The 135,911-nt window shown below is 40.9% G+C and overlaps 2 protein-coding genes across 2 annotated transcripts; both read right to left on the bottom strand.

Moving 5' to 3' along the window:
• Positions 1-18,502: 18,502 nt before the first annotated feature.
• MLNR (motilin receptor) lies at positions 18,503-21,550 on the bottom strand. Its single transcript, XM_074152863.1, has 2 exons — positions 20,791-21,550; positions 18,503-18,816 (listed from the first exon to the last, which is right to left on the bottom strand). The coding sequence occupies exons 1-2, from the start codon at positions 21,548-21,550 to the stop codon at positions 18,503-18,505; spliced, it is 1,074 nt and encodes a 357-aa protein (XP_074008964.1).
• Positions 21,551-23,453: 1,903 nt separating this feature from the next.
• FNDC3A (fibronectin type III domain containing 3A) lies at positions 23,454-130,676 on the bottom strand. The gene is made up of 25 exons (XM_074148101.1): positions 130,548-130,676; positions 107,381-107,456; positions 80,618-80,694; positions 75,891-76,128; positions 72,648-72,920; positions 70,551-70,609; positions 61,974-62,131; positions 58,896-58,955; positions 56,374-56,512; positions 55,694-55,747; positions 54,943-55,067; positions 50,578-50,752; positions 49,851-49,937; positions 41,791-41,929; positions 39,948-40,016; positions 38,483-38,601; positions 36,459-36,564; positions 36,193-36,368; positions 35,070-35,183; positions 33,466-33,615; positions 33,098-33,381; positions 30,900-31,109; positions 29,701-29,867; positions 28,991-29,118; positions 23,454-25,219 (listed from the first exon to the last, which is right to left on the bottom strand). The coding sequence occupies exons 1-25, from the start codon at positions 130,647-130,649 to the stop codon at positions 24,905-24,907; spliced, it is 3,600 nt and encodes a 1,199-aa protein (XP_074004202.1). The 5' UTR covers positions 130,650-130,676; the 3' UTR covers positions 23,454-24,904.
• Positions 130,677-135,911: the final 5,235 nt, after the last annotated feature.

The following is a 135,911-nucleotide window of genomic DNA, read 5'->3' as shown; positions in this document are numbered from 1 at the left end:
GTACATTTATAAAGAACAATAAATGGTTTGTGGCAGAAATGTCTTATGTCCCTGAAAGTAGTTGAAGTATCAGTTGAAAGTACATGAAGTCTTATGGTCCCAGAAGGGCTGTGGATGGAGTCTGGAGTGAAGAAAAAGAGTAGGAGAATCAACTGTATGTTGCAGTTATTAAAAATAAATGCCCAAATCCTTTTCCAGGAAATAATTCTCTAAGAGCAGGCTTTCAGAAAGAACCCAGTGCCCACAGAAGGACACTCAGACTTTTTGCTTGGTTTTGTGGGTCAAATCTCTACAAGGCTGTGGAGATATGAAGAACAGACAAGGTACTAGCAGGTGAATCTGCTGCACAGCTGAGGTGATATTAACATCCCCTAATTAGGTTGCTACTTGGGTTCCCTCTTTCTCCAGTGAGAGGGATTCAAGGGCAGAAAGTGTTTTACCTCCCTGGGAACTTTGTTAAAAATAATGATTGTTCAGAGGAAGATCTGAAAATACAGCTGAAGTTACCCTTGTGACATGTCCAGGAACATTAGATCATGATATGTTCAATGGAGCTCCTTAAGTAGCTGGGCCTCAATGGAGAGGCAGTATCACCCTGTCTTGGAATTGCTGGCCCCAATGTTTGGGCTACTTGCCAGAGAAACAGTGCAGCAAAAGTATGCTTGTGAAAGTCATCTCCCCCTGAAAGTTATGGCTGTGGGTGTTTATGCAAGTGCTGCCTTTAATATATTTTAATTTCTTTGTACTTAACTCAGATGTGGTTCAATTGTATGCGGTGTTTTACCCCGTGAAGAGGATTCAGTATTTGCATACCGCTATGGAAGCGTAAGAGAAACAGGAAGAAGCCCAAGACCAAAATACCACTTCATGCCTACGCCAAATTAACGATTTGTCTGCTGCCTCATCTCCCCGCTCCTAGGAACTGCTGTAAAACTGTGATGCTTGGGTCGTGTTGGCGCTCTCAACAACTGTGGTTAACTGGGAAACAATTTTGGCTGTCTCATGTAGTGGCCAAGAGTATAGTTTTAGAGTTCAGTGGTGTTTACTCTTACAGGAGACTGCAGCTATCTTCCCGGACAGGTCAGCTAGGCTGGAAGGGGGTCCCAGAAAGTTCTTTTCCATAACAGGCAGCTCAGCTGCAAACAGTGCAGCTGGAGCAAGAACCAGAACCTCTGCTGCTATGATTTACTTTCTGGTGTTATGAGGGATTTGGGGTTTGTGCTCTGGCAGTTTATTCAGCTTTCACCATAGGCGTCTAGAGGGATCGGCCTTCGTTACTAACCTTGGCTGAACTTCACGGTCTGTATAAACCAAGGCATCTGCCTATGACCTATGTGTGTTTTGACCAGGGTCTTTGTGGTGGAGTGTTTAATGTCTCTGCCACTTTTTCTAAATATCAGGGTGTGTAAAAGCTTCTCTGTGGCTAAATTTTCAGAGATAAATCCATAAAGTGCTGTCAAGTATAAAAAAACCTGAAATAATTATTCGGAGCCAGTGACTATAAAATTCCACCTTGAAGAGTTTCAGAAGCCAGTCCTTGACCATCTAGACTAAAAGGACTACAAACAACATAAAGGATTCCCGAGGACGTACCCTAAAGCAATACAGAATCTTTTGTGAGTCTCGAATAAAGTCAATAGAAGTCTAGAAACTAGAGGAGAGCATGAATTAAGTTATGAATTATTTCTTTTTGAGGATTCTTTTGTTTCCCGTGTGGTCTAAACTGGATTCCTTTGCTGTGCAAGTTACCGCTTACTGGATGACTAAGATGAACTTTTTTCCCATTTGGAAAAATTCCTTTCTAGACCCTGTCTTTATGAAAAACTACAACATGATGTGTGCGTTTTCACTTGTCAGTCTCCCAGATGTGTCTGGACCATTGCTGAAAGCAGAGGAGAAGCATTTTGTATTAAAATAGACACACAGCAAGCTAAATCTGCAAGCCCAAAGTAAGTGTAAATCAAGTTCACAGCAACAGTCACCTGTAAGTTGCAGTGATCTCATCGTGCAGGAGTCTTCCTCATAAGAGGGGAAGCAGCACGATTTATAGATGTGTCCCGTCCTATGCTGGTTTTTCATCTAATTCTGATCTTGAACTTGAAAGCTCGCAGTGGATTGGGACTAAAGGGTTTGCTGCTCCTGTTTGCTTTGCACCGAAAGCTGCAGCTTAAAGCCAGAGGGCAGCTGACGGCAGCATCTCTGTGGAGCGTGAAGAGGACGCTCGCTTACTCCAGGACCAGGGAAAGACCATGTTCTTCCTGAAAATCTGTCAAAAGGATAATGGCACCAGCTCTAATGCAGAAAGCATCCCTGCCCAGGGTCTGGGTGTACTTCTCTTGGCAAGATGTCAGCAGAGAAGAGGATGGTAGAGGAACATAATGAGCAAAAGGGGTTTTTAACCTCACTGTCTCTTTTATATGCAATTCATAGATTGGTCCAGGCCGGAAGGGGCCTCCAAAGGTCATCTAGTCCGACCTCCCCGCGGTCAGCAGGGACACCCCAACTAGACCAGGTTGCCCAGGGCCTCGTCAAGCTTCACCTTGAATATCTCAAGGGAAGGGGCCTCAACCACCTCCCTGGGCAACCTGTTCCAGTGTTCCACCACCCTCATGGTAAAGAATTTTTTCCTAATATCCAATCTAAATCTCCCCTTCTCCAACTTAAAACCATTGCCCCTCGTCCTGTCACTGCAGGCCTTTGTAAACAGACCCTCCCCAGCCTTCCTGTAGGCCCCCCTCAGGTACTGGAAGGCCGCTATGAGGTCTCCCTGGAGCCTCCTTTTCTCCAAGCTAAACAACCCCAGCTCCCTCAGCCTGTCCTCATAGGAGAGGTGCTCCAGCCCCCTGATCATTTTGGTGGCCCTCCTCTGGACCCGCTCCATCAGGTCCATGTCCTTTCTATATTGAGGGCTCCAGACCTGCACACAACACCACACAGCTTGGTGTCATCTGCAAACTTGCTGATGGTGCTCTCAATCCCTCTGTCTATGTCTTTGATAAAAATGTTAAACAGTACTGGTCCCAGGATGGACCCTTGAGGGACACCACTAGTCACTGCTCTCCATCTGGACTTAAAGCCATTGAGTACCACCCTCTGGGTGTGACCATTCAGCCAATTCCTTATCCACCGAACCGTCTGCCCATCAAATCCGTATCCCTCCAATTTGGCAAGTAGGATGTTGTGAGGAACTGTGTCAAAGGCTTTACAGAAGTCCAGATAGATTACATCCGTAGGCTGCCCCTTGTCTACTGACCTAGTCACTTCATCATAGAAGGCCACTAGGTTAGTTAGGCAGGACTTGCCCCTAGTAAAGCCATGTTGGCTGTCCTGAATCATCCCCCTGTCCTCTATGTGCCCAAGCATGGCGTCCAGAAGGATCTGCTCCATGATCTTCCCAGGCACAGAGGTGAGGCTGACGGGTCGGTAGTTCCCAGGGTCCTCCTTTCTACCCTTTTTAAAAATGGGTGTGATGTTTCCTTTCTTCCAGTCTGCAGAGACTTCACCTGACTGCCATGACTTTTCAAATATCATTCAAGGCAAATCTGCATTTCCAGATAACCAGTATGTTAGCCTCTGAGCTGCCATTTTGAGTATGTCACTTTACAGGTCAGCAAGAATTTCTGGACGGGCTTTTTCTGCTTTAATAAGACCTGCTGGAAAAACCTACTGCTTCTTTCAACAGCTGCAGCGTGTTCCTGCATCTGTGTCTTAAAAACCCAATTCATTCAAGTGATTGATTGCTTAACACCCTTCTCCCCCCGCCTTTTTCTTTACTTAGCAGACTCACTCGCTAGGATTTCCCATTTTTCAGTGCCCCAGAAGGCTCTCATCTCTGATATATTATGTTTTGATCTGGTAGATGAGAGAGAGGCCATTCCGAAAGCTCGCTTTGCCAGAATATCCTTTGGAAGTTGTCATGTCAAATTGTGACATTGTTTGTGGTCTCGGACCTCTGACGTGTTTCCGATTGTGAAGGTACCTTGTGATAACTTCAGTGCTACAAAGCTGGTTGATTGTCTTGGCTGACGAGCTTAAGGATTTTGTCCTATTCAATAATTTAATAACCATTTAATACAACAGTGTTTACTCAGAATTTACCGAGCTGTTTGCTGGGCTTTTCTGGTGGCGCTTGTATCACTGTCAGTACATTTTTACACCCGTTTCTTGATGGTATCTGTGGACTAAGAATCTCATTCCTCATCACCGCCTCTTTTTGGAGTTGATTTGCTGAGAAAACTTATTCCTGCATCGTAGTTACCTGCTCTGCAGTGTCTTTCTGCATCTGTGCACTGCAGATTGTAGGTCCTGAAACACTGTTTCCTGCAGTACCATTCACCCTCTTAATGCAGGCCACTTTACACCTACCCCAAAGTCTTAGCTGAAGCATAATGATGTACAGTAAAGCTGATCATCTGTTTCAAAACTAGTAAGAAGAGCTTTCTGTGCTTAATTCCTGGAGTTTTGAATCTTTCTTCATCTCTAGTAGTTTCACTCTGACCCTTGGTTTGCCTTCTGGATTAAAAAAAAAAAACACCCACCCAAAAAACAACAGGACATTCCTCTTAAAAAGTTTTATCAGTGAGCTAATTAACATCATTGTAGCAGCTAGACCCATCAGCTGGTACAGGAGATACCTGCTATTTGTTTGTACCATGCAAATACAACAAGGTTCTCTATCTCTGCAAGCTGTGTTTAAGGAGTTTCTGCTGGTGATATGTTTTTTGACAACTCAGAAGAAAGCTTTTGTGCTGCTGTCAGGTAAAACCAGATACATCCTTCAGCCTCATGAAAAAATATCTGTTAATCTAATAATTGAAATGACATCAAGCAAGAAAACAATCAGGAATTAATTGCATTGATTTATTTTTCCTCTCTTAATTTTTTTTTAATTAATTTATGAGCAAGATGCCAATTTCTTCTTCCAAGCGCATAGCATTAAGAAGGGGTTGCACGTACCTGTAGGAGGATAGACTCTCACCAAGGGGCAGAGGCATCTGCTGCACATCAGCTCAGCCACAGCATGGTCTTCCGATGGGATGTAAACCTGGGTGCTCTGATACTCCAGACAGAGTCGAGTTTGCTGGTGCTCTGTTCTCTGCAGCTTTTATGTTTCACCTCTGTGACAGATGCAATTGACTCTTTGACCACACTAGCAGTAACTTAGTGTCCAAAGGAAGCAAAGGCCTGGGCTATAACTGGGCCCAAAACTTCTCTAGATCCAACTTCTTGTCTCTGAAAACCTGCACAGGAACAGGGTGACGTGGTGAACATCGATGTATATGGGCTTGGAAACTGGAACACCAACCATGTGATTAACACATGAATAGCAGGTGGTTCTTCCAAGACTTATTTATCAAGGAACAAAGAAAGTTGTGGGTATAAGGAATCTTATTACCTTTTCCATTGCAGGTAATTTGACTATGCTCCAACCACTTTAGTCCGTAAATGATAGCCTGAGTGAGCCTTCTTTGATCTCTCCCTGCTAAGCAGATGGCTGCATGGCAAAGGTGTCCCCTTGAGCTGGGACACTTCTCAAGGTTACTCCTTAAGGCTGAGAGGCCCCTTACCAACTGCAGAGCCTTGGTAAGTGACCGATACTGCACATAACCTTCTATTATAGTGCACTAAGATTTTTGTATTGGTAAGTTTGAATCATTATTATATCCTCTGCAGTAAGTAACAGGGTGAATGTTGCCCTCAAACTTTAAATCTCACTTTAACAACACCTTACTTCGATAAAACCACTTTTGCTGATACTTTTGGCACTGGTTCGTTAAGTGGTCTAACTCCCCCCCTGTGACAACCTCGGATGTGTCTGCTGTCCTGTAAAGCTGTCCCTGCGCTTAGTTTGTGTATCTGTTGGGAGCAGTAGAGGGTGGACATTGCTATATGGTGAGGGTGTCTTTATTTAGACACAGTAAAGACACGGTGTTGCTCTGGTATCAGGCAATCAGTTTTGGGTCATGCCAAGGTTATGTTGTATTCAGCAGCTGAGTAATGAACCATTTTTTCACCAAGACGTAATAACTGACTGCATTTTATACCCGTATTATGCATTTAATCTGCAGCGCTATCTAAGGTTCCTTTAGATACTTGCATGTGCATACCCACGTCTTTGCAGATATGACAGGAACACAAGAATTTATTGAGGCATTGCTACTGTGCTTTGAATCTACAATGTCAACACAAATTAACTTTTTAATCACCAACAAACACTCAGTGGTGTCCTAGACATGAAAATGTCAAGACAGGATTTTATGTTACAAAATATGACTCAGGAACAGGTTAAAAATAAACCTTTCAGAAGTGGTTGGGATAAATGGCAAACACTTTCCACGTGTTTAAATTCTTTTAAGAAAGTGTTTGTATAACTCTGATACAGATAACAACCCGGATATTGCACAAACAGAACCTGTATAAAGGAACTTGGAACAGACAGCAGAGTGCTTGCTTTATAAAGCAGTGTACTGAAGTATGCGCAGTGGAAAGAGAAATATTTTGAGTGTGTGGTGGCAGGAGCGTGATTTGTGATGGTGCGATGCTGTGCGGGGAAACCTGCCCTGAACAGGAGCCCCTCTGAGAGCCCAGCCCTGGGGACATTACTGTGGGAAAGTGATGGGTTTTCAGCCGATCTCACAGGGCACATTGGCTGTGCCTAGATTGCAGTGTAAGAGCCATCTTTCAGGTGGCTGCAAGAAGGGTTCTTCACCGTTTTCTCCGTTTCTATCTGTATAGCTGCTGTATGGTCATGGCAGGTAGCTGTGGTGAGGGTACTGGCATAGTGGGTTTTGCTGGACACCTGGGATCCAAGGTGGTGTGCAGGCTGTGCCTGCCACAGGCTTTTAATACAGACTCTGGTGCTGAGCGTGGCTGTCCGTAACATGGCACAGAGCTTGGGCATCATCCTGCCTGCTCTTCCACCACAGGTCACCCAGCCTGGCTTCCATGCTCTCTCACTGATGCAAGTGGAGATTGAGGATGGTAGCACTGAGGTGGGAGATCCAGGCCCAAGGGCTCAGCTCCTGGGACTGCTTTTTGGCCCATGGTGTTTCAGCTTCTGAAATACTTGCTTTGCCAGGAGAATGTGAGGCACTTCTCTTGCAGCTTGTCCTGCTGGGCAGGCTGCAGAGAAGGTAAAAAGGAGAGAGATGACCCAGGGACCTCATCCAAAAGCTTGGGCTTTAAGTCTCTATGTCAGACTGTCTTTTCATGGTTTTGAAAGAGAGCAAGATTAGGCACCATGTAAAAGTCAGTTTGATGGCAATGAAGGCAGTGTCTGTCAACTCCACAAAACGGGGGCAGCAAAAATGCCTGCGCAAACCATCCACCTCTCTCCTACTGTAGAAATTTTAGGTCCTAGTTGGTCCCTTGTGAGGGGAGAGTTCAGCGTCCTGCTGTGCTGGCACCACTGGTAACTGGGTTATGAACAGTTCTTTCCACGCTGGTCACCCGAAGCAGCTAGCGATGTCTCTATCCTCCTCCTAACAGGGTCAGGCTCGTGCTGACAGCCCAGAAGCAATTGTTTTTGCAATTATCCCCAGACACTTGGGAGTCCAGCGCTGGCCTGGTTATACTTTCTAGTAAGCAACAACCACTGAGGCACAGAGGACACGTCCTGCAAGGTGGTGAGCAGCCCTTGGCTGCATTGGGGCTCCTCCAGAATGGCACTGAGCACTGGCAGGGTCCTTTGGATGCTCTGCAACCACTCCAGGTTTGCTCCGCTGGCTTGAACATGAGCGTTAAGGTCTTGGGCACTCCATGCCACCCTGCCCAGTGGGTCTGTGACCCAAATTCATTCACCGTCCAACTCCTCTAAACTTGGACGTGGGATTTTGTTCCCTGTTGTTTGTGTGATAAAGCTCATAATTCCATTGTGCAAGTATCCCAAAGACTGCCCAGCACAAAACCAGCACCCTTTCTGCTTTTCCAGTCTCCAAGCCAACAGAGACAACTTCTTCTAACGTTGTCTTTTTGGACATCAGTTAGAATGCAGTGATGAGTGCTGTCACATGGTCTGATTTGTATTTTTATCCCATTCCATAACAGAGATTACCTGTCAGTTTTTCTTAGTGTTATGTGTTTTCTTTGACAGTTCTGCCTCATGTTTCGGTGGCAAGGAGGCAAGAATTCAATTTTGTTTCCCTATTTAGAAATAAATGCGGTATTCCTAGAGCCCAGACTAAAATAAAATACATTTGACATTTCCACATGGAAAGGTGTCCCGGAGACAGATTGCTCCTTGCACACACACATGCACTTTACAAAGCAAGAAGTGTCTGAAAAGAAGGAAACAAAATGGAAATGAAGACTCTGGCTATTACAAGTGCCTGACGAGCTGTTGTTTCTCACCAACAGCTGCAAAACGGACTCTGGAGATTAAATCAGTCAGTGAAAAGAAAATATGTAAGGAGGGAATAGAGCATATGAGGGAAAAATGAGGCTGGGTGGGTCTCTTCTGTGTGGTGGTGGGGTTCTGTTCCATGGGACCACCTCCTGCTGTTCTTCCTGGGCTTTTCCTAGGCTTGTCTCAGCCAGGACTCTTTTCAGGCAAATCCACCTCCCCTCCTTCCTTCCCATTCCCAGGTTCTGCAGGAGGGATCTCCCTTCGCAACAAGTGGGATGGAAAGCAACAAATGTTACTGTGTTCCAAGTCTGTCCCTTCTCCATCTTTACAGTAACTTCCCAGAGGCAGGAAAAATCTTATCTCAGCTCCCTTGGCCCAGTTTCTCAGTGCAAGGACAAGGTCTGAGGGCACGAATCCTGCTGAACAGGGGTCACTTGTTTCCATCTGGGCGTGCGGAGAACTGGTTTTCATGAAGGTGTCACTGAGAAAGAGCCTGTGTTAAGGCAAGGGATGAAGGCCTCTCCATCCTTCTCGTGGGCTGAACGTGGCAGCCTGCCCTGAGCCAGCAGGGTCACTCCCTCACGCTGTGGCCAGCACACAGGCTTGCTCCGGAGGAGCAGGATGCTGGGGTAAGTGGATGAGACGATTCCCTTGCACAGGTACGGCTTGTCCAGGTCAGTCCAGCAGGCTCTGCTGAAGTCAGTTGAAAAGAAGCACTGTGAAGAGCTAACGCCTTCAAACTCCAAATTCCAGGCCCAGGAATGCTGCCTGACTTGGAGTCAGCAGAATTGAAACCCTGGCTTAAGAAAACGTTCGCTGTGCTGTGCTCAGCTGCTGAGGAGAGGGGGGAACTCAGCCTCTCTCCAGATTCCTCTTCTTTTTCCTCTTCTTTGTGGACAGCCTCTGCTTCCACAGGGTCAAAACACAGCTTGCCTTTGGGGCGTGTGTGCACGGCACAGACAAAGAGCAGACCTGAATTCAAATTAGGGAACTGATTTCCCTGTTATGATGGGCAAAATTTGTTGCACAGGAGCTACGCGTTTGCTGGGTCTTATGCTTCCCTTCGTAATCAGTTTAGCTGCAGGCTGCGCCGTGCCGGTATCCTGGATTTATAGCAGAAGCAGAAGCCAGGGCATTTTTTTGTTGTTGTTGTTCCTTTCAAAGACTTCCTGGAATTGCTTTGCAACCTCTGCAGAGCTTCAGAGTGCGGAAATGTTGCAGAGCCCTGCAGTGCACAGATACCTTCCCCCTCCCCCCCCCCCCCCCCCCCCCCCCCCCCAAATATAACAGCAGGCAGGTACTGAGTCTTGTGGAGCTGTCGTGGGCTTCGTGACACTCAGCAGGACTTGACATTGTCCCCGAGGTCCTGAGAGCACTGACAGAGGTGAGTCGCTTCCGCTGTGGCAACTATAAACCCATTAGTGACTGCTGCCTGGGATCCCATGTTGTCATATGGGATATCTTAGATCTAAGTTTGGAGAGAAGGAGGTGAATGTTACTTTTATCCTTTTGCTGCCTTCCCGCTCCTGCTCTGGCCGCTGTCATGTCTGATACAGCGACTGCAGCACCCTCCAGAGGGATCTCACTGCCTTGTGTGGCATCCGTACGCTGGTGGTGGTCCTCCTGCCATCCCAGGTATATACAGCCTCTCATCTGGCTTGCGTTTCTGCCTCTCCAAACTGGTTTCAGTGATTTCTAGGTGATGTCTCTCAGGCTGGTTCACTGTGCCGGATTTGGGCTCTTTGTCACTAACGACAGTGGTATTTGGTGAAGTCCCAGGTTTAGGACACCATTGTAGTACATTATAACTGACTTGGACCCAGCTCTGGCTTTGGTTTGGAGACTTTTCAATAAGCATCACAAGAGAGGTGAGTCCTTAAGGACAGATTTGAAGGATGATGATGGTCTGTTTCAAGGGCACTTAAGGGGAGACATTTTCCCAGCCATGCAAGTGGGCTGGGGCACCGACACTGTTGTCTGGGAACTCCTTCGACCTACCCACAGCAAATGTGGATATGGAGGTGGGCATCAGGGGATGCTTGGCAGCAGCATCAGCCTCTGGATAGCTGAGAGAGATGACTGCCAAGGAGAGTGCAAAACCATGAAGTGCCCAAAAGGTGAAGAACAACTTGGTTTAAAGCTGGCGTATTTATGTCATGTCTTGTGTTCTTGTTTATTTCTTTATTTTTTGTTTACTTTTATTTAGTGTTTCTATTTGAAGTCCTCATTCCCCACCAACTTTGCTGGGGATTAAGCACGGCTTCCCCCTGACTCCACATCTGCCAGGGTCACCAGATTTCTTGGTTTTAATCTTCTTCACTGCACTGTAGGGAGCTCAGTTGTTGCCCACTTAATTGAGGTGTATCTATTACTTTTTGACTTCCTGACAGTCATAGAAATGACCTATTGCATTTAAACACATCTGAGAAGTTGGCTGAGGACTACTCACATTTTAACTATACTCAGGGGACGTTTCATCGCTCTCACAGGGATCACGGAGTCTCAGAGCATCTTTCCTAAAACTACGTTCTACCCTGTTATTTCTCGATGTATCTCAACAGCTGGCATTGAAGAAGTGGTAACCTGGGGTTACATGGTGTCCTATACTTAGGACAACTTTCTCCATGAGGCTGGACAGCCCTTCTCTGAGGCAGCGAGGGAAGCCATGAGCTTCTCACCTGCCATGGGGGCTGGTGAGCTCAGCTGTGCCAGCCAGGAAGTGGAGTGAAGGGCCTCTGAGTGAGCCTTGGTCACCTCTGGAGGCTCCAGCTGGCCTGTCACAGCAGGAGAGCACGAGGTGAGACCTCCCTGTGAAACAGCCGTCAGCTGGGATGCAAAGATGCAACCTGAGATGAACGTTGACCTTGTGGGTAAATCCCTGGCTGGGGATCAAGGGTGGCCGTGGGGTGGGATGTCCACTGGGGAGCTTCTAGAGTGACACCTGTTTATTTTCCTTCATCTTCTTTTCAGAAAGAAAGATGGGTCCCACGAGTCAAAATGTGTGACGCTGAGAGCTCAACCCAACAGACAAGATTGAGGGAGGCAAATCTCCCACCAAGGGTCCCAAGACTTTCTCTGCTTCTTTAGTGCTCTGCACTGAGACCCTCCGGTGACAGCAAAAGTGGAACCCCCGGCCTGAGACGAACTGAGTTACTCAGAAGGGCTCAGAATTTGCCTTGAAGTGTCATAGGAAAAAGGAAGAGACTTTGGATTTGACTCCAGTACCTGAGGGGGGCCTACAGGAAGGCTGGGGAGGGTCTGTTTACAAAGGCCTGCAGTGACAGGACGAGGGGCAATGGTTTTAAGTTGGAGAAGGGGAGATTTAGATTGGATATTAGGAAAAAGTTCTTTACCATGAGGGTGGTGGAACACTGGAACAGGTTGCCCAGAGAGGTGGTTGAGGCCCCTTCCCTTGAGATATTCAAGGTGAAGCTCGACGAGGCCCTGGGCAACCTCATGTAGGTGGTGGTGTCCCTGCTGACTGCAGGGAGGTCGGACTAGATGACCTTTGGAGGTGCCTTCCAGCCTGGACCAATCTATGAATCTATGAATTTCCTCTCCTGCCCTGCCTTTTTGCCTGAGCTGCGCTCAGTCCTGTGGCCCCCAGGACAACGTCCACAAGAAGCTGTGGGGAGGGATGGGATCTGTGCTAGGACAACGGCTGCTCTTCCAGGGTGAGCTTTCCCACCTTTCTGCTAATCCTGACTGAACTGGGATTTGTTGCGGCTGCTGGGAGTTTGAAGTTGGGTTTAGTGCCCAAGACCTGAAGGCACATAAAGCAAGGGCTTCCTTCCTCCATATCTTGGGGGAAAAAAAAAAATCTACCCAGTCCTTCTTAAAGGTTAATAATTTTTAACACCAACTTACATGGGTTGGTGTTAAAGGCTTTAAACCTCTTTACCATGAGCTCATACAGGCTCATGGTTGATGGGGACAGGCCGTGGTTGAGGTGTCTGGCTCACCACCAGCCCCTGGTAGCCTGGACAAGACGCTTGGCAGAGGTATTTGTCACAGACAACTTCTAAAAGGGAAATAAATGAATCACAGAATCTTCATGGTTGGAAGGGACCCTTGAGATCATTGAGTCCAACCACAAAAAAAACCCCAAAACAAACCCAAAACCAAAAAAACAACCAAACAAAACAAAAAAAAACCCACCACACCCGCAACCACACCCCACACCCACCCACAAACAGACACAAACCAACAATCTCAGGCACTAGAGCATGCCCTAAGTGCCATGTCTACACGCTTCTTAAATACCTCCAGGGATGGTGACTCCACCACCTCCCTGGGCAGGCTGTTCCAGTGCCTGACCACTCTCTCAGTAAAGTAATTCTTCCTAATATCTAATCTAAACCTCCCCTGCCCCAACTTCAGACCATTTCCTCTGGTCCTGTCATTATTCCCTTGGGAGAAGAGGCCAACACCCACCTCTCTACACCCTCCTTTCAGGTAGTTGTAGAGGGCAATGAGGTCCCCCCTCAGCCTCCTCTTCTCCAAACTAAACATGCCCAGTTCCCTCAGCCTCTCCTCATATGACTTGTTCTCTAGACCCCTCACCAGCTTGGTGGCTCTCCTCTGGACACGCTCCAGCACTACAATGTCCTTCTTGTAGTGAGGGGCCCAGAACTGAACACAGTACTTAAGGTGAGGCCTCACCAGTGAATCCTTCCAGTGTGTCCTGACTGGAAGGAAAAAAAGGGAAAAGGAGGGAGAGCAGACAGGGTTATCTGTGCTCTACAGCAAGGGGAGGAAAATGCCAAGCTCAGTTTCCACAGAAACCACTGTGGAAGCACTGGGTGGCGTTAGCTGTGACACTGGGGGTCATCAGAGGGTTCCCACAATAGGGACACTGAGCAGAAGACAGAGATGCTTTCGCTGCCAGTGGTTTGAGGCTCATTGGGGTTCCATCAGTGACATCTGGGCAGGCTCCAGATGTCTTTGGTCACTTGATATTCACCCTGTTACCGCAAACCTGTGCCTGCCTTGTCATCGGAGACACTGAGCCCGTGTCGGCAATAAACAATATGCAACAACTGGACCCGCGCCTGCAGCAGAGTGGAAATGCTGTACTTTGCCCCGTGAGAAAATGTGTTAAGATCTACTGGTACAAAGTGCCCGAGAGGTTTAATTTCCTATCTGCCACCCCCAGCTCCTCAAATGCAAACCTTGCCCTCAGCTGTAGTGTTTTCTCCCGCTTTTCTTCTGAGCTGCAGGAAAGCCCCTCCAAAGCTCGAGGACAGCATCATGGTACCCAGGGGCATAGAGTAACAGTAAACCAGTCTGTAAATAGTTGCCTAATGCAGTGGGAATATGTCTGTGGGTACTAATTTTGATACAAAAATGGCTTCTTTTGGTGAAGTTAAGCATGTTCCTGAATGAAATGGGAGGTGGCACCCCAGGGGCGCTGGGGTTTGTTCCCATCAGGCTCGACTGATCCGAAGCCAGGGCGATGTTCAGTTGGTTTAGCAAATTCAGAGCAGTTTTGGTCACACTTGCATCACTTCATGCCCAGCTCTTTTTCCGTTTTTATATTACTTTGTATAATCTCTTTGCTTGAATTGCAGAGATGGCCTCAGGCTTTGCGTTTCCCGTGGGAGCGATGCAGCGCGGTACCAAGTGGGATTTTAAGGGGAGGAAGAAAACACGTGTCCCCGCACCTCTCCGTTTTGCCAGGCCAGCCGCAAAGGCCCTTTGGAGACAGCATCGTTTTAAGCAAGTAAAAGAGCAGCTTTGAACTTGGAAAGTCTTTGTTCCCCCAAAGGTCGGTTGTCGGTATGTTAAAGAGAACGACATGCCTCTTATTTTCAGAGCCAGGCCAGTGCCAGCCGAGGGGAAAGCTTGACGTAGGAGGGAGCAGGTGACACATGGAGGCTGAGGAAGGAGGTGACAGTCCCCTCACCCTGCCCTGATGCCAAAATCCCACAGGCAGTGGCAAGCGGGGAAGGAGTTGCCCGTGGCATGCCCCAGGGCCACTATGCGCAGCCCCGAGTGGGTCTTTGCTGCTGCCCCGGGGTTTTCCCTGCCGAAGTGCCTTTTCCCTGGAAGGATCCCACAAAACTGGTGCCGCTATCCAGTTTCTGGCAATTACTTTTTGCAATGGCGGCATTTGGAAGCTGGTCTTTAAAGGTTTCAATTCCTTGCAGGATCTGCCCTGGAAGAACGTGCTTTCCTAAGAGACAGGGGAAAGGAAAATAGGATTTGTTTGTCTCTTTGTAATAAAGCTCTGTAAAAGTCTTTGTAAATTGTAAATCAGTTGGTAAAAAAGACAAATGTGGATGCTCCACATGGACAAGAAGAACCATGTGTTTCCAATCCAGAAAAAGTCTTGGTTAAAACTGAGCACATCGTACCTCTGTAAGTGTTTTCCTGAGTGGGAAATAAGCAATAAATCTTGAAGTGTCAACTCACTAGGAGTGAAAGGTGCTTTGATATCCCTTATGAGATCAGGCTATCGGATTAAATTGAGGAGAGAAATATTGGTTCTTGCAATAAGAAACAACTAGTTTTCCATGTGTCTTTTAGAATAGAAATTCCATTTTTAGAACAGATTTCTAATAGCTATTGTCTGATTTAGATAGTCTAACACATGTTTAGTTTAGAGTCACGTTAAGTGAAACGGTGGCGTGGTGTGATGCTGCAAATGCAATTACGTTACAGCCAGGGAATATCGTACCCCAAATTTATTGTGGAGTTATATACACCATGTCCAGCTGTTTAATGAACGTGGAAATTAGAAAATAGGAAGATTGTTGAGGAATGACTTTCTGGCGCTTGCCCTGGCATTGCTGGTTGCCGTGGCCACTGCTTTCCCTGTTTCTGATGCACCGGGATCGTAAATATGAGAAGACTTGTCGCAATGAACCTGGGTCTTACCCGCAGACGTGCCTAAGCTGAAGTTAACGGAACATGCAAACGTCTTTTCCCGATAACTTCAGCAGCTTCGTTTCTGTCTGCTTAATGGGGCAGCCTAAAAGATGTGACAAACTACTGTCTTTAAATAAATTTCTTAATTAAGGAGTCACAGCAGCTTTCAGGGCGGGCTCGCGGGAGGTTGGACGCACAAGCAGCCACGGGTAGATCTGGTACTAATGATCTATTAATCAGGGACCATCGCTCTTCTTCCTCTGTCACAACTGTTTAGACTGTAAAGCTTTCACAAGCTTTATGCGTCTGCATCAAACCCCTAAGATTTTGCAGATGTGGCCTCCCTGCCAGACGAGGGTTTCCATGGATTTTCCGGGTGTCTTTTCTCAACTTGAGCTACCAGCTCCTCCTCTTTTTTTTTTTTTTAATTTATTTTGATGCGTGGCAGTCAGTGGTGGGCGCCCAGCCGCTCTGGAGGTGTGGGGCGGGCGATCAGCAAGCCTTGCCCGAGGTCACAGGTCCCCGAGCGAATGGGAGAGGCCAACCCTGCAGCACCGAAGCCCCCGGGACCTGGTGAGCACCCCCCCAGCTTTAGGGTTACGGTCAGAAAAACCTGTTCACGTGTTTAAGAATGAACAGGTCTAGATCCCTTTCAAACTTCAGGTGGTTCATTTAGGTTTAAGGTCTTCCTCAGTACAATCTAACAGGTCCCCAGGGTCAGTCACGGGCACTGTCAGATCACTGATTTTCCTTCCTCTGCGTTTCAGCGTAATTAAGTGTTCTCTTAAGGCAGAGAATACCTGGACATGCTTTCTTCTTACCATCCGTTCTTTGTGCTTTTCTTCTAAATCCCTCCCTTTTCTCTCTGGTTTAAAAATTATCATCATTATTTTTTTCTCTGTGCCTGGCAAGCTTGCTCTGCACCTCTAGTCCGTTTTTCCTTAGATTTTATAGCCTGTATGGAAACTACTTCTGAAATACTTCTTTTAAAGATAGCTCTTCGGGCTGCACCTGAACCCAGAGTTCCTGGGAATAAGTAACGCTGCGCTGTTTTTTACTTACAACACCCCTCCTTAAACAATCCAGCATGGACCACCAGAGACAGCAGTGCCAGGCCCGCTTAATTCTGAGGAAACTCCCCAAACTCCATCCCTGATGTCCTAAGCGTTTGTTCTGGTGCCAACAGGGCATTAGCAAAAAAGGCACCACGCGCTCACAGAAGCCGTTTGCTGCCTGTGTTACTCTCCTGAGCATGCAAAGGGGATATTGGTAACAGGGATACAAATGACTTTCCCAGAAAACCAGACCGTTTCCACAGAGCCTGCCACTGGGAGCAGAAGCCTTCTGCTGCGGCGTCTGAGGCTGAGCAGGAGCAGCCCAAGCCTCAAGCTCCCCCCAGAAACACGGCGTCCTCCTGGCAAGCTTGCAAGGGGGTGGCTCGACGGGCTCCCAGCCATGAGGGACAGGGAGAGAGGACACAAGGCCCTGACCTGGGCACCCCTGGAAAGGGGGGGGGTGCAGTGCAGCATCCCACTGGGGCATTTCCCTGCCTCCTCATGCTCCTGGTACCTCCACAATTGCTTTTTGTGGACATTTCTGCCGGGGAAGTGTTTATCTCCCAGTGCAATTTAGTAGCCGTCGATAAAGGAAAAGCCTTGCCCAGCGGATCACAGGCACGCAGAAGAGACTGCACGGATGCGTATCAATGTGACAAAGCAAAAAAGCTTTTCCCCTCAGTTTATGTACATTTACAAAGATTACTGTTAAAAATAACTTGTCTAAACAAACACAAACCACCAGCTGTTCTTTTATTATAACAGTTTAATGACACCACCCCCTCCCCCCCCCCCCAAGCAAAAGCAACCCAACCCAAGCCCCGCAGGTGACTGCTCTCCCCCAGTACGAAGCCGACAGAAGAAGAAAGCTTAACGTGTGTGCAGCGAGCTAAGGGTTTTCTTCAGGCTTTAAATATTTTTTTTATTTTTTTTTAATTCAGTGACCCAGAGCTATGGATTGTTAAACGGAGCATTGTTCATATTTTTTAAAACCCGGAGAAGGCTCGGGTTCAACTCTACCGCCTTGAGATCTCCGAGCTGGACGTTGGATTCCGCCTTTGCATGGCAGCAAACACCACAGCAGTGAACTCCAGCATGCACTAAACACCACTTTTCTTTTTTGATCCACAGGCACGTTAATTAACAAAGGTTAACAGACAACCAAGGGCAAGCGCGGACATACCACCAGCGATGCTCCTGTTAAGCACAGTCCCACTTCATCGATGCCAGTCCAGGCCAGGAATGTAGGTAAAAGCCTTCTAGCTCTTCTTCACAACAAGCCTCCTTCCTAAACCGTACAGTTTAAGCCTGTATTTGAAATCTTTGGAGGAAAATCAGTGAGTTGGCTTTTGACTCGCAGTGCAGTGGAAGTCCTGGGTGTGGTCCAGCACGGTGGGTGACGGGTCTCAGTTGTGGCGGGACGGGTTAACTTGGCGTATTATTTGCACGCGCGGTACGGAATGTGACGTAGAGGGGACGTTCCGCTAACATTTCCCCAACACTGCGGGTCTATCACGAGGGAGCCATCAGGAATACCTAAACTCTTACAGATATAGGGGATTGGTGGCTAGTGTATAAATAAGAGACCTTATTTGATCGCATGAGTCAGGCCAAAAGGGTTAAGCCCAGAGGCTGCTGCGCAGAGGAGATGCTTTCCCAAGGGAAGAATCAGTGAAACTGCCCAGAAAACTCCTGCTCATTACAAGGGCAGGTACTAAAAATATATGCCCCCTTCTTCCAAGGATGTTCAGGGTGGTGGGCAATTTCTGTTGCGTCCATCTCCTTGCAGGACCGTCTTTTCAAAAAATCTCATTTATAAGAAAACCATTTTAAAATGGCAAAGGCTGTCTGGGAGTTTTACTCTTTACTGCACCCCCCCAGAGCTGCAGCCTCAAACTCCCTCCTCCTTTGCGGTCCTTGATGTTGGGATTTTCAGCAAACACTAGAAATTGCACAGAACACATGCAATGAACAATATGTAATAAACCGAAACCACAGTTTCACTGGCGATTTACTCCAGCTTTTCCTAATGAGTTCTCTTTCACGGTTGCACATCATTCGCGCTACTTTACGGTCTCTGCTTGCTCCGTTAACAGAAACACAAGCATTTCAAAATGCAAACGGTTGCAAAATAACGCAGCCCCTGCCAAATGTCCATCCTTTTGCGACCCTCCTGTGAAAAGGAACTTCCCTTCCTTGGCAGCGAACGCCTGGAGAAGCGCGGGGCGCAGGCTCAGAAGCTGGTGGCGTACTCGTTTCTCGTGCTCCCGCTGGTCTCCGTGTAGCCACCGGCGTCTTTCGCCACCGGGAAAGCCCTTTCTGCAGCTCGCTGTGGCACCAGCAGCTTGTAGGCTGCTGCCCTGTACTTCTTCGAAATGAGGTTGTAGAGGATGGGGTTGATGGATGCGCTCAGGTAGAAAAGCTGCAGAGCAAATATATTAAAGTACTGGGAGAACAGCATCGTCCTGGTGTCCCGGGTATTTATAAATATGATCCTGCCAATGTGGAAAGGCAACCAGCAAATTACAAAGGCCAGAACCACCACAGCTATAAGACAAAATAACACATGCGATAGTTAAGGAGTGTGTTAACTTTTCAACCATCCAGTAAACTAAATCTTACGTGGCTGATTTTACAGGTTCTTCTAACTGGTACAAACGATATACAGAAATAACAGCATTAAATTGCTGGAAAAGTCCCATGAAAACGGGAATAGCATCAAGTCTGATTGCTAGTCTTTGGATTAAAAGGTGACTGGTAAAATCTTCAGCTAAACCAGGAGATGAGTTTGCTGAGAGGAATGTGAACAACCAACTGTGGTGTGACATACATATAACAACATCAGGCACAACAGAGATTCTCCTCGGTAACGTCTGTAACGCCATGAATGTGATATGAAAACGAAAGTCAGCGTAAGAAGAGGTGCTTTTTTCTTTGTGGAAGCACACGGCAGCTCCAGTCGCTACAGAGCTGTTCTTTAACATGTCCATGTTACTGCAGAAGCCCGTAGCGCACGGGCTGAACCTCAGTCACCCGCTGAATTCGCACTATTGTAACGGGGCGCCTTTGCAAATGTAAAGTCTTACAGTGTAACTGGTCTACTGATTATTTTTTTTTCCACCTGAGCTCCTACACGTATCCCCAGACAATTACTGCTGGAGACAGATACTGGACTAGATGGATCTCTAGCCTGAGTCACTTCAGCTGTTCTCCTGGTCTTGTGTGGCATTTCAGCACAATACAAACAAATACAAACACTCTTGCAATGGCAACATGGCAGAAGCAGATGAGGAACAACTAAATAAGCGTATTACCATATCCATATTTTTAATTATTTTTGTTTATAAATGCACGTAAGTAAAACAAATAATCATTTATGGAGCATTCATGTTTCTCAGAGCTCAAAAAAAAAAGGCATATAGCCAAGCAAGCTTATGCCTGAAACACACCACATGCGTAGCGCTGCTGGCTCTTGGAGATAAGGGGGAATTGGTCTGGCTCAGTGGGTTCCGAGGAGATCGTGAACACTGGTGTTTCTGCTGGAAAACCTTGTGCCCACTCCAAGGTAAATAACTTCCTCAAGTAAGTCTGCAAAATGTACTCTCTCTGACTTACTAGTTTCTTTCCATTGTGCTACGCTATTTCCATCCAGCCGATTACATCCTTGGCAAAAGAATTCTCCCATGTAACGTGTTGAGAGGCTTAGCAAAGAAGTAAAATTACTGAACAGAAAGTTGGTTCTGTTCTACCCCCAAACCAGGGCACACATAAAGCCTTTGCTAAAGGTAGAAAAAAAAAAAAATAACCAGGGCGTTTTGTTTTATGCTCATTAATTGTTGGATTTATTTTTCCTTCAGATCGGTCACTATGTACAAACTTTAAAGCCAAGGGTAGACTGCGATCTCTAACTTAGCAGAGCCTGACGCTAGGTTAATGAACGTAGCTCTAAGAAAATGAATTAAAAATTAACCGCATCCTACATCAGCAGGAAGCGCTTTGCTATTATGGGATTTGTCTGCAAACAGTTTGTAAGGGTTAAGCTGCTGTTTTTCAGCCTGCCTGGGCAACCAAGTGGATTTACTCCTAGCAGTAAGACCGCTAAGAAAATCAAACTTATTTTTCAGAAGCAGAAATTTACTACCCGGAGGTGTCGCTGCCCACTGGAAGAGACTACGGATGTTACCACAGTTTTTCTGAAGTGACAGACTACCTTGTACGCAGTTCTGCCTGCTAAAATTCAGGAAAAGGCTATTTCTACAGCAAGCGGTCATGCTGCTGCATGCGCAGCACTACACCAGGTGAAGCCTCAGCCCTGAGGGAGTGAAATACCTGCCGTGGCGGTCCCTGGGGGCACTGGAGGGCCCAGCAGCCTGGCTGGGATGCTCCCCTGGGCTATCCCTACCCTGTGCGGGAGCTGTGGGTGCATTGTCCCTGGTCCTAGCCCCAGCCATAGCCCCCACACACCAGTCCTAGCCCCAGCCATGGCCCCCCAGCCCGAGGTGGGACAGAGGACAGACTCACCCAAGATCTTGATGGTCTGGCGGTGGCCCTTCTCCCGGAGGACCGTGGTGGGGCCTCGCAGGTGGGCGTTGCTCCGCCACAGCTCCCGGCCGATGAAGCCGTAGAGGATGTTGAGGCAGATGACGGGCAGGACGAAGTAGGAGGTGGTGACCCAGAACATGGTGGCCAGCAGGCCAGACTCCATGGCCTGTGGGGTGGGCTTGCACTCCCGGCTGTCGGTGTGGTTGTCGGGCTGCTCCACGCCGACCAGGAAGAAGAAAGGGCTGGCAGAGAGGAAGGCGAAGGCCCAGAGGACGCCGATGACGGCTTTCACCCGGCGCTTGGTGACGACCACCTTGGCCTTGAGGGGGAAGCAGATGGCGAGGTAGCGCTCCACGGTGAGGGCGGTGATGTGGAGGATGGTGCAGTAGGTGCAGCCCTCACTGAGGTAGTGGGAGAGGCGGCACAGCAGCTGCCCAAAGATCCAGGGCCGGGAGCGCCAGAGGCGGTAGAGATCGAAGGGCAGCCCCAGGAGGATGAGCAGGTCCGAGACGGCCATGCTGCCCAGGTAGAGGTTGGTGGTGGTCTTCATGTCGTGGTAGCCGTGGATGACCAGCACCGTCAGGACGTTGCCCACCACGCCGACCACGAAGAGCCCCAGGCAGACGGCCGTCACGGGGACGAGCGCCCGCACCGGCAGCGCCAGGCACAGCCTCTCGTCGCAGGGCGGCCAGGGCCAGGGCTCGCCCTCGCTGCCGTTCCCCCCGCTGCCGCCCCCCATGCCGACGGGGGACGCGGCCGCCTCAGCCCCCTCCGCCGCCGCTGTCAGGCGCGACGCGCCCTGCCGGGGGCAGCGCCGCTCCTCCGGGCCCTTCCCCGTCCCCGCCCCGCGGCGGGGGGCTCCGGGGGGGCGCCGGCCGCCCAGTAGGTAGCGCTCCGCCCCGCTGCCCTGAGGGGAGCGGGGCACCGCCGCCGCCTCGGTGTCCGGAGGGGAGCTGGGCACCGTCCTGAGGGGAGCGGGTCACCGCCGCCCCTCGCCGCCTGGAGGGAGCCAGGCACTGCCGGGCACCGCTGCCCTGAGGGAATCGGGGCACCGTCCTGAGGAGAACGGGGCACCACCGCCTCCCGCCGCCTGAGGGGAGCGGGGCACCGCCGCTCTCTCGGCGCCTGAGGGGAGCCGGGTGCTCTCCCCGCGGCGCCTGAGGGGGACGGCAACCACCCTCCTGAGGGGAGCGGGGCACCGCCGCCGCCCTGAGGGAAGCCACGCCGCTCTCCCGGCGCCCTGAGGGCAGCCGGGCACCGCCGGCCCCTAACGCCCTGGTGGGAGCGGGGCACCGCTACTCTCCCGCCGCCCCGAGGGGGAGCCGTGTGCTCTCCCCCCAGCGCCGGAGGGAAGCCATGTACTCTTCCCGCGGCGCCTGAGGGGAGCCGGGTACCGCCGCTCCCCGCCGCCTGAAGGGAGCCAGGCACCGCCGGGCACGGCTGCCCTGAGGGAAGCGGGGCACCGTCTTGAGGGGAACGGGGCACCACCGCCCCCCGCCGCCCCGAGGGGAGCCGTGGGCTCTCCCCCCAGCGCCTGAGGGAATCCGGGCCCCCCCGCTCTCCCCCCCGCCCCGGGGCGACCTCGCCGCCGGGGAAGGGAAAAGCGCTTCCAAGCCAGTACGGGACAGGCCAACAGGACGGACCGACAACAGCGAAAAAGAATGATGCTTTTATTTTCCACAGATTTTTTTTTTTTTTTTTAAAGATACTTTGCTACATAGTTTATGTATTTTCTATATCAGACTATACAGGTTCGTCTTCATGGAGTCCGACGTTGTACAATTGTAAAGTGATATGTTTGGTAGTGTATCTATAACGTTTTAAAAAGTTTAGAGGTTTTTTTTTTTTTCCTTTTTTTTTTTCTTTTTAAATTTGTTTTTGGAATGTACAGTATATGAGGTAAAATTAAGATTACATTAAAAACTGTCTTCAATGCAGTAATACGCACTGAGGCTCAAATGGCAAATACACTATTAAATGACTATCAAAAATAGGAGCTCATTTGAATTTTACTATGAAAAACATAAGTCACTGCAGATTTAACTGTAGTAACAAATCTTACCGTTTTAGACATTCAACCGTAAGAAATCTCTGGGCTGTTACACGCAACCTCATTTGCACTGCCAAACATGGCACTTTTAAGAAGGTTCTAGAAAACATCAGTTTATCGCGGTATCCTGCGGGAAGGTATCAGCCTATACGTACAAATGACAGATTCGAAATAAAATGTAAACATACAGTACATTTTAAAGACAGATCGTTCTCGCCACGTGGAGGCCAAGTTCTTTGCCAGTTCTTTTTTTTTTTAAAAAAAAAAAGAAACGAAACTCGGCAACATTATTCTACAGCACAGATCATTGGACGTATAAACAATTACAATACATGCCCGTTCTAATATAAGAGAAATTCTTCAGAGATCTTCAAAGCACAAGACAGAGGTTCCTTTTTTTTTTTATTAAGACCTACAGAAGTGTTTAATACCATTAAAAATGCTAAACTGAACACAACTAGAAGTCATTAATGATCCACTATCTTGTAACTCAAATAAATTAAAAATAGCTAATTACAAAGTGTATAACAAATAACGTTAAGTGTGATGAGACAAGGAGTTTGTGGTTTTGTTTTTTTTTTTTTTTTCTTTTAAAGAGAGTTTCACTACAAGCTGTGTGTCACTGGCGATCATTGACATCTAGCAAGATGTTCAATGGGATACTTGATAAAAACTCAGTCTGGTCATTCAAGAACTCACAAATGCAAGCTCACAAAACGTTGATGAGTTATGCAATTGCAAAGTGCTCTAATGCAACATTAACTACATGCAATCAACAATTTGGTACAGTATCCAAAGAGACATTACATTAAACATCAGGATCTCAAGAAAAAAAGCAGCTTTAAGTTTTCTGGTGCAAATTACTACACTTTGTCTTCGGATTTGGTGCCCCAAAGAAAGAAAAGGGAAGGAAGGAAGGAAGGAAGGAAGGAAGGAAGGAAGGAAGGAAGGAAGGAAGGAAGGAAGGAAGGAAGGAAGGAAGGAAGGAAGGAAGGAAGGAAGGAAGGAAGGAAGGAAGGAAGGAAGGAAGGAAGGAAGGAAGGAAGGAAGGAAGGAAGGAAGGAAGGAAGGAAGGAAGGAAGGAAGGACGGACAAACAAAAAAGAAGGCAGTGCTTGATTCTGGTGGATATGGCAAGTGAATGTTGGGGAAACAGCAAAATTGCAATCATGAATTTGATCTCAAAAAATCTATCAACCAGCCAAAATCAGAGGGCACAGACATCTGTATAAACTGCATCCGATCAAAGGTCAACTTGGGAGATGTGTTTTTTTCGATTTAAATAATAAGTCTAAGAGAGTTCTCTCACACTCTCCCATTCATAAGAAGTAAAAGAGGCATTTTTTTGTAAGTAAACATCAAATCCTGGGGGCAAGATAAACCACTTGTGCCATCCCCTTGTAAGTCTTTCGAAAACATCTACTTGCAGTGAAGAACTCCACATTTATCAGATTAAGAAGCTTCCTTCATGCATACTCTTCCATCCAGTTTATTATTTGCTGCCTGAGAAAAGCCCCTTCCGTTTTTTCAGCATAAATCCTGCTTCCCAAATAATTAAGACAAATGAGGAGGTAGAAATACAGCGCTAAATTGCTTTCACAGCATCGGATTAATATTGTATACAGCACAAGTTTGTTAGTGTATGTTTTAAATGCGATCTACACATTCTTCCCTGTTACGGTAGCAACCCTTAGAAGTGTGGGCCAGGAAACCATTTATTTATTCATTTATTTATTTTTTTATTTTTTTACACTCGTGTTTACTGGTCAAAGCCTTTTCGTTAAACGCTGCTTGCCTGCCCCAGAGAGAGTTTGTACTGCAAGAAGGCATATTAAAGAAAAGGTTGTATTTCTGTGGCTCGCGTTCTAGTAACGTGTGCCAGCCTACACCTACCAGTAAGCATCTTAAAGTGGCTGAAAAGGTTTGCATCAGTCCCAATGCCGGTGCTAAATGCCTGGTTTTGTCAAAAAGCGAGAGAACAGAATTACTTTTTAGGTTATGAGAAAGTAAAATGTAATGGGCAGCGATTCTCAAGTCAACCTCTTCACTTTATTACGAAGTACTGAATGATAACAGCAATCAGGATGGAAAAGATAGCAAAAAGTGCGAGGATGACGGCAGCGCACACCTGGTCGCTCTGTGACCATTGTGTCCTTGTGGTTTGTACAGTGTCCTTGGTGGTGGTGGCCGGCGGCTCAGTCCTCTGAGAGATGAATAGCACGGGTGCGCTGTAGGGGCCCACCAGGTCCTGGTGACCTGCTGTCTCTTGGCACTGTCGAATGGCACAGGCGCGGAAACGGTATTCACAGTTCAGCTGGAGGCCTGTGTATCGGAACGACCAGTCTGGACCCTTGTAAATCTGGAAATAAAGAAAAAAAACCATGATACATCAAGTAAAAATGCCTTACAGACATGCATATATCTCAGTATGGCTTTGTTTATGGTGGTGGTAACTGTAAAAATCATAGAATCACAGAATGGTTAGAGCTGGAAGGGACCTTAAAGATCATCGAGTTCCAACCCCCCCCCCCCACGGGACACCTCCCACTAGACCAGGGAAAAAGGATGACTCCTCACCAGTGTTTTCACCCATGCAAGGAAAAATGGACAGAAAGCTCACAAACACAATTTAAACGCCAGATAAAGCCTCCAGTCCTTTCGGTGAAACAGGCAAAGAACTACACGTGCTTTTACGGCATGATGAGTACACACCAAAGAAATTGTCAGAATCCCCAGTGTTAAGGTGTTTTTAGCGACCACTTACAATGTAAATATTACACCATGGGATGTAATATACAATATCGCATCACAGGAATTTAGGTAATTAACTCTGTATCAAGTTACTCCATTCATCAAGTCTAATCCAATCCAACAGACTTTGTTATAGTTAAGATATCGTGTGTTTAAAATACTACATTTTATCCCAACAGAGCCCTGAGTAATGTGCTCTAGGCAATCCTGCTTCAGCAGGGGAGCTGGACTAGATGATCTCTAGAGGTCCCTTCCAACTCCGACAATTCCGTGATTCCGTGAAAGCTGCAAGGAGTCCTCTCTGTGATTCTTAAAAGTAGCTGTGTCTTGGGATCTGATGAAATCATTGGGGTGTTCTCCGTGGGCCTCTCAGTTGGCTGGTTGACACAAGGAGATTCCCAAGTGCAGTTCACAGCTCTCACAGAATCCCAGAATGATATGGGGTTGGAAGGAACCTCTGGAGATCATCTCGTCCAACCCCCCTGCCAAAGCAGGTCCACCTAGAGCAGGTTGCACAGGAACATGTCCAGGTGGGTTTTGAATGTCTCCAGAGACAGAGACTCCACCACTTCTCTGGGCAGCCTGTTCCAGTGCTCTGCCACCCTCAAAGTAAAGAAGTTCCTCCTCATGTTTGGATGGAACTTCTTATGTTCAAGTTTGTGCCTGTTTCCTCTTGTCCTGTCACTGGGCACCACAGAAAAAAGACTGGCCCCTTCCTCCTCACACCCACCCTTTAAGTATTTATAGGCGTTGATCAGATCCCCCCTCAGCCTTCTCTTCTCCAGACTAAAAAGACCCAAGTCCGTCAGCCTTTCCTCATAAGAGAGATGCTCCAGGCCCCTAATCATCTTTGTAGCACTTTGTAGCCCAGAGAGCCTTTGCAGCTCTCTGGCATGGAGTGCCTAATTCTGTGAAATCTAAATGCTGGTTTCTCTAATGAATTTGCAGCTCGGTAAAGGTCCTGTAAAAGCCAATGAGATCCCATGCAGGCGCAATTTTCTGTTTATAGGTATATCAATAGGTACTGAGCTGTCAGGTGGGCAGCACGGTACAATTTTATTTCTCTCTTTAAACCTCTTCACCCCCTCTGCCCCCAGTACCTGGATTTGCTGTATTTAATTGGTAGCAGGATACAGAAATATCACATCCTGCCGAAGTTTTCCCTACAGTTATCATACTGCTAGACAGTATTTCACAAATGCAAACTACCAGCCATTCAATGAGAGAAGCGCAGGCAATCTCTTCCGATTTTGTTGTCTGAAGAGCTGTTGCTGTGCCTGTGGCTACTTGTAGTCCTGGAAAGTCCTTCGACAGCCAGGCAGCTGAGCTTTACTGGAATCTACAGCCTACAGAATTATCTTTCTCTCGAGAAATGGCTCCCACATGGAGACAGGGCAGGTCACAGGAAGTGCAGCTTCCTCAAAATTCTGCTAATTTGTATCATGCTTTTGGTAGCAAGCGAACAGGCCACAGCCACGCATCCTACTCCAGCTCCAGCTCCGCCAGCTGGCACGGGCTACTGTCCCCAGCTGCTTGACCCTAGCGCCTTGCCAGAAGTTGCCTTCCCCTCACGTGTGTTTGCTGGGGTATTTATATGGTTGCTCCCTAATCCCTTTAAGAGCTGGACTGATGTATATAGCTTGAAGAGCAAATCACTGACTTATTTTGTCTGAAGCACGTAGGGAGCAACGACATGAGCAACTCAGCTGAGGGATCAGGGAGAAGGAGGAGAGGAGAATGAAATTTTGGCAGGGAAATGGTAGTGATCAGCTTGGAGGGAACTTCCAGGGAGTTTATTTTTTGTCCATGTCAAAGAAAATTGTCACCATCACGTCTAAGTATCTTAAAGGTTGTTTCCATGGTTTTTACTTCTTGACTGTTCCAATTTTAATTTTTGCAAACTAGTCTTCTCATTTTGTTTTAATTTACTGTGCTAAACTGTTCTGGAGAAGCAAAAGGAATCATGCACCTCAGTCTACTTTGTTTTTCCAGGCTTAACGTGTAACCTTTATTTTCTTCTCCAGCTCAATGCACATGGCTCATCAAAGCGTGATTTGACTCTGTGTCTAGAAGCAACACTGACAACGCCTTACTTTCATACTTAACGTTACATTCACAATTTTAAAGTTACATTAAAGAATATTCACATGGCAAGGTAACAAACACCTTGGATTATGGTTCATCTTTTACTGAAAAATTTAACAAATGGACATAACAAACATAGCACTACACCAAAGGTTATGAATTATGAAAATATCAAGGCCTGTTATCTACCAAAGCACAGACAAAATTTATTTAATCTTGACCTATAATAAAATTATAATATACCAGAATCAATGGTGTTTCCTTTCTGGAAGGAAACCTGCTTGCTTAATAGTGTGAAACAGAGTTTCCAAGCCTAATTTCATGTCAATTATCAGGCAGGTTGCAAGGAAGCAAAATTAGCACTGCACATCCTCTTTTAAATGCAGACTAATCTGTAGCTTGGCGTTTCAAACTGCATCTTTGGATAATCAAACGTGAAATTAAAACACGCTCTCAACTGCTTGACCCTGCATGCCCTACTACTGAAATGATGCTATGGTAAAAACCTCATCAGTGAATTATATAAAAAAAAAGTTTCCCTACACCTCAATGTCCACATTGCAAAAGTTGGAGGTCTTTCCTATCTGCAGTTCTCTGCACAGAAGTATGCTATTAGGATATTAGGGGAGGGATATTAGGAAAACTTTTTACACTGAAAGGATTATTAAGCATTGGAATGGGCTGCGCAGGGAAGTGGCTGAGGCACCATCCCCGGAGGCATTTAAGAGATAGGTAGACATCGTGCTTAGTGACATGGTTTAGTGATGGTTTTTTTTTCATTAGAGGTAGGTTAATGGTTGGACTAGATGATCTTAAAGGTCCCTTCCAAAATAGACAATTCTATGATTCTATGACTTTGACATCATCAAAGGTTTTATAATATTTACTGCCTTCAAACAGCTCTTAGTTCAAAGAGAACGCTTTGTTCTTTTTCTCACTGAATTTCACTGAATTTTTAGAGTTGGAAGGGACTTACTTCTCGTAAGTCTCAACTCTGTGTCATTGGGTGGATGTTTCCTTTTTGTCAGTTCTTCCCATTAGTGGACCATTTCCCCACCACTTGATGTGTCAAGCTGTATTTAGTGTAACCCAGAGAGGCTGCGACTTACCGCAGTATTTGTATTACTTAAATCTCTTTTCTCTATGACAATGGTTTTAGAAGATACTACCTTTGTATTATTTATTAACAAAAAGTTAGCATGGTGACTGAAATTATACTGGAACATGATAATCGTTAAACTAGTTATCACAAATACTAATTGAAGAAAAATACAGTAACTGAAACACATCATACCTGTTTGAATTCCGAGTCTTTGCCCACCATGACCTGAAGACAGTAGATAACTGGATCGCCCTTCATGGGCTGCAGAACCTCCCAGTTGATTTCACACGTGTGATCGTTTATTCTCTCTATCCTGGGCGCTGCAGGAAGAACACACAAAAGCGACAGCTAGTTCTCCTTTCCCTATCGCTTCACGTTATATTTTGATGCCTTGTAAAATTCTGTATTCTATCTGCTATTTTGTCTCAGAGAAATAAAAGATTCAGATTAAAACGTATTCTTCCTGCAATGTTTTCTGCAACAACTAACAATTCACACAGGTCTATATTGCCAGAGTTTAGGTATTATCCAAGAGAAAGCAAGTAGAATTTGGTGACTGCAAGTGTATATCATATTCAAAAAAAAAAAAAAAGAAAAAAAAGCTGCTATGCTTAAAATTATTCTGAAAATGCTAGGAAGAATTTTCACCCTGGTCACACTCTCCTGGGAAGCAAGAATTCTAAGTGCAACCCTTCTTATGTCAAAGAATGCATAAACCCCAAGTCTCTCATTTTTAGAGCAAATATTTTAGGCTTTAGGTAATTACATGAAAAGAGCATTCCCTTACTATCCCTACCTGCACTTGGAAAAGGGCTCAGCATTCTACACACCCCAAATACATCACAATACCAAACCCAACTTGTCATCCCCCCACCTGCCAATTGAAAAAAAAGCACCTTTACCTTTCAAGGCAGCTGGAACAGATTTGGGAGTAGTGAAAACATACTCTTGAGAAAGGGGACCTTCGCCAGCTTCATTACACGCCTGAATACAAAACTTGTATGACGTTGACTCACTGAGTCTTTGTACTTTATATGTATGACACGGTCCTCTGTATAAGGATACAAACCTGAAAATGGAAAGAGTAGCTTATTTTAAACACAGAAAAGGGCTTCTGAAGTAGCTACAGTATTGTCTTGAAATCTGTTCCCATCATTTCCCAGCATCTAATGAGAAGCCCAGAAATATTTATTTTAGAGTTAAATGGTGTTCTGGCATTACTATAAAACAATAAGCTCGTTTTCCAGGGCCATGTTTTTTTTCCTCATGTCTTTGAAATAAGATCTCTTTTACACAGAGAGTACCACAGACTGTCTTTTGGCAAAAATGATCCTATGCATTTTCAGAAACCCTTCTGCACTTGACACAACAGGAAAGAATAGCAGGTCTCTGTCTCAATGAGCTGCACACACTGCTTTTTTTTTTTTTGTGGCCCCCAACACCGTTAGCTTTTCAAAATTAGGTAACTAGATTTTAGCTCTTTGCTCCTTTGCAACTTTCTACTACACCTAAGAAAGGGTCGTGGATCCAACTGCTCTTGTACGTCACTGTCAGAGATGGGTGAATGAGCTACAGCTCACTCAGATCTTCACAGGAGGCCAGAGTCATGCTTGTAGCGCACACCAAGTCCTGTTCTGAGAACTTTGTAGACTGGTTTGCTCTCCTTCACATTATAATTCTTACATAGACCGATCTTGGCAGCTCTCATTTCATTTTCAATTTTGGTATCCCCAGGACACAGCACAATTTTATCTCTTTCTGTAGGGGTTAATCACCTACTTTGACTTTTCTTTTAAATTTAAAACAGATGGTACCTGCACATGACTTAGTCTTTGATAATGGCATGAATTTCTTTCCAGTTAAGGGTCTAACTTCTTTTCCTCCTTAGAGCAGAACAATTTCACCTGGCAGATCTATTTTGCCTCACTGTCAAGCCAAAGCTACTCAGGGATTTGGACACGGTACGTAGTGTAGCCGTACTGTTCATTTTACTATTTAGGTAAGGGTACTTGCTACACCATCTTAGCTTACATTCCAATTTAACATGAGAGAAGAGATTCCTTAAAACAGTGATTTGTACTATATGAGTACCAAAACCAACCTTCCATTCTTATCCTCCATTTGAAGGTGGTACTGAATGGAGTCGGTCAATGCTTTTGCGGTTCCCTCTCCCCACTTCAGCTTGAGAGTCTGAGAACTGTACGCAGCACATTCCAGGCGAGGTGGATCCGGAGGGAGAGGCTTTGTTTTCAGTTTTATGGTGTGGCTGAAAGGACCCGCTCCCAGACTGTTTAGGGCTTGAATTCGTACTCTAGTATTTGGAAAAATAGAGAGAATAAATTAACTTGAAATTAGAGTCTAAAAAGTAACTAGTGATTTCCACCATTCACATTCAAGAGAGAATAATGGTACCAAATAGACAATACTTTCTACAATGAAGACTTTCATCAATATTATGCTTTGATAGGCTGTCATGAATATGCAGGAGTGTCCCTTTCCTTGCCACATTTTAAGGAACTGGATTGATTCAAAATAAAAACGTGTCAGCATATTTGCGTTGTTCACAGTGGTGAAAAGCTGCAAAAGCTCTACAAGCTACTTCAAGAGTGGTCCATCTTCCTGACCCCGCAGGCCTTGTTCCAAGATTTTTGATAGCCACATTGGAGAAACGAGGGAAGGTAAAAAACCCCCACGCCCAGAAGAGCTGATATCAGTGGGCTATTTTATCAGGTGAGTTCAAGGATGGCTACAGGAAAGTTTTCTGGACTTTTTGGAACAGATCCGATTCATGTGAAAATGAAGTGATGGTTCCCAGCTGTTTTCACTGGTAACACATCTCTGGGTGCCTGCAAACACAAGCCATCTTGGGGCTGCTTGGGAAGGGAGAGGGGAAAACTAGAAGTTGTCAAAAGACAGTGGCTGAGGGATTTGTAGAACTTGATATACAGGAATAGTGGGGTTTTTTTGGGATACTCCATGGAAAAAACCTGCTGGCATTAGGTTTGCAAGTAAGAATTAAAAGAAGTAGCCAGAAACATATTTCTAAAAAGGAAAAAGCAGAAAACAGAGAAATCTGAGGCTCTTTGCATATCTCACAGGTAGCCATAGAGAGCAAAGGGTGTCTAATCTCATTTTGCAGACTAACATTTCCTTGTCTAAAACAGTATCTGGTTAACTGGAAAAAAATAATCACAATAATTAAATTCTGAAACAATCAACCACACAGTTTCAAAATATTGAAAGGCAAATCTGTGTGCAGGCTTATGAATAAATATTTCTCCTTCACTACAGTAATATTTAACATTACGTTACCTTATTATAGCACAGAACTAAGGTTAATATATGCAAATTTTTATTTGTACAGAGTTGACAGTGTATTCTATAAAAGCACTTCTGTGGGTAGAAGTACAGAAATATCTCTGCAATAGAAGCTTCTCGTTTTTCAGTTTGTTGGCACAGAGAGCAATGGCTCTCCAAATTGCCAGTATCAAAAAAAGTTAACCCAAATATTTAACATTAAGGATTTGGAAAACTGCATACCCAGAGGATATCCTAACTGTACTGAAATCAGTGGGCTTAAATTCTGACTTCAGTGGGACTGACATTCTCCTTTAAGTTTTAACACTGAAGACAGTGTTTTACAACAGGACTGTAGAGTGCCTTCAGGCAGAATTTTTTCAGTATTTTTATTTTTCAGTATTTTTCAGTATTTATATTTTTCAGTAACCCTTAGGTCAAATGTAAGGGATGACTTTAGTAGCTTCAAAATTCTTCAAAAGAGATTTGAAATTGATTGTCAGATTTTCAAACTGATATTCTTCATGCCGATTCCCACCCAAATGCTTGCTATTTCTGCAGAAAAGGCATTGCAAGATGTGATGAGCTGCCATGAGATGAGACAATCCAGTCAATAGAGACTGGACATGGTCCTTCCTTGGATAGATGTTATCTCGTCAAACAGATTAGAGGCCATCTATCCGTGAAGCAACCAGTCCAAAAACCAGTTATGAATCTGAATCCGTAATCTGAATTCAGTTAAACAGACAAATTAACCAGACAGATAAAACAGCAACACAATAAACAAACTAACATAAATTGTTCTTGAAAGAAAATAAAAGCAACACAGCTCATTGATTTATGATGATCATCATTAGGAAGCTTCCTTTTGCTCCGCAGCTATGTACTAATGCCTCTTTTAGAGTAATGAAGAGAATAAAAAAACATTAAGGAAACAAACAAATAAAGACTCTGCTCTTGTGGAAGAAACAGTAGGCTGTCAAGCAGCTGTGCAGGGCATACCTGTAGGTAGTATCTGGCTGTAAGCCATCTATAAAATAGGTCTGAACCTTCCCAACAGTTATGGGCTGCTTATCTCCAAAGTCTATGCTGTAGCCAAGGATTTCAGATCCATGGTCACAAGGCTTTTCCCAACTTATAGCAAGGCATGTGGAAGGAGAATAGTGTGGACTTTCAACTTCATCTTCACTTAGTCCCCGAAGAGAAGTCACAACTGCAGGTACAGAGGCTGGAGTCATACATGCCACTACTTCACTGAAAGGGCCTGCACCTGCAACATTCACTGCCTGCAAATGCAAAGTAGACCATGTTTTTATGGCAGGGGCGATTCCTGTTTCCAGATTTCACTAACAATAGTTTTATGTCTTTACCTGAACCCTGCAATAGTATATAGTGGCAGGCAAAAGCCCTTTCATTTCACAGTTGAGCCCAGGCCCGCAATAGGAGATCTGCATGCATCCCTCCACACCGCCCCACTCCAGGCGATACTCTGTGATGTCAGCTCCGTTACTCACTGGAACCTTTAAAATGGATACAAATAGAAGTTAAATTCACTGATTGAAAAAAAATTCAACCAAACTCACTACATCTATATTGTGGGTTTTCTTCACAGGTATGTTACCCTCCCATTTCTTTGCTGATTTTCAACGTAGTACAATACAAATAAATCAGAATGCATTATCACAGAATCATAGAATGGTTTGGGTTGGAAGGGACCTTAAAGATCATCGAGTTCCAGCCCCCTGCCATGGGCAGGGACACCTCCCACTAGAGCAGGTTGCTCAAAGCCCCATCCAGTCTGGTCTTGAACACTTCCAGGGATGGGGCATCCGCAATTTCTCCGGGCAACCTGTTCCAGTGCCTCGCCACCCTCGCAGTAAAGAATTTCTTTCTAATATCTAATCTAAATTTCCCCTCCTTCAGTTTAACACCATTACTCCTCGTTCTCTTGCTACACTCCCTGATAAAGAGTTTAGCTTAGTAGCCTGAATGGTCAATGAGCAAGAGATGGTTGTCTTGAGAGGGTGACTGGGTCTGTAGCACAGGGATGACAACGTGCAAAAGCACACTGGTACTAGTGTCTTCGCATTACAGATGAGAAGATGACTCCTATGGACAAGGCCCTGAGAAACTAGACCTAAATTTGAAGTTAGGTCTGCTTTGAATAGAAGGTTACAGTAAATGACATCTACAGGCCCACTTCTACTTAATTACTCCAAGATTCTATAAAGCAGGGATTGGTCATTATAGACCAATTGGTCATTGGTCTATAAACCAGGGATTGACATTGGTCAAACTAATCCCACCTGAACATTGTTAAGAGATTTCTTCAAAAGGCTTTTCAAGGAGAGCTCCTCTGGCCCAGCTAGTAGGAAGCATGAACTCTAACTTCCAGGTAACATAGTTTCATCTTTTGTTTTTGTACAGTTCTGTGACTCAAGATATTTCACTCCATTTCAAGCCACTGAAAAGCTGTGCTTTTAGCAGTATTCCCAGATAGAACCTTCCTTTTTACAAGCTTAATTTTTATCTATTGCATTTTTTTAATCAGATATCTAAATACTATGGGTTTATAGGAGGTCTGTGAGGCTTTTGCTACATTATTAACTAATATAATTACAAAAATTAAATCAGCTTATAAAAACAGCAAATGTACAATAATCTATTGTATTATGTGGATATATTCGCTCTGAGGAAAGATAACTACATTAAAGGAAATTTTTAAGAAATGCAGTGCAGCAGTTGTGACAAAACTCTTGAACAAAAGAAAGATCTCAAGTACCCGCAGGCTGACAACTTACAGCTGTCATATAATGGTATGATGAATGACTTTTAGATTTTACCTACCAAGTATTGGATAATCAGGTAAGTATGTTTAAAAATATGATTAAAATAAAGTTTTAAGATTTTAAAGTTGAACTTAAAAGATGTAGAAGACAATCATGTTAAGATAGGTGTAAGATGGCATTCTTACCTCCCACGACACCTGAGCACATGAAGCAGATCTACATGCCACTTGAGGGGGCTTGCACTGATCTGGTGGTCCTGGTGCTGTAGTTATTTCACATTTTTCTGAATAAGGCCCAAACTATTAAAAAGGGAGTTGATACAACTAATTTGTAGAAATAAAATTATTACTTTAAAAATAATAGTTTACCATAATAGGAACATATAATAGGAGCCTGAAACTTTGTATTACTTGCTTATAAAATAAATCTTTGTGGACTGTGGATTCAGGATTTATTTCGGTATCTAACTATTTTCCAGAATAGCTGCAAGACTCTTCTCTATAAAAAATTTTCTCTCAGGCAAAACAGGAAAGTGCTATCCAAATCCTCCTTTTGAAGTTACATGATGGCTGCACTGCAACAGAATGCAATTTGTAATTGCCTATTTATATCTATCTAAAAATAAATAAAGGATTCAAAAAATGCTTGAGCTATAAAACGCTCTTCGCAAGAGGGGGATAAAATGTTAGGTCAGTGCTTTAAAGCCTTAAGCTGCAGACCTCTCTGCAAACAGTGTCAACTGGTGACGATAGTTTTTATGAAAATAAAAACTTGGATACGGAATTAAATAAAGCCTGTTTTACAGCAACAATTGATTTAAACATATTTAATATGCCAAACCCAGAAAATATTATTGTATCTGATAATCTGAAGTTAAACTAAATATAAAAAAAAAAGAGAGTCAGGAAATGCTAATTAGTATGTTCTGTAACACCAACAGCTGTAAAAATAAAGGACAATCAATTTACAAAGCTGTATACAGAAAATAATTTACTACCTTAATTCACATGAGATTCAAGTTGCAACAATGCTTTGACAAAGTACTTGGCATCTCCTAACCATTTCCCAACGCTATTATTCAGATATAAGATATAATTAGCTATTTTCTCTTCCCTTCATCTAAAACCCGCTTTGTTATAAAATGATGTTTAACTGTCTGTTCCCACACAGCAATAAGCTATGTGAATCAAATGACTCTATATTACGAAACCCTCATTTTAAAATTACTGTTAAATGCTGCTTTTAAAAGAGAAGTTCCTTAATAGCGATTGCAGTCTTTGCAACTAATTTCATTTCAGACTGCCTTACCCCAGCCTTGTTAGCTGCTCGCAGCCTGAAGTTGTATGTCCTCCCTGGAAGAAGGCTGCCTACTGTGCATTCAACATCAGAGCCTTGGTAAACCTCTCTGTGTTCATCAGTTTCTGCCTGAAACATTTCCAGACCGTAACAGGTAATGGGCGAACCCCCGTCTACCTGAGGTGGTCCTAAAAATAAGAAAGAAAGGCTTATTTAATTTTAATTAAATTAACACATTTGGATCCCTTACACTCACTTAACAGTTGTGGTAGAATTACCCCAGCGCAGCTGAATTTCTCTTGCTCTTGGTCTACCCTGTAGCCTTGGAGGCTGGCATGGACCAGGAACCACCGCTGGTGTCTGCACCAGTAAAGAATCAGATGCCTACAAAGGAAAGAGAGATTAATGAAGTCATCTAGGCCAAAACAAGCACTATCAATTATGTCACAAGTAAAGGCAAATACTAGAGTCAGAATCAGGATCTTCCATTTTTTGAACTACATCCTCAAATACATAAAGATGCTTAAGTGATCTGGTGTGTTTTTCTTATAATACCTATATAAAACATGCTACAGTAATCACAAAATATGCAAAATTAACCTTCATTTTTGTGTTTTGGTACATGTGCAAGGAGTAGAATTAAAAACGGTACTTAAGCATCAGTACAAACCTAGTATAGAAGCTTGAAATAATATGACTTGTTTAATGTAAAATTCTGTTTTCCACCAAACTGCAGTTCAATGATTCTAAAACCATAATCTAAGGGTTGTATACTTGTTTCTGCGCAAAAAAGCGAAGGTGGGCAGAAGTGTCAAGCAGAAGAGATTAAAAAAATTGACATTTCAACTTCTTGATTGCTTAGTAATACTTAATGTGTAACAAACTTCCACCTCTGATATGAAGTGCGTGCAGAAATACATAGCGTAACAACCCGCAGCAGATGGCATTGACTATTCTGGATGCAGACAGGGATGAGTCAGAGAGAGTATGGGGTTATTAGCTTCAGCGCCATACAGAACAAATACAAAGCTGGTAAGCCTTTTAGTTGACAAGAGAGATGCATCCTGGAGTCTCATCTCACAACTGCTTTCCACATATGTTCCAGAATGAGTAGATTGGAAGCTCTGCTGCTTTTCAGTTCCTTTGAAATGTACTGTTGCACTCAACAACACATGCCACTTAAAAAGCAGAATTGTTTCTCAGGAGGTGTATGCCCACAACAAGCTACAGAAAAGTTTCATTACATCTTTCTTCACTAGTCTTTTGTTGATTTCTGACACCTTCAGAAAGTATCAGGACTTTCTGAAAGTTATCTAAAAAGTTATTCTCAAAGTTATCTAAATGGGGTTGCAGCTGTGGTTAGATGACTGGGAAATATACTGCCTTTCCCCTTCCGCTGTACAACAGCAAGTTGAACTATGGTGAGAAGGAAAGCATTGCAGCTGAGCCAGCACTGAAGGTGTAAAGATTTATTCTTAAGATAAGGTGGCTGTGGGCAAGGCTATCTCTGCAGGAGACTTCTATGTGGAGGGAGAACACGAGTTTCATTTAGTAAAGAGGGGCTGGGGAAGAAATGGCAAACACCAAGAATGCAGGGTTTTAAGATTTTCAGGAGATCAGGTTGACAGTGAAGCCCCACTGGAGGTCTGTAGAAAGCCAAGGATGGCTTTGTTACACTTGCTGCTGGGAAGAAGGGAGAAGAACACAGCATGATATTTTGGCACTGGAGGCTGAACTACACCACAGAAGTGACAGTGCAAGTGTGTGTGTATGTAATGTGTATATATGGGGAAGCATAGTAGGGTACACCCAATTGTTTGGGAATACTGAAAAGTAGGGCAATGTAAACATTTTGGTTGTGGCTGAGACAGCACGGGAAGAGACTCTGGAGCACAACCCTGAGGAAATGCTCTGTCCTCCCCTGCCTGCCGGGCTGACTCGGCTGCTCAGACACAGTACTCCACTGACCACAGTACTCCACTGACCACACGGAAAACATTAAATTGACACTGCTGTCTTAGGTTAGGCCTTAAGAAATGACACTCTATCAATGTATCACACAGGAAAAACCCCACAGTTTCTGTTTCTGTAAATAAGAAAAAGCACTTTAAACAAAATATAGTATCAAAAAAGAATATTCACATTTATTTCTTTAAGAAATGGGCAGAAACTTGAAACACTGTGCATCAATACTGGAACCTTTGGCTACTTCGTTAGGCACTTCTGTACAATATTTGCTTATTAAGTACTGGACTAGATTTTCTTAGAGATTTTATTTAATAAAAATATTAGCTCATATTACCGTGCTTTGTCCTCCTTCCCCAATGCAATACACACGTAAGCGATAGGAACAGCCGGGATTTAGTCGGTCACACACATGTTCCCTCGCAGCTCCGCTGTATACTGTGTCCCATTTGTTTCCTGAAAGGTTAAAAATAATTGTGCAATGAACCAAGGTGTAATTTGCCACACTTCAGTACCAGCCACAGCAGGTATCCCAGCTTCCCTAAATAAGCATGTGCCTGATGTTTATAAAAAAAATTTAAAGCTTGTTTTGAGTTTCCCAGAAAAATATTCCATCATTTCATAAAGATAGTTTTCTAGGTAAATTTGTGTAGATCTGCTGAAGTGAAATATCTTGCTTATTTGGTGTTCACATTAACTAGGAGAGAATTTACTTTTAATGAAGTAGTTATTACTGGGCCAGCAAGCACATTCAAACATCATAACCAAATAAATAAGAAAGATACAAAAGCAAAATTTTCCATGGAAAAAAATCTTTAACTACAATTAATTAATTTTGCAGAATGTAACTACAGTTTACAATTGATAAAGCTTGTTCCTGTATTCCTGAATGGCCCAGCACCTTCTGAAATACTGATTTCATTCTTTGCTATTCAGCCAGATTCTTAAATCAGATACTCTTTAGTGTTCTCTCTCTCTTTTTAAGAGATTAAGCAGGGAACCTGGGGACTCTCAATTAAATCTCCAACAACTCAATACATCACAGAATATAGAGGACTGGGAATGAAACGTAATGCACAACTCACTAAATCTGCATAAAAGGCTTGGGTAAGTCATTCCAAAAGTGGCACACAACGGAGTAAGGAAGTAAGGAAAGCGACAGACTTAAGTAGCAAAAGAACCACAGCTGAGACACCTGAAAGGGATGCCCTTATAATTTGGGGTCAGTGCGCTGTCTGAATCTGACACAGCACTAGAGAAGTATTAACTTTCATCCTCAATGTTTCTGAATTTAATAAGGTTACTTAAGAGGTCCAGATATTTAAATAATTTAGCTGGATAGCTTTATGTCCAGTTTAGAAATACTGTTAATTTCCCTTCTGTATGAAAGGACAGAAAAGCAAATAGCAGAAACAGTTTTCCCAACTGCATCACTGTTCTTTAATAGTGGTAAATGGAGCACTAGTTTTCCTTTCATCTGTCACACATCTGACAAAGCTACGCGGCCCTGTCATCTTGCCCTAAAACATCAGAAACGTGATATTTCACTTCCAGAACAGAGTACACCTAATTAATCAGTTAAACACGGAGCATCTCTTTTGACACAGTTTTGTGGCATCTTCTTTCTACGCCAGAGAAAAAGATCCTCTTGTATACAACTATACAAGTATCAGCATCCCTATTTAGCGGCAGTCCCTTGCAATAACTTTTCCTATCATAGTACACATTTTACTCTTCCCACTGGCACACACATGCAGAAAAAAGAACACAGCTGAATGCCAACATATGCTCCTAATACTTACCATTTAAGCCTTCAGACATTTCCACAACATAAGTATTTATTGCTCCTCCTCCATTGTCTTTTGGTGGATCTATAAAAAACAGTAATATTCCAACTAAGTGAGGTAAATTAAATGGTTTCGTAGCTTTTGGGGAGAATTTACAAAAGCCAAAATCAACAGCTCACTGGAGACGAGCGCTTATTTAGACAGATAGCATCCAAGCTAGCCATAGCATCCTAGTTCAGGACAGCCACAAATCACTCAAATTCTCCTCCATGCGAAGCCGCCAGCTCACAACCCTACTTCATACTCTACAGATGAAGAATGACAATTGAATCAGGCACCTAGGAGATGCCACAGCAAGCATTTCAGTTAGTCTGAAGTGCTGTGGAAGGCTGCCTAATTATGGGTTCAGGGACATGGACCCTAACGGTCCTGTAATTTGGACTGCAGACAGGAAAAGATTATCCTACTGATTTGCATATAAGAATATTTCAGAATTATTTAAGGACATGATTTCAAAAAACCTAAATATTTTGAGAGAGAATAGAATCCAGGAGTTCTACACTGAAAACATAATCTCTTAAATTTTCAATGCATCATTAGAAATTAAGTGCACTATTCTCCCTGGTACCATATTCACGTACAAGATACGGACCCACAGACCTATCTTTGACATATAATCCCACTACTCTTTCTCAGAGCTGGCTTAGAGAACAGCAGAATTAAAATAATGTGGAAAACCAACGCTTTGGACAATTATAAAGACAGCTTGATACTTCAACACAGAAGGGTACTGCTGCCACAGCATTACATTATGTATGTGCTGGATGAAACGGTATCGGCTCTTAGGCAAGGGTTACATATGATATCACACCTGCTAAATAAAAGGAGACTTATTATATGGCATATAGCACTTTTTTTGGTTGGAAGGTAACAAATTACTCCAAATGAAAAATAAAATTATCACATTAATTATCACTTACTAAAAAAAAAAGAGAATTACTGTTCAAAATAATGACTATTAAAGATTTTATATATAAATGACTATTAACAGGTTTTATATATGAATAGATATTTTAGATAGTTTTTTATTTACAAATTAGGTATTTCTAACAACTCCATACATTATATATCATCCATAAAAGATCAAGCATCAGGCCGTGATGTAGCAAAGCCCTCTGGAAAGATGCATGACTGGACTTGCTGAGTACTGCTTATACTCTGCAAGTAACTTTCTTATTATTAATGTAAAAGAGTTAAAGACACTATTAAACAGAAATAGGTAAGAAGTTTCATTACCTGTGACAATAAATAAAACCTTTAGCTGTCTGATTTTCTGCTAAAGTACTGCATCACACAGTACTGTGTCACCTTCTATTTCACAGCATAAGGCTAAAAACCTTTGAGCCAAAGGAAAAGTTTCTCAAGATCTTTAGTGAATAAAACATTTATCCATCAAAACCAACACTTTGAAGAGACAGGTTGAACCTGAATCTTCTCTTTTGATAAAAACCCAGAATTTCGTGGCATCTACTTTTTGTGCCAGAGAAACAGAACTCTTAGTACGCAAATTAATAGTACTGTTTTTTTCATTATTGTAGTCCCTTGCAATAACAGTCCCTATTACAATTTGTATATTATTCTTCCCATGCAATGGCACTGTTATTCTGCCACCCTAAGTATTTTGAATAAATATTTTTCTCTTAGTTCCATGAAAATGTATCATAATGACTCAGTTGACTGATGTACTACTGAAGTAAAACCTGGCCTTCTCTATAAATATATATATATATATGAAATATTTTATATATATGTAAAATACAGAGGACATACTCTAAACAGAGCTGGACAACAATCTTACCCCAGATTATTTTAAAACTCTGTGCATGAACTTTTCCTTTCACCGTTGGTTTTGAAGGTACTCCAGGCTTGTCTGGACAAGTAATGTACTCTATTGTCTCACTTGGACTGCTTTTCCCTTCTGAGTTATAGGCAATGACCTGCAAATATATAAAAAATATTATAAGCAGAACAAACACACTAGATAGTGGTACACTATTCACTGTTAATAGGAAGGTCAAATTAATTTATATGTATGCTTTGACAGATAGTTGCATAATAAATTATCACACAAGAACTTTATTTTACATTTTCATTAGTCCCACAGTTAGACAATCACTATAATGAAATTAAAACCTCCTACACATTGCCAGCAAAAAATCCCTAGTAATTGTGAAGGTGAAAAAAATATGAAAAAAATATTTCACAAATCAAATAACCTTCCATATCCCCCAAATTTCAAATGTTGGTGCATAAAGTTAGGCTTCTACTTAGGACACTTAAGAGTTGCCTGACTGTAAAAGGCAGTTGGGATGTATGAATCTCAGTGATATTAATGGAATCTGTGGATGCTCAATATAGCACAAGCCACTTTATTTCAAGTTAAGGATCTGAAAACTTGTTTTTTTAAAGCCATCTAAGATACTCAGGAATTAGGCAGATCTAAGAGCAACTCTTTTTTATCAGACTTGCACAATTTATTGATAACGAAATATACGCATGAGAAAAAAACCTTTATAAAAGCATAGAAACAAAAGATGATGAAAAAGACATACGGCAAAGAGGCCACTTTTAAACTTTCACTGAAGGAACTTGGAAGTATTAAAATTTTAATTGCAATTCCCTTCCCATTGAGGTAAAAATATATTCATGTAATTAAGTAAAGAGCAAAAAGTGATGCTTTACTAGCTGCTAAAGAAACCTGAATAACTGGGATTAATTCAGTAGAGCTCTCGTGCTACTATAGCACCTTCTTTTAAGGAAATACCTTCACAGATAAAAAAGCACTTACATGGGTAAGTTGTATTAACAACAAAGGTGATAGGAACTTTTCAGCCCCAGGGAAAATGATGGGAAAGGTGGTCATGGTGGTAATTTACAGGCAGATGAAGGACGGCAAGGTGATTAGATTTATTAAGAGTAAATAATGTTCGATCAACCTGAGTGCATTCTACAATGAACTAACTTGCTCAATAGATGAAGGGAGAGCTGTGGATACCATCTACCCTGATTTTAGTTTGACATGGGCTCCCACAACATCCGTGTAGACAAGCCGGTAAGATACAGACAGGACAGATGGACCACAAGATGGGTATGGAAAACCTGGTAGAATGCCAGGCTCAAAGGGTGGAGGTTAATGGTTCAAAGTCAAATTGGCAGCTGCTCATGATTCAATTTCCTCAGCCGTCAATACAACATCAGGTACTATTCAATATCTTTAAAAGTGATGTCGATGACACAAGTGAATGCACCCTCCCCAGGTTTGCATATGACGCCAAACTAGGAGCAGAGAGAGATATGCTGGAAGGAAGAGCTGCCATATAGACAGACTTTGACAGGCTGGAAGACTGCATCAGCAAGAACTGTGTGAGTTTTGACAAAGGTGAATGTAAAGTCTTGCACCTGGGATGGAATAATCCCAGCAGCGGTACAGTCTGGGTCTGACTGGCTAGTCAGCTTTTCTTTTTTCAGCTCTGCTGAGAAGGACCTTGGGATCCTAGTGGAGAGCACGCCAGAGGAATCAGCAAAGCAGCCTGGAGTACTAAAGGCAAATTCTTTCACGGACTGCAACAGCAAGAATTTAGTCAGCAGAACAAGGGATATGATTATGCCACTTTACTCAGACATTTTTAGGCTGAAATACTGTGTACAGTTTTGGTCCTCCCAATTCAAGAGAAACACTGAGGAACTGGGCAGCATGATTAGAGGGATCATAGAATCATAGAATGGTTAAGAGTTGGAAGGGCCTCGAAGATCATCTTGTTCCAACCCCCCTGCCATGGGCAGGGACACCTCCCACTAGAGCAGGTTGCTCAAAGCCCCATCCAGCCTGGCCTTAAACACTTCCAGGGATGGGGCATCCACAACTTCCCTGGGCAACCTGTTCCAGTGCTCCACCACCCTCACAGTAAAGAATTTCCTCCTAATATCTAATCTAAATCTCCCTTCTTTCAATTTAAAACCATTACCCCTTGTCCTGTTCACTACATTTCCTGACAAACGAGTCCCTCTCCGGCTCTCCTGTAGGCTCCCTTCAGATATTGGTAGGCTGCTATGAGGTCTCCCCGGAGACTTCTCTTCTCCAGGCTGAACAACCCCAGCTCTCTCAGCCTGTCTTCATAGGGGAGGTGCTCCATCCCTCTGATCATCTTCGTGGCCCTCTGCTGGACCCGTTCCAACAGGTCCATCTCCTTCCTCTGTTGAGGACTCCAAAGCTGGACACACTATTCCAGGTGGGGTCTCACCAGCGCAGAGCAGAGGGGCAGAATCACCTCCCTTGACCTGCTGGCCACACTTCTCTTGATGCAGCCCAGGATGTGGTTGACCTTCTGGGCTGCCAGTGCACACTGTCGGCTCATGTCAAACTTCTCATCCACAAGCACTCCCAATTCCTTCTCCTCAGGGCTGTTCTCCAGCCATTCTCTGCCCAACCTGTATTTGTGCCTGGGATTGCCACGTCCCAGGTGCAGGACCCTGCACTTGGCCTGGTTGAACTTCATGTGGTTTGCATGGGCCCACCTCTCAAGCCTGTCCAGGTCCCTCTGGATGGCATCCCTTCCCTCCAGTGTGTCGACCATGCCACTGAGCTTGGTGTCATCGGCAAACTTGCTGAGGGTGCACTCTATCCCACTGTCCATGTCTCGGACAAAGATGTTGAACAGCACTGGTCCCAGTACTGACCCCTGAGGAACACCACTCATCACTGACCGCCAACTGGACATTGAACCATTGACCACAACCCTTTGAGTGCGGCCAGTCAGCCAGTTCCTTATCCACTGAGGGGTCCATCCATCGAACCCATGACTTTCCAATTTTGAGACCAGGATGTCGTGCGGGACAGTGTCAAACACTTTGCATAAGTCCAGGTAGATGACGTCTGCTGCTCTGCCCTTGTCCACCAAGCCTGTGGCAGTATTGTAAAAGGCCACCAAATTTGTCAGGCACGATTTGCCCTTGGTGAAGCCATGTTGGCTGTCTCCAATCACCTTCTTATTTTCCATGTGCCTTAGCAGAGATTCCAGGAGGATCTGCTCCATGATCTTGCCAGGCACAGAGGTGAGGCTGACTGGCCTATAGTTCCCTGGGTCTTCTTTTTTCTTTTTTTGAATATCGGGGTTATGTTCCCCTTTTTCGAAATCAGGGGGAACTTCGCCAGGTTGCCACGATTTCTCAAATATAATGGAAAGTGGCTTAGCAACTTCATCCGCCAGCTCCCTCAGGACCCGTGGATGGATTTCATCAGGTCCCACTTATGCACCTTCAGGTTCCTTAAGAGGTCTCAAACCTGATCTTCTTCTACTGTGGGCAGTTCTTCATTTGCAGAGCCCGTTTTTGCCTTCCGTGACTTGGGCAGTGTGGTTGGAGCCCTTGCCGGTGAAGACTGAGGCAAAAAAGTCATTCAGTAGCTCAGCCTTATCCATATCCTGGGAGGCCAGGTCTCCCATTTCCTTCCGGAGAGGGCCCACAACTTCCCTAGTCTTGCCTTTATCCCTGACATATCTATAGAAGTTTTTCTTATTGTTTTTGATGTCCCTGGCTAGATTTAGTTCTGCCTAAATTTAAGTTCTGCTTTCGCTTGCCTGATCTGGTTCCTGGCCACTCGGACAGACAGTTTCTTTATATTCTGCCCATTCTACCCGTCCCTGCTTCCACCCTCTACAGGCCTCCTTTTTGGTCCTGAGCGTGTCCAGCAGTTCCTTGTTCATCCACGCAGGCCTGCTGGCTATTTAGCTTGACTTCTTTTTTGGGATGCACCTCTCCTGAGCTTGGAGGAGGCGGTCCTTGAATGCCAACCAGCTTTCTTGGGCCTCTCTCCCCTCCAGTTCTTTCTCCCACGCTACCCTGCCAATCAGATCTCTCAAGATGGAGAACCTGACAAAGAAAGAAAGGCTGAAGAACGTGGGTTTACTCTGCCAAGTAAAAAGAAGTTTCACTGGGGGAGATCTACCCACAGTCTTCCAATACCCAAAAGGTAGTTACAAAAGAGATGAGGATACTCTCCTCACAAGGATCTGTGATGACCGGATAAGAGACACTGGGCAAGTGTGTTAGGGAAAATTCTGGCTGGATGTAAGAAAAGAAATTAATCGCCATGAGAACAGGCTGCCCAGAGAAGTGGTGAAATCGCCCTTGCTGGAAATACTGAAGTCTCAGCTTGACAGGGCTAGGGCAGAGTTGAACTGCCTAACCTAAGGCCCTGCTTTCTACACCAGTTTGACCCAGATGACCGCCCGAAGTCCCTTCCAACCTAGACTCTTCTGTGATTCTAGGAAAACAAACTGTTGCTATTCTTAACTTTCTGGTTGTGTTTGCAGTTAGTTTACTACATACTCCCATTTGTTCCTAGCAAAAACTGAAACAACCTAAAGAAATGAGTTTTGGCTTTTGTATGTTTTAAAAATGAGTAGAATTGAAGAGACAGCAGTAATGTTAGTATGGATTGAGAAAAGGAAATGTGAGCTAACATGCCTCTCAGACATTAGGTCTCCCGATACAGTTTACAAGATTAACAATCATCTGGTTGTCTTTGTGCCCTTCCAAATGAAGTTAAACAGGCACAGTTACGATTTACGTATTATAATAAAGTTTCCAATGGTTATAAAGCTTCTTTCAAAAGCCTTAAGGAATATTACTACTAATTAAGTCTTTTTCCCCTATAATAAAAATTAAAGAGCTGATTAACACAACATTTGTTTCTCCTTTATGCCCTGTGAATGCGTGAACAGAGACTTCTGTTTACTGTTAAGAAAAACAGGGTATAAACATTGATTTTTTTATTTTAATGAGAAACTTAGGATGTTCAAGTTAACTATATATTGACTAGTAATGCATATGATTAACATGTAGGATTACTAGCAAAAGCTAGTTTCAAGATAATTAGCTGTTCCTTAGATTAAGTTCATGTATGGTCCTAACAGTCCTAGCTTGGGAGGTTGGGAGGGAGTCCTAGCCCTGGGGAGGTTGATCATCTTCACTGTGAAAAATTTCTTTCTTATACCAAGATGAAACTTTTCCCAGTGCAACTTGCACCTATTGCCCCTTGTCCTCTCCGTGTGGCTCCTTGTGAAGAGAGAGCCTCCCTCCTCTTTGTAGCCATCCTGTAAGTACTGGAAAACCATGATGAGGTCCCCCTGAGCCTTCTCTTCTCCAGGGAAGATCTAATGCCACTCAGTTTGGTGTCACCAACAAAATTGGTGAGGGTGCTTTCAATCCCGTTGTCTAGATCACTGTGAAGATAGACAGTGTGTGGCCCCCATATTGAACCCTTGGGGATCCTACTTCTGACAGGCTGCCAGCCTGAGTAAAAACCATTGATCACCCTCTGAGTGTGACCTGTTGGCCAGTTTTCTACTCATCTCACAGACCACCCATCCAGTCTGTATCTTGCCAGTTTGCCCAGGAGAAGGCTGTGGGAAACACATGTTGAATGCTTTGCTGAAGTCCAGGTAAACTGGTGGTGAATGGAATGAAGTCCAGTTGGCGACCGGTCACGAGTGGTGTCCCACAGGGCTCGGTACTGGGGCCGGTTCTCTTCAACATCTTTATCAATGATCTGGACGAGGGGATCGAAAGCACCCTCAGCAAATTTGCAGACGACACCAAGCTGGGTGGCAGTGTTGATCTGCTGGAGGGTAGAGAGGCTTTGCAGAGGGATCTAGACAGGCTGGATCGATGGGCTGAGACCAACGGGATGAGGTTCAATAAGGCCAAGTGCCGGGTCCTGCACTTGGGTCACAGCAACCCCAGGCAGCGCTACAGGCTTGGGGAAGAATGGCTGGAGAGCTGCCTGGCAGAAAAGGACCTGGGGGTGTTGGTCGACAGCAGGCTGAACATGAGCCAGCAGTGTGCCCAGGTGGCCAAAAAGGCCAACAGCATCCTGGCCTGTATCAAGAACAGTGTAGTGAGTAGGACCCGAGAGGTGATCGTCCCCCTGTACTCGGCACTGGTGAGACCCCACCTCGAGTACTGCGTCCAGTTTTGGGCCCCCTACCACAGGAAAGACATTGAGGTGCTGGAGCAGGTCCAGAGAAGGGCAACGAAGCTGGTGAGGGGTCTGGAGCACAAGTCTTACGAAGAGAGGCTGAGGGAGCTGGGGTTGTTCAGTCTGGGGAAGAGGAGACTGAGGGGAGACCTTATTGCTCTCTACAAGTACCTGAAAGGAGGCTGTAGAGAGGCGGGGGTCGGTCTCTTCTCCCAAGTTACAGATGATAGGACAAGAGGCAATGGCCTCAAGTTGCGCCAGGGGAAGTTCAGGTTAGATATTAGGAAATATTTCTTTACTGAAAGGGTTGTCAGGCATTGGAATGGGCTGCCCAGGGAGGTGGTTGAGGCACCATCCCTGGAGGTATTCAAGAGAGGAGTTGACATAGTGCTTGGGAATATGGATTAGTGTTGGGTGGTGTGGTGGTGTGTGTGTGGGCTGCGTGTGTGGTGGTTTTGTTTTTGTTTTTTTTTGTGTTGTTTTTTTTTGTTGTTTTTTGTTTTTTGTTTTTTTTTCATTGGTTGGACTAGATGATCTTAAAAGGTCCCTTCCAACCTCTGTGATTCTGTGATTCTGTAAACAACAACCACTGCTCTCCCCAGGCCAACTGGAAGTGTTACTTTGATGTAGAAGGTGATCAGGTTAGTCAGACATGATTTACCTTTGTTAAATCCATGCTGGCTTTTCACCTGCTTCCTTTGGCCTGTAACAGCTTCTGGGAGGACTCGTTCCATTACTTTTCCAGGGACTGAAGTAAGATTAATTAGCCTGTAGTTCCCTGGGTCCTCTTTTGGGACCTTCTTGTAGATAGGCACAACATTTGCCCTTGTCCAAATGTCGGGGATATCCCCCGATCTCCACCTCAAATATTATAGATAGCGGCCTTGCAACAATGTCAGCGACTTCTCTTAACATCCTGGAGTGGATTTTGTCCTGGCCCACAGACTGATGTGGGTTGAGCCCTTGCAAGAAGCCACAGCCCAACCCTTCCTCCACCAGCGGTGAGTCAACACATGCCTTGTCATAGCTACTTGATCCCATGATTTGAGGTCCACCTATGCCAGTAAAGACAGAGGCAAAGAAGTTCTTGAGAACCTCTGCCTTATTGGCACTGTACATAACTTGGTTCCCTCTGCTGTTTAGCAATGGGCCTTTATGTCTTCCCTGTGCTTCTGCTTACTGCTCACGTATCTGAAGAACCCTTTCTTGTTCTTGACATCTTCAGCCAATTTCAGTTCCAACTGATCCTCAGCCTTCCTGACTGCATCTCTGCATGTCCTAGCAAGGTTCTTGAGTCCTTGATGGCAATTTGGCCACCCTTCCATAGCCAGTATGCTTCTTTTTTGCTTTTAACCATATCCAAAAGCTCATTGTTAAGCCAGACTTCATCCTGAGCTAACAAGATCAGCCCTCAAGACTTATTAGAATGAGCTCAGCACCATGGTAATATGAATGATTTACTAACTTGGGCTCAGTGCTAGGCTAGCACTGACAAATGTTTTTTTGATCAAAGTTGCTCCTTACCCCAACACTTTCAGACATGTTTAGAATCTATCAAAGAACCCCACAGCTACAGTATTTAATATTACCCATGTATATGCAAGAAAGAAGACAAATAAAAAAACCCAACTGCTAAGAACATTGACACGTCCTGGAATTTCAAGATACCTGCAACTGTGTTGTGTCCTTACAGAGGTTATTACTCCTTCTTCAGAGACAACTAATGAAGCAAGTGTTCAGCTGATAGTTTTAAGAGACTGATATTCTAAGAAGCTGGCATCAAATTTGGTTTTCCTTAAAATAGGCCCTCCCCACTTCTGAGTCAATCTCAAGGTACTCTGGTGAAAAAAAAAAAACCCAAATGTATGAAAAAATCTTACCCTAAACTTGTATTTTGTACTACGCCTCAAATTCTTCACCGTGTAGGTAAGATCGTCACCATCATATTTTGGCTTGAAACCATATCCCTGCAGAATTAAATAGGATTACTTGAAACATTATATTTGCAGACCAGACCATGTAACATACTTCATACAAATAAATTACTGTTTCAGATCGTAATTGCTATGCTCCTCTGACAAAGTGGTAAGTGCACCTTAATTCCGTAAACACAAGATATTTTTTTGGAGAGGGGGAAATTAATTAACCGTTCTCCAATCACAATAGGAAAAAAGAACAGTAAAGAAAAACATATACAGTGTCAACAGAAACTCTATCTAACACTTTCAAAGGGTAGAACAGGATTCATTTTAAAACAAAGGTGGTTAGTCTGAAAGGACATCTATGGGACCACACTGCAGCATGCAATTACTTTGATCCAGCTGTTACAACATTTAACTTTCACACACAAATTCACAAAGTTAAAAGTAATTAAAAGTCTTTGCAGGACTGGGGCTTAATAACACTAATAATGATTACTATCACAATAAAAAGGAGAAAGCTATGTGGCTTGGTCCCAGCAATGACAAGTCATTAGCTTAAGTTCAGAAAATACAGTTCCTGTAGAATATTCTAGCAAAAGTAATCATTGTTACACTTAATACAATAATGTATCAAACACACACATTACAGTCTCTTGTCTTATGAGAATAAATATTCTAAACTTACTGAGTTCTCATCCTCCATCTCCAATATATACGAGATTCCTTCATCTGATGGTGTTCCTGAGGGTTTTGTCCACTGTAGGGATAACCAAGTAACTCCAGCATTAATCAGCAAAGGACTTGCTGGTGCAGTTGGGGCAGTGCCTGAGGTATGATACAGGACTTCTTCACTAAAACCACTGTTTAAAATAGACAGTATGTAAACTAACTGGACACAATAATTAATATCTAGAAAAACATTATTCTTACTAAACACAACTATGACATTTTCTTGGATATATGCACAACTGGAAATTGCAAGCTGGTACATGCAGACAACTTAACTTGCCCATGAATCTGTCAGTAACAAAACATCTGAACAAGGTTAACATGTTCATAATTGAAAGATTCCTTTGTATGATATAATTACAATGTTTGCTAACCAAAACGTTTTGCTTTTTCATATTAAGTCATTATTTTAAAACATTAGAGCTCTATATGCAATAATGTACTAATACTACAATGTCTTTCCTATTCAAAATGAAATCATGAAGACATAAAAGCATATATGGGAAGCAATTTTGCTTCCCAGGGAGCAATTATGTGCTTCAAGTATACTGTGAAGTACTAATTTCTCTAGTGATTCAGAAAATAATAGAATAATAGCCTCATTCAATGTTCAGTTACTTTAAGAGTTGCCAATATGTAAGTCTTATTGCAGAACAAATGAAGTAGAGTGCACACCAGTGAATCTCCTAACGCAACTGTTAACCTTATCTGATGACACTTAGAAATGCCTTGAAGTGAAAATACAAGTAAGTTACAAAAAAAGACCTACTGTGAAACAGAGGGATGCAAAATCCAGTAAATGGGTACTACGCTTGCACAGATGGTCTGACATGTATCCAGCTAGACTAAGAAAACCCCACCTGTTCTCTGCTGGCATCTGCTGCTTCTACATCAGATCTGAAGGAACATGTACAGGCTCAGAGCTACTCTAATTCTTTCAACCATATGAAACTAGCATCAGAGATGTCATTTTAATCTAAAAGCTAGGCATTAACTAAGTGAGCATCAGGAAGCCCTGAAAATAAAAGTTTCCGTATGGCTTAAACAACTGTACCAGTTAAATATCTTGTGTGTTGGAACCTAACTTTCCCGAAAAATCTCAATATAAAGATACCTCAACTTCACTTCCTCTCTTACTCAACCTACATTATAATAATGGCCAAGTTGTAAATTTTGGTCTGCTCTAAAGTCTTTTTGGCAACAATAATAGTAGTAATAATAATAACAACAATAATAATACCTTACAGACAACACATTATCAAGAGTGTTGATAAGCACCCAAAGCAGACATACAGTTTGTGTGGACATGCAGACTGTGAAACAGATTGTGAAGCAAGAAGAGAAAAAGTGCAAAATGAGAAAACTTCTTAAATCTGGGGGGACTTTTTCTTGCAAAAAGTCACAAGAAAGGAAATCTCTGAAATGAAGATGGTGTGATACATACAATGTTTCTACTAAAAAAATTTCAGTATTGTATAGGCAGGCTACAGAAAGCATTAAGAGAGGCTAGACAAATACTCAAATACTAAGCCTGTCTCTATTCACAACAAACTATTGAAGGATTCACCTTACAAGCAGATATAAGGTAAAGACTCCCACACCTTAAACAGATTTAATCTCTTTACTTGATTGAACTACTCCAAAATACACTGAAACCAACTAAGAGTTCCAGTGACACCCACATCTGAATGACTCTTAACAATTCACTTAGAAGTACAATAATACTATCTTTTAAATAGATTTTAGTTTTCCAGTTTTCTTTAGCCACTTTTTCATGTGTGGTTAGAATTAAATTTAAAAATATGAATAACTCAAAGATAAAATATCTGTTCTTGTTGGTAAAATCATTTAGACAAAATTCTGTCTCCAGATAACCTATGGTTCTCAACATTCTTCATAAAGAATAATCAGGCAGTCTACCCTAATAAATATTATTTCAAGAGACTTCTTAATTAAATAATACCATGAAGACAATAAAGTGCATCTTTACAAGGCTATGAAATATTGATTTAAAAATCTATTTGGCGTGATTAGTTTAAGAAGGGTACTTAACTGATCAGTGCCTTCTACCAGCTTACGCTGCAGCAATCTGTAATATGTGTAGTATTCCTAGAGGGTACATTTACACTCAGACATAAAAGGGGAGCAGGAAGGGAGCCCCGAGCACTGGACCCTGCTTAACTGCCAGCTCACTCCCTGTCTTTATTTTTCTTGAGCAGTTCCAACTAAATCTCATCAAGACAAAGTCCAGGAGCAACTCGGAGAATAATTCATTCCAGAAACATCGTCCAGAAGGCAGTAATATAATAAAGACTGTGTTGGAGCACACCAAAAGTCATTCTAGCCCACTACACTGTCTTCTGACGGTGGCCCAAAGCAGGTGCCTAAGGAGGGACACAGGAAGAGGGACTACATGTAAGGCATTCCCTGAGTACTCTCCAAAGCCTCCCAACACACTTCTCAGATCTTCCGAGCCAGCTGTAGTTTTCACATGTTAACAGTCTGCAGAAGATTTCTTCTGCCCAGCATGAATTACAACCCCAGGTCTGACTCCCTGTTCCTTCCGCTGTCGTTCAACACTGTCCAAGCAGGCATTGTTCCCTCAAGCACCTTCTTGTGCCAGCTGAAGGACACACAACACACACCCTCTATTTCATGCTATAAAAACGCCACTCTGGTGAGCTGCAGCACAATGCTCATAATAATATTTCAATCACTGAATTAAAAAAACAAATACAAAATAGCTACTTTAGGCTGATGGCTAGAGAAGCCCTGTCTTTATGCCACATAGGACCTCAAAGTCCAACTGCTGCTAGGTAGTGTGGACACCAGCAGTTTGCTCTAGAGATAATGAGCCCTGATAGTGTGACTATTAGCCAGGTTTATTTGCTTTGCCTGAAGACCAAGAAGCATTCCCAAGAACTACTGCACCCAGTAGTGCAAGCATAACTTCAGAAAACAGTAATTTTGGTTTGGCTTTTTTTTCCAAGTTCTTACTTATAGTCTCTACTGAAGTCAGATGTCATTCATTCAAAAATTCAAAACAAAGTTTGGTGCTCTATAACTTCTGAAAAGCAGCAACTGAAAGTAAGAACCACTTATCCTAAACATTCATAATAAGCTCTAGAACTTCAAGAGAATTCAGTGATATGGTAATGTCATATTATGTCATTTTGCAGGATAACAAGAGACTAATAGGCACCTTAGATAAAGGGACATATCTGAATAATGGGACATGGCAAAGAGCACAATACAGACACACCTGCAGGTGCCAGTGGGGGTTCTGCCAGACTTCCTGCTCCAGCAGAATTACTGACACCTCTTTATACTGTCATCATTAAAACTCTGAATTTAAGGAGGGTTGATAAGCCCTGGAAAATTGCCACAACAGCTTCAGGAGCTACCTTAGATCTAGCACCACGTCAAACCTCCCTGGAACCAAGAGCAGCGGAGAGCATGGTAAGAGCTACCCTTTGGTCAACACAGCAGCAGCACAAGCACCGCAGCATTTAAACTACTCAATTCTGGCCCTTTGGCTGAGTCGCTTATCTTTTAGCACGATCCCCAGAATTTTAGTGCCAAGTGTTTATTACATCAGGCCCAAAAGTCACAATTGCACTGAATGTGTGAATCTCTACAATAAAGTGCTTAGCCAAAAATTCTATTGCAAGTAAGCGCAGTAGGAAATGTGTCCAAGATAGCAACTTCAGTGGTCAGTGTAGGTCTACAAACTCTGAAGCTAAAAACCAGCACAGCCTGCGCTGATTTCATGTGAGAGCAGCTGGGTTGTCTGTGCCATGCTTGTACTCCCCATCCTAGAAGCATCTTATACAAATGTCTGGGCAGGCTGTTCAGGAAATAAGGCTAAGTCCAGCAGAAGTGGCTGTACTATCTGCTTCTCAGAGGGGCTGGGATTTGTAGCATTTATATTGTAAGTATGGATGTAATGTAGTGGTTGTAGTATGTAACCATACCATGCCTGGACAAAACACATTATGCTGGGAATCACAGAGTAGCTGAGGTTGGAAGGGATCTCTGAAGGTCATCTTGTCCAACCTCCTCTCAAGTGTCAAGTGGTTCATAGTACACAGGTAATCTGCAAACCGAATAATCCAATCACATACCATGAATTAACTATGCAGTTGGACTAGATGATAATTGTAGGTCCCTTCCAACTGAACTACTCTATATTCAGTACTCTATTTCATCCCAGTTGGACAAAAGACTTGTTTCTTTAAATGACATCAAATGTTTTTCCTAAATAAGCACACATATGCATATATATACTTTCCATATTTATGTATATAATAGTAATATTTACCTCATTCCCATGTCATTTTTGGCTGCTAGCCTGAAGGTGTACCCCATTGCTGGTGATAGTTTAGTAATCCTGTACTGCTTCTGTTGACCGTAATAACACTGGCAAAACTCTCCATTTCCTTTTCCCTAAAAAGGAATAAGTTAATCACATTTTTCACCCTGTTATATATGCATCCATCAATTAAAGTAACACACAAATGTGAAGTAAACTCATTGCTTGAAATGAAACATAACTGAAGAGTCTCCCATATAGTGAGGTAGTAGTATATGAAACTTTATATACATATTGAATTAGAGGCTTTTTTCCTTCATTTTCATTTCCCAGCTCCACAGGGTTGGAAGAAAAAAGTCATGAAGCTTCTGCAGCTCTGCCATCTCAGGACAGCTGTCCAGGAAGGGACTGGAAAATGCTTGCTGGTGGATAGTAGATCCACCTACCCCTTTTTACAAAAGAAAGATGATTACAGGAAAATGCTCCTTAAGTGTCAGTTCTTGAAAGAAGTATTGGACTACAAGTGATAAAGCCACTACTAAGAGTGGCAGAATCATGTAATTAAGACCCTATTATTTTATATTCCCCAAGAAAAAATTTGGGTAACAACCGTATTTTCATAATAGCTTCAGGAATTACATATTTGTGACATGCCTCTAGACAGAAGTCTTAATTTTCACACAACTTGATATGCACAGTCACACACAACCACTTTTTAAAAAACTACAAAATTCAAAATAAAATAGAATAACTTGCTTACTTCATCCCATTCTAAAAGGTAACTGTGGATTTTAGAACCATTATCACAAGATGCCTGCAACAGGAAAAGAAGAAAATTAGAGCTCCAACTGGATACAAGACCGCCTAGGGAAAAAATGCTTGTATAGGTTAAATCATGACAAGGCCAGTGGAGAGAGCAAATGATGCTCCCCTTATATGACTGTTTCACTTGCCAGGACAGTCCTAGTTCAGTCTCTGTTCAGTCTCTTGTATCATGTTTATGGTTTTGGTTTTTAATTTAGACCTTGAAAAGTATTCTGGCAGCACTGTAAAATTCTACAGTATTTTTCTGAGCAGACAGACTGCAGCTCTGCTCAAATCTCAGTCTTTCCAGACCACTTCATTTGCTTTGCACTAACAAGCCTGTGTTCAATAACGGAGGTAGGAATCGGTTCCACAGTACAGCGCTCAAGCCACTGTTTCTCACTCAAACTCAGTAACTTCATCTACAAAGGCTCCTTGCTTTTCTGGGAATCATCTTCTTTTTACTGAAGTCCACATTTAACTCAGTACATGTATTTCCAGTTACAGAATGGTGACTGAAATTATTATGTTTGACAAAAATTTTCTATTTCAACGAACTGGCGTTTTATTGAGAAATCCAAAACAATTCTGAAGAGTTTAAAATATTTATTTCAAAGGTTTTAAAACAATTCTTACCTTCCACTGCAGAGTAAGAGAATTTTTGGTCCGATTAGTTATCCTGGGCAGATTTGGAGTATCAGGTTCACAACTCGTTGTGGTAAAACTCTCCGCTTCTGAAGGGCTCCCCTTTATGCAGTTGCATTCTACTTGGACTCTTAAGTGGAAAAAAGCCAGTAATGTTTTACTTCAAAATCTATATATACAGTTTCCAAAGAAAACTGAGTATTCAGACTGAAGTTACTGCCTTGCCACCTCATTATTAAAATAGCACTGTTATAAATAAATAACTGATGGAAGCATCTTGGTCAATAAAGTAATGCAAAAGAAAAGAGTCCTTGACTTTGGATGTATATCATTATCATCAGTCAGCTTTAGTCTCACAACTACATTTGAAATCTGTCTGTTATTTGCTGTACTTTGGTTGGGAAATAATGGTAACATCTTGCAGGCTCATTATCTGTTGTAGACATATTAATTGATATTATGAATAATTCTTCCACAAGTGCTTTCGTCAGATGAGCACAATGAAGCTGTTGATAAATTTTCAGAGTACCTTCTGCACTCCAAGACCTTGCTGAGTCTGTTCACCCTGCCCTTTCCTTTAGGAAGGCTATGAATTAACTCTCCATGTTCTTTGGAAGAGTGAGCTGTTGCTTCTGTCTCAAAGAGATATGGTTTGTTTTTCTAATAGCTTTTCTCCAATATTAAGTACAGGATTATTATCTGGCCTCCCCCTGCACTCTCCCTCCCCCCTGCCTTGGCTGTGTAGCTGTGCCTTGTCTCCTCCTTGGGTGAACGTGCACATTACTTTCTTCTGATTAACCTGTTCCTTAGAAAGGAAAACCAACCCCTCCCTCCCCCAAACATTTCCTCTGACCACTGGTGTAAGACTTGTGTTGCCTGCTTATGAAGATGTAAAAGTCTTTTTATGTTCTTGTTGCGTGAACAGCAAGTCACAGGAAATGCGGCTTCCTCGATTTCATGAACAGGGAGAGACATTTGAACAGTGACTAATGTTGCACACAAAGTTGTTTGTGCTTGCATACAGTTGCAAATATGTAATTTGTCACTTATCTTCATAGTTCAGCCTTTCTGGTCTTCACTGATTTTGGGCAGCGTTCGCACTGGCAGAATTCTGCTTAACTCCTAGTTGAGGAAGGGCTTAGATGGCTAAGTCATATATTTGCATGCATTCTCTAAAATGACCAGAATTAAGCAAGAACGAACCTGAATATAGCTTGATAAAAAAGGACTTACACAGGAAAAAAAATTCCTAGGCTCTGACCCTTACGCTCCATGTGTTTTCAACTTAAACATTGTTGGGTAAAGTGAATAGACACTACTAAAAAATAGGAACAAAATCACAGGGAAACCGCTAGCGTATGAAGAGCTTTGAGTCAATTTATCGTTCATCCTGAACCCATGCTGCAGGCGCCATACAGTGGCCCAAATTAAATGAGGTGTGTGATGAAGAACAGACCAACCCTCTTTTGCTTCCAGTTTTGTAACCAGGACAATACCCTGGAAAACAGCAGTCGGAGATACAGACCCCCTCACGCTGAGGACTAGGAATGTAGTTCTCCCATTTGAGCAAATCCTAACCAGAAGACTTACACAACAGAAATCCTCCTCCTCTTCCTCCCTACTGCTCATGTTCTAAAGCTCATGTGGAAAGAGGCACAATATTTCTGAGTTGGATCCTTACTCTGACACACTTCTGTTCCCTGGGCTTTCTACCAACTGACTCTAAATTGGTTCCCTGGTCAGTATGCAGGAGACCTGGGGTTCTCCACAGTCAAGAGAGGCAAATTGCTCACATGCTGCACATTCAGTCATTTCTGAAGTTGCACTCTCCATTTGGAATTATTTCATGAAAAGGCAGTACTTTTAAGGTGGCCTTCACCATGTTATGTATTTCTAAACTGCTGTATTCATACTGCTGTTTTTTTTAAACCAAAAAATAAGACAACCCTCCAATATGTCAAAAAGAAGGGAAGGAGAACACCTAACAACATCTTTCTGATCCTATGCTACTTCTTCAGTAGGGCACAATGAAGCAGCAATTTCTGCTAGAAGTTAGATTAGTAATTTCTGCTAGAAATTACGTTGAGCTAGGGGCATAATTAGTAATGCACACAGGGTCAGATTCAGTGGTCTGTTGAAGCAAAGTGAAAGCAGCATAACCTGACCTTCAGGTGGCCAGCAGTGAACATGTTCCTCTGCAAGGTACCTCCCTCTGCTGCCTCTGGGAAACAGAGAAAGCAAGCAGCATCTCTGCCTGGCTCAAAGGACAGAAAAATGTCACTGTTCTGGCATGACATAAGAAGTAAAAAGCATGGGTTGTACAAGGGTGCAACAATTTTCTGTTTTCCAAAACAGACTGAGTGATCAGCTAAGCCAAAAACGCTGATCTTCTTTGATTCAAAGGAGGGTCAGATGTGGTAAAGAATCTCTGAAGACTTATATAAATACACAGATCCAATGAAACTTTAAAAACATTTCCATTGAATTTAATGAATAGAGAAGGAGATACTCACTTTGCATGGTAATCAGTTGCTGGTCTGAGATCATTTACAGTAACTTTGTTTTCTTCTCCACTGGAAAGAGATATGATTTGGTTTAAGAGACTGTTTCAGAACCCCATACATTTAAAAAGACACACATCATCTAATTCATCCACCTAACACTCCTTCTAAGAAGTATATCTGCTAACTGTTTCTGCTGCTAAATACAGTAAAATGAAAATGCATTTATCTTTGAATTTTAGGGGCTTCTCACATTCATTTCCTGTTGTTTTGCCCTGCTGGTTTTAAGGGGTTTTTTGTTGTTCTGTTTGTTTGGGGTTTTTTAAGAGTAATTATTTTCCTCTTTACTCAGTATGATCAGCTGCATGTGTACGCTTGTATTTTATTACACAAAAAACATCAAAGTACTGGGGCCTTTCGAAGCTCAGTTCAGCCTTGCAAAAACAATTATCTCAAACTGTAAATGACTGCATATACCTACTTATTAGAGCCCAGTAAACAGTGACATCTATTAGTCTGATATTACTGACATCAGCTTATGTTAGCAAAGTTCATTTATCTTCCTCTAAGCTTCTAGGGATATCCAACTTGTGATTCACATACTGCTTCTTAAAAAATCCATGAAAGGTGTCTAAGATAAACTAGCTAAATACAAAGATTTATAATTATTAGAACTCTACACCCTTAATGGTAAATTTTCTGTTTATTTTTCCAAGCTGCAAAAAACCTATTGAAAACCATTGTATTAGGAATGAAACAAACAAAGAGTTTTATTTGTTTTGCTGTTGCTAGAGTCATATTCTGTGTGAATCTACTTACTTTATTTCATATCTTAAGACTGTCTCTTCACTGAATTTCACTGAATTTTTAGAGTTGGAAGGGACCATAAAGATCATCTAGTCCAACTCCCCTGCTGAAGCAGGATTGCCCAGAGCATGTCAGAGCATGTTACTCAGAACTGCAGCCAGGCAGGTCTTGAAAATCTCCAAAGAAGGGGGACTCCACAACCTCCCTGGGCAGCCTGTTCCAGGGCTCTGTCACCCTCATCATGAAGAAGTTTTTTTCTCATATTTGAGTGGAACCTCCTATGTTCCACCTTGTGCCCATTGCCCCTCGTCCTCTCACTGGCAACCACTGAAAAGAGTCTGGCTCCCTCCTCCTTCAACCCACCCTTCAGATACTTATAAGCATTGATAAGGTCTCCCCTCAGCCTTCTCTTCTCCAGGCTAAAGAGTCCCAGCTCTCTCAGCCTTTCTTCATAAGGGAGATGCTCCAATCCTTGAATCATCCTTGTTGCCCTTCGCTGGACTCTTTCCAGTAGTTCCCTATCCCTCTTGAATTGGGGAGCCCAGAACTGGATGCAGTATTCCAGTTGTGGCCTCACCAGTGCAGAGCAGAGGGGGAGAATGACTTCCCTCGACCTACTAGCCACACTCTTCCCTATGCAGCCCAGGATTCCATTGGCCTTCCTGGCCACATGAGCACACTGCTTGCTCATTGTCATTTTTCTGTCTACCAGGATCCCCAGATCTTTCTCTTCAGAACTTGACTCCAGCAGGTCCACACCTAACCTGTACTAGTGCCTAACATTCTTCTTCCCCAGGTGCAGGACCCTACACTTTTCCCTGTTGAACCTCATGAGGTTCTTCCTTCCCCAGCTCTCCAGCCTGTCCAGGTCTCGCTGGATGGCAGCACGGCCCTCCGGGGTGTCAGCCACCCCTCCCAGTTTGGTATCATCAGCAAACTTGCTGAGGATACACTCGGTCCCCTCGTCCAGATCGCTGATGAATATGTTGAACAGGACTGGACCAAGTACTGACCCCTGGGGGACACCACTGGTTACAGGCCTCCAGCTTGAACCTGCTCCTTCTCCATTAATCATTACCCTTTGGGTCCTGTCACACAGCCAGTTCTCAATCCACCTCACTGTCCCCTCATCCAGCCCACACTTCCTTAGTTTCCCAATGAGGATGCTATGGGAGACTGTGTCAAAAGCCTTGCTGAAGTCAAGGTAGATGACATCTGCTGCCCTCCCCTCATCCAACCAACCAGTTATAGCATCGTAAAAAGCTATCAGATTGGTCAAACATGATTTACCCTTGGTAAACCCATGTTGCCAACTTCCAATAACCCCCCGCTCTTCAACTTGTTTGGAGATGACATCTAGAATGAGTCTCTCCATTACCTTCCCAGGGATGGAGGTGAGACTAACTGGTCTGTAGTTCCCAGGGTCCTCCTTCTTGCCCTTTTTGAAGACTGGAGTGATGTTGGCCTTCCTCCAGTCTTCAGGCACCTCTCCTGTTCTCCATGACCTTTCAAAGATGATAGAGAGCGGCCCAGCGATAACATCTGCCAGCTCCCTCGGCACTCGTGGGTGCATCCCATCAGGGCCCATGGACTTATGAATGTCCAGTTTGGCCAAGTGGTCCCGAACCTGGTCCTCCTCTACTGGAGGAAAAACTTCCTCTCTCCATACCCTCCCCCTTGCCTCCAAGGCCAGAGATTCATGAGGGACAGCCTTAGCAGTGAAGACTGAAGAAAAGAAGGCATTCAGCAACTCTGCTTTCTCCGTGTCTTCCACCACTAGGGTGCCCATCTCATTCATCAGTGGGCCCACATTACCCCTCATCTTCCTTTTACTGTTTACATACCAAAAAAACCCCTTTTTGTTATTCTTAACTGTAGTGGCATTTGGACTCTTACCAAGAGCACTTTCAGAGAAGTGAGGGATAATCTTGCTGGGAGCACAAGCATGTGCTGAAGTAAATATCTACAAATACAATTTGTATTTCTCACTACTTGTATTTCTCACCAATTGAGAACCCATTGTTTCTAGTGCGGCTGGCTGAAATATAGCTAAGTGATATCAAAACATGCTTCCAATATCTAAGTACAAAGTCTTTAATTTCTAATTGAGGGTACAAACTTTAGTAATAAAACAAACCCGATTCTACTGAAAAAAGTAGTTTCTTTCAAAACAGAAGTTGCAGAAAACTGCTAATTACTCTGGACAACAGACAGATTTTTAATGAGGTTCTAAGCCACATAATTCAACGCAACAGCAATTAAATAAAAATAATGAACACCTACATGTATACGGTTTTGTACTTTCCATCTTTTCCAGTATTTGATATCATTACTTCGTAAGTATAAACATCTGGTATGTCATTCTTGTCAGCGTCTTCTCTGGTATCACTGGATGGAGGGGACCACATAAGCAGTGCTGTTCTTGCCTGAATGTCTGATACCTGTAGAAATACAATTTTGAGACCTCTGCCATTTAAATGCTATTGTACATAAATGCTGCTTTGTCACATAGGACCAAATAAAAGAGAAGAAAATCATATAGCACTATCATATCAGAGTATTTATACTGATCTAATAGCTACTAGTTAGTTTTTATAAATGAAATCAAGCTGGAAATCTGAGAAATGTCGTAAGAAAACTGCCATCTGAGGGTGTAGGGCTGAGTGCAAACAAATTTCTAAGTAACAAATGCCACCTAGTGGGCTACATAAAAACGACTGCATCATTTATGAAGCACAAGAGATGGCAAGCATATATTGTGAATCAGTCCTTTTATTAAACGGCAATGTTTCAGACTTTTTTTCATATGATCAGTACTATAATTTTCTTAATACCTTCTTGCTGACTTGTTTTCATATGAAATATATAGAAGCTCAGGAATTTCTCCGAAATGACTGGCATTACCTTAGCAGGTACATAAAGAAACTGCTCTGGGCATCTAATTATGACTGTGACAAGTAGACTCTCCCATTAGATTAGAACCCATGTGGTGAACTACCCCAGCAAATGGGGTTTGATCAGGATATTAATAGGGATACAACTACCTGAGGGTGTAATCTAGTACTCTGTTAGGGAACAGAGTATTACAACACATAACGTACTTTGAGCCCAGGCCCTTGTGATGAAGGCATGCTCACAAGGTCCGTGCACATATACCTATACATACAAACACACACATGTATATATATCTGGGCAACATCCTGAAGAATTCCTGTGGTGGTGCCTGCCTGCACAGCCCACCCTTTGCAGAAAGGCCTGGATAACAACAGCTGCTGTGACAGAAATCTGGGAAACACCTCCAACTGTCTGAGAAGCGGTTGCCTTAACAGACTCATGGTGCTAAAGGTGGTGACCCTCGGGTGGATTATATGGTAACCGGGGAATCACAAAGAGACTTCTGAAACCGAGAAGGGATCAGATTCAAAAGTATAAAAGCAGCATGAAAATTCATACCAGGGATAAAAGATGCTGGAATGGAACACAGCAATGATCAAAATCTGGCCTGAGAGTGTGAGAAATTGCCCTGCCACCATTGCCATCTCCACCCAGGCCTGATGGATGCTGTGAGTAGCTGCACCCCAGCTGGTGTGACAGCAGTTTGGGGTGCACCAGGCAGCGACCCACAGTTCAGGTGGGTGCATGTTACCTGGTGGAGAGCTTTCTCAATGGCCTGTGGAGGAGCAGATTGTAGGAAACAACAGATTTTAGGGAATAATGCAGTTAACAGGCACAGCTGAAGCACCCACGTTTCCCAAAGGAGATGTGGGGTTAGGGGCACCCACACTCCCAGAAGAGTGGTGCTGCTTGAAACCCACACGTGCTGCAAGGGGCTGGGGATGCTCATACTTCTATAGGTGAGTGCACGGGTGTGTGCATGTAATTACAAATTTTTAGGATTCATTACAGAAGGAAGTCTAGAAATCTGTGGGTACTTATTAATACTGCATGTCTGCTACTGTGGCTTAAATGTTCCACTGTCTGCTATTTCCAATTATTTCACAAGAGAATTGAAAACACATTTCATAATATGAAATGACTAGTTTTACAATATGACTTTTATATTACTTTTGGAAATCTATTACCAGAGTATCAGATTCAAAATGCTGTCTTCACAACAGGTGCTCTTACATTGCTATAATATACTGAACTCAGAACCTCTATGGGCCAACTTCAAGAATGAAGCAGAGAGCAGACGAGTTACTGGTAACAGACAAACAGAAAGGAGAAAAAAATCAAACAAGATGAGCTTCAATGTCTTGGAAATAATGTCACTTAGCCCTTATATGCTAACAGGACTATACATCACATTCTGAAAGGGATCAAATGGTAGTAAGATTTCCCACTGAAGTTCTTGGAAACACAGTTCAAGGTTTGGTAGGAGAAATTCCACTATGATCTTGATGCGGTCACAAACTACACTAACTACAACCACCTCAGTATAATTCTAGTATTTCTGAAAGTCTTTGGAGTTGTGGAAAGCATCTGAGGTGGTAAAAGCTCCCTCTCAGACAATCTTAATCCCTCCCTCCTGGGTTGCAGAAAGTGGCAGGGGATACTGAAGGCAAGAAGTGTAGGTTCCTGGAGGACCTGCTACGCTCCTGAACTAGTAGGTCCACTGTGAGATGATCTATTCCTACATTTAGCTACCTTAACAGTTGAAATTTTTTTTCCTAAGGGCCAGGGAGCATCTCTTACTACCAGCTAAGCCTGTTAGTCCTAGTCACCATGGAGTTGAACTTTAGGTCCTCCCTTCTGTTCTCCAGTTGTTTCTTATGTATTTGAAGACTGTTAGCATTTGTGTATCCCCTCACTTACCTAAATCTCTGACCATTCTCACCATTCTACTTATCTTGTGCTGTTTCATTACCTTAGTGCTTTGCCTAGAACTAAACATAATGTCCCATCTAACACGTTACTAATGCCAAACTGGTTTATACACTTGACAGATTACATTTCTCTTCATACATCTTAGTCCGTCTAAGAGTAGCTTAGATGTGGTGTTGGGGGATATGGTGTAGGGAAGAACTTTGTAGAGTAGGGTAGATGGTTGGACTCGATGATCCCAAGGGTCTTTTCCAACCTAGATGATTCTATGATTCTATCTTCTTTTACACCAGAGAAGTAATGTGGTTGGTGTGAGTGAAAGGTGGTGTTACATCTTATGGGAACATTACAAGATGAGAGGTTTCAACTGTTCAGTACAGAGAGAGCGGAAGAGTAGGAGGGAGATCAAAGCCAACGTTACAGACTACAGAGTAACAGACAACTCACAGGACTTTGACTAGTAACATTAAAACCAGAGTATTAGTGGATATCGGTATACACCAACAAGAGTCAACAGAGAACAGGGTGAAATGTTCTTTAAGTCACTGACTGCATGAAAAATTGTTATCCTGAGTTACTCTCCCAAGGGCAATGTTTGTTGGGCAACTCACATAAACCTTCCGTAACACTTCTAAAATAATACATGACAACTGTTAACACAGTAACTGTAATACAATGGAGCAGTATTATGTACCAAACTAAAAACCAGTGACTATGTAGGTTGTTCTGGTTGTTTTACTTTGTGTAAACAGAGTACGTGACTAAAGAATATGATGAAGAGCTAAAGCTTTGCTGTGGCCAATTTGTCAAAGCTTAAAAGCAAGTCCGTGGAATCGAACAAGATGAGAAATGCAAAGTGAAAAGTATACACAGAAGCTGGGAGTTAAGCACATCCTTATGGTGCATAAAAATCTGTAATGTATAAAGACTATACAAATTCTCTATACATACACACGCACGCATATGCGTATGTGGAAAAGGAAGAAATATGCTAGCAAATAAGCTACAATTGACCAGAATTTACAGGAGAAGTTAAAAGTTTCAATGAAATGGGAACAGCTAACAGGATGAAAGACAAAAGATATTAAAAAAAAAATCTATCAGGAAAGTTCCAAGTCAGGCCCTTCTCTGATATTGGTGGATGTAAAAGATGGAGGAAAGAAAGAAGCATTTAACAGTTATTTCCATCCTGCATTTGCAGTGAGGCAGAAATCCGTATCCATCTTACGTAACCTTGCTGTTGGACTAGAAAATTTACAACCGACACCAAAGTTACTGGACCCAGTAGATGCTGCCCAGTGAAAACGAGTGCTCTGCAATAAACCAAGTGGTCAGGTTAAAACACTGGGTTCCCACCAGTGACGTACACTCACATTAAACCAAGAACTTGCAAGAAGCCAAGCCTAAACTAGTAAAGCCCTGCTGAGGAGCACTGGGGAGTGAAATACTTATGGAACAAGCGTTAAGAGGCAGGTACCTGAGGGCCTACAAGAAGGTGCTCATGGGCAGAAAGAACAGAACAAGAGGCAAAACAGTTTTAACTCTCTGGTGGGTAAAAATACTGGAAATAATGCCCAACCCTGTCCCTCATACACCTGAATCCACCTGAAGCTGCTACCTTCTTTGTTTCTGCAACCCCAGAGAATGGGGGTGGGGGACTGTGGGGTCCCCAGAAATACAGCTTGTATGTGAGGAGGGAGTAATCAGACAAAACGAACAGAGGCAAGTAGGGGTGGGACTGAGTAACATCAAGGTTTTTCTTCTGTACCTACACTCTGTATGACGTTACATATTTCATAAGTTCTGGAGCTTTTCAGTAAATTCACATATAGGTATATGGGTATTTTCAACTATTCTCAGTTGCTAAAAAAAATTAAAAAATCACAGCTGCAAGCACTGACTTCAGAGAATGTAATTTAAGTCCTTTTCAATGCATTTATAAAACATTTGGTACTGCTTTTCAGATTCAACTTCCAGCTAAGAGAATCATTCTTAAAGACAAGTCTAGGTCCAGCTATATTCTTCCTCACAATACGATTAATAAGGGACAAAAGTGAAGTATTAAAAGATGAAGAATTGCTAAAATGAAGATTTCCTGTAAAAAACTTGTCTCTACTGTCTATATACATTATGGCAGTCTTAGATTACATCAGCATATAGTATTTTAACACAAAACTCCAGCTTCACGTAATGCAAACACATGACAGTAACTACCAATTGCTAAAAAAGCAATTATTCAATATTGTTCTTTATACTTGATGTTCAGTAATATCCCAATACTTGACTTTTTTAACACTAGCCAAAGCTCTATTATGGAAAAGAATTTACTAAAGTTTCAGAAATTCCTGCCAGTTCTTAAGTACAAAACACTAGCATATATTCAAAAAATCTCTGCAATATAAGGAGGAAAATAGTATTTTTGAAGAAAAAAGATTAAGATAGAAGAATCCACTATTCTTAGGTGCCCTGACACACTCAGAAGTGGCTTTTTCAGAAAACCTGGCATTACTTATTACTTCATATGCTTATTCAAGCAGCTGTATTTGATTTTGGTTGCAGCTATGAGCATTGTGTGCTTCTGCAAAGCAGAGTACAATACTTGAGACTTGAGTCAGGCCCTAGCACTGAGGAAACTAAGAGGTGGGCAAGTCTTCATTAGCACTTCACTTGCAAAAGTGAGTCTCCTCATTAACTATAGTACACATGCCATTGGGGTCAAACAAAAGAGCCGTTTTAGCATGTGCAAACTGGACTGCATTCAGACAGTGACACAAGGTACTTAACTGGTAAGTGAGGTGCATCAAGTTCTAAAAGCCCCACAGAACATGCATGAACCACAAAACGTTATGCCCTAACCAAGGGATTTACATGCTATATAACCAGCCCTCAAATTCTGAGTTCTTACTGCCTCTCCTTATTAAATACTCAGCCTTCTGCTCCATTCTTCATTTTGTTTTTGCCTTTTCAGGTCCCCTTGTCCTCTCTTCTGCTTGCTTTGTTGTTTGGCTAATGGACACGACAACTGGTGGAGACTGCTTAAATGCTGAGGACTCACCACGGTACAATCTGCAGAACCACTCCACCCACATCTGGGTACAGAAAGTTCAAGACCTCCGTAAGTAGAAGGGTCACCTGGTGGCAGCACTGCATTACCAACTTGACTTAACACTGTGATGTATGAAAGGATGGGGGATCCATACAGGCAAAAGTTTAAGAAAATGAGAACATGTTCATAAAAACAACTAACAGGAGTTTAGAGGCACCAAAGCTGATGTGCCCCATACTGCACAGAACTGAAAGAGATATGTGAATGAAAGCACACCATGGAGCCCACCACCTGATTTAGATGTGCATGCCCTGGACCTGAGCATTAAGGCACAGGGCAGCCCAGGACAGGTCACAGCCTTCAGCACTACTCTGGGCTTTCTGGAGCAGGATATGGTGTAATGGACACTCTACTGGACAGCACCTGTATAATCATCTGACCACCACCACAGCCAGTGTCCAGTACTGCCTGTGCCAGCACTGAAGTTCAACCAGGAAACAGGGTGTAGATGATCAATCAAGAGCAGCATCATGGCACAACTCCTACAGTGAGTGCTTCAAGCAAAACATTAATCAAAAACCTGCAGGCATATTTCTGATAAGAACTATAAACAGAGGGTGCAAAAAACCACAATCTCCTGGTTCACTTGTGGGAGGGTGAGGAAATGTTTCCTTGGAGAAACTGTGGGAGGGTTGCTTCTGATGCTGTAAGGCCCAAGTAGGTAACACAGTCTCCCTTTTTCTTATCATGTCACACCTCCCCCAGCTGTAACATCAGCTAGACTTCCACCCACCTACAGCCCTGACAGTCCCTTGCCTTTGCAAAGCATAAGCCTCTCCAAGTGCTGGAAGTTTGGCTTTCTGCCTTGTGTACACTGTCTAGTCTGTAGCAGACTACTACTGTCGAAGCCTGTGATGTCTTCTGAGGTCTGCAAAGAGATCACTTGTGGGCACACAGGACATGGTGGGGAGGGTAAATAGAGTGCCTGCTTAAAGGGTGGAAGGAAGTGAAAGAAAACAAGACAGTACTGGCACTCCATTGCTTTTTCGTATGTCATTAGCAACATAGCAGAAGACACCACCTGTTGATACTTCTTATACTTCTCACAGTCTCACTTTGACCACCCCAGCAAGCTCAGCGTTGTCATTCCCCTTGGCGATGCAGCCACTGACCGGATGCTCCAGACTTGGATGGTATCCCCTATGCCCTGACCACTGGGACTTTGCATACATCTAGAGAATTGATCCCCCTGCTTCTAGTCAGGATAGAAAGGATCATCCACATTCTCACGAAGTTAAGAAGGGCATAGCAGGCACTCATGATTTCAGGGCTGCTGAGAACGCTGTTGTCCAGCGTGCCCCAGTGACAGCACTACCTTGCAGTAAGCTACCTTGCAGCAAAATTCATTTCTGCATCCATTCTGATGCAGTCTGTGGCTAAACTTGGCACGTGCTCCCTTGTTGGGACAGACTCTCATGACTCATTTCGAGTCAAAAGGGGTCAAAGACACCAGTCCCTTTAGCTACACAGCCCTGATCCATTCCCAAAGCAGGTGTGTTTTGTACAGTGAACAGCAGAGACCACACAGAAAGAACAGTATGTTGCTGTGTTACAAGAAAAAAAAAAGGCTATTGTAAACTTAAACACAATGGACCAGCATTAGTACAAAATCTTTCCTGCTTCATTGAGAACAGAATAGAATTCTTGTGACGGTATTTTGACGTGTATTTTCCTAGAATATGTTTGTGTATATATATTATTTATATTTTATATATTTACAGACACATATATTAATTTATATTTTATTAATAGCAAATGACTCCCTGCAATTCTTTCTGGCATCATCCTACAGCAAGCCTGGAGCCTTCAGATCCACTGCACAAATCTCTACTGCTTGATGTAACAGAGTGATAGCAGTAGGTGTTTGCTAACATCTGTGGAAACGAGATGCACAGCTGGGCAGTGAAATAACAGGCAGCAAAACAAAACCTCTGCTGGTAGGACTTTGCAGATACTTGCTGTCAGAAGAAATATGAGATGTGGGAAAGCTGGATAACATTCCAGGTCCTGGATAAAAATCAGTGCTATCAGATGTAGACCTACATTCATTTCTTAGCGCCATAACCCCTTCTGACCCCTCTTCTCCGGCTTCTCAAAGTATGACCCTAATCAACAGTTCTTCATTCCAGTCTGTATTCCTCGTTTACTTCACCCCAGACTTCAGCCCTTTAGTCTCTCAAGAAAGTTCTGGTATCCTTGCCTCACCAACCTTCACCTTTCTCATGTGATTTCAGTCTCTTGCTACTACTGCCCACTATCCCCACCACTCTTGAGTCTTACCAACAAGACATTCAGACTCCCATAATCCTTTCATTATCACTCTGCTTGTAAAAATAACAAACAGCTTGCTTTTCAAGCAGGCACGTCAGAAGCCCACTGCTGACAGCCACCTTCCTTGGAGAATTTTATGTCTCTCTTTCCTGGAGGTGCCAGAGATTCTTAAAGAGAAATCTGTCATAATTCTTGTTTACTTTTCAAATAAGGTTTTCCAAAACCTCACCAGATATCTCTCATGGCTAGAGATATCCGGGGTGTGAAATTGTTGCCTGAACAGTTAAAATTAAACAATGTTACAGGAAATTGAGATAAAATTTTATAGTAAGAGATGATGTTAAGCATCACCACTATGTTACTGGCAACATTACAAGCTCTTTCTATATACATATTTTTATAAATCTGTTAATATTGAGATTTCACAGAGTGGCCCAGAAGAATTCCACATAATAAGGGTCAAGACAATTTTATCTTCATAAATGTTAATATACTAAATATTGCCTTGATCATTTACATTTCAGTGACTATAAGTTAAACGAGTTTTCTTTAGTGAGGGAAGTAAGAGATCCTTTAAACTTGGAGAGAGAAAAGGAGGTGTAACTGTGTAAAATAGGAACAGGTACACTCTGATTCTATGGAAAGCTTTATTTACTTACCACCGGCTTGGCTATATTAGAAAGAAGTGCTTCAAGTGCTTTTGTTTCTTCATCCTTTTCTTGAAAAACAAAATCGAAACAAACAAGAAGTACCCATGAATATTGTTCAGTGACTTTAGAGTGAACTAGCTATTCAAATTCAACAACTGCATGTAGACTAAAGTATTTCTAAAACAGAACACCGTGCCAACTTGCATTCATCTAGGGCAACATAAAACCAAAAAGACTCCCGAAGAAGTTGCTCATATAAAACTATTTCTAAATCTGTTCTATGATTTATGGAACACAGAAAGCCTGATTATATTTTATTAATGTATAACTTTAAATAAACTACTGCTGTAGGGAACTTAAGCTCTTGGCTGAGATGTTTCCTATAGATTTCTCTTTGGATGCAGATGCAGTCAAGTTACAGTAGTTTAAATACGTTATTGCACATCAGCTGGAAGACAACTGGTACCACTGCTGGCCTCCCTCAATTGCAAGGGCAAACCTCAGCTTAGCCTTCAATTACATCTCAGGGAAAGAATCTAAGGTGTTTTGTTTCAGCTGAAGGTACAGCTGAGCTTTATAAAGCACTCAAAGTTTATCAGAAGTGTTCTATGTGCTTTCTCCTCCACAATATTAAAATTTTATTTTCTCAATAGTATAAGTGAATAGGCTACTCTGTGTTTTGGAGGTGTGGCCAAGCATTTTTAATTCACTGCCTTGAACTAAAACATAAAGTAAAAGAAAAACCTAGCCTGACAAAATTCTTTAAAAAAAAATAGGTCAAATGAAACTAATTAAAAGCAATTCTGACTTCTGTTTGTTATTACAAATCTAAGTCACAGTACATATTTTTTCCAAATGTCTCCTGAATTAAATAATTTTGAAAAGTGGACTTTAGCATTTTTCATATAAAATGCTTATAAGGAACCATTAACATAACTTTCGTAACATATGTAAGCAACACTATATTTTATCACCTGTGCCTTGGTAGAGTTAGCTCACAGATAAATACCAACTAACAGAAAGTAAACAGAAGTCAAGACAAATGCCACTCTAGAACTATAGCGACAAGTATTCTAGCTTGGAGGAGTAGTAATTCCCAACTCCTGAATTCAGGTTGTATCTCAAAGGCATCCCTTGGTACTAAACTTTCAGAGGCTACCATCTACACGTTTTTAAACAGCTCTGATAGGTTGAGATTTCCTGGTCTTGGTTAGACATACTTTCTTCATATTCCTTTTGGTTTACAGCAACTGAACATACAGTAGCGCTAAATAATCACCTCAAAGCAAACTTCAGTGAGTTGAGAAAAACATAGTTTATTTCCCTCAGCATCACTAGTTACAGGTCCCTGTTCTGAGAAAATTGTACTTGGCTGATGACAAGTCTTTGACATTATGTTCTGAATCTGAAGTGCAATGTCAGTAACCTGAAAGCTGCATAGCGACATCATCAGATTCAACAACAACTGCATGACCAAGATTGAGTGAATTCAGTCCATTTATGAGATCACAGGTTTTCCAGTGAAATAAAGGTATTAATAACAAACACAGTCCCTATGGTAGCGTCTTAGAAAACACGAACTCACGCAGACTAGTGTGAGCACCAGTCTTTTTCTACAAAGGCCTTTCAAGAATGACTTGATAGGGGCAGGTGTTATGCTAATTTCATGTAACAACAGTTCTCTTTTACAAAATACTCCTCTTTAATGAGTTGAACGTATGTTTCCTGTATCAGACACCTGGTTCTTTCCGTGTTTTCTGCAATATCAAGCAGGCCATCAATATTAAGTGATTCCTTAAAATGTAAGCACCGATAACTTTGGACAAAGCACAGATATTTCTTTAAATAGTGTTATGAAGTATGACTAATAAGATTTGCTCAAATCTACATAGAGACTTGCATGTCAGTAGTTTTGTTCTCTTAGGCTCATCGTTCCAATGTGATGAGTGGGCTGATCCACCTTAACTCCGTTCTATGTAAGTCAGGGCAATTATGGGCTACTACTCAACTCCAAGACTGTCAAAGTGTAGTGTTCTATCTACAAACGCTATGCTCATCCAGACACTGGACCTGCATAATATATATATTATCTTTGTTAACACTTACCTTCTACTTCTGCCTCTGTCTGAGAATTGCTTTTTCCTTTACCCAAAGACTTGCTTTTGGTAGAACCTGTGCTTATACCAGCTGCATCCTGTCCTTTTGTAAGTCCATTATGTTCACTTGTAGGAGATGGACATTTCTGAGGAGACGATGGAGGACTGTTTAACTTATCCTTCTGAGTTCCATGTCGATCTTTTAATTTTTTTTGTAACCTTTCATATGTTTTACTAGACCTTTCGTCTCTAAAGTTGGATCTTCCATGACCAGGCAAAGTATCTAAATGAAAGTAAAGAAGAAAAAATTTTAAAATAATCACTAAGAACAGAATATAATTAAAAATCTATTTAAAAATGCTATGTGCATTAAGTGCGCGCTTGTGTGCTCCTATTGGAAAACTGAAGTGTCCAGCAGGTAAACTGATATAGACTAATTGGACATTAGCAACGTATTAGGGGAGAAAGTGCAATCTTTCCTTGGTGCATCTTTTTTCTACTTAAAAATTATTCTTAAAATGTTTCTATAATCTTCCTTGAGCTGTAAGGTACAGGATAAAGTCAACACAGGCAAAAACTGCTACTTTATTACATGGGAGGAGGTTTGCTCTAATGCTGAATAAAAAATACAGAAGTTTTAAGTTTTGGAATGCAACCAGAGCTCTTACTTTAACGGTGCTTCAGCAGAAATCAACAGGGAAAAGCCCCACAAAAGCATAATCTTTCAGGGCAACTGAAAGACACTAAAAGACTGAAGATAGTATGGCTATGTCTGGTAAGTACATTATACAATAATCTGAGGCATTGCCGCAGTATCACCAAAGTCCCATCTCTAAGTCAAAACATGGCTTTGGAAAAAAGTAATGAAAAATGTAATGAAAAAAACAGTGCTGTGGTTTTGATTTAGTATGAGAATAATGTTGATAACATACTGATGTTTTAGTTGTTGCTAAGTAGTGCTTATACTGAGTCAAGGACTTTTCAGCTTCCCATGCTCTGCCAGCGAGGAGGTGCACAAGAAGCTGTGAGGGAGCATAACCAGGACAGCTGACCCAAACTGGCCAAAGGGATATTCCATACCACACGATGTCATGCTCAGTATACAAACTGGGGGGGAGTTGGCCGAGGGGACGGGTGATCAATGCTTGGGGATGGGATGGGCATCGGTCAGAGGGTAGTGAGCAATTGTACTGTACATCACTTGCTTTGTACATATATATGTATGTATATATTAATTATTATTCTCTCTTCCTTTGCTGTCCTATTAAACTGTCTTTATCTCAACCAATGAGTTTAACTTTTTTTTCCCCACATTCTCCTCCCCACCCCACTGCGGGGCAGCGGGGGCACAGTGAGCGAGTGGCTGTGAGTGGTGTTTAGTTGTCGGCTGGACTTAAACCAGGAGAGCTTAGAAACAGCTTACTGACTCATGACTTTAAAACAGTGCACCACATGGCACCAACTCTTTCCTCAGTGTAACCTGATCTATGATAAATGATGAAAGCGTTGAAAAAAATACATCCTTCAAAACCCGCAGAATTTGTTCATTTTCAGGTAAGTTGGATCACTCAGTCTGAAGAAGGAAGAAAACAAGATCAAATAAAAAATTCCTTGCAAGACGGATGAAATTACAAAATCAGAGAACTTTTCAGTTTCTGTTTTTATAGGTCAGCTTAATTCCCAGAAAATTTGACAGAGGACTACTAGATAAGCTGTGACAATTTAGAAATTTGATTTTCACTACTATTAGAGACTTAAATGCTCTTATTAGAGAACTACCACACTCTAAGTGCTTCTGTTCCCACCCCTCCCCCCTTAAATTCAGATCGCTCATATAGGAGCCTAACTGTGGACTTTGACCTCTGAAAACCATAGCCAAAGTCAGTGGTCCAGAATTAAATACGAAATCTGTTGAAAACACGTAGCAAATCAAAGCATCCCTAGTCTTCTAATTCCCTAAATCCAAGGCCATTTTCCATATATATTTAAAACAAAGCAAAACCAATGAATCCCACTTTATCATTTTTTGTTACATTAGTGGTTTAGCACACTATCACTGAATTCATATTTAAAGGGATATAACCTAGCAGCAGAAAAGTAAAAAATATTATTCCATTCTGAATTATCCTTTATCTTTTATTCATTTAATTATCATACTCCAATCTCTTAATTTAGCAAACTAAAAGAAAACAACTACCATCTACAGGAAACCAAGAAATGAATAAAAATATAAATAAGCACCCAAAGAGCATCTAATAATGTACTGTTATCAAAGTAGTGCAAGAAAGAAATAAAGTACAGCTTAAGAATACACAAACACTAAGAATTTCAGCAAGATCAAGACATCAGTATATTCTTAGCTGATGGCTTTTTAAGCACATTGACTGCATGGAGGACATGTTTAGATGATTTTAGTAATAGCACAGAACACTGAGAATCTACGTATCTACAGCGACATGACAAAGCTGTGTTTAGTTCCCCTCCCCTCACCCCCGTAGCTTCTAGCTTCTTTCTCTAAAAACAGCAACCTGGCACTGCTCTCTGAAAGTCTTTCAAGGTCAGCACCTGCTTTATAACAGAAGTTTATCTAAAGAAAAGCAAGTCTACCAGAAATGTAAATATTAGTCTAAGAACCCAACCCCTGAGTTAGCAGACACATATGCTTTGCCACTAAACAGTATTAAAGGCAGATGTCAATAGCACTGCCAAAGACAACTTCAACTACAGTATTAAGTTTAGGTTGGTTGCACCTGATTACTCAAGTTGGTCCTCAATATGGACATTGGACTAAATGCATACAGTTTTATGAAAAATAGCAATCTTTTTTCATAATCAATACTAAAAACTCCTGTTTCATGCTTCAAACAGGATACCTGCAAGACATGAGATCTCAGAACAGTGCCCAGGTATGGATTTAAACATTTAATCTCAGGGAAAGACAACAACTGAATCACTACAAACACTTCCCGCGTTGCTTTCCTGGGCAAATCTGTAACTGATACACATAAGAAATAACCTGTATTTTTAATGGATCACTTAACAGACAAGTCAAATTAACGAAAAGAACTTCTTCTAGAATAATAAGCTTCAGTAAAAACAAGAATGGTATCCTCATGAAACTTTTGTGTATTGCTTCCATTCAAGCTATAAAGAACTTCCTTGATAAAGCCCATACATCAGCGTAACAGATGCTGGAAATGGGTAGAGCATTATTTCCTTCGATAGAACTTGCAATATTCGCTAAGCTACTTACCCATGTCGCCATATACTTGTGAGGTGTGGTACTGTGGAATGTACTGTGTTGCCATGTCACCAGCTCCGGTCACAGGTGAATACATATGACGTGGTGGAGGGGGTATCATGGCTGGAAGAGGAAGGAAGCCAGGCAGTGGGGGATGCGGAGGCCTGTGTATCACTGCATGACCACCAGGATGAAATTCTGGAGCCTGGGGGACCACCACAACCCTTCGAACACCGTTATCCTCAATAACCTGTACAGAGAGAGACACCACACACCAAAAAAGAGAAGTGCTTAGTAACAAGCAAAAGAATTAATGTGTTTGGAATGACAGTCTGAAAGGTGTGTTTCTATAAATACTTAAACAAAGCTAGTCATGGTAAAACCCTTACATTTGAAGAAAGGAAAACATGAGAGTCTAAGAAAAACCACGACTATTAAAGTGGAATTTCCGCTCTTTTAAAGTGTATTAACTGCAGTAATGCCAATAATTTCTCAATGTGATGCTGAAAAATACTGTTAAAAAAATCTGACTGTAACAACATCTTATAAACAACCGGGTATATTTACAGCATGAGCCTAACTTCGCCTCAGGGTCCTGTTTTCACTACACTGATCCTATGGTTGGTTCTACAGTACAACAACTAGATTATTCCCTAGAAGTGATTTGGTGGGTGTAGGGGTCTGAGGGAGAGCAGGCACAAAGTACCAAAGCAGAAAATACTCTTCACTAAACGAGGGTCAGTCATCAACTGGACCAGAAACAGGGGTCCCTCCCTGAAGCGTATCACAGACAGGGAAGCCTGCCATCATGACCCTCTCTAGATGTTTGTCTGACTAGTGTTACATTCACAAAAATACATGACTGTTGGTAATATCTAGAGATGATCTTGGCACAGTTTGCCTTGTACGTATCATGGTGTCAATAACTTTAGTGTCTGGAATGCCGAAGAATAAATTGTTCTCCACTTCCTAGTAAAATAATGCCACAGCAGGGACTGCAATCTAAGTTCTTGGATGAAACATCCAGAAAAGGGGAAGAAGAACAAAGGAATCTAGAATATTATGACTATATTCAAAAGCAGGGGACAAGGCACCCTGTGACTTAAGTTTTCACTGACCTTTGAAACAAGGTGGGGACATGCACACATACACCAATGAGTAACTCGGTGCAACAGCAGCAGATCAATACATCAAAGCACTTAGTGCTAAGCTGCTTTCAACTCCACTGTTTAAGCTTAAGGGCATTATGCTTGGCTTGATTTAGTCCCATGCCCTGGCGTGAACACTTCCACCAAGTCCGTGACAGAAAGCTGCTTAGAGGATCAATCATTGGTTCTACTGTGTCTCCATTAGGGGTTGGTGTGCACCTGGTACCTCTGGAACACAGCTTCTGCTTTTGTTTTCTCTGACAGACATCTAATTTGTACACCCCAAAATTGTCCTAGCTGGACCAATGCAAGTAAGTGAGGTTAGACTACGAAATTATTTCAAAACTTCACTGTTCTGAGAAAGACAGTTATGTAGACACAGCTGCATGCTTCCAGTGTAATGGTAGAATGAAGATCTCTATGCATATGCATTAACATTCAGAAGACATAAAAGTATGTACACAGCAGAGCTGATTCCACCTTACTTAAATAAATAGAGCTGGAAATTAATATAAATGGCCTAAGTGAACACAACTGTAAAATACGTACATACTGTGTGACTTTAAAAAATGGGCTGACTCTTTTCAGTATACAAAAATCGTGCCTTATTGGGGAAGAGTAATTTCACTAACGACAACACTTCATATCTGTGCAACTACAGCAGTGTGGCATCTAAAGGCAGGATATATTAACAGCAGTAAATATGGCTAGCACTTCTGCTGTCCAATGAAATTCTCTAAACACTGAAACATAGTTTTAATTATTTAAGTCCTTTTTGCTTACACAAAAAAACTTGCAATTTATCATGATTTTATGAGCAGATTCAGATTACAGAGGAGCAGCTTCCATAAAAAACCCAAACCAACAGGCTACTTAGTTTATAATTTATTTGTTTTCTTGCGTCTGCTAATAGCCTAAGTAACTCAGAAATAGGTACCCGATTCATAGCAGTAGGAACCTTAAGTTTAATAGTGTAAAATGAAGAGTTTGACAAGTCCGTAACTGTGTCTCTAAATCAAACATCAACTCAACGGTAAGCCTCTATCAGGCAACAACACAGATAAAAACCCTCCAAGAAGCACTAAGTGCACCATGTCAAGCATATCATCTTAAGTTAAAAAATAAACAAGTCATCTATTATCCTAATTGTGCTAGCAAAACACAGTTCTGGCATAGGCCTGTTTGGTTGAGTGAACCAACCAAACATCACTGGAAAACTCACTACAGACAGCTTGGAGAAGATGAATAAAGATGAGATGGAGAAGAGAAGGCTCCGGGGAGACCTCGTAGCAGCTTTCCAGTACCTAAGCGGGGCCTACAGGAAAGATTGGGAGGACTGTAGAATGGTAATGGTTTGAAACTAGAAGGGGGTAGATTTAGATTAGATATTAGGAAGAAATTCTTTACTGTGAGGGTGGTGAGACACAGGTTGCCCTGAGAAGCTGTGGATGCCCCATCCCTGGAAGTGTTCAAGGCCAGGTTGGATGGAGCTTTAAGCAATCTGCTCCAGTGAAAGGGGGGTTGGAACAAGATGATCTTTAAGGTCCCTTCCAACCCAAACCATTCTACGACATTTGTTTTCTTTCAGAGTTTTAGAACTACAGTCCCAAAAGGAGAGGAAGGGAGAAGTAAATCAACTTACGACTCGCTTCTTATTTATGTGATATGAGAAAAATAAATATGCTTTATTCTATAGTTACCCCCAACTTCAAACAGAGGACAGTATGTTGTATCACTACACAACAGGACTTGAAGCAAGCAGAGGCATAATAAAACTAAATTAAAACGGTTAGACAAAAGATGGTTATGCTGAAGTTGTTCTTCCAGGCTGACAGTTTTAGACATTTAGCTGGTTTCCATTTTCTCAAAATCTGCAGTTCCTAACATTTAAAAATATACTATACCTGAAGAAACCATGTAAGTTACTTTGCTGGGACTGCATTAAATCTGGGATAACTCTTAGCTCAATAGTGTTAGACTTTCCTGTCTGCAAGACCACTATCAAACCTTCCAGCTTGTAACAGGAATTCCATCATAAACCACATGGCTGGTATGTTTTGTCAGCAGTAAATACTTCAGAAGCCTTACAAACTACAGGTTTTCCCAGGCTACGATACTGCTACTCAGATGCAAACAGCAGACATGAGCTCATTCCACCTGTTCTCTAAGCTGGATAGATGTGAGGCACCTTCAGTTCCAAAGTCAGAGAGCTGTGTTAGCACAACACTTCTTGCACTAACAAGCTCCAGTGAAAGGCTAACAAGCGTGCCTCAACAAGGCCCAGTCCTTCAGCCTGTCCGCTGCAAGCTGTCCTCAAAGGATGGATAAGGAATTTCATATAGATCACTCAGACTGTCATAGGTTACGCAACTTCTTAAACATTAAGTACTTCATCAACTGAAATTAAGTATGGTAAAATTTTGCACTCCAGTAATCTCAAAAAATATTTCCAGCTCTTTAAAAATGAATTCTAACAGGAATCAAGACTTTTTACTATGACCTAAAGATACATGGACTTTCCTGATTATTTTTAATTCATGTTTCTTCTGTCTGTTTGGGAACACAACTATGAAGGATACTTCAACCAACTTATCAGCCAACTTTCAACAGATGAAAGGTAAAACCATGGAGATGCCATGTATTAGTCTGCCTAACCTAACTCTCTTTGGCTAGATGACAATTTTTATGCAGTTCAGATAATTAGTCCAGTATCTGCTGGACACTGTAGGTTTTTTGATTGCATTTTACGTGCTGTAGACTCTTCTGAGTGTACACCATGGGGTGCACGGTGACTCAGAGGTAGACTGGTCACAACAACAGAACATCATGAGAAAGACAGACATACGTTATGGAGAGTGGTATTCATCTGCTCTAACTTCCAGGTCTGACCTACTGACCCCTGGGCTCATTCTATAGTTGAGGGAAAGAAAGAGACAGCATCTAAAAAGCCACACATCTCATTATAATACAAGTGTCCAGAATAGCCGAAAGGAATCATCCTTTTAATCTGCTTCAAAGAATGTCCAGGTTATCTAGCTCACATTTAATTTTCAGGCATCTAAATTAGGAATCACACAGCAGTGAGAAAATCAGAGCCCCATTTTAAGATAAGCTGTGGAAACAGGTATTATTTGATAATTTATCCCCAATGGACAGCTGACATTTTTTCCACGTTGTTTGCTACACTTTTTCTAATTGATCTGTTTTACTCCTTACCTGCAGGGAACTTCCCAACATGAACTATGTATATACATAAAATTATATTGGTGCCAAGAGAAAACATTCACTAACCAGAATTCAGGTCCTGCAAAATGAGCTATTTGGGTCATGATTGTATTTTATGTTCAGAAAGCAGTGAGTACATTAGGATCCTGAATTCAACAAGGAACTGGGCTTGTTATTGTCATGTAAGTAGTTAATATATAACTAAACAAGCACATATACATCGTCACAAGTCTCGTATCACCAAGATACTACAGGATATCTCCCCTTATTTACTTGCTTGACTGATTTATTGAATTAGCTATGCAGGTTCTACTCCCGTAACTTGCATGAAAAGAAATAAAGTAAGAATCAAATGAAGAGACATACCTGTGGGGCATATCCAGGAGGCACATAAATAGTAGGCACTGAACCATTTGGGGACATCATTGGAACCTGAGCAGGACCTGAATGGGTTACAGAAATATTCAGTACAGCAGCATTTAAAGTTCAAAGAACATACTGAACTGCAAAGTCTCTGTGGAAAATATACAAGATAACATGGATAAACAAAGGCAATGAACTGTACAGATAAAATTATAGCACAGGGCACTCTTAGAAGCTTAAGAAACAGAAAAAAAAAACCAACCAAACCCAGAAACAAAATTTAAAAAAAATTCAGTGGATATTTCTCCCCTTCTCTGTCAGTAAGCTCACAGAAAAGCTTATGTCAAAACTTCTTGACAGGTGACAAGTCAAAAGAAGGGTCCCAAGATGAAAAGACAACAGACGTGACTTTAAAACAGAAACAAAACCAATATAAAGTATTTGAAACAAACTGCTGAAACCAGATAGCATACAGCATGAAGAGCTGTAAAGAAAATTACTTACAAAATTGCTGCTCTGTTACTATGGTCTTATCACCTAAAGTGGTCTCAGTACCAGAAGAGTGGGAGATGGCAAACAGGACACTAACTTAAGGTCCCAGGGGAAGGCCAATGTATTACAAACCAGTAAGTCTACTCCTAGCAATGGGAAAAGTTGTGATATGGTGATGATCCTTGTACCACACAAACTGGAAACAACAGAGTTCGCAGACACTTAGATTAATATGACACAATGGGGAGGTGTTAAGGTGGCATTTGTAGATAAAGTACTGCCTGGAAAATCTGATACCTTCAAAGAGCACAGGGACACTGTGACACACTTTGATTTTCAAAAAGCTTTTGACAATCTCTCTCAAAGACTCTTAAAGAAGTAATACTGCCTTTGGTTAAACTGGGAAAAGGGCTTCTCATGAATAACTAACTGGCTTAAGAACAGGAAACAAAGAGAAGAAGTAACTGATCAGGTTTCAAAGTGCCTGGAGTGACCAAAGGAATCCCACAGGCACGCAAAGAAGAACCTGTTCCACATATTAACAAACCTTCCGGAAAAGGAAATGAACAGCAAAGTGACAAATCTTCGGTATGCTCTCAGAGAGCTGCAAAGGATCTCACAGTGCTCAATGACCAGATGATAAAAAAGCAGAAGAAAGTGTTGATAAGTGCAAAGCAATACACCTGGATAAAACCAGAAGTATTTATTCACAGCAATAAGCCATAAATCAGCTGTAAATAAACAGACTATGGAGTTGCTACATATATTTCTAAGGAAATACCAGCTGATTGTTGTTCAGTGGCATTCACAGAAAGAACAAGAACATTAAAAATCATTACTAACAGAACAGAGAACAAGCAGAAAACATTATTACACTATGCTATAAATCCACGTGTTACCTCAGTATCTTGAGTGCTATGTGCAAGGTCACACACCTTTCAAAAACAACATACAGAACTAGAAAAGGACAAAAAAAAAGAGACAAAGAGAAGTTTACAGTAGCTTTCTACCTGTTTATCAGGAAAGATTAGAGACTGGAATTCTTCCATCTGAAGATGATTAAAATATAAAAGGACTAGCAGCAGAGGAATAGCAAAAGACCTATTTAAAAAACCCCACAAACTGCCCAAAAATGGGAAGATAGATCATTTACAGTTTCTTATGTGCAAGAACCAGAGATATTAAATTAAATCACCAGGTAAAAGGTTTAAAACAAATAAAGGAATTTCTCATGAAAGGTACAGCTAAATTGTGTAATTCCTTGCTTTAAGACCATTGTGGAAACTAAAGGCTAGGTTCAGAAGAAATTGAACAAATTGAGGGAGGTAATCTGTTAAGAGCTGTAAAAAATACAAGTATTACTTTTGGTTCAGGAAGCTACAAATAAGAAAGTTACATGCTCATCCCTTTAGTATTTGACACTGGCCTCTATCAGAGCAAGCACACTGGCACGGGCTTCAAGAGGGACTGCCTACAGACACCCTTGCATTCTTGCGTTTAGAATACACAAGACAACAATTGCTGAAGTTTCAGTTTTTCTTTAATAATTAAACACAATATAATCTGACCAGGTCCCATGCCAAGTGCATCGGGTTGAGATTCAGACACTCCAAGCCACATTCTCCAAATTTCCAATTCAGTGTAGTGAGGCTACCAAAAGCACTGATCCAACTCTTAGTGAAGTTTCAATAATACTTCTGAAAAGGTGTTCATAGTTCCACATAAATGTTTTATAAACTCAGTTAAGATCTGCAAATGGCAAATACTAAGTAAATGCAAAGTACGGTATATAAGATTAGCATACCTCATTCTGATAAGTATGAACTTGACAGAAAAATAAAGATAACTATGTCCCAATGCCAAGAGCTTGGGGAGCCAAGAGCAGGGAAAAGGAACAAAAAGCAGTCTTTAAAAAAGTAGCATGTAATCCAACTTGATTACACATACTATATGGTCTTCTTCAGAATAAGATACAGAAGTTTTGAAATGTATTACCTAAAAAGAATCACAGCTTTATTATTGATTAAGTGTTAACCTGCAGCTAGGGGAGAAGGGAAAGAGACTTTTAAAGAACAAGGTCTTGAGATTTTAATTGAGAGATTAACTGAACTAAGTAACAGCAAAAATACAAGGACTACAGTAAATTATATCTTTTTACTCAGCTGAAGCTCAAAAATGTTTCAGTGAAAGTTTCATTCAAGAAAATACAGATATATTCAGGAGAATGTAGATATATTTTCTTTCTAAAAACAAATGAAAGTGAAGTGAAAAGCAGCAAAAGAGAAGCTGAAAAAGTGCTTTAAAGTGTTAGCTTACAATAAATTCAAAAAGGTAAACAATAATGGAAGCATATTTATTATAAGTTGCAATTCAACCGAATAATGGTTTCAATTCTTCCAAGAGGGTGGATTTTACACAGCTTGCATCTTGTATTGCTTATAGTTTTTCCATCATGAATACAAAAGACTGACACTTTTATTAAACTCAAAATTTTAAACTATATAATTTTCCAGTAAATTGAGAATTAAGACCACAGTTACTTTAAATTTTTACAGCAAATTCAATGTCTTCAGGGGATGAAGGAACTCTAACATGAACAGCCTGTTTCTTTGTGCACTGGCGGGTATTTCTGTGTTTGGCTTTTCTGTCTTGTTTTGCTTTAAACGCCTAAAGAATATTGTCTAACAATCTTTTGAAAGCTTGCTTATTTAGTGCTTTAATCTCTCTGACAAACAAGCAAAAAAAAGCCGTTATCGCCAGTCAAGTACAAAGGTTGATCCACAAAGCCATTTTCAGTATACCCATATTCTAGCAGACACGAAAATAAAGATATAAAGGCAATGTACGAACCTGAAAAATTATGGCAGTGTTAGAATAGAGTCAAATTAGTAGTTTGAAAATTTGCATCCCATCTTTAGCACTTTACAGTTCCAGAACTAATGAAAATATATTTTTAATATTCAAGACGTAAGGGTGAACTTTAATTTACTTCTGATTAGATTTCCAAGTGGTTGTGGAATCAAGTTAGATTGCAGAGGAACATTCATGAAAAAAAAGTTGGCACCTCTTATAGTTTAACGAACATAGGGTTTTCACAGTGAAATTACTGATTTCTTGTCAGAAAACATATTACTACCTGCAAAAATTAAAAAAGCTTTCTCCTATCTAAAGATAAAATGCTAATATGCTATAAAAACAGATCATTATTTTTTTCCCATTAAAAACAAGTAATGTGAAAATCTTGGCTCTACTTTAGTGAAATACACTGCAAGGGGAATTTTCATGCTTTTAGGTATTGGCTAAGCTGGTGCATGACAAAGCCAATGTGTTTTATCATGAGGTGAGACTGATTATAAAGTACCATCAAACAGCAGCATCAGGAATTCATGTTAAGCAAACATCTAATTTTCTGTATTGCACATAAATGGAATTGGCTTTCTCCAAATCACTACACTATGAATGTTGATGACTTGACTGTTGTAAAAGGAGGTCTCGAATCTTCTATATACTTTCAAGTATACAAGTTCTCTTACATGAGAAGTGGAAAAGTATTGTGGGAGACAAAACAAACACATAGCTGTGTTTCATACTTTATTCTTGAAGAATGACTCAGACACAGTAAAGGTTTATTTAGTTCTCTGCTCCAAGAACCCAAAAAACAGATGTTTCACCACACTCTCAGTTTATTGTTGCCCTGCAATTTGCTATTTCACTACTATAAAAGGGAAAACTGTCTATGGAACAAGGTGTCTATGGAAGCATTTTGTACTAAGTTTAAAAATAAAAAATCAAGGTGCCTACTGAAGATCACACAAAACTTGGAATACGTGTCCTGAAACAGGAAAGACATAAAAGAAATCCCAACAACGGGAGGAATACCTTCCCCCGGGCCCCAGCAGCAGCAGGTGAAGTTCTCCAACGCGCCTATTTGAGCTGACTGTAAAAACCTCACAACGCTCATTACGGCTCCCATAAACATGTCGCACAATTAAGCGCTGTGTAATGGCTAGGACCGCGACTAACCGATATAAACATAGTAACTCCTGACGACATGAGGATACCGCCAACGCCCGCCTAACAGATACATGATTTCTTTTTATTTTAACCATTAAGCATCGCTCCGGTTTAAGCCGGAGAGAGGAGCTCACCGAGCGTTCCCAGCCCTCGCTCCCCGCCCGGGAGCCCATGCTCTTCCGGGGCAGTCACCGCCCATCGCCCCGCTCTTATAAAACCTGGGCTCGCTATGGCCTCCCAGCCCACAGCCCGCCCGCTCCTTTCGCCGTGCCTGGGCCACCGCACCCCATCCCCGGGCCGGCCCACCCTCCTCTCCGGACCCCGCTCATCACCGACAGCGGGGTTTAGCGGCGCTCGGATTCCCCCGCGTTTTATTTTATTTTATTATTTCATTTCCAGCCACCGCAGCTCTCCCCCATCCGCCGCGGTGCCGCGCCCCGCTGTTGTGGGGTTACACCGGGGAGACCTTACCGCTCATTTCGGGCTGGGCAGCGGGCCGGGGCCGGGCGGCTGCTGGGCGACAGGCGGGGCGGAGGCGGCTCCCTCAGGTGCGCGGCTGCCCGCTCCGCGCCGTTCCGTTCCGCTCCGCCCCGCGGCCCGCTCCGCTCCACGCCGCTCCGCTCCGCCCTGCCCGGGCCGGGCCGCGGCGGGGACCCGGACCAGCAGACGCCCTGGGCACAACGCGGCCCCTGGGCTTCAAGGAGCGGGCAAGGAGGGTTTTCGGGGGGCGACATCCCAGGCGAGGGTGGCTTCCTTCGCCATCCCGCAGGAACGCCGCTCTGGCCGTGACTGTAGCCTATCGATCGTCATTGGCTGGTGTGATCCGAGTTCTTTAGCGGAAAGCTTTTACGTTAATTAGCATAATTAAGTTATAAAGGGATTACTCCAGCCCCAGTCCTTCCATAGGATTTACCTTTAGCTGAACTGCTAATCCGTTTACACCTAAGAAAGGAGGCGCGCACACAGCTCTGGTGGCAAACACACACTTTCCGGCATCGGGTTTAGAAAGCTGCAGTGACTTTGATACTAATCTATGTGGATACTGCGGCTCATGAACACGGCTATACTTAGCATTAGTCTAATGTGAACGGCGATGAATCACTGCTATCCCCAGGAGGAAACAGCATTCAGGATTTACTGCAGCACATTAGGTTAACTATGGCTCTATAACCGAACACCCACACTTTGACATCACGCAGGCGATGATATGCATCACTGACGCAAGCGCTGACAGGATCAAACACAAAGGCCACGGCAGTTGAAACAATAGAGCGCGCGGCTGACGTAGCAGCACACCCCTCCAACACTGACGGGCTGCAGTAAATCAATAGTCCCAGATGCCACAAATAGTTGCACCACTCTGTCTTTTACATAATGGCTGAGACTTCAAAAGTTTTATTTTGGGCTCCCAGCAGCTACAATTAATTACAAAAAACCAGTAACAACAACCACTACACCAATTGGGCTGCATTTGTCTTGTAAGCTGTGCCTGGAAAATATTGCCAAATTTGTACTTTAGGTTAACAGGCACTAAAAAAAACCAAAACTACTGTCAAAAAGAATCAGCAGCTTTACATTTATTAGGTGCAACGTAATCAAGGCGAGTAATGAGAAAGAAGAAAAGCAAACACAGAACTTACGGCTAGGCCTGAGCTGGGGAAGGGGCACGAGAAGGAACAGTGAAACACTGCAAGGACACAGGCGATCAGAAGACTTCAGTTTGCAATGCTGTCAATTTAACATATTCCTTATGCTCTAAATTCATCCTGACAAAACAATCCCTTCCCCCATCCATCTGTCTACTTTTTGCCACTAAAGCTGGGGAACAGCAGCTGACAAAGCAGCAACATCAATTTAAATATATTAATTGGCTACAAAAAAAAAAAACCAAACAAAAAAACCCAAACATCTATCAGTAGACTGCAGGCTGGCAAATGGAAGGAAAAACTGAAGGTAAAACGGTCACATAGTTCCTTTCAAAAGGGGAAAAAAAGCATCAGTTTCCTCCACAGAGACTTTGGAATAATGGATAAAAGAGCAGAAAGCTATGAAGCCTAACTACAGTATTTCTAAAGATTACATCCTAATGAGATCCTGATCTTTCCCATGAAACCATACATATGTATTCAGGAAAAAAAAAAAAGAAAGATGTGAAGTCTCTTCTCAGACAAAGTGGAAGGATGACAGGTTCCTATAGCACTTTATCATTACTACAGCTATCAGTTTTCTTTTATAATGGCCTCACCTATGTTCAAAGGAAAAAGGTGACAATGGTTTCTATGTTTAAATGTTAAACGTACTTTCATTTCACTTGTTTCTAAACAACGACCATTGTGCAATTTTGTGATTTAAAAAGACTACAACCCCACATCTTAGAACAGAGCAGCTTCACCAACACGAGAAGTTAAACTTGGGAGCTTGCGCAAGGATGATTTTAGTCTGTTGAGATAGATTAAAACATATATTGTTGAAGTTTCTGAAGAAGTAATTGTGTGACACAGTGATCAACCCTATCCTGCTTTGTTAACAAAAAGTACCAATGAATCAAAGATGTTAATGTGGGAATACAACACAGACTTTGTACTCTGCAACAGAGATTGTTACGTTGCTCCATTTTGTTTGCTGTTTTAAGTTTAGACTTAAGGTAATTATTTAGTTACTGTGGAAGAGTTATGTCAAAAAACTGTTCTCTCTCCATTGAAGTCTTCCAATTTCAGTATCAGGTGAACCATAAATCATTGCATTTCAAAGGGAGACAAATGTGATATACCATTCTTAACACAAGAGAAGCTTTGATGAAAATGTTTTTATTCTTAGCAGGAAAAATTATCTTCACTCCTCATCTAACTGCATTGCGTATTTGCGTATTTTTTTCCTCAAGGAGAGCCTAATTTCCTAGCACTTACGCTAAGCAGTATTGATCCATGACTTTTTCAGACTAATATTTAATATTTGTGCATACTGCTTAATCATGTTCCATTTGATTCACAACACTCAGGATGTACTACAATTTAATCATGTAACAGTTGTTACCACTAGAATTTGTGCTTTTCTAATCAGAATTATTTTTTTGGCCATATAGCACTGCAGACCAGACAGTTTATAAAGTTAAGCATTACTACTGATAGTTGGTTGTGGCTAAGAGATGAAAAATACAAGTGAGTCTCAACAGTTGGCAGTTTTTGATGTGTAGACAGTGGCTTCTACAAAAGAGCATGTTGATTCAGAGAAGAGAGATCTTGAAGGGAACAAGCACTAACTTCAACTTCCACTCCCTACTCCCGCCCGGTTGTGCCAAAAATTAAATTATGTAGTATAATTACTTGTAAAGGCCTTCTCGGCATCATTATATTCAATTTATTACACTAATGAATTATTTTTTCTGCGCATACTTACCTGGCTACATTGATTTGAAACTAGAGTGTAAAATTATCTGGCACGTTCTGCTGTCTCTGAGCTTATGTACAGAGAAGTCCCCCCTCTTTTGTGCAAATTTCTTAATGTTCCTCCCTCAAATTATTATACATATTATACATATGTGTGCACGTATATATATATATATCTACATACAAATTATGGCTTGAATATGACTTACCGAATATTACTTATAGGATACATTAAGAAAATCAACAGCATACATATAAATGCTGAAACAATTTTACCAAATTCTAGGGTAAAGTATTTTGAAACTATGGATAAAAATACACAGAAGGCTCTGTAGATATAATAGAATTCTGTTTGTGCAAACTGTGATTGAGTACTACAACACATATAGTGTCAGAAACTCAAGCAAGAAATTAATACCAGAAAAGGCCGCCAAGAGAAAATCTGGTGCCCAACTCAAATGTTTATTTCTATCCAAGGCAGACACCTCTAAAGATGTCTACTCTGAGTTCCTGGAATCTACTAATAACCTGTACTTTCATTTGAAAACCTCCGAGTTGTTTAGGCTTCAAGCTAATTATATAAACAAATACAGTACAGATTCAGATGGTCCTTTTAAAATAAAATCAAAGAAGAAGAAAAATTATTACTATTATAAGCAGCTGAAGTCCTTCTAATATCTAAAATAAATACCACACACTTCTTTCTTTAAAGGAACCACTTTGGGAGTGGTAATTTCTAACTGCAAGACATAAAACTAAGTTAGCAGGACATGAGATGTCTCAGCTTTCCAGGCATCTCATAATCCAAGATTTTATGTGATTTAGCAGAAAGAGGGGAAACTAGGTAAATATAGAATGACATTGGCTTCACAACTAGAGTTCTAATGTGCAAAACCAGGACTAAATCCCGTTCTTAGAAAAGGTAAAAGGTTAGTCATAACTGTCAATTAAAAAACCAAACCAAAACAAAACAAAAAAATAAACCCCCTCACACTCAACAGCTCTGTCCCACTGAAATTTTACTCTCTTAGATACAATTCTTGCATTAGGTAAGTTTGCTGTTCTGGAGAGATTAAAAGGTCTTCTGTAACAATACAAAGAAATGGAGAGACTTCAGTGCTACAAGACTTCCTCTCTTCACACTCACCACATACAATTATTTTTGTATGTCCACCAGCAAAGATTCTACCAACATTGCAGTTCCACAAACAAATGTTCAGATGTAGGTTTCTAAACTATGAAATAAATTTTGAAGTAACACTTTATTGCACAGTTTTGTTTCACATCATTAGTGAAGAAAACAATTCCTGAAGCTGACAATTCACAAGGTGACATTTGGTAATGTAAAATCCTTCTGTCATGACACAAACTGTAGGGAAGAAGCCCCAAGCAAATTACACAATCTTCGCATGACAAAAATGAGACATAAGACCAAACTGAAAACATCTGATGCTACACACCTTACATTTTACAGCATCTAAAGCAAACATTTGGCTTCAGCAGGGTGATTCACTGGCTGCCTCTGGAGGACAGCTCTGTGCTTCTGCACATTTATCAGAGAGCCATCTCATACCAAATGACACAAATCATTAAGTACAGACAGCGTATCTTCAAGTAGATATCTGGTTCAGGCCTGCTCTAGTCACTCTTCTGTCCAATTTCAGTAGAATACATCAAGTTTTCTGAGAGTAGATTCCCAGTCAGGAAAAGAAGGTTTTCCTATTCAGTTGGTAGGTAGGCTAAATTCTGTGCTATGCTCAGGCAGATTAATCCCACAGTTTGCCCTGATCTAGGAGAACACCAGACTATGGAATAACCTGGGCCAGTGGTGCTGAAGATGGATCACTAGAAACTCAAATGCAACACATAAAGCTCTTGTCCATGCTGGAGATGCTTAACTCCTTTAATCCAAGAACTTCTAAATGGGAAATACAGAGCCAGCCTTTAAAACAGGAACCAGAACACAGGACTTCACCTAAATCATGCAGGAATCCCTATTACATTGACAGAAAAAAGCAGACTGCCTTCTCTTGTAGTTTTCCTCTGGAATCTTACCTTTTTATGAGATGAAAATGCCCATCTCCTAAAGATGACATGAAAAAAAGCCTGAACTCAGAATATCCCAGTGCCTGCTGGCTAGGGGACTCTGCTGGAATTGAGCGCTACAGATTCAGATTCTGTGGTACCTCATAGAGCTAAAAACCTCAGAGCTCAACCCTGGGCGAGTGCTTTAGCCAATTTCCCGCTGCTGATACTGTTTGCATTTGGGGATAAACTTAATATAGCCTCAGGAAACAAAGAGCCTATCTTTCTTTTTTGGGGAGAGAGAAAGGCAACATTTCTATACTGTCTCTGTTGTCTCTATTCTAGCCTGTCTTTGACAGCTGGCTTCTGGCTGTCCCCCCGCGACCTCATGTTTTGTACAATTACAGGCATGTAGGGAATGCCATGGTCATGTTGTGGTCAGAACAGGAGAAGCAATGGATTCAATGTGTTTTCTAGGATTAGGTCATGATGCAGCGTGTGACCTGGGCAGCGTCTGAGACTTCTGCAGCTAAAAGCTTCTGAAGTTAGAACTAAGGTGGAATCCAGACACTCTCAACGTGACCCTTTGTGATTACAGTCCATCACTGAGACATACTTTTTATATCTTTTTACCAATAACAAGACAAGCCTATGAAGGCAGCTACAATAGGGAAAGTTCTGAAGACAGTGGAAATAAAGGTTGTACTGAAAAACTAATGATCTTGAAAATTCTTAGTAACATTGCACCTGACATGATAAATACTTAAATATTTAGATTAAGACTTCTGATTCTGCTGATGATTTAAGGTCAACACACAAGAATTTTCACGTCCAAAAAGCTTTGCTGAAATTTGGTCCAAAATTAATTAACCCAAAATCAGGGTACATATAAAAAACCCTGATGTTCTCAGACTTCACAATGCAGAAAGGCACCAGGCTTACTACTGACACACGCAGCCTCTCCTGTAGTGAAATGTTTCTACTGTTGTACAGATCACTAAACACCTTCAACCAATTTCCACTGCAAACCTCACGTTTTACTGTTGAAAGCAATCTGAAAGTTTTTTTCAGGGTATGGCTTAGCCGAAAAAAAAAAAATCCCCACAGTCTAACTAATAAAGGCTTTTAAAAAAATTATTTCTATCTTTTAAACTTGTTTTAGCATTTGAAATTTGGTCTTTCGGGTGTTTTGTGTGACAAAGGCTCCTTGATTCTTCACAATAAACTCTCTACAGATCCCTTCAACAAGGAATTATTTTCTCCAAATCCCAAGCAAGTTATCACACAGGACAAGTATGTAAGCTCAAACATTAAGAGCATCTATGACAAAGGTTGTTTTTGATAAAAAGCTTTCAACAACACTAATAAATATGTATTATCAGAAGGAAAGTATCTGGTAAAGCAGTAAACAGGGACCAGACACAAAGATAAGCCTATGCCATTGCATAGGCTCTTCAAATTCAATTTGCTCTGTAACCAAATACATTTTAGAAAGTAATGTACTCACTGCTTTGGCAGCCAAAATGAACTCAGAGCCAGAAAGAACTATGTAAGGAATCTACTTACCTGTGCCAAACAAGGGGCCAGAGATGAAACAACTAACTTGGCTCAGACATATAGAAGTTGTCATTCCAAACCAGAAGAAAGGGAAAAAAGACACACACATACAGTGGAGCTCCTTACCATACATTATGTATGGATCAATATATCCCTCTACTAAGGAGGTGAGACAAGAAAATTGCTTAATAGCTGGAAAGTAAACGCGTCCTTTGTGCAGAAACCTATTTATTGCTTCACTACTGTCTGGATGCAGGAGATTTAAATTTTCCATTCCTGGACCGTCAGGGCTCAGGGACTGAAAAAGACCTCATGAATCAAGTCTATTCACCTGCAATTGCTGCTTCATTTCTCTCCTCCATTATCATACATCAAGATCCATCACAAATGGATCCTACATAAAAGCATCGAGACCAATCTTAAACCAGTCATTTCTTTTACCCATACATCTCCCACTAGAGAGCTGTTCTAGAGCACAACTCTCCTATGTAGCCAGGAGGTTTCTTGAAATTAGATAAAAGTTATGCATAGCCATTTGACATCCAGCTGGGCTCTAAACCAACTCTGGCATTAACTTTTTTTTTTTTTTTTTAAATCCCTGGTGTTTACTTACCTATTCCTAACAAAACTCATTTTTAGCCAAACAAACGAAGCTCTTCTACTCTCTTTTTATAAAACAAGCTCCTCATTCTCCTGAATATCCCAATAGCTCTTTCCTACAACACCTGGAATCAGCTTCATGTCATCTTTTGTGAACATAAATTATAAAATCACAGTTGAGGTCTCAGCAGAACCTTGTAAAATGCTACTAAACGTCCCAAGCTCTACTAGCAACAACTGTCCAGATGCATTTTATGATCACAATAACCTTTCTAGATACATTACACTAAAGATAACACTTACCTTGTGGGTCAAATAGCTTGCCTGCTTCCTCCTCCTCAAGTTTCAAGTGAGGAGATCCCTGTTTATAATTTATTAATCTTATGCATGACCTTGCATTGTATATAACTGCATTTCACGCGGTTCAGGGGTACCATTCAAACAACAATCCTTTAGATAGCCAATGCATGTTCTGTTGATCTTTTACCACTTCCGGAATCCACATTTTCTATGCCACTGGAGTTGTTTGGATGATCAGCTTTGCTGAAATGCAAAGTGTTTCTAGAATATCTCATAAGCTGAAAGATACCCGAGTGAATTGGTCACTGAGTGATTAAGAAGGGATATATTTACATTCTAGGCTAGCTGTGCATCATGCTTTAGCATTCAATCCTTTCCTATTTCATTCACAATTTAGAACATAAAAAAAATTCTAGCTTCTCTGCTAGAAGCTCTTTAGAGAAATAGTTCTTTACTATATAGAGAATAGTTCTTTACAACTGCATTCTCTCGTCCTTCTAGTTACTTCCCACTGGCCTTCATATCCCCCAAAGCTATATCCTACATAGATATAACCTTACCTTCTTTTTCTATATAGCACGTTCCCAGGCACTTGAGACCTCCCATTCAGTTCTCTGAAGCTGCACAGATATGTTTACCTGCCAATATCCAGACACAGCAGCACAACACCACCATACAATAAGAAGATCCAGCAACGTACATTTACGTGCTTCTGAAAAGAATCCCAAACCCAACACCCTTCTATTTAACTGCTGTCCACAACATGAGACTAGACTCTTTCCCATCAAAAATAACGGATCTGTTTTTCAGATGAGAGGATGAGGCTTGGTGACTGAAAAAAAATGACAACATACTGAAATTCTATGAACATAATGGACAGTTGGAAGGCTATTATGAACAAATCAGTGCTCTGGATGGTATTTTAAAGACCTGTCAGAGGATAAACTGGGGAAACAACCTAGAGATAAAGCTGTGTGGGCACATGAATAAGACTCCTAGTCTAGTCTAGTATTTGTCATGTTTTTGCTGGAAAGCAATGCAAGGAAACTTGAGAGCGTATATAGCTGCAATTACAAGAAATATAGGGTATTTCCAGAGTACATTTTCCTCCTTTTTATGCAATCTTTCTTTGCGTAAGAATTAGAAGCGTGCAGTAAGAATAAAAACACACCTTTTACAAATAGTTTTTTGAAGAGGCTACATACACATCTTGTCAGATCTAAAACCTGTGTAGAAAAGCACTGTTCTAACACACACGGGCCAGAAGTCCACAGCAAAAAGCTATCAAACCATCAACAACCAGTCTCAAACCCTCATGCTTGGCAGTCCTCTTGTACCCACTTGCAGTACAAGTTGGATAAATGAGTGGAAGTTAGGCTCACAGCAGCCAGTCCTCTGCATCTCTGTTCAGCATTTGCTGATATTCACTTTTATTTTTCAACTCTCTTAGCAGGTGATTTTTAAAACTCATCCATGCTGGAAGAACTTTAACTGGTTCCTGTTGCTCAGACTGCCCTTGTAACTTAACTAAGTATGTTCACTCATTGATGCATTGCTTAGTCACCAGATGCTCCCCAAAACTGGACGGCCAGTGGTGTCACACCAAATCAGAGGCAGTCACTCTGCTTTTGACCCCTTACTATCCAATTGAGAAAAAAAAATCTCTTTAAGAAAAAAAAATAGTGTAGCTTCTCAAATACCCAAACTCATCTTGGGCTCTAGGCACTCCAAGGATCTGCCTGCAAGACGGCGTTATTTGTATGTAATATCTTTTGGAAAATAAGAGTAAAATGTCAAATGAGAATTCAGATTTAAATCTGAATTTTAAATCTAGGTAAGATTAGGAGGGCAACGAAGCTGGTGAAGGGCCTGGAAAACAAATCATATGCGGTTGAAGGAGCTGGGACTGTTTAGTATGAGGAAGAGGAGGCTGAGGGGAGACCTCATTACTCTCTACAACTACTTGAAAGGACACTGTAGAGAGGTTGGTGCTGGTCTCTTAGCACAGGTAATTAATGACAGAACAAGAGGGAATGGCTTCAAGCTCCAGCAGGGTAGGTTTAGACTGAACATTGGGAAAGAATTTTTCACAGAAAGAGTGGTCGGGCATTGGAATAGGCTGCCCAGGGAGGTGGTTGAGTCACCATCCCTGGATGTGTTTAAGAGATGTTTAGATGTGGTGTTGGGGGATATGATATAGGGAAGAACTTTGTAGTGTAGGGTAGATGGTTGGACTCGATGATCCCAAGGGTCTCTTCCAACCTGGATGATTCTATGATTAATCTTATTTTTTTTTGTTAAAATCAAACAAAACAATTCTGTGACTGATCACAAACCAAGAAACAAAATATATGGAAAGCATAACAAAAAGTAAGAATAAATGCAAACTTAAGTATGTTTCATATAATTTTCTAAACCTACTTGCTACTTAAAGAGTTTTACTGAGAGGTCTCTTCGCTGCATAAACAGTAAGAGCTAACTCTGTCAAGAGAGCAGTGCCTTTCACAGCACAACTCCTTCAAGGCTAAAGCAGTTGAGGACGTAACACAGTAGTACTTCACTTAAATGCTGTGTTTCAAGAGACTACCTTAAATGCAGCTCATGGGAAGAAAGCTCATGGGAAAAACACAGAAAAAGAGACGACTCTCTGTAGACACATCTTTCCCCTCCTCTCCGTCATCTTCAACTTTCATTCTGATTCTTAGAAGAGAAGGCTGCAGTATCGTTAAGTCACAGCTCCCGGACCTAACAGTTCTTTCCCTGCCCTCTTCCTGCAAATTTGACTGCTTGCTTTAGTAGCTTGGTTTTGTTTTTTTTTGCTAAAGCTGCGTTTTACAAGTAGGGCTTTCCCCACTTTGGGACTTTGTTTCAGCCTGTGGTCCTGTTGTGGTCTTTGCACAGCACAGTCCTTCTACTTTAAATGGCCTGTCTGTATTTCATAAGATTCTTCTAGGGTTGTTGCAATACTTTGTTACGAAGAGGTCATCGTGAGAAGTACTCACTATCCTACTCACAGTAACTTCCTCACATCTTATTGAAACTACAATTCCATATTAACCCCTTTTAAGAATTATTAATGAAGCAATAATACAGACTATCGGTTTGGCATTCATAGTTCTTATTGCAGCTCTTTCCTCAGTTGCCTTGGAAGGCACATCCATTCTACCTACAAATACAACTGTCAAGATCATCCAAGGGAAACACAATATACATGGTATTTATGAAGATGGCCCGTATGTAGAGCACCGAAAGGAAAAGTGAAACCCCCGGAAAATGGGCTACTGGAAAAACAAATTTAGAACAGGCACAGGAGATTAGACCATATGCTAACAGAACAGCTGATTAATCAAAAGGGAAGGAAGGTGTAGTCAGCTTTTCTAGCAGCTCTAATGCCGTTAACTTGAGACCCATCTACAAGTTATTGGGTGCTGTACAGCCACTTGAAAAAATCCGAGGCTCTTTGGATGGTGTCCTTGGGAACCTGCTCCAGACAACTGCATTTTCTGGAAAGTTCTTTGCAGTGTGAGAAAGAGCTTCTCTTTAGCAAAAAGAAAACAAGAACAACACTATGGATAGCTGTATTTACTACCACTGAATTTGGCCCTTCCAACTTTGTTTGAAACTCCATGTAATTATGCTGTTTCTTAATGGCTTTAAATGGCTGAACTTACATGCTTGTAATTGGTCTTTAAGTCACATTACACAGTAGCTGTTTATATTTGTGCACAGCTAGGCTATATGTTTGTAATGACCTTGTTATCTTGTTCCTCTTCTTCCTTTCCCTCATTTGGATAATAAACTGTTTTAGATGTAAAACAGATTGCTGAATGTCTGCAAAAGGACGAAGGGGAAGGGAAGTTATATTACCATGATTTTAATGAAGTTGAAGAGTGTCACGATCATGTAAGTCATGCAAGCTGACAAAACCTCAGTCATTTAACAGACAGTCAAAAAAAGACAACTATAATAATTTACTATTAATAACATATGCACAGCCATATCTATCAAGCCATGAGCTACTGATTCATCCATTAGAAAAAAGCAAAACTAAGAACAGAATAAAAAAAAAATAAATCCCTGGATTCAAAGTTGCAGCATTCAGTTAGATATTACATTCTGGCAAGAAAAGTGTACCTGGATCTATGCAGACAACACAGTAGCCTTGCACAGGTGAAAATGAAGGAAAGGGACACTAACCTCCTGGTCTTTTTCTTTTGCTACCTTGGCCCTCTGTCTACACAATAACTTTTAGCCTCAAAGGAGAAAGCATGAAGGCAGGGAAATGTCAGGCCCTGTAAGCTGGTGGTGTGGCTGCGGCAGCCTGGACATGCGTGGGGAGCTTGCTCTGTCTCGAGGAACTCTGGAAAAACAATGGCCACAGCCACACATAGCTGCTCCACAGCCACAAAGACTTTGGTTTCCTTCCCAGTCTCTCTGCCACCCTTCGTAACTACCACGTGCCTGACAGTGGTCCACAAGATAAGGCAGCCATGACTACTTTTTAGAAAAGAAAAGTAAATTGAAAGTAATTCAAAGCTATTTCTTTGTTAACAGTAATTCTTTGATAGAAGTCCGAATACGTTCAAAGCTACAGCTATAAATCAAGGATGTAGCAAAACAACTTGAATCTCACAGGGTAGAATGATAAAGGAATTTCCTGGGGTCTTATCTAACAATCTGTAAGATTTTCCAACAGATGACACACGGGCCTGTATTCATACTGTACATGTGGTAAAAGAGGATTTAACAAAAGTCCTTGATGCACAGAGTTCTAGCCCTTCCATTTTTATGAAACCCAGTGCAAAGTCAACTTAAAAACATTAAGTTTGAGTTTCTATAAAATAAAGGCATCACTTTTAAAAAAAGAATTAATGAGGTAGTGAAATTGAGAAGCTTCTTTCTCTACTTAATAAGCTAGCAATCTTCATGAAATGTTATTATTTCAATCAATCAGATTGCATCCAATTAAGATGCAGAAAAAGCTATCAGCAGAAGTTATTCTAAATGTTAGGATATTAAGTGAAAATACTAAATAAAATATTTTTCAAACTTCTCTGCCTGCATCTCTGATCTTTGATTTACTTCAAACTGCTAACTACTTACACTGGACAAACTTTCTACTTACATTAGAAACCAAGAAGAGATCCTACCTAAATTTTCTCCCCATAAAACAAGTAGTACAGGGCTACTTCACAGTCAGGGAAGAAAACATATGAACTGTCTGCAGGGCCAGGGGACTACTATAATATTGCTAGAGGCAGACCTGCCAAGCTTAACGTGCTTCATACAAGACTCATCCAACTGACTCCAGGCTCAGCCTACAGTAGCACCTGAATCTCAGCGGTTTGAATTAATACTTCACAGCCTTGTTGGCTAAACACGACTGACTACAGTCATGGAAATGAAATTTCAGGGGCATTCTCTAGCTGCAACTTAGGGCTGTAACTCCATTCCCAACATGCACCTCCGAGTACTGTTACCTTCCTTGTAAAATGTGAGATGTTAGAGTCTAATGGAAATGGATGAGTTCAAAGAGTTCAAATGCTTGAGGACAGAGACATTCACTGTGGGTACAACTGTGAAACAACACACTCAAATGAGATGTTTTCAGGATGTAGTCTTACTTATTTCAGCTCATAATAGCCAGGCTTTAGTTCCAGAATGGAGACATCTCATTTAGGTATCTAAAATTATGTGTCTGCATGCAAGTTAGGACTTTAAACTCCCATTATAGCAACTGGAGATCTAGTCGGTACAGACAGTGGAGCCTGGAGAGCTATTCAGCACAAACTGATGTCAGCTGAAAAGCACTGACTGTACTATACCTAGTGACTAAATCTTCACTAGTTATAATGGGAGCTTAGATCCAAGGCCACATATAGAAACACACATTTAGCCACCTAAAATTAGATGTCTTCAGTATGCAGCTGAAGCACTGATATTTCAAACAAGCGTCTCCAGAACCTTCCTAGTGTCAGGCTGGGTTTGCAGTGTGGAGCTTGCAGTGTAGTGAAAAGAGGGAATAAAGGAGGAGATTAGAGAAGATAAAAAGGAAGATTAACTGATCAGAATATACAGGAAAGGGAGAACCTGACTGAACACCTTATAATAAATATAGTAAGTTATGAACTCATTCACATCTCAAAAGGTGTTACATAAGTCAAGCCAGAATAAGAGAGACAAATACCTAATAGAAGAATGAGAAAATAACGATATTAGATCTATTTAATACATTTTAAACAGAAATCAATGACAGAAAAATTAAGTTTTCCCTAAAACACGCTACAACCGACACTGTAAAAGAGATCTGAATGCATTTCCCTTTTAATCTGGGGTTTTGTTGTTGTTGTAGTTTTTAAAATTTGCTACTGAAGAAGGTGATAAAACAGGTCTACTTTGCTTTTTAATAAAACTTTTGCCAAGTTCAGTTTATTCTGGGAATAGCATGTTTTAGAAATCTAGTATGTATAATCCTAACAAAGTAAGCACAACAGTTAACGCGAGCAGCTCTGGCTGAAAAAGCAGCAGAATAAAGTAAGTTTCTACAGCAACAGCTTCTTGTATCATCCCTGACTGCTTCTTTAAAGGGCTGGAGGAGACTGGGACCACCAAGACCTGGTCAGTTATCAGATTTAACCGAGAAGAAGGTCAGGCAGTTCCCACAGAAGGCTGAGGAAGCCCTGTTATGAGGCTAATTCTCATGGCCACTCTCAGAGCAGAAAGAGCTGGATCTAAAAAACAGACTTTTGGATTGCTGTATTTTATTCTGGTCAGGGGAATAACCTGTTTTGCACTACTTGGCAAGATTTTTTGAGTTAGTAAAAAGAATTTGAGAGATGGCCCTGAAAAGAGTGAAGATTGTCTCTGCCCTATTGCAAAAGGGACTAGAGAATCAAGTAGACATACCCTGAGCTAGCTTTAATTCAGCACAGTACTAGCAGTAGTACTAGAAAAGCTGCAGCAGCAGGGCTTACAGACTAGTTTTAGCTGCCAGTAGTACTTGAATTGTGGACTGAATTTCTCCTATGTGTCAAAGCCAATACATGAGCATTCTACATGCACCACAGTGAGGGCTTAAATCCAGCATTATTTCATTACCTTATTAGAAAGGTATTTGCCGTATCTCCATCCAACTTTTATGTTAACCTACATGTAAAAGGCAGAAGGGTAAGTCTGTTTGAGGAAATTTGCCATGACATCCATGCACTCTGTTTATCACTCTAAGCTATAAAAAGAGCAGCTCTGACTTACAAATATTTTGGAACGAGATAGCTCCAAATCAAGCTGCTACAACCACACTTTGTGGCCACTTTCCTCATCATCTTGTTGCAACACAGAAGAGAATCAAGTCTCCTTTGCAGTCATACTCCTGCATAGCTGACCAATACTGATGTTCTTATTTTCTGTTTGACTGCGTACCTGGAAATAAGAACATCTATAAAACAATTTAAAATGTGTATATTGAAGGACATTTCCAAACAGAGATGCTTTAAAGTTAAGCTACTCCTAGACTTAGCTCTGAAACTCTACATGGACATCCTCAATCAAGAGTAAAGTGCCTTTAAGTCATTGTAGCCTGTAACCTCATACTTTCAGATGACTTGTCTTCGCTTTCCTCAGTGCCTTTTATGAAGGCCCTCTAAATACTTCCGACAGAGATCTAAAATTAACACGTGGAAGAGGATGTTAATCTAAGTATCCATATCCAGTTTCAGCCTTGCATATCATGTTTAGTCTTATACAGCACTCACACAAAAAGAATGGAAAGACAACTGAAATGATTTAGGGTGGGGTTGGTTTGTAGTGTTGTTTTTATTTTTTATTTTTTTTTTAAATGAACTGATGAATAAAACCTCACATCTGTGTCTTCAGAAGGCTACAGTGCAGAAAAGCTGTAAAGCATCCTTGAAGATGAAAAGGAAAGAAAACAAACTTACACACGTTGTCATGTAACATTTCAGCATTTAGAAGTGAGAAACAGGTAAATGGAAACAAGGATGAAGAATTATTTTCTTCTTGGGCTACAGAAAGGAAAGATCACTCAGAGCAGCTTCCCTGTATGGCTTCAGTAAGCTGTTCTTAATGGGAACAGGAAAACTAGAGCACTAAATTTTGTAATACGCATCTGGGTTTACTTGTAAGGTTTCATTATCCAGGCTCTTAAACTACCTAGAAGACTAGAGATGCACAAGAAGAGAATTCTTGTTTACAGTGGTTTATTCATTTTGCTAGTTTGTCCCATTGCTACAGATCTATGTATTTAAATAAATAGTCTTTTATTCCTAAATTTTGCCCAGTGCTAAGGTGGATACCAAGCAATTTAACAAACAAGATACAGTACGATCTCCTCTTTCTGATGATAGCACACGAGGAAATGGAATGGAGCTGCACCAGGGGAAGTTCAGGTCGGAATTCAGGAAAAGGTTCTCCACTGAGAGGGTGGTCAGGCACTCGAACAGGCTCTCCCATGGTCACAACACGAAGCCTGTCAGAGTTCAAGGAACATCTAGACGATGCTCTTAGTTATATGCTAGTTTTAGGTGGTCCTGTGAGGAGCAGAACTTGATGATCTTTATGGGTCCCTTCCAACTTGAGATATTCTGTGGTTTCTAGAGGTGATGTCACCCTTAAAGCCAATATATGGGATCACTACTGCAGTGCCAGATATCCTACTATGTTCTAAAATTCCCACAGAATGACAGCGCACACTTCCTCCACCTAATACAGTGGGTTTAGGATTCAATAATAAGCTGTGGTCTTCTTGTGAAAGAGGCATCTTCCCATTAGGTTTAGATTGGAAGTAAAAAAAAAAAAAAAAAAAAAAAAAAATTCTTTCTTATGATGACAGGGGTGAGATACTGCCAAAGGTGCCCAGAGAAGTTGTGGATGACCCATCCCTGCAAGTATTCAAGGTCAGGTTAGAGAGGGCTTTGAGCAACCTGGTCTAGGGGGAAACCCTGCCCATAGCAGGAGGTTGGACTAGATGATCTTTAAAGGTCTCTTTGAACCCAAACCATTCTAAGATTCTATAACAGGGATTTTTTTCCCCACAGTATTCTGGGTAATAGGCAGGTTTGGTGTTGGAAAGCTGAAGTTAATCTTAGAATGAACTAAAGTTTTTGTTTCACTACTGTAGTCTGAGAATTTGTGATCTTTTTTTCCTCTTGACTTCCTTAAAAACACTTTTCAGAAGTATTATATTACTTATTTTAAAGGGAAAAAAACAAGGTTAAGATTGTTTAACTTTTATCCCAGAGACTAACCTTAATACTGATACTTCATTTTATTTCAAAGTTTGAAGTATTTATGACTCATTCTAATTTACATAAATTTTCTTATTATGAAAATGGCAATTCTCCTTTGCACAGACATATAGAACATGGTCTCTCTTATTATGTCAAGTAACATTTAATAGCCCTTAGCTGTAACTTGGGACTGTTATAAAATGTGCTCAAGATGAGTCATCTTCATTCATTTATTCTGCAATAGGAAGAATTCATGAATGAGTGATCTGCAGTAATTCACTTCTACAAAGAGAGCCCATTCATACATTTCAAACCTGGTTTTCTGAATCACTGTAATGTAGCTGATTATTTCACTTTAACAGAAGAAAATTTTGGCTTAAGGGAAGTTTCCACAGAAGTCTGAGTATATGTGAGAAGTTTCATAGATTTAAAAGAGCTCTTCTGAAAATAAACATTTTGGTCTAACACATGGATACACAGATATCTTCGTATCTATCCAGCAAGAAAAGCACAGTGTCTTTGGAAAGTAAGAGACTGACAAATGGTTTCAATTGAAGTTGCGTCAAGAGGGGGCAGAAGTCATCACTATCAGACAAACCAGTAGGCATCCAAAGAAAATATTTCATAAAACCAGAAAAATGGCCACTGGCACACAGAAGGGCTCATTTGAAGCTGTATTTAAGTCAAAATACATGTAAAAGAAAAGCAACTAAGATCCAAGATTTCTAAATGCAGAAATATAAAGGAACCACACTTCTTATTTTACAGAAATATAAATGCAAGACATCAATAATAAAATACACACATTATTATAAAAAGAATGGGATTCAGCAAGGAGGAAAGGTCCCTTAACAGCCACTGCTCTTTTGCCAATCTTAAGATTATTTCCTGGTTTGAAATCTCTTAAGAGCCTTTTTCACCCAATTTTAATTGCTATGGAAGAGGCCCACATTAAGAAGCCACTTCTCACTTATCATAGTTCCAGTCCAGTCAAAGCTTTACAGATCATCTACGAGAGTTACATCAGCAAACAAATGGTGAGTCAGTACAGAGATTTGGGTCTAAATGCAGCATTTTCTTCAGAAACTTAGTTCACAGAAAAACCACAGTGTGCTTCACCATTAATTGGTGCTTTCAGTTTTCATTACGCCATTGATTCAAGGATAGCTCTAAAATAGCGACTTTATTCACACCTCCCCTTTCTCCTGAAGAGACGCTGACTCTCCTTGTTTTCAGGTTGAGAAATTCTACTCTGTGCACAGAGTATCCAAAGTAAGGAGAGTCCTCTTTACAAATAAAATAACAATGACAAGAGCAGCACAAAGATTAATGAAGCACCTCAACAGACAAGGATATGATACAAGAAAATACAATTAACATTATGGTTAGATTTATAAACATTCCACATTGATTTCAGCAGACAGTGCAACCTCAAGGTGAACTGACCAGCAATAAAGCACAAGAGAAATCTAGAATCATCTGAGGAACAGTGACTTACCAAATCACCCGAACTATGGCATCCTCATATCTATACTTCTGTTGGGGATCCATGCAGGAGCACCTCGCTGTCTCTCAACTTTTACTCTTTCGTTTTAGTATTATACTTCTATAATTTCAATTTAAACATATGCCCATGCAACTTGCCTTGCAAAGAACCTGAATTTACATTTTATCATTTTCATCTTTGGTCAATGAGTAACATTCCAAATTCTTATTATCCTTTGTAATCTCAATTTTTTTTTCTCTTTTTCCTTGGATATCTTTTGGTAAGACTATACTCCGAAGAGACAGCAAAATGGTGGCTAACAAATATGTTAAGTATAAATTAGAATAAAGACTTAGAAAAACAGTACTTGAAAATTTTATGTTCCTTTAATAAAATTGTACTACGTTCAATATTGAACTGAAGTCCTTGTTATTTGTAGAATATTGAACATCCCACAAAATGTGAAGTAAATGAAGTTCTCAGAACCATTTCATTCTAGAAAGTAAACATCAGAAACGTAGAGATATTTGTTTGGTGGTCACTTACCATTCTATACCAAATAAGTAAGTGTTGTGAATTCTACATGTAAGCGTTACAAGATACATTTTGGAAGGGATAAGGGAATGTCTGTCATAAAGTACTAAGTGCATTTTATGAAAAATCTTTGCTTGTACTAATGCTTTTCCTCCAGGTGGATTCTGAGTGTGATACAAGATGAAAATGTATTAATTGCAATATGCAATATATTTGTTGTACATAATTATAATTTTTCCTGTGGGCAATACATGCTGTGATTTTGCAAAGTAGTATACAGATACACATTTTTAATGTAATACTACCTCTTTTTACATAGTACATCACAGAAAAAGCTAAACGTATTCTTTGCAGAGACTTTTAAGTCAGTCAGAAAAGAGTGTAAAGATGGGTAAATATTTACAAAAAAACCTGAGATTGGAAAAAAGTATTAGGAAACATTATAACTAAATTAACTTCCCACTGATTGCATCTGCACTGAATTTCAGCCATCTTCATTTTCTTCATGCCTTTTTTGAAATAAGCATCTCTGCACGTTTATAAGGTTTCCTCCAAACCATACTCATTATGCATTTCCGCATCTTTAACTTTGATTTGACCTTATGACTGAGTGCATACAGTGAAGAAAAGAAGAGGGAACTGATGCGAGCTTCCTTCCTTTAGTGCCAGTGCAAGAGTCTCCTGTGCCTGTAACTCATTTTGGGGACAGGTCATCCATTTTGTAGCCAAGTGAAGGGCAGACTATGTTTGAGAAGTTGTGGCAGAGAAAAAAGGACCATCAATACCAAATTAGTTTCTATAGTGTACACCATCTGAAATTGTTCACTTTATACAAATCCATACACAGAAAAAAGGAAAGTAGACATTCCTTGTTAGTTGCAACACATACAATGAAAAAGGCACAGCATCAATTACTAAGGGAATTTCTTCTTTAAGCCAGACAGACCCAACAGGCCAAGAGGTAGAAAGATTCATTGGCATAGCACTCGTATAACAGAGAAACATCTCAGGATTAGCAAGAATAGACCAGAAAAGCAACATACATAAGATGATGGCCAACTCAGATTCTGTCCTAAGATCAGTGAATGTACAGATATAAAAAATTTCTATGCCCTCTGTTTTACTACCAACTATAAGCTGTATTTTCATTTAATGGAAGGGGGAAGGACAAGGAGAATGTCTATATGACAGGAGGTTTGCAAAAGCTGGGGAACTGATTTGAGATGTAGGTTCCTAGACTGCCAGTGCCACTTTTCAGGAAAGTTGTTAAGACCATACGTGAGCTTACACTTCATGAGACCCAGGAACAATTGCCTAATGACTGCTCACACTCACTTTCATATTTAAAGCATAAAGAAATCAGCAGCTGAATCAAATCACAATACCAAGCTGTCTACTCGGAATGCAAGAGGGACCAGGCAAAGATAAAAGCTGTACCATGAAAGGATAGAACCGTATCTATAATGATATGATCTCAGTATTTTTGCAGTTCATCACATACGCTTCCTGCCTTCAAGATGATCATGCAAGAAAAGTATTAGTTCATTCCACCCCTCAACTAAGCCCATCTGATAAATCAAAATTAAAACCAAAAATGCAATGCATGCCATTCTCCTCAGTATTTTGTGCACCAGAAGAAAAATACATCTTATCTGTTCAACTTAAATTGCAAGACAAAAATCACTATGTTCCCTCAGATACAGCCAAGTAATTATTACACAGCTATGTTTCAAATAAGCCCTACAGAACTGAGCTACAACACAGATACATTGGTAGCTCAAAGGAAGCAATGGCACCATGCAACCAGCACAAAGTTTTGAAAAATGGTGCTAATGGACACGTAAACTTCAATTATTGTCAATATAAACTTCATTACAATCCAAGCCCTCCTTTAATCAGTTATTTTGTAGCCAAAGGACCTGCCTATGACACTGGAAACCAGACCTTTTGTCTGTTCTCAGACTGGGGAGAGGGGGGAAAGGAGCTGGAAAATACTTACTTCAACTTCCCAATACTTACTTCAACTTGAGTATCTGTTGAAGCTGGGCCAACATCCAGAAAAAAAGAAGGTAGGATTCATTGGGCCAGCAGATCATAGAATCATAGAATGGTTAAGAGTTGGAAGGGACCTTAAAGATCATCGAGTTCCAACCCCCCTGCCATGGGCAGGGACATCTCCACTAGAGCAGGTTGCTCAAAGCCCCATCCAGCCTGGCCTTAAACACTTCCAGGGATGGGGCAGCCACAGTCTCCCTGGGCAACCCGTTCCAATGCTTCACCACCCTCACAGTAAAGAATTTCTTCTTGATATCTAATCTAAATCTCCCCTCTTCCAATTTAAAACCATTACCCCTTGTCCTGTCACTACTCTTCCTGACAAAGAGTCCCTCTCTGGCTCTCCTGTAGGCTCCCTTCAGATATTGGAAGGCTGCTATGAGGTCTCCCTGGAGATAACAAGGAAAAAAGTGACCCCATAACTGAATCTGTGGATACTCTCTTATAACACAGTAAAGCGGTATTCTAAACAGCAGCATTATCTGACTGCTTATTTCTTGCAGCTGTAGGCAGGCTTAACTGGTAGCTATTTTCATTCAGAATAGAAAACGACATCCAAACTGACTGTCGCATAAGGGGATGCTACGCTTACATGAAGAATTTGTATTTTGAAGGTGCACTTGCTAGAACTCAGAAAGGAAACAATTTGGCCCCTAGAGATAGTGAAAATCTAATAGTGGGATAACAGAGCTACTGTTGGGACAGGCAAACAATGCCACATGACAGCAAGGAATAAAAAAATATACTCAAATTAACAACTGCAGCTTTTAGTTTGAGGTATGTGTAATAAATGAAGTTAGTCAAAAGTTGCTACAACAGCACTTCGCTGTTTTCTTTGAAAACTGAAAATTCCCCCAACTTTCCCTCCCCAACAAATTAATCTAATATAAGAAAAAGTACTCCATGGCAGTAAAATCTAAATCCAATGATCTTTCACACCTAATCTTTTTGGTCTTTAAACTGCTCTTGTATTTAAAATAATTTGTCAGTCTTTTACTGTCAACACCACAAATTGCCTTTCTTTATCCTGATGCGGACTCCGGAAATATTAAAATAAATTTATCAGCTTTACCTGTAATGCACTGAAACTGTCCATCTTCTCTTCTTATTGTAAATGCTTCCCCTGGATTAACTTGCACAAGAATAACCTTAAAAATAAAAGAGCGTTTACAACCATTACACAGGTATATGTTACAGAAATCTGGTGCGTGCAAAAAAAAAAAAAAAAAAGGTTTACTGGGAAAAAACAACTTTTTTTTTCTGGTTAGTAAATACATTATTTTTCACTTCACACTGCTTCCTGCCTTTATTCCACAAAGGAAAAAAGAGATAAGAGCAAGAACAAGTACAGATATTACCAAACAAACATTTTTCAAAGAACTGAGAGTAACAACTCAGTAAAACAGTACCTGTACAAATTTTATTTTCTTGACTGTTTAGTATATTAAAAAGCTATATGTACAGCTTAAATTATTTCAACAAATTACATTAATCAAACCATTACATAAAGTTTCAGAAGGAAGCCCAGAATTTCCAGTGTTTGAGGTTTCATCATAACCACTTGGCAAACAGTATTCAACATAAGGGAAATATTGTGTCATTTCCTTCTTTACATGATCCAAGCATGTTTGTACATTCATTAATAATAAAACATTATTAGAAGTCATGGCAAAGTAAGTGAAGCAGATGCACAGCATGAAACAATATGTATAGTTTTATTTGTGGAAAGATGTTTATCCCAATTTTGTAAACCCCAGCAATGCAGAATTGATAGCAAAGCACAGTTATCAGCCAAAATAAACAGAGGAAGTCTGACATGTACCAAAGCAGAAGCATGTTACCATTTTAGATTTCTATATTCTCTATGCCTTTCTGTGAGAGAAAGAGTTTGTAACCATGAAGAACCAAATTAAAATTATGAACAAAGGGAAAAAACAGAATGGCAGGTGCATTTCATAATTCCCTTTCTGGACACGTCTTTCTTCAGTCTCACTCGTACATATCTAAATACAGTGTATGTCCTCTTCCTGCTGTGAATCAGAGACAGACAGGTCTTTATATACATAACTCTTCAGTATTATGGCCAAAAAAGTACTGTGTTTAATTGCTAAAAGAAAATAAAATCTGTCTTGTTTACAAAAAAAAACACACAGCAAACTTGAGTGTTACTTATTTTAGGAATACTAAAGAGAAAGGGAAGGGTGAGCAAAAGGCAGAAATGATACAAAATTCTTCCCCTTTGGTAAGGCAACTTTACAAATTAATGGAGATATGGGAAGTTCTACCCTAACATAGCTGCAACTTCCATGAGATTTGATGGATATTCACATTTTCAAACTTGGGCCAAGTGATTCAATACTGATTTAGCTCAGTTTTGAGCATGCATTTCAAAAAATACTACTTTAAATTGTTTCTTGTGGTACAGTGCTGCTACTGGAGAAATACATCTCCAGAAGCTTTAGGCTCTTTGAGAAAAAAACCACAATGAATTATAATCACTATTTACTTTTTATCATGCTAAGAATTTTTCCAGATCTTCTCAAGTGTATCTGAATTTTATATTCAGTAAGAGCGTCCATTCATAATAGAACCTAAACTTAGAAACAAGAGGATTTTAGATATGAACTTCAAATAAGACTTCCAGGTCTTCAGAAAACATTGTGTTGCCAGAGTTTAATTAGATACTCAGTTCCCAGAAAAAACGAAATGCAGCCTTTTTGTCAATGGACTATTAGTCTACTTGATGCCTGACCATGTATTTATTTCACCAGCCCCCACTTTCAGCCTTGCTTTTATGTTGTACATTCACATTTGTATTTTACAACTGTTCCAAGATAGGCTGTAATTGTTGCCAAGTGTGCCAAAATAGAGTCTATCTAAAACAGGACTGCAGTAATTTCAGAAGTTTCAAAAGTCTTTGTGTTGGGATAACATGTGTCAATGTGACCAGCAGTGGTTGCTGGACCTGCCTTATTACTGCTGAACCCCAACAGAGTAATCACTACTTTGAGAAGGACATTTTTGACACTTACCACTTCAGTAGACGCAATTTGAAATAAGAAAAATTAGAGCTATGCACACAGAGAAAGAGACACTGATACTGCTCTGGTCAGAAGAGGTATTAACCAAAGACACACCATCACTCACAGGGATTCCCTCTTATCCAGTAAAAGTCTGCTGCACATAATCAAAGATGCAAGAAAATGTCTCTAAAGGAAAAGGTAACATGGATCTTTCACAACATCACTTGTTAAGCAAGTAAAATCTAAAGGTTGCTTAGTATTTATAGATCTCTTGTTTCATTCTAGGTGGCTTTGTACAGGCTTGCATATCTCATTGTCCAACATGCTACTTCATGAACCCTGACATCAATACTTACGAAAACCAAGGCCCTCATCTTTCACACTGAATATTCTAGACCTTGATCTCCTTCCTCTTCTGGGCAAAACATTCATGTTGGCTGGAACTATGTGAAAAGCTTTGGAAAAATCTGATGGTTTGGCCTCTCTTCCCATGCCTCAAACTTTTTGTGACAAGTCCTGTTGCTTTCTCACAGTGTCTAAAGCTCTGCTACCCAAAGGCTAACATGCATTATTCTTCCAGATTTCCATTGCCTGCTCCTCTAAGATAATTATGATAATCTGTAAAAACTCATTTGTGATGTGTCAATCTCAGTGGGAGGCATGTTTCAGCCACATTTCAAATGCCATTTCTCTTTCTATTTGAACAAAACACTAATTAAGCTTAACAAAATAATGCGAACTTAAGACACTGAGGCCTTGATACAAGCTCTAGAATCCTACAAGCACTTTTAAAGCATGAACAACTATAATAGAACCTAATAAAATTTAAAAGTGTAATTTCTCAATGCTAACAACTTTGACTCAACATAATTTCCTCCCAAGCTCAAAATATGCTAAGGCATTGCTATTAAGAAATGGAAGTATTAGGTCAACAACTAGATTTGTGTAATTTTCACTGGAACTAAATTGTTTCCTTTAAACAGTTATTTAATGATGATCCACATGACCTCAATACATTTCCTGATGAAAAACAGTAGAGAATCACTTTTCAGAGAAGAGCGTACAAGTTGACAATACAGGACTGTAGCTATTTAATTTTTCTAAAAATGGTTCTTGCACAAATAAAACAAAATTAACAGCACATATGACTAAAGTCCGAAACACCAAAACCACAATTGCCAGAGACAGTCAGTTTTAATGCTGAAACTTCATACTTTTTAACAGTACTTAATTTATTCTACAAAAGATATTTTAGAAGATAAACCTAGATCAAATGAACAACATACTAAGTTTTGTAGTAGTTTAATTAAATAGGTATGGATTACAGAGGTTTCTTCTTAGCACAATATTAAAAGCAAAATCCATCCTAAAAACATAAAAGGCATTGCAAAAAGGAATAGTAATTCATTAAAACCCCGTCTTCGCATGGAATACTTGACATTTTCCCTGATTTTAAAACTTTTACTTCACTGCCCATTCACTGTCAGTTCAAGATACATAGCCCAGATCGGCAAGACCAGCTTACTAACAAAACTGAATCATGCTACATATTAGAAAGCTGAATAGGTTCTTCCTGAAATTCATAGAATCATGGAATGGTTAGAGTTGGAAGGGACCTTAAAGATCATCGAGTTCCAACCCCCCTGCCATGGGCAGGGACACCTCCACTAGAGCAGGTTGCTCAAAGCCCCATCCAGCCTGGCCTTAAACACTTCCAGGGATGGGGCAGCCACAGTCTCCCCGGGCAACCTGTTCCAATGCTTCACCACCCTCACAGTAAAGAATTTCTTCTTGATATCTAATCTAAATCTCCCCTCTTCCAATTTAAAACCATTACCCCTTGTCCTGTCACTACTCTTCCTGACAGAGTCCCTCTCCAGCTCTCAAAATTGCTGTTTAAACTCAGGCAGCTGCTCCAGCCAAATAAGAACATAAGAAATATCTCATGGTCTGGGTCAGCAGTTCATCTAGCCCAGTATTTTGTCTCTAATATATCAACTGGAGATGCTATTTAGGAAGAGCAAGTGAGCTAGGCTACTTCTTGCAGCCCATCTCTCACATTGTCCATGAATTCGCCTAAATTCTTTGAGTGCGCTTACACTTTGAATTGCCTCTACAACCTCCTATAGCAGCAAGTTCCTCCAGTTCACCTTCTAGACATTTAAAAGACATCTACTAGTTACATGTCTCCTAGTTCCTATGCTATGGGGTTTGCTGAACAACAGTTATGAGTAAATTTCATGCACCTCAATTATTTTTTAAGCCTGAGCAATTTCCCCCTCCGGGGAGTCTAATCTCTCCTAGAAGCGGGGAGTCTAATCTCTCCTAGAAGAACTGCTTCATCACCTTGACCACGTCAGCGGTACCTAAAACCGCATCTGTATTAGGAAAGCAAGCAGTGCTTATATAATATCCCAGATGATGTTCCCAAGTCCTGAGCACAATACAGGCCGATGCCAACGAGCAGCATTCTCCCAGACAATACTGGAAACTATTCCAGAGACCACTCTTAACAAGCAGTCTGCACACAGACACTCTTTCTGGAGGAAGAGATAGTTTACTACAGCAGACTTGTTCCATTGCACTTAGCCTCAGCCTCTAGGAACATGCTTGAGAACACTTAAATTACTAGTATATAAACACTGCCCAACAGTCACCTCAAGAAGCATTACCATGTTTTGCCTTTTTGAGTGACTAGTTAAGGGACACCCTCTTAATTAGCTTTGAAAATCTATTCTTCACCTTAATCATAATTTGAGCTGGTCTTATATGATGAATACACTCTTAAAATACAACAATTCTCTATAAAACTATTTTATAATATTTCTCTCCCTGAGAAATTCCAAATGAAAATATAATTTTATTGTAGCTCAAGTAGTATGATCACATCCTACAGAGACATGCAACATTGACTTTGACATACTACTATCAATAGAGATAATAACTTCACAATAATTTCATCTGAAGATCTCGTATATCATTTAGCTTTACTACATCAGTGTGAGTAGGATAATAAAGTATTCTGATTTTGCATCTAAAGAACCAAAGACAGTACGAACATTCAAAGAGGAGAATGCTCAGTATTTATTTCTATTCAATGAAATAGAATAGAATAGGTCTTAACTATCTGTGAGAAAAACTAGACGATGTTTCTGCAGACTCAACCAGCAAAGGAGCTGAATGTTTTTTCAAGTCTTATAGTCTAACACTGAAGAAATGAGATTTGATAAAAATGGTTGGAGTCAGAAAAAAATAACAATATAAGACTAAGGATACAAACAACAGAGAGTGGAAGGGAAATCTGTATAAGACAGAGCTGCAGCCACTGAGGAGGACTGCTCCAAAAAAGGGAAAACTTAAGGCCAAATGTTAACACTTATCACCAGAAAGGTCTAGAAGTAAGAGGAGGCCAGAGGCTGACTAGAGGCTGCAGAAGCCAAAATAAGATTCTTAGAGGTACTTTGCCCCACCAATATGGTGACAGCAATGTCTTTTAAAGGCAGAATGACAACAATACAAACATAGCTGATTTATATTTCACTAATCCTTATCTTTATGGATACAGAATACTTTCTTAAGCAGTCACATTTTGCTTGTGCCAGACAAATATGCAGGTTAATGTATAATGTAGGCTAATATGTAGCACCAGTGAGGGACAGAATGGAATTTAAAATACAGAGCTAGCTAATCCTGCTTTGAATATGTTCATTTGCACACTAATTAAGGCCAAAAAGCCCATTAACTACACTGAAATAAATACCAACGACCCCTCCTCCTGTCACTATGATCCACACTTCCGCATCTCTACTTCCACTTCCACTCTACTAACAGAAGGGATGCATTAGCAGATTGCCAGGTTTCAAGGTAATTTCAGCTAGCTGACGGGAAAGAAAGGCAGTATCAAACTTGTGTCATCACAGATGCGTATTTACATTACAACATGCAGCGGAAAGTTTTCCCAATGCTCTCAGTCACACAAAAAATAATGATAAACTATAAATAGGCTTGCACAATTAATAGGTGTTCTCCATCAGGTGGTTAGTAAGCAAGACCAAAATAAAACCTACGGATATTACTGTGAAGTAGCAATACCAAAATTGGATTCATCCTGATAAGAGCTCTAAATGAGGTGAAAGATTAGCAGCACAGGAAAGCAAAAAAACATAGGACTAACTCACAAGCATGCTACTTCGCTGTTTTAAGGCAACATCTTTCCATAGCAGAAACTGTAGATACAATTAGAAGTCCAAACTACTTCTGTTCTTATGAAGGGGGGGAACAAAAAGCCACTAAGGGAAGCCCTGAAGTCAGTCAATGAGCTCTAAAAAGCTAACTTAAAAAAATTCTCATAGCAAGTTTGACACATTTTTCTTCTTTCACTCACTGTTACTCACATGCAAAAGCAGTGCTCTGAATAAAACTCAAAGGCTAAAGAACAAGGCTCCCTCCCCAAATACATACATATGTGGACAATACCAGCAGCCAAAAACCAGTGCCTCAAAAATATTTTGCTACTTCTATCAAATACATATATGCAGTGGATCTGTAAGGCAAAAGAGATTTTATTTGAAAAAGCTACATATGCAAAATACTATTGCTATTGTATCATATATACAGACACAATATTTTTTATTTATTGTTTAGGTTCTAGAAGCTTAAATTTAGTCTGAAGTAAAAAAAAAAAAAACACAACCCCAAACAACAAATTATTAGATCTATACTAGATGATCTTTCATATTGGCACAAACTAAAACAAATCCAGAATTAAGCCAGTTGCTACCCTTCTCCTCCACCCTGCTCCATAAAGGTATGAAGACCTACCTAATTTGGGGGAAATTTTGCAGACCAGACTTATGAATAAGGTTTGTTGGGAGTTTAATAAGGGAGTTTAGCTTATCTTTACCATGTAAGGATGATCCAAGTATTAGGCTTTTAAAGCCGCAGTTCAAATAATACCTGTATTTCTAAAAGGACAAGACTGACTGAAATGCAGTTTCTAACACTTCTAATCCAACACAAACAGCAAGAGATTCAGTTCAGATACAGTAACATTTTGTTTACAAGCTTGGTATTCACAACTACATTTTCAAGTTTTTTGTAGCAGGTAACAAATTGCATTGCCCAGATAAATGTTTTTATACCTAGAAGCTTCTCTGTAGAAAAGGTTGTTAGCTAATGAATACACATCATCATTTTAAAAGATTGTTTTCCTAATACCTATGGGTTTATTTCTAACCAGCAGAATCTTAGCTGAAAGACTGAAACTATCATTTCAGAGTTACTGGGATACGAAAGAAATATTTTTGTATTTGCATTAAAGAAAAATCTACAGACGTCAAGGTCTCTCTGCCTCTCCAAAATATCTTCGCTCTCAAACACATCCTTCAGTATCAAGGACTTTCACCCTTCTGAAGGGGAAAAGAAAAAGGTTACATTTTTTAATCCTGACTGAGGCTAAAGAAACGAAAATACATTAAATACTTTGTGTCATGTGTGAAGTTGTGGGATAAGACCATGTGAGAACTGGCACTCTACTCTCTCCACAGGCTAGCACTGTCTACTGCCACAAAGGCAAGAAAACCAAAGGAACCGGATTGAATTTCAGTGTAAAGGGATATTTGGAATCCTTCCCTCTCCCCAGCCACCACCCCACCTCCCACCGAAGGGAAAAGGAACTGAATGAGTTACTTGATATCTTCCTCTAAAAGAAGTTAGTTACGCTTCGTGAATTTACATATTTTTCCAGAATGACTGAAATCTGGGACAAATTTTCCAAACAAGATAAAAGCCTCTGAATATATGTAAGAAGAATGCTAATTGATGTACCACTAAATATATCATAACCAAAAAAAAAAAAAAAAGAAAGAAAGCTTTTAGCACCAAACTCAATTCATACTCTGGTATACTGAAAAATGTGGGGAAGTAAGAAGGCAAGGAGAAAAGTGGGGAGAAAAAGCTAGGATATATTACATTAATTTTATCCATTGCTAAAATCATATATAATATGAAGAAATAAGATTATGTTTATTACAACTGTGGTTGAAACACACTTAAATGAAATTACATAGTAAGAGACTGTTCCTGTACAACAAGGGAGATTACAAATTGGAGCAATACAATACTACTGAAAAGCATAGTTCTGTTTTTTTCTGTCATTCTGGAGTGTTTTTGGGGGATGTGTGTGCTTTTGGGGGCTGTAGGGCATTTTGGGTTTTTCTCCTCCAACCAAACTTCCTAGGAACTAAGAGGGTAAAGTGTTCCAAAACATTTCCCTGAACCCTTGAAATCATAATTTAAAGAGAATCAAATCACGACCCATTTCAACACTAGCAGAAACAGTGTTCTTTTCTGATATGTTTTAATAGGAAAAAGACAAGAGCTTCAGGATTGGGGCTGGGGTTTTGTTTTGTTTCTTATTAATTTGAAAACACCTATATTTAGCATTATATGGTTGTAGGTGCTGAGTCAGTAGCAAATGATTGTCAGCAAAAATCACAAATAACAGAAAGACTTCACCAAAATCGTATTTCTAAATGCACTAGTAATATACATCAACATAAAGAAAAAGACAGCACTGGTTTGTCTAAAAATACTGCAACTGAAATTAGCTCAGCAGTACTGATGAGTAGTGTTTTTTGCCAAAAGGACAAAAGTAAATTCATTTTTGAACATTTAACAAATTTAGGAAAACACTATAGCTAATGCTTTTGGCCATTCCGACTTGAAAAATCTTTAAACCACTCAACCTGCTAAGAGCGGGGTATAGCCAAGCCCTTTCTAAGATGTACACTGTATCTTTAACAGTCTGTCTGCAACAAGATTAAAAAAGGGTGTATTTCTGGAAAAGGGTGAATATAATACAACATAACTTCCAGGCAGAGCCACATTTATGCTGTCATTAGGGCACGTATTCAGAACAATTACATTTTTCTCCACTAATAGCTCCAATCAAGATGTTAATTAGTGACATGCTTTATCTCTTAACCCATTTCAAAAGCCTTAGCACTTTGACTTACTGTTGCTCGCATCCTTTTATTTCTCTCATTCAACTGGTGCTACCACAGTGACAAAGGATGAAGGAAGATTCAACAGGCACCACTCCGGCTGCTTCAATCTGTTCCATTCACTTAATACTGAGGTAATCTTCGGCGATGTGCTGAGCACTGCCTCCCCCTTCTTTTAACAGGGCACCTTAACCTAAACGCCACACCGGAGTATCTCCCTTTACCGTGCTCTATCGCCGTGCATCCACAAAGCATGTGGAGGCAGGATGTGAAAGGTAGGATCAATTAACAATATAGTCAGCAATACCTACCTCAAGCCTTCCTTCCTATCAAATTAGCCAACGTACAGTGAGCTTCCTGCTGTACACGAATGTATCATGTCACCATAGCAACTAAATCAACAAATAGCTGCTGCAGCATCTGCTTCTGGATCATCTAACGTCAGTCAACAGAAGGTTCGGGTTTAAGAGAACAAAGCTTCCAAATATATGCCATTTTATAACTGCATTTTTAATTTAGCCTCCTGATTCCCAGATAGGCTATATGAGCTCAAAACGAACCAACTTCTGACTTTATACTTGAATCTATGATGCAGCTCATGACTTCAGCTTGCAAATAAGCCAGAAAGGAGGGAGGAAAAAAAACCTCAACATGAGAAAAAAAAAAAAGATAAAGCAAAGAAATAATCAACTGCATTCTACTGTACTTTTTCTTAAATTCTGTGTTACTCTATACTGTGCATTTATTAGGTACATTTAGAGGCACGAAAAGAAGGAAGTGTTTCCCCATATTTCTTTATAATTTACATATGTCTGCCCTATAACCAGAAAAACCTTTTACTGGATATCAATATTTAAGATATTTCAGATGGCTGACAAAGATGGTTTCCCTCTATTAGTCGCCACTGAAGAGCTGAACTGAAAACATTCGATATCAGTTTATGGCAATCTCACATCTGTGGTCTTTAATCCCAACCATAGCAGGGGCCCACTGGCATACCCTCACCTGTGGAAAGATGGCTGTGTGGGGCAAAACACGCATCCTTCCCTTCTTGTGAGAAATTACTTCAAATACGACATAAGCATCACCCCGGTTTAAATCCTAACCCAAGAAGACAAGATATATGAAACTGCTTTGTAACAACTTCACATCTGGAATGTGACAACATGAGATTACTGATTAAATGTTACCTGCGGCAAAAAAAATTACTTGGACAGTAATGTCTTCAAAGGTAATAAGCAAGTGTACATACACACTTCTATGTAAAAGGACCCAAACCTACAGCCTACTTATAACAAAAAAGTAACTTACAGCCTACTTGTAACAAAAAAGTAACTTTCTGCTATTTTAACTTCAAGTCATATTCCTAACATTCCATCAGCATGAAATTCTTTATCAAGTAAAAGCTTTATAGGCTCAAGTAGCAGTTATTCATAGATATTCATATATGAATATTCATATATTCATATAATTTTATTATTGAAAACATTTAGTTTTCAAAGCAGCTGTTTTTCCATCTATGTACAGTCTTTTGTTACAAGGAAAATCATTACATCTAGGTTGGCTCCACGGAGTGTGGTCCAGTGAAGAGGGAAGAGTGGACACAGACTCAAGATGCTAACTCAGACTTGCTGTGATTTGTGTGTTTGTCACCTCACCTATGCCAGAGTTTCCCTGTTTGTAGGACTAGTACAACAGCGTTTGTACGTCCCTAAAAGCTACTGATTAAAGAACACTGCAAGACTTCAGTGTTGTTATTCATTAGCAGCACAGGAATTGCCAGATGGAATCACATCTGTGGTCCAGCTAAGGTGATGTCAGTTACAAACATCACACAAGTCGTTTTTCCATTGATTGTGTGTTCAAAATCTGCTGTTCATATTATAATGATGCTAATGAGGCTACGAGCTACTCTTTTCCACAATCAAACCCACTAACATTTGGAAAACAGATTAAATGGAAAAACGCAAAAGACCCATGTAACAGGTATTACAGAGAGCATAAGATTATTAATAGGAACAGCTGACATCAGTAATAAAAGCTAAATTAAAACTGTGTTTTAAATTGCCAAAGGCTTAAGACAATTTAAGAATTTCATGGATGTGAAGAATGTTATTTCCAACTCACTCTTACAAAAATCCTAAGAAAGATGATTTTAAGAATCTTCATCTTTTTTCAGACTTCCTAAAGACTTCTTCGATCCCCATTTATGTTGGCTGGTAACCAATACATAGTTCTGAAAACTTTAGGTTGAGCTGTGCACAATACCATGCCAATTCATAGAAGACTAAGCCTACAATATTTCTATGGTATCTATAAGGAGAAGTAATGTTAGAATTTTTTTTTTTTTTTTGCCTTAAATTATCTTCTGTTTTTTAGTACAAAAGATAGAAGAAAACAGGCTTCTTGTTATTTTTAAGTGTCTTGTTATTTTAAGTGGCCTGGACACTGATCTTTGTCCAGGTAACACAATGCAACACTCAACACTAAAATTCTAAAATTTTCTATTGTCCCCCAAATCTATTTGGGCAAATTCCAATTTGCAGGTTTCTCACAACTACACAATTCTCTACCCTATCATCTGCTAATACTGGCTGATAATCTAGAGGGATCTAACTGCTCCATATATGAAGATTAACACTTTCCTAATGAAGAACAGAAAAGATCTGGGTAGTAAAGGCCATGAATAAATCTCTGTTTTCAGGACTAGGCATGAAAACCATCTAGAATTAAGTAAATATTACATAATATGTTGCAGTAACACTTTACATGTTCGGGATTTCAAAAAACAAACACAATCCAAACTATTTCAGCTTAGACAAGTAGTAGCACCACATCCTGAAGAAAGCGAGAGAGAATCCATCTTTTCAGTGACATGCTCCTAAGGCCTATGTATATTTTCAGGAGAACAAGCAACTCTGCATCATTTTTCTAAACTGCAGCTGACAGATAATAAAATCAGCAAACATTTCATCTTTAACCACTGCTACAAGATACTGTCAGCACCACTGAATGCACTAAGACAACAGAATATCCCTAGAAGCAACTGGAAACAGGGAGGCTGGAAAGATGACTAGACTGTTCAGTGGCACTGACATTCAAAAACTATAGATTTCAATAAGCTTTCACTGCTTTTTGTAGAAAGGCAGGTTTGGAAAGATCTGAGAATTGGTGATTTTTTTTTTTTTTTAATTTTAGCAAATAAATTGATTTTATTTATGAAAAGGTTTTTTAAATTCTTACTGTATTCATGTTTCCCCCCTAATCTTCATGTGAAAGATGATCAGTAGAAAGCTGACAACAGGTGGGGGCAGGTAAAGAAAGGGAAAAAAAAAAAAAGGTTTGGACCTTTGTTTTGTAAAAATATAAAGTTTTCTGAAAAGAACCAGTAAAGGATAAATGTTAAAATCTGCATCTAATGTCACTGACAAATGTTCAAGACTTGTCAGTGTCCACACATAACAGTATCAATCAGTGTATTTTCTGTAAGTGTGTCTGTCTCATTCTTTATTACTGAGAAATACTCACAATTTTGATCTACTTGTTTCTGCTTTGTCTCTTCTCTTTTGCATTCTCAGTTCTCACAGCTTGGCTAAGCAAAGTTCTATTTGTCTCATTTACAGCAAACCCAATCTGTTTCCTTAGCACTGACATAGTCTGTGGTTAGCAGATAGCGCTAACAGAAAATTTGCTGCTTAAAATAATCCCACTATTGTATCTTTAAATCAGTAAAAGTATAAACATAAGGCTAACAGAAGTGTTTCAAAGAATCTGGATAATGCAATAGACAAATATTTGTGCTTCAAATGTGATTCAAAATTTAAGATAATCCTGGTTTTACAGAAGGAAGCAGTGTTAGGGGCAGTCACTGAACTCTGGAACTTTCTGAGGCATCTGGTCATTGCCAGCGGTTATACACATCAAACTATAAATAAAAACTGGAAGACTTCATCCAGATTACTCTCATTTCATGATGATTTGTTGTTTGAAGTCCACAGGACTTCAGCTTACAATGCTAAGCAAAACTGGCTGAGAGAGAGCTCGTACAGCACAGCAAAATGGTAGCAAGGGCTAAGCATTCAGCTACTACTTTGCAAGGGCCAGTCCCCTCAGTAAGCGCTTTCCTTGATCAATTTGCATATCTGCAACAGTCCAAAACAAAACCAGGGAGTAAACTTTCATGTAAATTGTATCTAGATGCACTGAAAGGTACAAGACTGACAATTTAGTTTAGGAAAACTAAGTAATTTAGCAAAGGTTATATGAAGTGAAAATTACAATTAAAACAACCCCAAACCCCCAGTTGCTTAAGATGCTACTAAATGTTGAGAGAATCAAAAACCTTATTTCTAAAAAATATTAAAAAAAAATCTAAAAGTGCTGTAAAGTGCTACATGTGGCACTGTTCAAAGAAATCACTTTGAAGATTTTTAATTTGATTCACAACGGGTTTTTAGATATTATATTTAGAATAAATAAAAAAATAATAATCTTCTCTTCCTGTAATAACCCTGTCTTCTTTACAACACTTGTGGGATCAAAACACCCTTGCAATTATTTCAATTGAGCATCAAAACTGAAGACTCTTTCCAGCTGTACTTCAACTGTACGTACTTTGCAATTCCCACGCTTTGGTTGCAAGCTGTACCAACAGTTGCCATGTAAAATACTTTATGTCAAATAGGTATTATTTGGTGTTTCCCTATACAAAAAAAAACCAAAACCAAAACCAAACACACTTCTGAAGACTGCCTACTTCCAGTCTCTGAACCTGTTGTGAAGATCTTAATGTTGAAAAGAGGGGAAGAATTACTTTGCTGGCTAGCACACACTTGAAAGAAGCTCAACAGCTGTGCAACTGTTAGAGAGTTTTGCTAGCATTTTCCTTCCTATCTACCGATAAATAAATAAACAAAATAAAATATCTTACAAACATTATGAAAGCTAGCCAAAATGAACGAAGTGAGGTAGACTTAACAGATTTGCTAATGATGACGCAAATCAATGGCACTTTACTTAGAATTTCTTTGTCAGTAATATCTGGATATGTCTGCAAGTATGTGCAACCAGTTAGGCATTCACCAAGAAACAATATACAACATTATAAAGCGGTCATGATCAACCTTTGGCCTAACAGCTGAATACATTATTTCAGAAAGGTCATAAAGCTACAATTGATTCTCCCTCTGTAGGCTGAGGCAGAGCCCTTTCGGCCCTTGTCTTGACTTCCTTCACCCTTCTGAAGTACAAGAGGAGGACCCAGCAGGCAGGATAGATGCTCTTTCTCTCCCCTACAATCAGTAAGTGCCAGGAACAGCAGGCTACTGGTGGAGATCTTCACCAAGCCTGCAGCAGCTGAGCTCACTCTGGCTGTGCTGAAGTGGCAGAGAACTATATTCTCCAGTTATTCAAAATAGCATTTCTTTAAAAAAAAAAACCATTAGAATTCCAGGAGTTTCAATAGCACTTCTAAAGTAGTCTTCCCCCCTCCCCAATAAAGTTCCCTATATACCCAGATTTGCACAAAGCTGGGTGTATATCAAAACACCATGTGGCAACACAAACCTGAGCTGGAAGAAGAATTAAAGGCTATGTCCTCAATTTCACCAAGTTGGGAAGGCTCATCAGTACTGGACCAAGGGGTTGGTGGGACAAATCTCTAAAACCCCAAGCCTCTCTCGTGTATTTTCTCCTTTACTTCCAAAAAGAAAGGGAGAAAAATTAAAGCCAAGGGCTGTTTTTGCTATGGTGTGTAAACCTGAGTCTATCCCTTCCTGGAGAATGTCATTCTGGCTGCTCTATAAAGTGTGTAATTCTGTAATACGCAGAGGGTTAGATGGACTTTGCCCAGTTGTAAGTAAAGAAACGTCTCAATCACCAGGGGACAAAAACCAGGCTTCAGCTAGCAGGGGAGCTACTTCAGATTATTTGTTTGCAAAGTGTGTAGTTCTCACATATTTTAAGAGTGGTGTTTCTGTAGTTAAAAGTATGACTTTGCAAAGCAGTTACATTTTTGTCAAAACTTAGAGATTACAACAGCTGTCTTCTGAAGAAACGTATGTAAGCAATAAGGATGACTTTGTAGGTCTCGAATTGTGGCATTCAGGTCCTGGCTTACTCAGCATTAGATGTCCCACAGCACAGAGAAGGGGATCAAGAACATGGCTGAGTCCAGGACACTACTTGGACATAACTGTACCATTCCAAACCTTACTGATAGAGGCACAGACTCAGGAACTGGGCCCACTTGGCACAAACTCAGGAACTGGGCTACCTCAATGCTTACAGCTGCAGGCAACTTGCACCCCCTCAACTCATTAAAAAAAAAAAAACAGAGATCTTTAGTCACCTTCCTAAAACATGAAAGATATCATCTTCTGGACATGTTTAGTTCTCCCCACTGACTATACTAGCAACCTACGGTGACTAACTGACTTCAAATCTGATTTTCACATGTCATCCAATTATTCCAAAAGTCAGTTTCTGAAGAGATTCATTTAACTGGGGAAATCTTGAATCTTGCCTCAAGTATCTTGGGAGGAATCTACTGTATCAGAGACCAAAATTAATCTAGGAGTCATATCACACAAATGAAAACAGACATTTTAGAGAGAACAGATTACTCAGAGAAGTTTTATAAGGATATTTCATTCCATGATTTTTCACACTAAATACTGGTTGGAAAAGCTATGAACTACACAGCCTTCACTCTTGTTTCTACATTTATTTTCAGACAGCAAATATTAAAATAAATATATTTGGATGCTAGTATAAATTGTGCAGTAAATCTGATGCTGCTTTCTGCTAAGCAAAAGCAGTACAGTATTCATACATAACTATACACCAAAGAACTTTGAATCCTCACTTTCTGCTGAGGATGATGGCTGCTTCTAGGAAATTTAAAACAAGTTTCAAAATAAAAAAATATAGTTTAAATACATTAGAGGAAATTCTGATCTCAAAGGCAAAAAAAAAAGAAAAAATAAATTTACACTTAACTGAGACAAAACTTCACTCTTCCTGACCAAAACCATGATTAACACAGATAAAGAAAGGATCTAATAACCTTGAGGCATCAAAACTCACATCCTCATAGCTCGCATTTTTATGGTAGTGGGTTTTTTTTAAAAATTATAGCCATCAACCAGTTAAAAACTTTTATGGAAAAGATCTTTTGTGTACAAAATGTCCCATGTAAGTTTGATTATGTATTTTCCAGTGATGGTTGCTACACAAAAGCACTAATCAATCCTGGAAAAATTACAGCTTGATAATCAGCTTCCATAAGCTAGCACTGCAGCATTACACACAGAAGAGTTCCGATGGTTCCAGTGAACACAGCTCTGGTGCACTTCAATGCTATGAAGTCACTGAAGGATGGAAGAATAATTGTCAACTAAGACTTTAATGAATCTCCAAAAGGAAAAGTTACACACATCTGCTAATTCATTAGAGCCAAAGGGGGAGTAAAAAAAAAAACCCAACAAAACAACAAAACACAAAACACAAACCCCCAAAATACACTAAAAAAACTCAACCGAAAAAAAGACAGAAGCAGCCATGCATTTACTCTGTACTCTATAAGATCAAAACACAGATAAAGGAAAGTAAAATAGCACAATATGGAAGGCAGTGAGAACAGTTTTAACAGTGTATGTTGTTAAGCAACTTCTCACACGGATTTTTTTTCTTGTAGAAGAAAAGACCATGAAACATGCAGCTCTAGGCTTGATTTTCAGCAGCAAGGCAAAAACAAAGCAAGCTGCAACTTGATAGTTTACCATACGCTTTTGAGAAACATAAGTGTAAGAACTAAAACTGAGGAAAAGCATTCAGTAATCTAGTTTACATCTTCACCATTACGTTTCTGCTGTGACTCCACGTATGTAAACAATCTGGAAGCCAAAAAAGGGGATTCTCAGAATTATTTAATTTGGTTTTTTAGCCATCTGTTACTCTGCTGACTGAAGACTTACTTCTATGATAACAGTTTAATAACTTTAAGATCAGAGGTTTGATTATTTAAAGAAGAAATTGGTTTAGAAATACTAGCTTGTAGATTTGATACTAAATATTTATTTCAGTTCAAGGAATTTGCACTTAAACTCACATACAGTACATATATATATGCACACACAACATATTACATATATACACAGACACATACTACATATATATACACACGCAGTGGGATTTTTGGAAAACCCACTAAGCATCTAAGCTTCTGAATAAAGTTCAGAGGATAAGCAGCCAGCTTGCTAAGCCAGAAGTATTATCACTATACCTTGCTGAGAAATAAAGATGACTGAAGGTCAAACACTATGTGTTCCATTCCCCAAAGAAAAGGAAATGCTTAACAGGTATTGGGCTACTTTGGGAGTGCTATCTACCTTTTTGGTAATAAAGGACACCAGGGTTATATAGGCATGTGTCACTTTGCAACTGCTAGCTTTAGTGGGAAGGTGCAGACAGGATCCAGAACTCCAGGGTTGCTAGTAACTTGTGTCAGCAGTTTACTGACTGGTCTTGGAACAGCACTGGGTACTGTAGAAACTTTCCAAAACAATTTAACATCAGTCTAATAGCAGGAAAACAAAGTAGCTGTTAAAGAAAGTAGTTTGAACTCTTGCCTCCCCATTTTCTTCTCAATCATGAGTTTACCCCCTCACCATCAAATCAGGACTCATGTAATCAAACACATCCTTCCTGTCCAGCTTCAGCAGTAATCAGTAAAGCCTCACTGCGGTAGTTATCCTTATATGAAAAACCCTCAAGCACTGCTGTCCTCATAGAAACTGAGTGACACCACGAAAACATGTTATTTCCTATGGATCTTCTCCATACTTCATCTGCAACCTTCCTCACCATCAAGATATATGGAGTATATTACTCACATTGAACACAGTGATGAGAGGGTGCAAAAGCAGCCTGTGCTTTGAGAGGAAAGAGCTAACGGGCTTGGTCTTCGCTTTGTCGTTTTCCCTAGTTTTGTCCTACAAAGCTAACAGTACTCCCTTGTTCTCTGGGACACAGAACGAGGCAGTCTGCCATGGCAGCACTGAGTAACATACGAACATCCACACAGTTTAAGTTCCCCATGTTTTCTGCCTGAACACACACATTCCTCTAATTTTGTGGATTGTTTTGTTTTAAAACATGGTGGAAAGTTACAGCTTTAACCTGATCAGACACTTCCCACTATTTGAAGCACATGACCTTTCATCTTGCCATGTTCAAATATTTGTACTGCTATTCCACATTTAAACTGCTAGCAAAACTTCAAGTATTTGAAACAGATTATCCTGAAAATACAAACTGTTCCAGAAAAGTACTGAATGGTCTATACCCATTTGGTAACTCAGTTATGCAGTATATACAACATAAGTCACAATAATTGTAATAGTTAATTCTGGTAAGATGCAAGGAGGGTGGAATTAATTTAAAAAATCCTCAGATATTTTACAGCTGAACATAAACTTGTAAGTTAACTAGTCTAACATAAGAAATACCAACATATAAACAAAATATTTAAATATAGAAATTTCTACCAGTTTTCAATACTTTTTCAGTCAGAACTGACTAAAACAATTAGAATAGCTACAGTCCAACCTACAGAAGAAAAATATACATTAACTTACACAGACAAAATAGCTCTGAATTTTGATTGTAGGAACACAATTAAATTCCGTCAGCACTACAGATTATGTTATAGATTATGCAATCCAACACCACAACGCTGTTATGAAAGAAACTGGAAAAGTAGTTTTCATATTTTAAGGAAGTAGCCCCTACAGAATGTATTGTAGCTAAGAAAATAGGAGATTTTCAGAAAAATGAGCAAGTCCATGATGAAGGCAAAAGCCTTCACACTTCGTGTAGCTTCAAAGTTACAAGAGAAAAAGGAATACAATGAAGTAATATTCTGGTTAAAATATTTTCAAAAAATATGAAAAAGGCTCAGAATTACAATGTGTTGTACTTGAATTCACCCCACTTCATTTGAAAGTATATACACCCTTTTCATTAGTGTACCATATAAAGCAAACAACAAATAATTGTAAGATCCTTATAAATAAATAGTGGCCTGCCTGACCTTTTTGTGCGTTAATTGGGCAACCTTGACAGAGTAAGCAGGATGGGCTTCTACAACGAAGTTATTAGCTTGTTGAACGAGGAGAGAGCAGTAGATACTGCTTATCATGACTATAGCAAGGCTTTAGGCACTGTCTCGCATAACATCCTCACACAGCAACTCTTGAGGTACAGACTGAACATAGGCACTGAGGTGGACTGAAACCTGGCTCAAAGGGTTGTGATCAGCAGTGCAAAGTCCAGCAGGAGACCATTTGCTAGTCATCCACCACAGTGACTGTTACCGGGACAGATTATGTTTACTATCTTCTTTGAAGACCTGAATTACCAGACAGAGTGCACCATCAACTAGGTTGCAAGTGATACAAAGTTGTGAGGAGTCGCTGACGCACAAGACAGCTACACTGCCATCCAGAGGGACCTTGACAGCAAAAGAAATAGGCAGCAGGAATCTCCTGACGTTCAACACAGGGAAATGCGAATTCCTGTACCTGAGGAAGAATAATCCCATGCACCAGTACATACAGGGCGCTGACTGACTCAAAAATAACATTCATAGATTCATAGATTCATAGATTGGTCCAGGCCGGAAGGGACCTCCAAAGGTCATCTAGTCCGACCTCCCCGCGGTCAGCAGGGACACCCCAACTAGACCAGGTTGCCCAGGGCCTCGTCGAGCTTCACCTTGAATATCTCAAGGGAAGGGGCCTCAACCACCTCCCTGGGCAACCTGTTCCAGTGTTCCACCACCCTCACGGTAAAGAATTTTTTCCTAATATCCAATCTAAATCTCCCCTTCTCCAGCTTAAAACCATTGCCCCTCGTCCTGTCGCTGCAGGCCTTTGTAAACAGACCCTCCCCAGCCTTCCTGTAGCCCCCCTCAGGTACTGGAAGGCCGCTATGAGGTCTCCCCGGAGCCTCCTTTTCTCCAAGCTAAACAACCCCAGCTCCCTCAGCCTGTCCTCATAGGAGAGGTGCTCCAGCCCCCTGATCATTTTGGTGGCCCTCCTCTGGACCCGCTCCATCAGGTCCATGTCCTTTCTATATTGAGGGCTCCAGACCTGCACACAGTACTCCAGGTGAGGTCTCACCAGAGCAGAGTAAAGTGGCAGAATCACCTCTCTGGATCTGCTGGCAACACTTCTTTTGATGCAGCCCAGGATGTGATTGGCCTTTTGGGCTGCGAGAGCACATTGCCTGCTCATGTCCAGCTTCTCGTCAATCAGCACCCCCAAGTCCCTTTCCTCAGGGCTGCTTTCTAATACCTCATCCCCCAGTCTGTATTTATACTGAGGAGTGTTTCTTCCCAGGTGCAGAATCCTGCACTTGCTTTTGTTGAACCTCATGAGGTTCATCTGGGCCCACCTCTCCAGCCTGTCCAGGTCCCTCTGAATGACATCCCGTCCCTCCGGTGTATCGACAACACCACACAGCTTGGTGTCATCTGCAAACTTGCTGATGGTGCTCTCAATCCCTCTCTCTATGTCTTTGATAAAAATGTTAAACAGTACTGGTCCCAGGACGGACCCTTGAGGGACACCACTAGTCACTGCTCTCCATCTGGACTTAAAGCCATTGAGTACCACCCTCTGGGTGCGACCATTCAGCCAATTCCTTATCCACCGAACCGTCCACCCATCAAATCCGTATCCCTCCAATTTGGCAAGTAGAATGTTGTGAGGAACTGTGTCAAAGGCCTTGCAGAAGTCCAGATAGATTACATCCATAGGTCGCCCCTTGTCTACTGACCTAGTCACTTTATCATAGAAGGCCACTAGGTTAGTCAGGCAGGACTTGCCCCTAGTAAAGCCATGTTGGCTGTCCTGAATCATCCCCCTGTCCTCCATGTGCCCAAGCATGGCATCCAGAAGGATCTGTTCCATGATCTTCCCAGGCACAGAGGTGAGGCTGACAGGTCGGTAGTTCCCAGGGTCCTCCTTTCTACCCTTTTTAAAAATGGGTGTGATGTTTCCTTTCTTCCAGTCTGCAGAGACTTCACCTGACTGCCATGACTTTTCGAATATCATGGAAAGTGGTTTTGCAACTTCATCAGTCAGTTCCTTCAGGACTCTGGGATGGATTTCATCAGGTCCCATGGACTTGTATGTCTTTAGATTCCTTAGGTGATCACGTACCATGCCTTCAGTTATAGTGGGATGGACTTTGTCACCTGGATCCTCAACTTGTGGGCCATCAATACAAGAGCTAGGAGGAGAGGGGTTGCCAGTGAAGACTGAGGCAAAAAAATTATTGAGAACATTACAGAAAAGGAATGGCAGACAACAAGTTGCAAGTGAGTCAGCAAGGCACCCTCGAGTGAAAAATGCCAACAGCATCCTGCATGGCGTTAGGAAGAGCATTGCCAGCAGGTCAATGGAGGCGATCCTTCCACCTGGTAAGACATCTGGAGTTCTGGGTTCAGACCTGGGCTCACCAGTACAAGAATGGCACGGACATACTGGAGAGAGTCCAGCGAAGGGCCACAAAGACGATGAAGGGACTGGAGCACCTGACATGTGAGGAGAAGCTGAGAGAGCTGGGACTGTTCAGCCTGAAGAAGAGATGTACCAGGGAAGATCTTATTATCAGTGTGCATGAATACTTGAAGGTGGGGGGAATAAACAAAAATGAGCCAGACTTCTCAGCAGTGCCCAGTGAAAGGACAAAGGGCCATAGGCACAAACTGAAATAAAGGAATTCCACTAAAATGTAAGAAATTATTTAACGGTGAGGGTGGTTGAATATTGGGGAACAGACTGCCAGAGGCTGTGGAATCCCTTATCCCTGGAGATACACAAAAGCCAACTGGACATGGTCCTGGGTGACATGCTGTAGTTGACCCTGCAAACGGGACTACATCTCCAGAGGTCCCTTCCAACCTCAAGGGTTCTGTGATACATCTATAAGAGTTTTTTAAAAAACAGTAAAAAGAAAGAATATTCACAATTGGGTAAAGAAAAGAAATGGCAGTGGTATGTTTAACTTTGCCTTGGCGTGCTTACTTTTTTTGTCAGCAAGGCTTTAAAATTGAGCTTTTCAAGGCAGAACATGTAAGGAAACAATAACAGTTCTCCTCTCACGAGTTACAGATTACTACTTCTAAATGTTTTGAAAGAAGAACTGGAAGAGAAAGCAACTCCGGATACTGTTTTTTCCCTTTTTCTAGAATGTTTTGTCCCTACATTCATTAAAAAAGATTTACCAGCTCCTTCTCTGTATTTAAGCTTTGCCTATATTGTGAAAATCTCACTGCAGCCCAAACCTTATCTATGAACTGTTGCAATCCATGCTCCAGTCTTATTTTAGAGTTTTCTGTGTTTTTACCCACAGATTAGTTCCTTGTTATGATAAATAAATATTTCTTCTGCATAAAGATCAAGCATGGGAATGGCAGGCTGTAAGAGACTTCCCTAGATCATCAAGTGCAGTCTCTTGCTATCACAGGCAGTGATCTCTCAACCCATTCAGATACTTCAATCCATTTAACTTAATTTTTCATTCCTTTTCTCCCATTGGAAGTCACTCCAGAACTGTGCTTATCTGGGGCTTAAAATACTCTTCCTAGGTTAAAGATATGGTCAAGCGTTTTGCCAACACTTATTCCTCACTGGAGCTGACCTTTCTTAAGTGTTCTGAAATCATAAGTTTTTATATCACCTTGACTGGTTTTGTCTATAAAAAAAAAACAATTGAGCAGACTAACATACAAAAGCAAGTCCCACCATTCAAGATACCTAGTTATAAGCAAGTGTCAGTCTAGAGACCATAGAGTTGTTAGCACATGTTGTACCTGAGCTAATAAGCTCTACCATGGAGGAAGGTTTCTTAACCTTAACAAAGTCATGTGATAATGGAAATATATAGCTTCCAAAATAAGACTCAAGCATGGCTAGACAGCTTGGCAGCTCTTTGGTGATATTCTTTCACAAGACACATTTTCTGCTTCATAGTCCTTACAATCTCTTCTCTGCACCAGTTCTACACCTTCACCTCCACCTCTAAAACACATTCATAACCAGGGCTGCACAAAAATATTCTGGGTGAAGGCTTACTACCTTTTACAGTGTTAATGATGCTGTTGGAAGAAAAGAAAAACAATAAAAAATTCAAGTTTCCTTACCTGTTGTGCTCCATCCCCACTAACAATAGGGGAAGTTAGAAGAGGGATTTCACTACTTATAATCGGAGTGCTATCCAGTAACGGTGGATGTTCTGCCATCATTGATGGTGCACTAATTCACAAGGTCACCTGCAAAGAAAAGTTATGCAAACAGTTAAACTATATTAATATTTCTGAATAATATTCCTTAAAAACAGCCTCACTTTAAAAAAAAAAAAGATTATTAAATTAGACCCCTTTAGAAAGCATGTTTCCACAACATTCCAGCAATCATATAAACTTGATGTGTTTTGCCAGCTAGTATAAGCCTTATTTATACAGAGGGTAGGTTCAGACCCCCTCTAGCGGCTGAACTTTAGAAGATACATCACAGCCTTGGAGCTAGCAAACCTGAATCTTTAACTTTGGTTATAAACCAAAATATTTTGTTTAAGTTCGACTGGCACTTCTGAAAAAATGCCTACTAAAAAAAATGGGAAAAAAAAGTACAGTTGCCTTAAAAGTTTCATATAAACAGGAACACTATACATGTAACTGGTAAAAAATTTAAATCTATGAACAGGGACACTGTTTCCCCTACCACACCCCCTCCTTTTCTTTTTTTTTAAATCACCAACCCACTTTTTCTACTGTTATAATGACTTAGACACTTATTTTTGGAACAACTAGTTACTAGGAAATATTCAAGTGAGATACAAATGAATTAAAAAAAATAATCTTCTGCACAATCTGACATTTCTTTAAAAATATATTAGACCCAGAATTAAAGCTGTGTCATTTTGATAACCTGTGGCTCTTTAGTAGTTTTACTAGCAGCTAAAACTTGGGGAATGGGGAAAAGAGGTAATACTTGTACACAAAATTATAATCCTCATAACTATACTATGAAAAAGCCCTTGTTAGCACACACTGTAAAGGCACATGAAATCCGATGACAAGAAAAAAAGCCACCCAGGCAAGAGCAGTGATCCACTTCAACTCTGATGATTGTCAAGTAACAGCATAACAGAAAGCAAGATTCGGCAGAGAGTTCCTTTCAATTATATTAACAAGTCGTAAGTAATGTGTTTTCTGATATTTCGTGTGTTAGCACTATATGAAGACTGGATGGAAGAACTAAGACCAGAAAAGCTGAAGATTGCCACTTTTCCATGCTGGAAAAAACATATTACAAGTCTAACAAGCTGCTTTTGGAATGTATTTCATTTTGTTTAAAAAAAAAAAAAATCACTAAGTTATGCTGGTTTAGTGTACTGGTCTTAACTCCATCCCAACCAGACTTAGTACACTTAACTTTTGGGAAAAGAAAAAATAAATAAAATAATTAGATCAACAATAATTGAGAAATCGATATTTCTTAACAAAACAAAAAGACAGATGGAAAGAATTCACTAGAAGTGAATGGTACGTTCAGAATTCCCACAAGTTAATCACATTTTGCATCTGAAAACAGTGCTTGTAACATCAATCATAGACATAAAGATTAAGCTGAGAATAAGCTTGTACAGTATTTCTAAAGCAGAACTGCCCCTCTCTTAGCCAGTACTTACAATAGGCTGGTGAAAGTAAGTGGGTACAATTTTAAAGTTACACAGCCTGACAGTCAGTGATGCTTCAGATTTTTAAAAGTTCTGCCTTGATACCATTTGGCTAATGAAACTCTACAAACACTTTTAAACTTGCAACATAGATATACTGTCTGCTCATAAACAGAAATGTTTACTAGTTACAGCATATAAAACTTATTTTAAATTAAGAGATACCTGATAAAATTCAGGGAGCGATAAAGTCAGCTTAATGACACTGACCTCAGTACCAAGTTCTAGAGACAATATTTGGTTAAAGAGCTGCTATTGGTAAGCTGAGTAGCTTACTACTCAGAAGCATTCTCCAAAACTATCTCCATCCCACCCAACTGACTGCTTTTACTGGTTTGCCCCTCTAAGGCATATGTTGTTGTACATCTGCTGTGGGTTGAAATCTGTAATACAGTGCTGTCAGTACAAGAAGACTCACATAGAACAAAAACTTCACATTTTCTAGAAAATGCATTAACAAAGCACTATAAGTCCTTCATACAGCTATACATATACAGTATGATTTAGCTATTCCCATGCTGAAGGTTGTCCTATATAACTATAAAATCATGAACTTGGGAAAAAAAAAAAAAGTATTCTGAAATTATTTTAGAGGTTTCATTTACTTTCCTGGTCTACTCTGCAAAGATTAAAGTTGGGGGAAAAAAATCCCTCTAGGTTAAAAGACTTTGAAATCTAACTGTGATTACTTAAGAATTCATCACTGCTTATGCCAAGTCATTTATACCTGCTTAGCCAGACTAATTAGTCTCCCAAGCAATGAGGACAGAGTTTTATATTCCTACCTTACTTTAAAAGCTTTTCCACTTATCAAAAAGTCCTCCAAGCTACAGTCAGTCCCTGCCACTTCTGCAGGTGGTAGAGGGATCATCTTTCAAGCTAGCAAGTTTGATGGTAAGCTTCCCAGGATATCATCCAATGATCGTTTAATGTAAAATGAATGCACAGTCTGGAAGCATGGGTTAGAATCAAAGTATCCCTCCTCCCACGATAGCTACAACCAGGCTTGCTCTTCTGCCATCTCTTGATCTTACAGCTCCAAATAATTTGTGCTCCTATCTATACTGTCACAGACAGAAAGGTAATTCCAATACTCCAAGCTGTAACACAGCATGCTCCCAGATTAAGCTGGCTTGAATTTCCCCAGGTTTAAGTTGAACCCAGCTCACGACTCCCAAGCCACCATGCTAACGACTAGCCTCATATATAAGAAAGCCCTAACCTCCTTTACAACACAACTACTTTTCAGTGAATACATGACTTATGATGCAGTCAGTGCTATCACCGTTTATTAGGCGTAAATCAAAACATGTCTATCAAATTGGACACCAGTGAGAATTAAACATAACCCAAACTGACTCAAATACCACTGTCAGGACAACTTGTTCAGCCTTTCCAAGATAGGAATGGCTCTGAACATACATAACATTTGGTCTCAAGTTCATTCATTCTCTCACACAGGTGTTTAATGATTTGATTTGTATGAAAATTAGGTCCCAACAAGCACCTGAGTGCTTAGGTGGGTAGTCACCTTTGCACACAGTCTTCAGTGCCTTAACTGGGACACGGCTAAATTCCATGTCTGGATCCAAGGGTTTGATTTATTCTGGAGACAAAGCACGCTGGTCATCAATAAACCCTGACAGAAGGTACCAGGTATAGTGTTATTCCTGACACCCTCTGTAACAATAATAGAAGTGCTACCTGTCAGACTGTGTAATCAATCTAAGGGAAAAAAATAAATCAATGCTTTCTTGACAATACAATATTAGATTTCTCTGCAATGCCACTGAAATAGTCTTGAAGACTAAAGGTTTAAACTTCACACCAACGTGGGTCTATGCTACACATCATCAAAAGCCTTCTCCCTATCAGTACTCAAGAGGCAGCAATCTGTACAAGTCAGTGCACATGATCTGGACAGACAGTAAGACATGGTATGTCCACCAGCTGCATGTGGCTTTTCTTTTTCGCTATGAGGACAAATAAAGATGGACAGGAATTTGAAAAGGGAGAAGTACTGTGTGGCAGAAGGAAGGGAAGTCAGATAAAATCGACAAAAGGTTGACATTAAAATAAGCAGAAGAGCTCAATAAACATATCTTGGAAATAAATGTCATTATATCACATTTGATGCAACGATATCAAATGGCCACAGACAGAGTTTTTAAGATCAGCAGGCCCAGACAGCTTGCATTCTAGATTTCTGGAAGAAGAGATCTACCTAGATCTTTGAAAAAGACTTGCAAATAACTTGAGTCCTGGGAAAGTCTCGGAGGTCTGGAAGAAAACTTTAAGTCTTGCATTAAATGCAAGGGCAAAAGCAAATGGGACAATCGAGGCCTGTTGGCCAACAGTGATCTGAGACCAAATGAAAGCTAATAGTTGACACTGGATGTTATTTGTAAAGAATTAAAAGACAAGTATAATTGATGGAAAAAGCTTATACAGTTAACTTGATGAGAATCTTCTGGTGACGGGTTTTGCTGATAAAGGTACTAATAAGAGAACTGGAAAAACAATCTTAAACTTTATTTGACATTACACAACATTTCTCTTCAACAAAAAGAACAAATATTACATAACTAAAACTGGACACAGCCCTTACATATTAACAGTAAAAATACAGAGTTGTTGAACACGGGAGTTTCCAATAGGAAGGGAAGGTATCAGTTCTTGGCTTCTCATTACAGAACATGTTTTTAATTCAACTATCAGGAAAAAAAAAATAAAAGAAGAAAAAAAATAAAAAAGAGGAAGTCAGAAGGAAGTCTGGAAATGACAAACCATGACTGTGATAAGAAACTGAGTCATTTTACTCTACTAAAATGGCATGAATAGCTTAAAAAGCTAGGCATAACAAAAGGTTTTAATACATAAAGGTAAAGCTATTCTTTCTAAAACAAGAGTGAAGTCAATCCTGTGAATACTTGATTCTGAAAAGAATAGGATAATAGAGGCGGACAGCCAAACACAAGCTTTCCAAAAGGCTGTATCAGTTGTATCAACAGGTGTACCTCACTTAGTAACAAGGAGGGTATATTCCGCTGCCTCTGGCTGCACATGGCTACAATCTCTACTGGAATAACGTAACAAGCTTTGTCTCCAATTTGCTGACTTAAAATTGTCAATACCTGTGCAAGAGTAGTAATGATTGACTAAAACTTCTCAAAAATATTGTTGCACATTGAAAATACTTGAAAGCAAAGGATGTGCATACCATAATTTCAGCCTTACTCCACATAAAACTGTTCTGGATGATAAAACTGTCTTCCACCTCCAGCTAGCCTCCCAATGTACTCAGGATTTAGTGAGGTCTTGAAAAGGACATAAGAAAAGCAGCTTGCATTTGGACAACAGGTAAAGGCTCAGCCTGCAGAGCCACTACAAACAACTCACTAGCCAGATTTCCTGCACCACTGAAAACTAATGGATGCAGCAGCCTTCAGAAGGGGTAAAATAACACGTGGAGTAAACCAAAGGATTTATTTAAGGCCAACTCACTACACCCTTCTTGTGGGCATATTAAAAGGGACCAGACAAGGAAAATGACACATTAGATGAATAGATAGGTAATACACTGTTGCTAAGCACAGAAACAGCCAAGAAGTAATTTTCTACTGGTGGCACGTTAAAGGCATGGTTATTTAGAAATCTATACTGACTCGTGCACAGCAACAACTGCTGCATGAACAGTTATCTCACTTCTTGTCTTGTTACCGAATATACTGAACTAGTAGTATATATTCAAAGTGTAGTTCGGGAT

The sequence above is a fragment of the Numenius arquata genome, chromosome 1 (assembly GCF_964106895.1).
Source record: "Numenius arquata chromosome 1, bNumArq3.hap1.1, whole genome shotgun sequence".
NCBI classification, from domain to species: domain Eukaryota; kingdom Metazoa; phylum Chordata; class Aves; order Charadriiformes; family Scolopacidae; genus Numenius; species Numenius arquata.
This window is presented reverse-complemented; position numbering and strand designations above follow the sequence as displayed.

Excerpts from the sequence above, each read along its gene's own strand:
- MLNR (XM_074152863.1), bottom strand. The coding sequence starts at position 21,550 with ATGGGGGGCGGCAGCGGGGGGAACGGCAGCGAGGGCGAGCCCTGGCCC. Across the intron at positions 18,817-20,790 it reads CCAGACCATCAAGATCTTGG|CTGTGGTGGTTCTGGCCTTT; the intron begins GTGAGTCTGTCC and ends TTTGTCTTATAG.
- FNDC3A (XM_074148101.1), bottom strand. The coding sequence starts at position 130,649 with ATGATGGCAGAACATCCACCGTTACTGGATAGCACTCCGATTATAAGT. Across the intron at positions 50,753-54,942 it reads AAAAATGACATGGGAATGAG|TGGTTTTAGTGAAGAAGTCC; the intron begins GTAAATATTACT and ends TATTTTAAACAG. Across the intron at positions 33,616-35,069 it reads GTGCTCAGGTGTCGTGGGAG|GTTCCAGTGAGTAACGGAGC; the intron begins GTAAGAATGCCA and ends TCCATTTTAAAG.